Source organism: Dreissena polymorpha, chromosome 1, assembly GCF_020536995.1.
Source record: "Dreissena polymorpha isolate Duluth1 chromosome 1, UMN_Dpol_1.0, whole genome shotgun sequence".
NCBI lineage: Eukaryota > Metazoa > Mollusca > Bivalvia > Myida > Dreissenidae > Dreissena > Dreissena polymorpha.
Window position 1 is genome coordinate 158,638,310 of NC_068355.1, and position 105,000 is coordinate 158,743,309.

At 34.9% G+C, this 105,000-nt stretch overlaps 2 protein-coding genes across 4 annotated transcripts; one reads left to right on the forward strand and one right to left on the reverse strand.

Moving 5' to 3' along the window:
- Positions 1-17,435: 17,435 nt before the first annotated feature.
- On the reverse strand, positions 17,436-60,470 carry LOC127858033 (actin nucleation-promoting factor WASL-like). 2 transcript variants are annotated; one of them, XM_052394880.1, is made up of 12 exons: positions 60,264-60,470; positions 47,133-47,273; positions 32,034-32,120; positions 31,178-31,277; positions 30,841-30,918; positions 29,157-29,344; positions 28,696-28,852; positions 27,851-28,027; positions 27,239-27,558; positions 22,023-22,037; positions 19,653-19,758; positions 17,436-18,767 (listed from the first exon to the last, which is right to left on the reverse strand). In XM_052394880.1, the coding sequence occupies exons 1-12, from the start codon at positions 60,357-60,359 to the stop codon at positions 18,715-18,717; spliced, it is 1,518 nt and encodes a 505-aa protein (XP_052250840.1). In that variant the 5' UTR covers positions 60,360-60,470; the 3' UTR covers positions 17,436-18,714. The 2 variants fall into 2 exon arrangements, with proteins under 2 accessions (XP_052250840.1, XP_052250851.1); XM_052394891.1 differs by lacking the exon at positions 22,023-22,037 and having other exon boundaries at positions 60,264-60,469.
- Positions 60,471-60,649: 179 nt separating this feature from the next.
- On the forward strand, positions 60,650-100,916 carry LOC127858012 (NUAK family SNF1-like kinase 1). 2 transcript variants are annotated; one of them, XM_052394860.1, is made up of 8 exons: positions 60,650-60,764; positions 61,032-61,261; positions 71,467-71,587; positions 88,625-88,773; positions 89,153-89,218; positions 90,811-90,930; positions 95,777-95,909; positions 97,870-100,916. In XM_052394860.1, the coding sequence occupies exons 2-8, from the start codon at positions 61,052-61,054 to the stop codon at positions 99,033-99,035; spliced, it is 1,965 nt and encodes a 654-aa protein (XP_052250820.1). In that variant the 5' UTR covers positions 60,650-60,764; positions 61,032-61,051; the 3' UTR covers positions 99,036-100,916. The 2 variants fall into 2 exon arrangements, with proteins under 2 accessions (XP_052250820.1, XP_052250812.1); XM_052394852.1 differs by lacking the exon at positions 60,650-60,764 and having other exon boundaries at positions 60,778-61,261.
- The last annotated feature ends 4,084 nt before the right edge of the window (positions 100,917-105,000 follow it).

The following is a 105,000-nucleotide window of genomic DNA, read 5'->3' on the forward strand; positions in this document are numbered from 1 at the left end:
GCAGATTTCGTGGAGAAATCCGGCGTTATCGAAGCCCTGAAACAACAGATTGATCTGCGGTCTAAACGTGAGTAAACATAATAAAGAACATTCACCTCTATCGCAACCCACGATTAATGTCTTCTTTTGATTACTTTTGCTAAAACCATAAAACAAATAAAGTTACATTCACATATTTTGTCGTTTTCGCAATGTCAAAGGCTGCAATAACTGGTATATTTCTTATTTCAGTTGGTCAACAAAAACCATTAATTTCACCAAATACATCTCGTCAAAACCTCCCACAGAAAGGTTTGTTCGTGGAGTTCAACTAGATTTGACTGATCTTAGTTTTTGTATTTGGTGTGTTCAAAAGTGTATATGCTTATTTTGTCGTAATCTTATTCTTTTACCAGTTCCACAGCCAAATGCCGTTATTGAAAAGCGCCGTCGTGTCCCTACTCCGCCACCAGAAATGGGGACCATAGCAGCGCCAGTCAGAGGTTACTTTCGCCGTACCTCTTCTCCCCCACCACCACAAATTGGATTTCAAAATAAAACCCCACTTTCGAGCCAAAGGGCAATTTCAGACATAGAAGATGCCCCACCCCCAGTTCCAGCAACGTGTTCTTCCTCCCCCATCACCAGAAATTGAGCCAAGGGGCCATTTCAGCCTCAGTAGAATCTGCTGACGTTGTTCAACTACCACAGTTTCAAGACGTCGTTTCGTGCGCCCACTATCTGGCAAACGACACATGTTCCCCAGTAATAAGGTGAGTACGCGGAACTGGCATACAAATCCGTGTTTCATGTTTATTTATTATACTGCGGTCGCCACGTTTTATAACTTTATAAATGTACAATAAATAAATAATAAATTATTACCTTTAGCATTGAAGAATTATGGCAATTGTGAAAATAGATAAATCTGTTTGAATCGACGTTCAACGGTAGTACATTGATATCACAATAGCAGCATTTGACAAAAACGCTTAAATACACTAATTTCGAAGTAAGTTATTACTCAAACGTAGATACAGTATATTAACATGACTATTTAAATACACATACGAGGAACGTGAAGTTTATTAGTAACATTTGATTTGACTAGAAGTAAAACGTCTGTTCAATGCTTCAATACGGAATATGATGTTTGAATACTGCAGTGACAAAACAGGGAGTTTTTACCGTTATTCACGAATAGGCGAAGCGAAATACGAATACAATGCGCAATCTTAAGTTGAAAGGAGTTTCACCAAAAGCTGACTCCTTTATTACTTGCAATTCAATAAGTGTGAAGTGTTATAAAGTGGTTATATGTGGTTTTCGTAATGCTTTCTTTAAAAAAAAATAAAAATATTGTGATACAAATGATATCTTTGAAGGATTCTAATGACTCGTCGCTCGAAGGGTTGCCACCAAGAAAAGCGTACACCTCGAGCGAATTGCAGACTCCGCAACTTCTAGGTAGGTTAATTCAAAACGCGCAACATTGTAATGTAAATTTTGTGTCGAAATGTTGTATTACCTTTTCATTTGCGTTTCTTTTCACTTCTTACTTAAAACATGAAAATGTGTAGATATAATATTAAACTTTTTAACAATACATACTCCCCATAAGCTGTTGAAAATACATTTGTACTTTTTCGAAACTTTATTTCTTTATTAGTATTAGTATAACTAAATCTCTCTGGGTTACAATCAATCTGTCAAATAAAAACTTCAGGAGAATATTACCAATCTCTTTTGGTAAAATATCTAGCCCATCCCCGACAAAATTACTCAATTGTCAAGTAAACTATGAACATTTTGTAATTGACTAATCCGAAACATTCATTTATCCGTTTCCGTGTTTTAGGTCGTTTATATTTTTAACAATCTTTGTTAAAATAAGTGAACATTGTTTCATTTTCACTATGCTGCATATAGGCTTTCGTTTTCATTAACTTAAATGAATTGTACTTTTTATCGGAAGATTGCGAGGAACTTGCCAGTGAGGAGTTATATGAGAGTGACGATACGGACGATAGCGATGAAGTCACAGGATGTGACTTCGTAGACGAATGGTCTGATTAGTGACAACATGCAGAATACATATTTAGCAGAACTGATTATTTCATCACATTTTGCTCTCTTAATACGCGTTAAATTTATTTGCTAGTGTGCGTTTTTTTATTTTCCCCTGCCGCGAAGCGAGGGCGTATTAGATATATGCCCTTCGTCCGTACATCCGTCCGCCAGTCCTTCAATTCGCAACTCTTTTTGCAACAATTTTATTTCCGCTTAATATCTCCTGTTCCCGTTGCCGAATATTCATAAAACTTGCCTCGCACGTTTGAGGCATTGACACGATGTTTAGAAGACACGAGTCAATCACGCCGGCTGAAGGTCACTGTCGTTATTGAAAGTCTAATCCTCCACTGTACTTTCCGATGCATATTTTTTGTCAAGTCAATATCTCAAACTAACAGATTTTGGATGAAACTTGCCTTAAATGGGAATTTAGACAGATGGCACATGTCAGTCATGCGAGCTCAATGTTAAAGTAATCATCCAAATGTGAGCTTCCATTTTACTTTCCGCTTCATGTCTCCTATACATTGTCAATGACATCATGAAACATGTCTCAAATGGTGTGATCATTTAGATAATGTGCAGAATGCATGAGTCAGTAATGTTGGCTTCAGTTTAAGATAATATTTCAAGTTAAAAGGTTTGAGCTTTACATTCAACGTGTGGAGACTGTGTTATGGTTATTGATACGGTCAATCGTGCTGCCTTCTTTGTTCGTATTGAAAAATCTTATTCACATCACCAATACTCATCGAAGAATGTTCATGCAACGTTAATGTCATTTAAGTGATGTCCAGAAATCATGTGTCAATCATGCTGGCTAAAATCAAGGTCATCACTTTCAGGCCAATATTATATAGCTGTGTCATTAGTTGTCGGTCACTGAAGAAGGGCATTTCATGCAACTGAGTATTTTTACTTTAGGTATATTTAAGGAACGTGTGTTCAGTTTTAGAACGTGTATTTGTTATGGCTACAAAGGTAATGCATTTAAATATTGATATAAATACCATATAATTTATCATATGTTGACCTTTTGTCTCATTGTATTCCTTTATCATAGATGTATAGAAAATGTACTGCTACAATATTTTATTTCAATAAATGAAAATAAAGCAGGTACAGATTATTATTTATTGTGATAAATGTGTTTGTTAATGTCTGTTGTTGGTTTGCTAGAAAATACTCACTTAGAATTATATGCCGCAACTGGCTTATTACGTAAGGATTATCAGAAGATACGTCAAGCAGGTGCGATAGCTAAGGGGAATACATATTGCTCTCTTTAGCCATTATATTTTAACAAAATCAAAATAGGTTGGTAAAGAATTACCCCCAAAATGTATATGTGTGACTTTTTGTTTCGAAATGAAAACTTACGAAATATGACTTAAAATGGCATCGGCATTTTTTCCACAAAAAAACAAATTAAAGCATTTTTTTGGAATTTGTAAACACCAACGAGATATTTCTGTAATAACATTTTAAATCTAAACAGTTTCCGACGACAATATTTTCAAGTGTCTAATGAAAAAATGCCAGACGAAACATCAATTTGTGTATAAATAAAGAGGAATGATTCAAGCACTGTGTTCAAAATAATTGCATAAAGAAAATTGCTTCTTCCTCCGGCAAATTGTTTGTTGACGGGGTTGGGCAACCATTTCAGCAACGTTGGAATAATTGTGAAAGATTGGTCTTATGTAAAGTAAGTTAAGATTAAGTGAATGGGCGATATGTCGTTTGAGGATTTTTCTATAAGTTGGTCTGACGACAATGAGTGTCAACGGAGCGGTTCTATCCAAACAACGTTAAAGAAGGGGTAAATACAACATATTTTGTGAATGTACTAAGAAGTTCTAACAGTAGTTTGGTGAAAATATGTTAGTCGGGTCAATATATGAAAAAAAATGCTACAAAAGGTATTTTATAACTGATCTTGGTAGGGTTGGAGGTCCTATATAAATATCAAAAGTTTACCAAAATCTGACCATCGGAAAGTTGTCTTGTTTTCATGATGGCGTCCAAGATGGCCGCCATAACCTATTGATTATGATAAATACGTGACTTTCCACTCAAATTTGATGATTTGTGTGTCTTTACTTAGGTTGTTGTTGTTTTTGTTGTGTTTTTTTTGGGGGGGGGGGGGGGGCAAAGAACACAATAAGATAATTAAACATTAGTCAGTGTAATTTGAAAATTTTCATTTCTATGTAAACATCTAAAACCATCTGTTGCACTGGTACAAATCAATTTTTCAGACCGCACATATTGTTCAACTTGAACCAGCATACGTGTCCTGTTTGAGACTACGCCTGTGTCGTATAAAAGACGTTTTGAAAAATTACCTCCCTTGATGATAAGTTCTTCATTTGCATTGCTTGAAAATTACACAGTGAAATCAAATGGAGGCAAGGAAACTACAATTTTCTTTGTTATTGTTGTAATTATACGGTATTGAAATCCGTCTGCAGGTATAATTAACTTTTAATGCATGTGATTTTGTAAAAAAACAACAACAAAGAATCCTTCTTTTTTTTCTTTTAACCAGTAATGAAAGAGTTGGTTTGTGTTAAATCTTTATACCAGGCATGAATGTAAAAGATCATTTTAATAATATCATCTTCTAAATGCAGCACCGTTATTGTAATTTCCTCATTTAAAGAAATGAACAGTAAAGATAAGTAAAATGTAAGTGACTGGGTGTTGGGGAAATAGAGAAGAAGAATTCATTTGTTATTATTGTTATCGTAAGTGTGCAATAAACAATTTTCAAGTTTTGTTTTAAATATTTACACCCAGTACAGCCTTGTATAAAGTATCCATTCCGATATTGAAACTTGAGCGTCATAAACAACAAAATATAAATACGGACCACCATTGTACAAACATATCAGTCTTGTGTGTTCTTAACACATTTTGTTTTCTAAAGCTTACAAGTGTCAACATAGCCACTTTATTGGGCCTATTATGTTTATATTGCATCAATTTAAATCAGGGCAGTAAGCAATCAATTAGTGTCTCTTTTTTACATAAATGATTTAAGAATAAGTGCTAACACAAGATCAATGTATAATGTGCAAGGAGGAGATGGAGGGTTCCAGCAATGATTGCTATTCAGTGGAAGGGCGTGAAGGGAATAAATGAAACTATAGACCGTTCCATAATCGATAAATTGACCGCCGCCATGTTGTCAGTCACGTGACTGTCCGCCATTACACTGCTGCTAACTTGTGCGAGTCTGCGAATCCAAAAGCCAAAGACGTAGAGAATACCCGCTTCACCGTTGTCGGATAAAAAAATTACTTAATGAATTAATGTGAGGCGATTATCACATTTTTGTTGTATAAATGATTGTTTGAAGTTGAGATTGATTGTTACAAATAAAATGTTTAAAATGCTTTCGTGTATTTGTTTTTTATCTGTAATCAAGTGGTAATCATCGGCGAAAATTTGCCGGTTCAGTCGCTTATACTATGTCTTTGATTAGACTTGTTACTTTTAACGTTTCACAAACAATTCACGCATGTATTGTTGTGTTGATTTTAATAGCCGCAACATCAAGCAGATTATATTTTAATTAATATCATAAAAGATTCTCGCGCAATTAATTACCGCTAATTGTTTGTAATTGATCTCATTTGGTAAAAATCTACATTCCAAAATCATTACATATTATATTAAGTATGATATTTTTGATACGCCTTCCATTATTTTTCTTGTTCAAACTGATATCAGAGATAAAAAATTGTGGTTTGGATTTATATTTATTTTTTTAGATGGAATTTTGTCACGTTAAAAAACGAGCTTTTTATCATGAGAGAGTGATATTGATCTTGACGATATTTTATGTGATTATTTGGAAGATGAAGAGAATGCGATCTATGTGATATATCTATATTTTCATCTTTGAATCATTTAACAGCTATAAAGCTAAAATACTAAAAATTGTATTTTATAGGTCTTTGAAGTAACGCAAAACATATGGATAACGACACCAAATGTTTAGTCAATTAATCCACACACAAAAAACTCCGATAAAAAACACCTAAATAATATTTCAAAAATGTATTATAAAGCGCCAAACGAATTTATTAATACATTTATTTGCAACTTTAAAAACGCGGCATAAGCATCAAATTAAAGATTATCTGAAGACTGAAAGGCCGACAATTTGACACAATAAAGAGCTCTATGCATAAGCCGTAATATTTTTTTGCAGAAAAGCTTCAATAAATTACAATAGTTATACATCTAATTATAAAAATATAATTATCAATGGCATGAGGACGCTAGTATGATAAATAAATGAGTGTTAGAAAGTGTTAGGAGTGCTTTGAAAATAAACATACTTGTACTACAAAGCCATATTAAAAGCAAAGGACATGACAGTTTTTACATGTAATTTTAATTTGATGGGTTTTGTACAAAGACAGACGCTATTGAGGAATATTAACATACAACTGAAAAAACACAACTTCATATGATGCAAATTGAACTGTGTACTCATGTATATTGAAAACTCGTTACTAGTGAGTATGAGTGACACATATCTAACATTTTAACACACATATATTTATATACATATATATTTTTTCAAATATTTTTTACCTCTGTTTGGTGTCAAATGTAATTTATTGTTTTATGATATCGTTCGTGCATTGCCGTAACATCAAATCTTCATACGGAATGACGTAGTTTTAATTAACCGATACCCGCTAAATACGTTAAATGTTTTATTTTTATATATTTTTTTAAATACTTTATTTTTTCATAAATTAAACGGGCTAGTATCTTTACGGTGTACAATTTCTGATATTCTATATTGGACATAACTTTTAATTTGTAAAATATGTAACACATCTTATTTACGCAACTGTTAAGTATGTCGGAGGTAAATTATCTTACCAAATGACTGCTTAATACTCTGGTCCAGGAAGATGAGACATGGTGGCATCATCAATTGTGTTTAATGACCAGACTGTCATCTGCTACCCAGTGTGGTTTATGATACCATGTGATTAGTTAAGTCTGGACAATATCTGATCAAAACGAGATAATCGGATTATGCAGAACAAAGGGGCAATTAAACACTGGAATGCAAAGGCATACACGATTTAAAAATTGATGCAAATAATCAAATGAAAAATATTGCATTTGATTTAATTAAATGCTTTTTTTAATGTGTCAATGTGTTAGTTTTCCACGACAACCAAGACCATGTAATGACGGCCTTAGAATTTAGAAAGAAATTCATCCGTTGAATAATCGGTGCCCTCTTATATATGTTACCGATTGTTAAGCAGCAGTGTAATGGCGGACGCGGAGAGAATTCAGGGGAGATAATTATGTAATGACTAAATTATGGAACGGTCTATAGTGAAGCGGGAGGACGATCTTGTAATAGAGGTTGCAATTAAAGTTCGCAAAACATGTCGTCAGCAGTACACAAATTATAACAATTTTAGAGGTCTGTGATTCCCGTTCAGATGAGTAGGGATTTGCTGTTAAGGGACAGATTGAATATTGTTTACGATATTTACATGCAGCAGACTTTATAATCATTCATGTAGTGCACATTATCGGTCTTTCAAATCTGTGCCAATAGAGTTTCAAAATACCCCCGATATCAAACGCAAACAAATCTGGTCGTCCTAAAGATGAAGATAAGTGTGACAGAGAAAGCTGGTTAGAGGGCTTTGTTGGGCAATTTTCTTATTGGAAAGTGCCTACACAGCCAGCTTATAGCCGAAATGACACAGTTAGATCCCGAGATGAAGATACTGCTCAAAGTGCGATACAGGATTTCCACAAAGACTCAAATGAGGCGCGCATCAAAAGAAATTCTGATCGCGAGAAAATGCAGACAAAGATTACGCCTGTCTCATTCTACACAGCTGATAATACTCTGAAAAACATTGTCAATGGGATTGTAGCTGGGTCAGATTAAAATATTCATGCATTTGAGACGGTTGGTAACAAGATCATAATAGATATCAAAGAAAAGTCTGCTTCTGATCCTGTCGATGATCCTGCCCTTCTGTTCGAACTTTTCCTAGTAGTGTCAAAATATGAAGATCTTCCCTTGCAGACATACTGTGGTATGAACTGAGGCCACATACTCCTGCCCTCTTTTAAGCCAAGATCATACTTCTTAAGGGAGACAATGCTCAGATCGCTTAGACAATTTGAGGCAATCCTGTAGATGCATCATGTGAGGCTGTGATGAACAGTATTCCTGTAACGGATTGTTACGTGCTTGAGTGTGACTTTTGCTCTATCGTTTACCATGGAAAAAGGGCAACACATATAGCTCAGTCTTATGCCGTTTTTGCAGTAAAGCATTACGGAAAAGCGGCAGTGGTGTTCTATGGTTACGGAGACGACCCTTCTATCAAAGATAGCACACGCCAAAGACCAGAAAATAACGTGAACCCTATCGTGAGAATGCTCATGCAAAAAGGATGCCCGTTTGTCTTTTTACAAAAACAAGGCAGGCATGATTACTTTGATAAGCTTAGCTCATACAAAATATAGAGATGTCATGTCGGTTTGTAACCAGGCGATGAAGACGTTGATATTGTGTAAGCAACAGTAGGACGATCCCGTCATAGCACCACAACCTTGGTGAGGCTTCAGATTTGCTCGTCTTACTCTAGCATTGCTCCGAACGGGACAATAAGACCATCTCCTTCCGCTCTTACGTAAACAAACAGTCAAAGGAACACACATTGTATGATGTTAACCTTTTAGAACTAAATTTGATGAGATAAAGTTTGCAATGAGTTGCAGTGATTCAGCTTTAAGAAAACTCGGCATCTGTAAAGACAGTCTTTCAGAAATTAATAAAACCTGCCCCTATCATGAAGTCATGTGCTGGGTCATCCCTCCTTCACACCAAGTCTCTAGATGAAATATCAAGTCTTAACAACAGCTTGATAGTGGATCTGTTTGGTTGTAAGCCCAATCATTCCTTAGAATCACTGCGCCATACTATGTTCACAAAAATAGTGGCTACTGCCGAAACATTCGTCCTTCCTGAGCGAATTCCACTAACATCGCATACTGTAACAGCGGTATTCCATAGCAAACGCGCATATTATCAAATCATCGTATGGATTGGGATGGCACATAATATGAAACCGATAGAATGGGGATGAGACAGGGCAATGACCAGTTAATTCCAATCATGACTCAGAACAATGCTGCACCTGATTAATTATTTGAACTGATTATAACTGATCTTTAAGATGTAAATCCTCTTGATGCAGCTCTAGATGCTATGGACTCCCCTCCACTGCTGTATGTGGCCATTGCCAAACTGAAAACTGTGCTAATGCAATTAATTCACAAGAGGTGAGAACTGAGGAGGAGGAGGAAGACACCGACAATTTAACGCTCTTACAAAAAGCTATGTACAAATGTGATTGTGTATCAGGTACTAGTGGACAGCTGAATGTCTTAAATTGGATTTCGTGATTATTCAACTTCTTAGTTGTATCAAAAATTCAATAAAGTGTTCCTGAGCTCCGCAACTACAGTGTTTGACATAACAATCATTAAGTTTTAGTAAAAAGTTATGGACGTATTGTCCTTCGTATTGTGTCGGTGGCTTTTTGGCAAAATGTTGAATTTCTTGGTAATTTTATGTCTGATGATATGTATGTGTTATGTGTCCCCTGAAACCTAGGTATGGCCACCAAAATTTTGGGGGGTCAAAGTGTATACTGACCCTAATAAGTTCACAGATTTTAGTTTCGCCGTTGGCGGCCATGCTTTTAATTTAGCGCTCAATGCAGACAATTGCCGACGCTTTAATCAATTTTATATAATCAACATCTTTAGCAGAAAACATCCAAACAACATGATACAAACGATGGTTTTGAAGCGCTATTAAACTGAATTACGACAGACAATAATTCAATTCACAAAACGAAATGGCATTTGAATAAGATTTGGCTTAAGTACAAAGACGAATGCGTTCTGGGACATTGCATAGATATTAACAATATTGTTTTCAAAAGGCCACCGATTATTTGGAACTGACTGCCATAAAAGATAACTAAACATAAAAAATGCAATTGCATAAGACTCTTTACATTCTTTTATCAATATGTATGTAGTCAATACCCATCAAAACGTCAAAATTTGATGACATTACAACGCTTTAAAATGTTGTTTTACGAAACGATCAATCATGTAGTATGCAATGGGTTAAAATTCATCTAATTAGTGTTCCTTTTGTATATTAAGAAGAGCTTAAGTGAAATGTTCACGAAGAGAATTAAATGCTGAAGTTTGTATACTTTAATGCGAATCTTTAGTGATCAGTGAAAACGTATGCAAGTGTAAACAATGAAGGTTTGACTTCGTCTTTAGGTGTCATTAAGAAAAATACACAGTTGTATGTGATATATGATGTCAAACTTTTATTTAAGTTTAATATTTATTCTAACTGGAGAATTGCGGCGAACATTTTCAATGTATAAATAATATTCACTGTTCAATAACACTTTTATTCGGAAATTTTACATACAGCGTTTTGCAAAGATGAAAAGTACTTTTAAAAATGTGTTACTGTAAAGAATTAAAATATTATTGATATAGTAAATATGTCGATAAGAATTCAAAAAGGAATGAACATCTGCCGTGTACAACTCATTAATAATTTCAATATCTCATAAAATGTTTTACTTACAATAAATTAAGATTTTGCTATCAGAGATATTCAAACGTTTAATGTAATTTATTAAAAATGTTGAAATGTGAATTGCTATAGTTTTTATCAACACATCAATTCAATAGTCGTTATGTAACGGTGCAGCACTCGCTGCATTTATATTTGTAACTTAAATAAAACTAGATCATAATTTGAGAAGCACATTTTATTTTTGCGTGAAAAAGTATTTCATTGTAACTTATCATTGTATTTTATTAGTGTTCTGTATTATAATTAACAATTGAAGCACTCGGCCATGATATACTTTTATTTTACATAAACCATGCGAATTTACACATACATTTATTTTGCAAACAATTCCTTTCAAAGAAGCTACGTGCATAAACAAATTAAAGTATACAAACTTCAGCATTTAATTCTCTTCGTGAACATTTCACTTAAGCTCTTCTTAATATACAAAAGGAACACTAATTAGATGAAGGTCGCCGTGGTGTATTGGATATGGTGTCCGCCTAGCGACCGGGAGGTACTGGTTCTAGGCCCAGGAAACGGACTCGAGAGCATTTATATAAGCCTTAGGCTTTCGATGCAATCGAGCGAAAATAAATAGGTTTAAACTAAACTAAACAAATTAGATATCTGAAATGACTTGATTGTATTTTGACATGTTCGTTACCACCGGTAACGTTTTATGTTATGATAAAATGGTAAAACCAATTAATATAAACTATTTGAATTAATTGAACGAAACGCAGGCGTGAAATCCAAATCGGTTGAAACTTTTAAAATGTTGTACAGTGCATTACTATAAATCGACAAGTGCCATATAGGCTCTTACTCCCCGGGCAAATAGTTTCTTCAACACACCACTATTTTATGTAAAAATGCACCGAAACATTATTTGCTGAAAAGACAAATTTATATCATCCTGTTATTAATTTCAAATACTTTTAGAGTTCATTTGCATTCCTTTTTTCTACCGAAGAATAAGTGCATGCATTTAGTAACGAACATATCGGTTACTGAATCATGCATTTATGAAATTATCAGTCAACAATATCCAATCGGACTCACATTAAAATGGCTTATTATTAAAAACCTGTAAAACGTGTTAGAATCCTAATTGATCCTGTGCTTGCTGTTGTTTTTTCTCATCGCGTTAGTCTACAGCAGTGTACTATATCACCAATTATAGATTAAACATTTTGAATTGATATGACATCCTGAAACTTATCAACTTAGAACACTACAATAAGTCAGATGCTTTAAGATTTTGTTTGTTAATTATGCCAAAGCTGGCAAATACAAAATAAGTTACGAACATGTTAGCAGATTTTCTGTCCTCACTTTGTTCTGAAGCTAAACATATGCCAGTAACTATAATTTCAAGTAAGCTTGTAAACATTTGGAAAGTTGTATTCCTCAAATATATGGTGCTTTATGTATTTTTACTACCATTATCACACTTAAAGTGTAACTGTGTGTGTCTTTGATTAGCGACAGTAACGAACATGTAAAATTTGAGCCCAAGCCGGACTTTAAAAATATATATTCAAGTAACAATATGAATAATTGTTACTCGCAGATGGTATCGTGTTATAATCATACATTTATAAATGAAAAACAACAACAGTCGTCTTTAAAGAACAGTAGAACAGAACTGAATATAAAACGAGTATTAAGCAAGCTAAATTTAAATATTATAATAATCAAACCAAAAAATGGAAGATGGAAGATATAAAAATGCCAAACTATATTGGAAAATGTTAAAAAAGTCTTCTGGCTTACACATATCAAACAATTATTTAAGTATTAATAAGCCAGATAGCGTGATTTTTTTTCACCTGTGAACTTTGTGTGAAACACTGAGTTTAGTATTATTGTTTAGGAATTAAATATACCTATATCAATACAGGAAATCAAAAAGGTTAGAACCGAAATAAGCCCATAATATATATATATATATATATATATATATATATAATTATATATACTCATATTTTATATCATGGTAAACAGTTGTATTGTGCTTTTATAGATTTTACTTAGGCACATGACAATGCCGGGTTAATTTATGGTATAAATTGATAACATTAGGTATTCGGAGTCCTGAATTGGCTATAAAGAGATCGATGTGTAATGCAATTAAATCCAAAGTTAAACATTGTAACGAATTAAGTGATAATTATGCATGATTGGAGTTTGGCAGGGTGAATGTTTGTCCCTAATTTTATGTTCTATGTATTTTAATGACTTATAGTTAAAATTTTACATAAAAGGAAGGTATTGATCAGGTATTGATGTCAATGCCTTTAAAAATGTCCCTTTTACGTTATACGGATGATATGATTATGTCCAGTAACACAGCAAAAAGGAATAGATTTACTGCAAGAAACTTATTGTAAACACTGAAAAAACGAAAATCATCATTTTCAGAAAAGGTGGGCGACAAACTTCTAACCACTTAACTATAACGATAAAGGGATTGACATTAAAAGTAAATTAAATATCTCTGACTGTTTTTACGCCCGAAGATTCCTTTTCGGAAACACAAACTACACTTTCAGGAAAGCATTGAAAGCTTTTTTAATGAATAAATATGATATTTCTGTGAGTCATAAATTAAATCTCAATAATATACTTATATTGCAAATGTTGAACTATGGCAGAGAAGATTTGGGTTTTGCTAATAGTCCATTGAACGTGTTCATATGCAATTTTGTAAACAAATCCTCAGTGTTTAAAGAGGTTCACTAAATTATTAAGTATATGGCAAACTTGATCGTCTTACTTGCCAAGGTGCCAGATTTGTTAATATTATTAAGTATTGGATTGGGTTTACTAGAACATCAGACAATAAGAAAGACTATTTAATGTTGGTTAATGATTGAAATGTTCATTCTAATAAAATCTACTGGTGTTCATTACTTTAGGACTTGCTTAATGTAACCTAAGATTTTAAGAGGCAAGGCTTTTTCAAGATTTTGACGATGATAAGGAATTTATTTCAAATGTTGAACAAAGATTAAATAATAATTTAATTAACAACTGGAGAGATTGTGCAACTCAAGCAGAGCCAATTTTTATAAAAAGAATGCAGTTTTTAAATGTCAGCCCATTTTAGATTTGTGCACAATATAAAACTTTCGAATAGGTTTTTCTAAATTAAGATGCTCTTAATTCACACATGATAACATGTAGAAAGTGAAAGATGGGCCAAACCTGTTCCCGTTCCTACAGGCGACAGATTTGTGTGTGTAATACATTAAATTACGAATGCCATTTTGTTTTAGAGTGTATCATGTATTCAGAATTAAGATCTCGGTATATTACAGAAACCGACCTAACATGATCACATTGTTTGAATAACTAACGATTGAAAATAAAACGTTGCTGCACAAATTATGCTGTTACATATATGAATCATTTTAGTTAAGGATAGTTATACATATGTATCGTATTGATCTATATACGTGTTAAATGGTCATTTTATTGTTTTGTCATAACTAAGTTTGAACGCCTCTTATCAATTGTCATTATCTTATTAATGAATGGTATATTACAGTATCGAGCATATTGATGAATGTTTTCTACAACAATATGGCTGTAATGTATTAAAGGAATTGTAATGATTGAGTTACGGATACTTTTTATCAGATTTAATCGCTGTACTCACAACTGTTATATTTGTATAAAGCATACTGAATGACGTTTTGACCACCTATATTTTTATTTCGTAGCTGGTCTGTATATGGTTCATTAAATGCCTGTCAATCAAAATTAAACATCATTATAAAAATTATTTTAGTGTTGCGTGTATGTTTATCTACATACACACGGTGTATAACACAGTCCCCCACTCGGATGAAAACGCTAAATCGGTACCCCTCTGGGATGCGGTACTGGTCATTCTCGGATAAAAACATGGTTTTGTATTGATGGTCATCCACAAAGCTTTCTAATGAAAATTCAATCTGCATATTATTAGGTTATTTTGATATGCTGTTATAAAGAAAAGTTTTTGATTTTTAAATACTAGCTTTCATGCTTGTTGGAATGGTCAATTTACTGTTATTTTCTTTTGTAATATGTTTATTATTTACTTGTCACAGACTTGGAATTATAAGGGTAAACCATCAAACATAAGAACATCTTAACAAACACACTGTGTCCACAATAAAACAAGAGCACCGCCTTGCGGGTGCAGACCGCTCATCTATTTTCTTTTTAAAGGTGAAGGGACTCTCATTTTCAATCACAAAGGAGGGAGGGGTGGAGTGAAGAGGGGTGCATTGTGTGGGGGTGTGGACATTTATTACATTATCTTCCAAAAATGCGAAAAAAAGGGAAAAAATTTAGGGGGGGATTCGGGTGGGGGGAGGGGGATTCTTGGGTGCGATGGTTGTAAGGTATTTCAAACATAAAATAATAAAAATAAATATATATAATAATATATAAATTGGGGGGGTGAGGTGGTGGGGGGGGGGGGTATAGTGTGAGGGTGTGGTGGTCATTTGTGAGATGATCTTAAAAAAAAAGCAGCAAAATTTCATAATTTGACCTTGAGAGTCAAGGTCATTCAAAGGTCAAGGTAAAATTCAACTTGCCAGGTACAGTAACCTCATGATAGCATGAAAGTATTTGAAGTTTGAAAGCAATAGCCTTGATACTTAAGAAGTAAAGTGGATCGAAACACAAAATTTAACCATATATTCAAAGTTACTAAGTCAAAAAAGGGCCATAATTCCGTAAAAATGACATCCAGAGTTATGCAACTTGTCCTTTTACTGTACCCTTATGATAGTTTGCGAGTGTTCCAAGTATGAAAGCAATATCTATGATACTTTAGGGGTAAAGTGGACCAAAAACACAAAACTTAACCAAACTTTCAATTTTCTAAGTATAAAGGGCCCATAATTCCGTCCAAATGCCAGTCAGAGTTACATAACTTTGCCTGCACAGTCCCCTTACGATAGTTAATAAGTGTTGCAAGTATGAAAGCAATAGCTTTGATACTGTAGGAATAAAGTGGACCTAAACACAAAACATAACCAAATTTTCAATTTTCTAAGTATAAAAAGGGCACATAATTCTGTCAAAATGCCAGTCAGAGTTACATTACTTTGCCTGCACAGTTCCTTATGATAGTTAGTAAGTGTTGCAAGTATGAAAGCAATAGCTTTGATACTTAAGGAATAAAATGGACCTAAACACAAAACTTAACCAAAATTTTCAATTTTCTAAGTAAAAAAAGGGCACATTATTCTGTCAAAATGCACGCCAGAGTTATCTAACTTTGCCTGCCCAGTCCCCTCATGATAGTAAGTAAGTGTACCAAGTTTGAATGCAATAGCATTGATACTTTCTGAAAAAAGTGGACCTAAACGCAAAACTTAACCAAATTTTTCAATTTTCTAAGTATAAAAAGGGCACATAATTCAGTCAAAATGCACGCCAGAGTTATCTAACTTTGCCTGCCCAGTCCCCTCATGATAGTAAGTAAGTGTACCAAGTTTGAATGCAATAGCATTGATACTTTCTGAGAAAAGTGGACCTAAACGCAAAACTTTACCGGACGCCGACGCAGACGCCGACGCAGACGCCGACGCCAACGCCAAGGTGATGACAATAGCTCATAATTTTTTTTCAAAAAATAGATGAGCTAAAAATAAGATCCAATATTCAGAAGCATAGTTGATTAGCTCCAACATCCAAGATTAATTTATTTTTATATTTATAATAATTGTATATATTTTCTCGGTGTCTTGTACATAACCTTTTTGGGAACTCATGAAATAATATATATAAACAGCTCTCCGAGAAAACCAGACTTGATGGATGTGCATGAAGAGTCGTACCACATTATCCTGTGCAGTTCTTACAAGCTAATCAGGGTCGACACTATCCGCCTAGACTGGATTTTAGTGTAGAAGAGACTTCCTTTAAATTAATGAAAAATTCCATAAAAGCAGAAAGTGTTGTCCATGATTAGCCTGAGAAGACTGCAAAAGCTAATCTGGGACACACTTTAAGGACATGCATCAAGCCTGGTTTCCCCAGAGTGCGCCTCATATCTACTTGTTAAGAACTAAAAATTCAGTAATAACTTAAATTTAGGCGTCTTCTTCCTAGGCTAGATAGATGTCATACTTAAATCGTGACAAATCAGCCATAACTTTTATTTGTTGTAACAACTTAAATTTGACAATTAATAAACTAAATAAAATGTAAATAATAGGTTTATTTTATAAAAAGACTACACAATATACACAAAGAAGAAGACATAATGACAAAGTTAACAAGAGCACCGCCTTGCGGGTGCAGACCGCTCATCTATTTTTCTTTTAAAGGTGAAGGGACCTATCTCAATACTTCAATCACAAAGGAGGGAGGGGGTGGGGTGGGTGTGTGGCCATTTATTACATTATCTTCAAAAAATGCAAAAAAAATATTTTTTTTTTAGGGGGGGGGGTATTCTTGGGTGGGATGGTTGGATGGTATTTCAAAAATAAATTAATTAAAAAAAAATAATTTGTTTTTTAACCATGTTTCCAAAAAATTATTTTTTTTTTTTTTGGGGGGGGGGGGCGGTGGGGGGTATAGTGTGAGGGTGTAGTCATTTATTAGATGATCTTTAAAAAAAAAATGAAAAAAAAAATGAAAAAAAAACATTTTGGGGGGGTTATAATTCTGGGGTGGGGTGGGGGGGGGGCTTGGGGGATGGTTTGGGTGGAGTCTATTGTGGTATGTCAGGTAAGAGTTGTTATGTCAAAGTATCAATCAAATCTAATCATAAATAAAGAAGTTATGGCAATTTTAGCAAAATTTAATTATTTGACCTTGATAGTCAAGGTCATTCAAAGGTCAGGGTAAAATTCAACTTGCCAGGTACAGTACCCTCATGTTAGCATGAAAGTATTTTAAGTTCTAAAGCAATAGCCTTGATACTTTAGAAGTAAAGTGGATCTAAACACAAAATTTAACCACATATTCAAAGTTACTAAGTCAAAAAAGGGCCATAATTCTGTCAAAATGACAACCAGAGTTATGCAACTTGTCCTATACTGTCCCCTAATGATAGTTTGCGAGTGTTCCAAGTATGAAAGCAATATCTATGATACTTTAGGGGTAATGTGGACCAAAACACAAAACTTAATCAAATTTTCAATTTCTAAGTATAAAGGGCCCATAATTCTGTCAAAATGCCAGTCAGAGTTACATAACATCGCCTGCACAGTCCCCTTAAGATAGTTAGTAAGTGTTGCAAGTATGAAAGCAATAACTTTGATACTTTAGGAATAAAGTGGACCTAAACACAAAACTTAGCCAAATTTTCAATTTTCTAAGTATAAAAAGGGCACATAATTCTGTCAAAATGCCAGTCAGAGTTACATAACTTTGCCTTCACAGTCCCCTTATGATAGTAAGTGTTGCAAGTATGAAAGCAATAGCTTTGATACTTAAGGAATAAAATGGACCTAAACACAAAACTTAACCAAATTTTCAATTTTCTAAGTATAAAAAGGGCACATAATTCTGTCAAAATGCACACCAGAGTTATCTAACTTTGCCTGCCCAGTCCCCTCATGATAGTACGTGTACCAAGTTTGAATGCAATAGCGTTGATACTTTCTGAGAAAAGTGGACCTAAACACAAAACTTAACCAGATACTGACGCTGACACTGACGCCGACGCCAAGGTGATGACAATAGCTCATATTTTTTTTCAAAATATAGATGAGCTAAAAATACACAACAATAATATACTAGTATTACTCAACTTCAATCAAGATTCATGTTAAATGGACACATACGAGTAGAAAAGTTTTTTTTGTTATTTAATAACAGACAAAGATAAAGGTTTGTAGTTAACTGTTAAGAATTGAGCTTCACATTGAACAAAGATTGTTGTTTATATGTTTTACAGTCAGAAATCAGAAATGCACTAGCGGTATGGGTAGTCCATGTTGGCAAATCAATCTCTAGTCTGACCACTCCTCATCATCAATGTCATCGCTGCCTTCATCATCGTCATCTTAAAAACACACCATACATTTATTCATTGACATCTCTCCTGTGCATTTATTCACACACAACTAGCTTTTGCAATTTGTAGCAGAAACAAGAGTGCAAACCAAATATGCAAACCAAATATTGCTGTTAATAGGTCTGTGTAATGTTAATCTGTGAATCATGCATTAATTTGTTGTAAAAACGATGGCATAGAAAATGGCAATGATATCAAACCAGGCCTTAACCAATTAACACATTCATCTCATTAAATTAAAACAAATCTTAAGTAAGGTCTGTAGGAAAGCTACCAACAAAGAAAATATCAGTGCAATACCTCGATCCATCTGAACTGAAAGTATTTGAGCAGAAACAGTTTTTCTATTTAAAGTAACAGTGACATTGATCTTGATCTGACTGGCATGAACATGCAATGCCAAGTTATTAAATGGAAAAAAATCCTATAGCAGTGACCTTGACAAAACCTGACTGGTCCCTACATGCATCTCAAGCTGGGTTTGCAGGTAAGCTACCTGTATACTATTTCGAAGTAACACCACGTTCAAAACCTAAGTAATTGAGCAGAAACTTACATTCTATTTTTAATAAGATTGTTTTTTAACTTCACCTGACCAGCCCCGAAATAATTCCAGAATAAGGTTTTTATTCAAGCTTACTAAATCTAAAGTTTTATCAAGACTAGTTAATTAACATAAACTTCTGATAATGAACGGATTAACTTATTAGAGAGCAGACAACATTAATTTGGCAAATTTCGGATCATTCAAGGGCCATAAATCAGAAGAGCATCTGGATGTTAATCACACACGATGTGGAAAAACCAACCATCTGAAAGACTTAAATATAACCTTCTATGCATCAATAAATAACAACCAAGACTTGCGCATACCTGAATCCTGCATGACATTCTTCCTCTGTGCCAGGGCTGCAGCCAGGGCTCCAACAATCCCACCCTTGGGCTCAGCAGCGGCAGGAGGGCTATTGTCAACCTCCACCTGGGGGTGGGGATCAAAAGGTCAGTAAGTGGCACATAACTCTACATAATCCAGGAAGGAGCATGAAGCTGGTGTTTCTGTAGAGCCATTCAATTAGAGATGCCATTGCTTTATGAACAACATTTTTGTTACAATCATAGCCTAGTTGAAAGATAAAAGGATATACTCATCCATAAACAATGTATTTCTACGTCCTTATTAAAATCTACAGAAAACAATTCCAGAATGCAAAATAATATTATTCAGAGTAGAACTTTTGTATCTGATTGAAACGTTGAATACAAAATATGGTTTCACAATTATCCATTACCCAAGTTCCATCCATTATACAGACTCCTCTCTCAAGACAGAAGAATAAGCGAGAAGTTGGCTCAAGTTAGGAGCAGTTAATGGTCCTTTTAACAACAATATAATTGAAACATTTAAATATGACACATTGAAAGCATTTAGCTCAACTTTCAACCAGCTACCATAAAAAAAAAACGATAGCAATTACTTTCTAAGATCAACAAGAAAGCAGTCATTTGAAAGACAATCTATTATAAAGGTTCGCAGCAAGATGAATGCTTCACCTAAAACCTTTTCAATATCAAGGATTTGTTAAGCTAGTTGAAGAAAGTTTAACATAAATATGTTAGCAATTACATGTTACATCAAATTAACATTTAACAATATTAAACATAGACATGGGTTGTACATAAGCAAAAGAAATTTACCAGGATAGTACTGCTAGCATTGATTTGGAGTAAAAATGTCCCTCTAACATTAAAATGAAACATTTGAGACACACTATGATAAAATCAGGCTCAATTCGAGTGCTTTAAGTGTTGTCCAGATGAAACTGTGCATCCCCATAGTGGACTGCCCAGGCTAATCTGAGACAACCCATCAGATTTATGCATTAAGCCCCATTTTCCCTGAGCATTGCTTATTTTCTTACTATTTGTCTATGGTGTTAAAACATGTACAATAAAAAAAAATAGCAGTCAATCAAATAAATGTGTTTTCTTGAAGTTGGGTTATAAGAACTAAATTGAGATCGGAATGTCAGGCATTGGAATTATGCATGCATATCTTAAGAAAAACTGTTTAAAAAAAATATGTTAATCAAGAAAATAAAGTTCCTCACATGTGGTACAATTTAACTTTTGTGTTATGTTGTTAAAGTAAGGTAGGCATTTAATATAATATATTTGCAAAATTTAAACTGCCATATTTTGTTTCGTCACTTATTAGACTTTAACAATGAATACTATTGAATCTCTAGAAATTCTTGGAACAACTTTTTGACTCCATCAAAATGCCTTATTTCCAAAACCAGTCACAACATAGTTATGCAACAGCAGATGGATATAAAACAAGGGCTGTTTGTAAAACATGCATGCCCCCCATATGGACTGTCTGTTGTAGTGGCAGCCATTGTGTGATACGTTTTTTGTCACTGTGACCTTGACCTTTGACCTAGTGACCTCAAAAATCAATAGGGGTCATCTGTGAGTCACGATCAATGTACCTATGAAGTGTCATGATCCTAGGCAAAAGCGTTCTTGAGTTATCATCCAAAAATCATTTTACTATTATGGGTCACCATGACCTTTACCTTTGACCTTGTGACCTAAAAATCAATAGGGGTCATCTGCGAGTCATGATCAATCTACCTGTGAAGTTTCATGATCCTAGGCATATGCATTCTTGAGTTATCATCCGAAAACCATTTTACTATTTTGGGTCACCGTGACCTTGACCTTTGACCTAGTGACCTCAAAATCAATAGGGGTCATCTGCGAGTCATGATCAATCTACCCATGAAGTTTCATGATCCTAGGCGTATGCATTCTTGAGTTACCATCTGGAAACCATTTTACTATTTCGGGTCACCATGACCTTGAACTTTGACCTAGTGACCTCAAAATCAATAGGGGTCATCTGCGAGTCATGATCAATCTACCCATGAAGTTTCATGATCCTAGGCGTATGCGTTCTTGAGTTATCATTCAAAAACCATTTAACTATTTCGGGTCACGGTGACCTTGACCGTTGACCTAGTGACATCAAAATCAATAGGGGTCATCTGCGAGTCATGATCAATGTACCTATGAAGTTTCATGATCCTAGGCCCAAGCGTTCTTGAGTTATCGTCTGACAACCACCTGGTGGACGGACCGACAGACAGACCGACAGACCGACATGAGCAAAGCAATATACCCCCTCTTCTTCGAAGGGGGGCATAAAAAGTCACTCATAAGAGAATGAGATGATGCTACCTGTGCTCTGATAGACTGGAATGAGTGAAAACAAACAGAAATAGAAACAATGTTGAAAATAACATCCTAGCATTCAAATTTAATATTTGTTCCATAAATTATTGTCAATTTAGTTGGCAAAGATTAGGTTTAAAATTAATTCACATACACAGGAATAGAAACTTTTTAACTGCAACATTGTTTTAAACATACAAAACATAATGTGAGGTGTACTTTGAATGATTAGCAATATAATCGATACCTGTATTGCTATAACTGCTGTATAAAATTCTTAAACAAAGTGAAACTTTTTTAAATAGGCTAAGTAAATTATAAAATGACACAATGAACCAAAAAATGAAAACACATAGACTTGTCATACTTTATGACAGAAAACAAATGAACCTTTTTTAATAAAGAAACAAAATTCTAAATACTCAATGATAAACTAGCAAGATGACGGTTAAAAAACATGTCACGCCGATTGTCAATCATTCTTGCATTTATTAATTATTTATTAAGCTGCACTATGCAACTGTTTCACCTTTGATCTTTAGAGTGACCTTGACCTTTGAAAAGGGGTATGGCTTGCGCAGGTTATGACTTCTCCAAATTGTAAACATTTCTGATAAATTATTTTATAATTTGCATGATTAATGATAAGGTCAGTTAGCCACACAAACCAAACCCAAATTTCACACCTATAATTTTGGATAGTCCTGTCCTTTGACCTTAAGTTGTGATCATGACATTTTGAATACAGAGACAGTTGTTAAACAGAACATGTCCCCTCCACATGGAGAAAATTTGTGGTAAATATTTTAAATTACATGATAAATGATGAAGTAACAGCCAAGAAAATCTGTTGTATGGCCAAATTTAACCAGTGGCCTGTAAGTGTGACCTTGAGGCATGATACACCGCCTCCACACGGTGAACATATGCTAAAAATTAGTTTAAAATAGAATTATGAATGAAAAACTGGGACAAGCTGTTTTATGGCAAAATATGATCTTCAACCTCTTTGTGTGACCCTTGAGGTAAGTTGACGGGTGTCACATGCAAAATGACGTCTCTTCATTTGTAAACACAGACACCATCATATACTAAGCTTAGACATACACACACACATACAATCGACCATTGTAACTGTTCTATCCAGCTTTCTGCAAGGCCGCGGCTTGACAATAAAAAAACAAGGGCTGTTTGTAAAACATGCATGCCCCCCATATGAGCTGTCAGTTGTAGTGGCAGCCATTGTGTGAATACGTTTTTTGGCACTGTAACCTTGATCTTTGACCTAGTGACCTAAAAATCAATAGGGGCCATCTGCGAGTCATGATCAATGTACCTATCAAGTTTCATGATCCTAAGCGTAAGCTTTCTTGAGTTATCATCCAGAAACCATTTTACTGTGTCATGTCACCGTGACCTTTAACATAGTGACCTGAAAGTGAATAGGGGTTATCTGCGAGTCATGATCATTGTACCTATGAAGTTTCATGATCCTAGGCGTAAGCGTTCTTGAATTATCATCCGGACACCATTTTACTATTTTTGGTCACCTTGACCTTTGACCTAGTGACCTGAAAATATATAGGGGTCATCTGCGAGTCATAATCAATGTACCTATGAAATTCATGATCGCATAAGCGTTCTCGAGTTATCATCCAGAAACCATTTTACTATTTCGGGTCACTGTGACCGTGACCTTTGACCTAGTGACCTGAAAATCATAAGGGGTCATCTGAAAGTCATGATCAATGATCCTATGAAGTTTCATGATCCTAGGCATAAGCGTTCTTGAGTTACCATCCGGAAACCATTTTACTATTTCGGGTCACCGTGATCTTGACCTTTGACCTAGTGACCTGAAAATCAATAGGAGTCATATGCGAGTCATGACCAATGTCCTTATGAAGTTTCATGATCCTAGGCATAAGCGTTCTTGAGTTATCATCCGGAAAACATTTTACTATTTCGGGTCATCTTGACCTTGACCTTTGGCCTAGTGACTTGAAAATCAATAGGGGTCATCTGCGAGTCATGATCAATGTCCCTATGAAGTTTCATGATCCTAGGCATAAGCGTTCTTGAGTTATCATCCGGAAACCATTTTACTATTTCGGGTCACAGTGACCTTGACTTTTGACCAAGTGACCTCAAAATCAATAGGGGTCATCTGCGAGTCATGATCAATCTACCTATCAAGTTTCATGATCTTAGGCCTAAGCGTTCTTGAGTTATCATCCGGACACCATTTTACTATTTCGGGTCACCGTGACCTTGACCTTTGACCTAGTGACCTGAAAATCAATAGGGGTCATCTGCGAATCATGATCAATGTACCTATGAAGTTTCATGATCCTAGGCATAAGTGTTCTTGAGTTATCATCCGGAAACCATTTTACTATTTTGGGTCACAGTGACCTTGACCTTTGACCTAGTGACCTGAAAATCAATAGGAGTCATCTGCGAGTCATGACCAATGACCTTATGAAGTTTCATGATCCTAGGCATAAGCGTTCTTGAGTTATCATCCGGAAACCATTTTACTATTTCGGGTCACCGTGACCTTGACCTTTGACCTAGTGACCTGAAAATCAATAGGGGTCATCTGCGAGTCATAATCAATGTACCTATGAAGTTTCATGATCCTAGGCATAAGCGTTCTCGAGTTATCATCCAGAAACCATTTTACTATTTCGGGTCACCGTGACCGTGACCTTTGACCTAGTGACCTGAAAATCAATAGGGGTCATCTGCGAGTCATAATCAATGTCCCTATGAAGTTTCATGATCCTAGGCACAAGCGTTCTTGAGTTATCATCCGGAAACCATTTTACTATTTCGGGTCACAGTGACCTTGACTTTTGACCAAGTGACCTCAAAATCAATAGGGGTCATCTGCGAGTCATGATCAATCTACCTATCAAGTTTCATGATCCTAGGCCTAAGCATCTTGAGTTATCATCCGGACACCATTTTACTATTTCGGGTCACCGTGACCTTGACCTTTGACCTAGTGACCTGAATATCAATAGGAGTGATCTGCGAATCATGATCAATGTACCTATGAAGTTTCATGATCCAAGGCATAAGCGTTCTTGAGTTACCATCCGGAAACCATTTTACTATTTCGGGTCACCGTGATCTTGACCTTTGACCTAGTGACCTGAAAATCAATAGGAGTCATCTGCAAGTCATGACCAATGTCCTTATGAAGTTTCATGATCCTAGGCATAAGCGTTCTTGAGTTATCATCCGGACACCATTTTACTATTTCGGGTCATCGTGACCTTGTCCTTTGGCCTAGTGACTTGAAAATCAATAGGGGTCATCTGCGAGTCATGATCAATGTCCCTATGAAGTTTCATGATCCTAGGCATAAGCATTCTTGAGTTAGCATCCGGAAATCATTTTACTATTTCGGGTCACAGTGCCCTTGACTTTTGACCTAGTGACCTCATAATCAATAGGGGTCACTGCGAGTCATGATCAATCTACCTATAAAGTTTCATGATCCTAGGCGTAAGCGTTCTTGAGTTATCATCCGGAAACCATTTTACTATTTCAGATCACCATGACCTTGACCTTTGACCTAGTGACCTGAAATTCAATAGGAGTCATCTGCGAATCATGATCAATGTACCTATGAAGTTTCATGATCCTAGGCATAAGTGTTCTTGAGTTATCATCCGGAAACAATTTTACTATTTCGGGTCATCGTGACTTGAAAATCAATAGGGGTCATCTGCGAATCGTGATCAATGTCCCTATGAAGTTTCATGATCCTAGGCATAAGCGTTCTTGAGTTATCATCCAGAAACCATTTTACTATTTCGGGTCACAATGACCTTGACCTTTGACCTAGTGACCTGAAAATCAATAGGGGTCATCTGGGAGTTATGATCAATCTACCTATCAAGTTTCATGATCCTAGGCCTAAGCGTTATTGAATTATCATTCCGACACCATTTTACTATTTTGGGTCACCGTGACCTTGACCTTTGACCTAGTGACCTAAAAATCAATAGGGGTCATCTGCGAATCATGATCAATGTACCTATGAAGTTTCATGATCCTAGGCATAAGTGTTCTTGAGTTATCATCCGGAAACCATTTTACTATTTCAGGTCACTGTGACCTTGACCTTTGACCTAGTGACCTGAAAATCAATAGGGGTCATCTGCGAGCCATGATCAATCTACCTATCAAGTTTCATGATCCTAGGCATAAGCCTTCTTGAGTTATCATCCGGAAACCATTTTACTATTTCGGGTCACTGAGACCTTGACCTTTGACCTAGTGACCTGAAAATCAATAGGGGTCATCTGCGAGTCATAATCAATCTACCTATCAAGTTTCATGATCCTAGGCCTAAGCGTTCTTGAGTTATCATCCGGACACCATTTTACTATTTCGGGTCACCGTGACCTTGACCTTTGACCTAGTGACCTGAAAATCAATAGGGGTCATCTTCGATTCATAATCAATGTACCTATGAAGTTTCATGATCCTAGGCATAAGCGTTCTCGAGTTATCATCCAGAAACCATTTTACTATTTCGGGTCACCGTGACCTTTGACCTAGTGACCTGAAAATCAATAGGGGTTATCTGCGAGTCATGATCAATGTCCCTATGAAGTTTCATGATCCTAGGCATAAGCGTTTTTGAGTTACCATCCGGAAACCATTTTACTATTTCGGGTCACCATGACCTTGAATTTTGACGTTGTGACCTGAAAATCAATAGGAGTCATCTGCGAGTCATGACCAATGTCATTATGAAGTTTCATGATCCTAGGCATAAGCGTTCTTGAGTTATCATCAGGAAACCATTTTACTATTTTAGGTCATCATGACCTTGACCTTTAGCCTAGAGACTTGAAAATCAATAGAGGTCATCTGCGAGTCATGATCAATGTCGCTATGAAGTTTCATGACCCTAGGCATAAGCGTTCTTGAGTTATCATCTGGAAACCATTTTACTATTTCGGGTCACAGTGACCTTGACTTTTGACCTAGTGACCTCAAAATCAATAGGGGTCATCTGCGAGTCATGATCAATTTACCTATAAAGTTTCATGATCCTAGGCATAAGCGTTCTAGAGTTATCATCCGGAAACCATGTGGAGGACGGACATACGGACGGACATGAGCAAAACAATATACCCACTCTTCTTCGAAAGGGGGCATAAAAAGTTAAAATAAAGATTAATTTTGTTGATATTTACTGGTCTCAATGTAGTTCCTTTCTTAATGGAGTCCAGAAGGTTTCCCCTGGCGTCACCTCCCTGTCTCACTCCTGCTCCTGCTCCAGGCTCCACAGGCTTCAGCGCCGCCCCCTTGTGAATCTCACTAAGCAGTCCCGCCCGGCCTGGGTTGGATGGCATGGCACCCATTGGAGGGGGAGGTGGTGCAGCTGGTGCCGAAGGAGGAGGGGGCGGTGGAGGCGGTGGTGCTCCCACCCCAGGGGGTGGGGGAGGAGCTACATGACGACCTGGGGGTGGCGGGGGTGGGGCGGCAGGCCCTTTTATGGGAGGCGGTGGCGCACCTGAGGTGAAAAATAATGTTTAAAAAAAGTGAAGAAACATGATTAAAATGCATAAATATGATAAATGAATTGGTTTAAAATTTGTCTTAGCAACCATACCTATTTATAAACCTGACAAACCATAGATTCACTTAAACTGATGTCTATCTTCCATCACAGCAGGAGATTATAGTTAATTTAGTGAAATTTAAATTAATAATTAACAACATTTAAAAGCAACAAAAAGATTTTAATCAAAGTTCCTATGTGCTTAGCGTTTTTTCAACTATCAAACCCTGTTCACATAACATACCATGCCCTAGTTGCCTGTTTGGTGTGGGAGGGGGTCTGGTTCCAGATGGGCTTGGGGAGTGGGGCGCCATTTGGGGGCGGCCCCCGGTGGGCGGCAGGGGTGGTGGGGCCCCTCTGGGGCCTGCGGGGGTTGGAGCTGGTACCCTGCTGGGTGGGGGTGGAGGCGGACCACTCGGGGCTTAAAATAGAAATAAAATCAAGATTAGATATGCAAGTATAAGGGTTGATAAAAAATTGTTTTAAGACAATTAATTGTTTCTATAACTTGAACAAGTTTCTGAGGAAAGACATAAGTTTGATCAGCATAAACGGAAAATATACAGTTAAATGTTTTATCAACATACCAACAGAGCAAAGTTACCATACCTTTAAAGTATTTGTTCACAACCATGCCTTAGGACATGTTTAATAATTACATAAAGATTATATTTTCATAGAAGTTAAATTTCCACATAGCTGTATATTAAAATTGTAACGTAACTAATGCTTTGGGGCAAGATTTTACTATTTTACAGTCATTTGAGAAATCTTGCACCATTACTGTCAATATTTTGTCGTCATAACTATTTTATTAAACTGTTTATGTTCAGCAAAAATTCCTTTCATACAACCAGCCCCCGCCCTTGACTGCAAATGTTATGTAACAAATTCTTCTTGCTTTTCTTAAAAAGGATTTAACTTATTTTGACAGCATTATACAATTAGTAAAGGTTGTCAAGCGCCCAATGAAATGTTGTAGCAAATAAGAGTTGTCTTTAGGCATATTTTATATTTTTATATTTTAGGCCATTGGCCGATTCTTCCTACAATACTATAGATAAAGTGTGCAACAAACATGATGCTTACTAGACTTTTGCTGTGCCATCTCTTTCCTTAGTGCATCAATACCGCCCTGCTTGTCAACAAAGTCGTAGATGAAATCAATTGTTTCCTCGTCCACTTGTGACTGCTCGATTCCTATCTGCTCCATCAGCGTCTTCATCTCTGGATCCAACTTCTGCATCTGTTATTACAATTAAATTTATTTTAATCCACAAATGAATCTATAATACAGGGCTCCATGCATGTGCATAACTGTTGTTGCTAGCATACACTTACTTAGTTTTCCATACAAGACACTTAAGAATATTGGGGTTTTAGTACAAACCTGTTTTATACCTACCTGTTTTCTGTCAGATTCACCAATTTAGTGAAAGCAACATAAAACATGTAAAACTGCTTATGATTAACCTTTGCTGAGTTGTCTATTCTTTACAATTTGTCCAACAGCTATAAAAGCTTAACAAAACTGGCGCTAGTCTACATACGTCGAGACCGGTGTTTGGGTCCCATCCAACATGGCTGACATGTCTGAAGTCAGTAGGGGTGCTGATATCTTCCTTTGTGATTTTCTTCTTTCCCTTGGCTCCCTTATCTTTCTTATTTGGGATATTTTTCCCATTGTTATTTGGCTTCACTTCCGTCAAGTTGACCTTGGGAGGTGGCGCTCCAGATCCTTAAAATAGACAACCAATCAAATTGCAATACACTATACTGACACACAATCATGTCTGAAGAATGATCTTATCTAAACTAGGAATGTGTCACAGAATGAGTCCCCACGGCAGGTATTTGGTAATGGACAAATGAACGACATTTCCAAAAAGACAATTGGCCTTCATTCTGACCAAACTTATCAAAGCCAAATTCCACCATTATACATGTACTCATTAAGGTACTTCACATGTTTTACTTTGATAAAAATCAACAAGGCAATTAAAGAGTTCAGTACACAACATTTGGGGTACTTCCATATGTTCTTTTGACTATAAGATGGGGTCCCAACTTTTGCCTACATTTCATCTTTTTAAGTGTTGACTTGAATATAAGACGGGGTAAAAAATATTGGTAAAGAAACACTTTTTGTTTTCAACAAAACCTGATTTACCATTAAATCATGCAATCAAAATATTTCAATACATTATGTAAATTTTCCAAGCCCAAATATAACCAGACAGAAACTGCCCTCAAGCAATTTTAAATTGTCGCTGATTTGACCCGTGTTAAGTTTGGAGAATTTCAAAGGGTCTATAATCAGCTTAAACAGGATCTGCTGACCACATTTACTCTCACACACAGTAATCTCCCTTAAGTCACAAATATTTCAATACACAAACAGTACTGGTGTTGTTGCTTTTTTCTTGTACTTTAAAATACATTTTAATAATATTTGGATTTACATATCTTGAGGTGAGCTTAACATACATATGTAATAAACAATTTGAATAAAATACTGTCAATATTTTCATTTTTAATGAGCATTTACATTCATAAATATATTTTAAAAGTAAAGATCATTTAAGAAACCCTTAAAAGACAGAACACCAACTTTTGTAATGAAACTCAAAGACAAGAAAATATGCTAATAATATGAAGTGAAAAAACAAAGACAAATGCCAATAATTCCTTACATGTACATAAAGATCATCTGCACACAATTTTGGACTATAAATTATACAGTGGAAACCCAGACCAAGGGCATAATTCTGCTTAAAACACACTGCAGCCAAATACCTCACCATCACCAACATAAGATCTACCACGTAGCTAAAAAGGAGGGGAAATCTTTGAGATGTAAAAAACAGACAAAAGGACATAATTGTGCCAAAACTGGTCGCAGGTAAAAATCAATTTTTTACAATCATCTTCACATTTAAGTCATTCAAATGAATTATAAAAGCTTGACCAATATACATCCAGAATTAAAAGAGGAAATGAAAACACACGCTCCAATAAGTAGGTACTTACGTACATATCAACAGACAAGTATAATACTTCATGCCTTCCACTCTGTTGGGGCATCCAAATCAATGTTGCTGTGTTATAGCACATAAAAACAATGACACCATGCTTCTCATCAGCCCCAGTTATATTGGATCATAAACAGTTTTTTTAGAATTCTATGTTCCGTTGAAGGATTGCAAATTTTGGTAATTCTGCCATAATACGCACCAACATTAATGGCACCAGGAGGCTGGTTACTTCCACCGGCGTTTCCACGGTTACCATGCTGCTTATGCTTTTGTCGCTCTGAAAACAAATAGAACAATTCAATCAATATGCATGTTTCTTCAATTTTCTGCTAGCAAAAAGTGAAAATTTTAATCTATGCAGACACAAAATAATTTGTAAAGTAATGGTATGTTGCACCAACCCAACTGATTGTAACTATTTGAAGGTTCGATTTTGGATCATTTAGCTACATTTAATTTGAGACATGAGTGACAAAAAAACAAGCTATTTTGTTAGACCATAATGCTATAGCTTGATTGTGACTAGTTCTCCTCACCCATGCGTTTCTGGACCCGCTCCATGAGCTTCCCCTCCACCATCTTCTTGAAATGGGCCGCCTCCATCTCACTGGCAAAGTTGAGACCAGCCTGACAGTCCTGGCAAATACAGGAGAGATAACTTGCTAACTAGCATAAACACACAAATAAGTTCAAAGGAAAGGTTGGGAATTTGGAAATGGTCATAAGCAACACAAATATAAGAATTAAAGAGTTAGGCAGACATGGTTGGCGCTTAATGAAACAACATGACTGAGCCATGTACAAGAAAGAGATAAAACTAGAATATAGTGAATATGATTACTACAATATTAACATAACTAATTCAAACCTTAAAAAGAGTCATAACTAACGTATGGGGAAAAACAATGGTTACACTTAACAAAAAATGGCCATTACTGGGTCAGATGACATGCACAACATGCTTAACACTTTGCCCCATAAGAAGCAAAGTGAACATGGCTTTTGCAACCATCAACAAACCAGAACAGCCTGCAAGTAAATCGCAGTCTGTTCAGGTTTTATGCTGTTTGCTGCTCATTAGCATCTAAGGGTTGGAAATGAAGCCTTTAAAACTTGAATTAAGTAATAAAGGTATTTAATTAAATTAAACTTTATATGGGACAACAAATGCGTATAAATATGTATCTAAGTGGTCAAGGGTTAATATCCTTTCCCTTTAAGATGCAATTGAAATTGGAAATATGTAACCACCCTGAAAACCAGCTAAGTAACTCACAGGTGGTTCAGGTTTTACATGGCATGCTCCTAATGATTATCATAGGGTTGGAAATAAAGCCCCACTTCCAGCAGTAAAGGGTTAAATATATGACCAGTCAATTTTTCCCAACTCACATCTGCCTCAAATGTGTGGAAGTAGTCTCGAGGGGTCTTGTATGCAAAGTGGTTGTACAGCTCCTGTTCCCAAACCACCTTACATGTCTGCAAACAGAACATAGGTATGCTGAGGTCATATTAAAATTAAACACAGGTAAAATTAGGGATTTCATGTGAAGTGGAATCAATGTTTTGATGAAAGTTTTTTGCAATTTTGTGTACTCAAGCAAAGTTTCCACCTTGCTTCATTTTGTTAAAAAATTTACCAAGAAGCTACTTCATAGTATATTAATTCCACTTAATATGTAAAACATATTTTTAATAAGGATCAAAACAGAAACTATAAACCAATAATATTATAGTACAGTCCAACCCCTACTTCCCGTCACCCCTCATCTCCTGTCGCCCCGTGTAGGCGGCCTGTCTGTGCCGCGACCGTTGATAAACACTTTATAATGCACCCCTCTTTAGCGGTAACTCCGTTTCTCCGGCCAGCGGCCAGCAATTTTTCATCCCAAATGTTAAATTCCCCCCATATGAGTGGTCACGCGCGAGTAAGTCAGTCATGTACACTGGCAAAATTACACCGACGCAACGGCAAAAAAATCGAGACGTACTTCCAGTCTGCGGTTTAGGCTCTGCAGTATTGAAGCGTGATGTGTGATAAACATTTTGACAGCCAGTTTGCAAATTGCAATTTATAAGCGGCAGATTATCGGGTAATCGGGTTAAAAGCAATATGCGACCGTTTGATCTTTTTGTTTCCGCACATGCGAATATAATCTATTATTACTGGAAAAGAGATTCTTAATTTATAATTGATTATTTGTAGCTGTTGAATCATACTATTTCAAGCACACATTTATGACAATTATCGTCTAATTAAAAGTTAAAAAGAACAACGCAACTTTTAACCGAAATCAACTGCTCTACATGTGCTCTGTGCTTCAAAGTTTTTATCCAAAAATCAATACACACGCATGGGTATGACGTGACATTGTACAGTACAGGCAACGTGTACTTTGACAAAAACGCGTGTCCGCGGTGTTCAATTTTCCCGATGGGTGACATTTCGCGGGGGGCGGACACGCTACTGACCGCGGTGTTTGGCGAACACCCGAAATCGCGGCGAGTGCACGCTATCATTGACGGGAACACCCGTGATCATCGCGATGCTGCGGAGCCACCGTAAACACCGGTCTGCGAGGGGCATTCACGCGTTTTAAATGTTCATGTACATGTACAAAATAAAATCATATACTTCATGTACATGTAGATATTATGTGCACATTTATGCGTACTTAAACTCGGGCAGTACGTTAAGTCGGAAACTAAAACTAAGCGTTTAGATGATCAATACGATTAACTTTTATGGTGTTAATCAATGCAAATGCCCTTTTTGTTTTCACAAAATTGGGTTTCATTTCTCCCGATTTCCAGAAAATGACTTGTACATGTTGCATGAAATCTAAATATAGCGTGTTACAGCGTGTTTGATTTTTATTTTATTCAGATGAAATGTCAATTCCAAATCATTGGCGCGCTACCCCGGTACTTGAGAAGAAATTCACTACGAAACTTTAAATCGAAATTAAAAGATCCCAATGTTGTCTGCGCTACGAAGATTTTGTGTAAAAAATAAATACATCTACGCCAACTTTCGCGCGCTTTTTATGGTTCAGAACAAAGAAAATGAAAATATCATGGGCATATATACATGTATTTATTTGTGGCTACAATTTGTAACAGAACATGAACTCAACACAACGCACGCACTAGGCGTCAGGGGATTTACGAATGTTGGATACACTTGTTCTGATTGGGCGCTTATTTCATCAAATCTTTAAATAGAAACATATGCCGAAATTCATTTAATAGTTTAGAGATATGGCGAACGTTTGTGATTTTTGCATTTCTATCACACTTTTATCGTCAACATTGACCCGAATTTGAATGAAATCGGAAATCTCGGGATTATCGGGTAATGGACAGAGACAGGAATTTTTGCATGTATGCGGTAATCGATTGTGATTGTTCGTAATCGTTTTAATTTTTTAGACACCAAATGACACCTATAACATTCAAACGCATGGTAGATTCTTTCTGCGAATTGGTACCAACCTACGTTTATGTTTAATTATTTTATTTCTAGCGAACACGATGAACACCGCGGTAGATATTATGGGTCCGCGGTGATTCGCGGTGTCCACCTTATGGAAAACGGCCCCCGCAAATATTTGATCTGAACACCCATCGCGGGGGTCGTTTGGTTAGCGAACACCATAAAATGAACACCGCGACGAGTGGCGTTTGTCAAAGTACACGTTGCCTGTACTGTACATTGGTGCATAATTTTTGCGCGCTTTTGTCGGGACAAAGGAAGGACTTTTTTGATGCTAGAATTTGTAAATGTCTCGTTAACATACATCAATCGGGAGTGTGTTTCGGATTACAAATTATGATTCTCATTTGGGAATTTAACAAAATATTTATAGTTGTTTTATATTTACAATGATTTCAATATTAATTTTGATAAAACCATTTACGCTGCGAAAAAAATGTTTTTAATTATTACGCATGAAAAGCACGATTACCAGTAGGATTACACCTGGTTGCTATTATCAGTCTCTTAAGTAACTGGCCACGATTTTATTGTGGAGGAGATCACTGTCGGGACCAATTTGTGCGGTAGGTATAACAAAGACACAAAACTTTGTTTTGTTTATACAAAAATTGAACAGTTGGCCATGCACTCATCAACTTTAGACTCCCTATGACCCAACCCCCTCTTAAAAGGCCACCCCGCTTAAGCAGCCAGTTTGGCCGTTTCCCTTGACTGGCTGCTTAAGAGGGGTTGGACTGTATTTTCATACCTGGGTATAAACAAGAAGTTAAAGGCTATACCGCAGGGCAATTGTTAACAAATTTTAACGACCGGAGCGCAACAAATCAGAACCAAACAAGAGATGTGTTCGTCAGAAACACAATGCCCCCAAATGCGCCACTTTGATATTTTTTTTACCTTTGACCTTGAAGGATGACCTTGACCTTAAACCTTTAACCACTCAAAATGTTCACCTCCATGAGATACACGTGCATGCCAAATATCAAGTTGCTATCTTCAACAGTGAAAAAGTTATGGCCAATGTTAAAGTTTTTGGACGGACAGACAGACAGCATATATTAGACATTTGACCTTAAGGAAGACCTTGACCTTCACCTTTCACCACTCAAAATGTGCAGCTTTGTGAGCAGGGTTCCCGCTGTCGATCGCCATTGGCGCCAATTGCGATAAAATAAAAAATCTGGCGACAAAATTTCGTAAATGGCGATTTTAAAAAAAGCGGCATTTTTCTGCGTTCATATTTTCTTAAAATGACAAAAGACGCTGTGTTTACCAGCCGCTTTACGGCAGTCGTAATACTATAGATTTCCATGGTGTAAGCGATACAGCTGTAATCAATGGAGCGTGGTGCTGACTGCCGACTACCGCAAAGTGGCATGTTATGGTGATAATTGCGATTATCTGGGGTGTTGTTGCAAGTTATCTTAATTGGTCGGCAGTTTTATTGCTTCAGAGATAAGGCAATATTGAAATATACCGACTTTGCGCTTAAATGTGAAGTGTTCGTCACAGTGTTCGAAGCAGATTCAAGACCGTTAAATTAACAACAATGACAATCAAAAAGGTAAGTATCGATTGTTTTTAGAAAAATCGGTGTAATTATAGAAAATAGTAAAACATTTTACATCTATTGGTTCTATTTAAACGGTGACATATTGCTGTTTCACTCGTCAAAATGGCAAGTTCAGAGTGTAAAACGACTTTTAGAAAGTGAACATTAGATGCTGCTTATTTTGAGACTCATTCAAAATGCAAACGTTCCCACCGCTATTATTCACCAGCTAACAAACAAAAACCAAACAAGAGTTACAACTGATTGAATGTGCCTTTATTTAATTAACAATGTTAAATGTGTTGTTATTATTAATACTACTGTTATTAAATCAATTCCTTTAACATACTGTAAATGCTCAGTTTTTGTTTGTATTATAATAACATGATCTTCATTGCCCAAATGTAGCCCCAGTGTGGCGACAACTTTTTAAATTTGGCGAAAGTAAGTGGCGACAACTTTTGAAAGCCCAGAGGGAACCCTGGTGAGGTGCACATGCATGCCAAATATCAAGTTGCAATCTTCAATATTGAAAAAGTTATGGCCAATGTTTAAGTTTTCGGACGGACAGACGCCATATATTTTACATTTGACATTGAAGGATTACGTTGACCTTCACCTTTCACCACTCAAAATGTTCAGCTCCATGAGATACACATGCATGCCAAATATGAAGTTGCTGTCTTCAACAGTGAAAATGTTATGGCCAATGTTAAAGTTTTTGGACGGACAGACAGACGGCATATATTAGACAAGTGACCTTGAAGGATGACCTTGACCTTGACCTTTCACCACTCAAAATGCGCAGCTTCGTGAGATGCACATGCATGCCAAATATCAAGTTGCTATCTTCAATATTGAAAAAGTTATGGCCAATTTTAAAGTTTTCGGACGGACAGACGCCATATATTTGACATTTGACCTTGAAGGATGACGTTGACCTTCACCTATCCCCACTCAAACTGTTCAGCTCCATGAGATACACATGCATGCCAAATATCAAGTTGTTATCTTCAACAGTGAAAAGGTTATGGCTAATGTTAAAGTTTTAAGACAGACGGCATATATTAGACATTTGACCTTGAAGGATGACCTTGACCTTCACCTTTCACCACTCAAAATGTTCAGCTCCAGAAGATACACATGCATGCCAAATATCAAGTTGCTATCTTCAATAGTGAAAAAGTTATGGTCAATGTTAAAGTTTTTGGACGGACAGACAGACGCCATATATTAGACATTTGACCTTGAAGGATGACCTTCACCTTTCACCACTCAAAATGTGCAGCTCCATGAGATGCACATGCATGCAAAATATCAAGTTGCTATGTTAAATATTGAAAAAGTTATGACCATTAAAGTTTTCGGACGGACGGACAGACTGATTGACAAACAGTTCAACTGCTATATGCCACCCTACCGGGGGCATAAAAATGCAAAAGAAGAACGGCAATAACACTTATAATGATTAATATCATTATAACAATGCAAGTTGATCTTTCTCAATATGTGTTGTATTGAGCAAGGCCAGCTGAACCTTCTCACCAATGACAAATGGTAAAAATAATTAAATACCATGAGTAATAACTGCCATAAAGGGCCTTTGACGTAAGGTTACACCGCAGTTTAACCAGTTATTAATGGTGCATTTTACCAAAGATTGCTTCTATACATATTACATCAATAAGACACTGTCTCAGTCGTATATCTATCAAGGACTTGTACAACATACTGACCCCAAAGCATACAGACAGAAATAACAAATTAACGACGAGAGCAACAACATCCATGTAAAGAGTGGTCGTCACTGAACCTGCATGATCAAGTCAAAACAAGGAAGCAAACTCCCCAAAAGGTTGCATTACATAATTAACATTGATTGAATGTGCATTGTATACTTGTAAAAAGACACTTACAACAACCTGAGATGAATTCTTTATTAATGACAGAGAACAATTTGCTTTGTGGCTGATTTGTCATGCCATTTATGAACACGCAGACGTTGCAAATGACAAAAAGCAAACATAGACAGAAATATTATTCAAATGCAACAACATAATTGAAATACTTAAAGATGAAGGGAAAAAAACCTCAAAATTTTAAAACAATATCTATGGATCAATAAAACCATGGCATAAGGCCTGAGGTATAGGTAGGACAAATAGGATATTGTTTGATTAAACATGCTTACAAATGATAAAATAATAACCATAAAACATATACAAATCAAAGACACAAATCATTCTGGAAAGTGCGAGTTGCATATTAGACTGTAACTTGAAAGGTCTTATCAATCAAACATATTAATTTATGCGTCTTGCCATCTCTTCTGAAAACAGTTTATGAAAGAACTATCAATCACAAATTGTTCGTAAATCAGAAATTAAGCGTTAACATCCCCCAACATCCAATTAAATGAATATTTTTCTATCAAGTAAAATGTAACTTTAACACATCACTTTCATTCTTATCCAATTCAAGAAAACTAGCCAATCAGCTTTATTACCCAATATTGATTGCTATAATTATGTATAATTTTAATTAGCATCATCACGTTCATAACCCTTACTTGAAATACGATTACTTCCATAAATCACTGCTAAGAAGCCAATAAACATTCATTTGTTTAAACTGTGATATAAGTACTTTTAGGCAAACACATTTTGATCACACAAATAAAAGGAAAATGCCAAACAGGGCTTTCATGAACTTTTGAAAAGTGCATTTCTGAATTTTCCTAAATCTTCTGATTTTGACATTTTACCTCATTCAGTTAGAAATTTTGATAAGTGACACAAGTAATTAACTATTCTTTTTAACTATCCTTACTTAAAGAGAAGTTAGCAATGCTCTATGAAAACTGGACATAATGCATGTGCCTGAAGTGTAAGTGACAATTTCAACCTAGACTGTTTTGTTTGTTCAACTGTTGAATCTCTTAAAAATTGCTCATTAAAGGAATCATCTCCACCTAACAATGATTTTACAAAACTGTTTTTTACCAAAAAATATTTTTTAAACAATTATAATGGTGCTTTTCATTTTAACAAATTAAAAAAAGTGGTGTTTTCACTAAAAAAGAACAATTTGAAAGAAAAGATATTAAAACATAAGGGTTACTAGATCTTTCTGTTACTATAGACACATTCAGAAATGTAAATTATTTCCTTTGATTTTGTTGTTAAGAAATAACAGTTTAAGTTAAATACTAATCACTTGTATTGAAATATGTTAAATTCAGACCTGTTTACCCACCATTGCTTCTCAGACGTTTTGAGAACATCTGTTTTGGGTTGTTCTCAGTAGTTTTAATTTTTGCTATCATATAGAGCTTTTAAACAGCATTACTGGATAACATATCAGTAACATTGTGTATAAAGAATTTGACAAATTGTTCATAATTGGTCATGTCAGCTTATTATATATCCTAGAAATACAAGAAACTGTCGGACAAGGGTGATGCTCCCCAAAGTTTTTTTTTGTCACAATATTGCACTATATATTCAGATAAAAGGAAACGTCTTAAGGGCACAGTAGTTGGGGGGACAATAATTTTTTTATAGAAAATTTCAAAGGGCCATAGCTCTATGAAAAATCATCCGACCAGAACCCGCTGATAATATGCACATCTCCTCTTGGTAGTGAAGCTTCCCATAAAGTTTCATTGAATTCCGGTCATTAGTTGCTGAGAAATAGCCCGGACAAAAATTGTGCACGGACGGACAAAAAGACAGACAGACGCACACACGGACAGACGAAGAAGGTGACTACATGTATATGCTCCCCCCAAAATAAATTTTGGGGCAGCATAAAAAAAATACATAAATAACGAATTCCCTATATAGACAAGATTGTGTTCTTCGTCACAGCTGTCAAGAGGTCGCATACACAGGCACGCAAGGTCAAGACATGCAACCTAGACCGTCATATTACCAAACACACCTTCTCAGGTTATTAGTATTAATTAGCGGCTGTCAACATGTCCCATACCCTACTAACAGTACTGATCAATTATAAGTCACAAGTGGGAGGTTATAGCTGTGCCATGTACCACCCCTGCACCACGTATTATGAGCCATCTGTAGTACATGTATGATAGATGCCTTGTATGGGACTGTGTTGGTGTTTCAGTGATGTCATTTAAAGCACATGATACCAGAACAATAAAAAAATTCTGAACATTTATCACAATTCACAAATTAAAATCATAAACAAATTAAAGGAAATGATTGAGTGTTAATGTGTTTCTTAAAATTATACATTAATTTGAGGTCAGACTGTCCTCATTTTATATAACCTCATTTACAAATTAACATTTTTGAACATTTATCAAACTGTAGTGTTTTTCCCAGGAGGGCAAAGGGGATTGGCGCATTACATTCAAAAAGGGCATTTTAGCACGCAGTTTAGGCAAAAAAGGGCGAAATGTTCCCTGAATACCTAAATTACAGAGAAACATGTAATCACATTAGAAGCAGTTGTGGAAAAAATAACATATAAACAAGCACATTTAATGGTAATAGATGTATTTAACTTACTATGATTTATATTAATATATTTACCTTGCAATGTACATGTATGTTCCATGCTGTTTCAATAAACTGTACAGCACGACAAACATAATAAAGCAATATATGCATATGAATCTGATTATACACAGATCCACTAACATATAAATATCAAAGCGCTGAAGGCACTGAAGATGTTCGCTATTGCATAATTCAACACGCAATTCATTTTTGAAAATCAATCGCAAGTTTGAAATGAACACACGCCATTCAACTTTATAAAGTGTGTGTCATAGCGCACGGGTCGAGTTTTGTGTGCACTTTTTATCATCCTTATTATTTCATAGAAATAACTAAGACAAAATAAAAACAACATGCTTTTTGGAAGTTCTGAAAGCATAGAAAGTATGATGAAAATGGTAATGATAACTTAATATAAAGAATATTTGCAGTCACCATATTAAAGGAATATTTTTTTCTTATATCAAATGACTATCTCACCAAGAATATAAATTCATAATGAAAGTTCCGTGTACAAAACTTTTGATTTTTGACACCATATACAAATTCAAAATGTACAACAATCTTCGTATCTTGTATATGGAGGAATAAAAGTATATAAACATTGCTGTTTATGCTTTACTTATTACCCGAGCAGTTCACACGGTGTCAACAACGCTAACATAAACATAGGTATAGAGCACTCATGCGCTTTTAGGCGTAGCTGTTTCAGTTTTCATCTTAGTGACTTTTACATAACGCCAACAGACACGCATGAATATTTTCGAATATTTAATAAGCTGATTCGAGATACAACCTCTGAATTTTTGCTATATCACTGCGTATGTGCTCAATTCAAAGGATGTAGCACTGTTCAGTGTAAGGAATTCCGGACTACTCTCTGTATATGCTCAAACGACACAAATTGTGGCCCTGTTACAATTACGCGTTACAATCCATCTCGCAGAATTTCACTTTCGCCTCCAAGATGAGAAAACAATCATTAGCGAAATAGTATAGTGTCACGATATGAGAAAATCGTTTAATTATCATACCACAATGTTTGCCGTACTTGGTCAGCACGTCTGGAAATCATTCCTTAATGTGTGGATAGGCTGCCAGTATTAACAAGTTTGCTATTTTCAATTCAATTTTGTATCAAAAAGCATTGTTCTTAAATGTGGCATTTTCAATTCGCAATGAGATTTGTAATGACCCTCTTCATGTGAAAATGGGTCTTATTCCATATGCGCCCATCATATAAATAGCCCACTCAGCTATCACTCCTTCTGGTAAGGAGAAACATAACATATTGAGTGATTTTAAAGCGAACAGCATCGCCTATGGCCTGACTGCGCAAAAGCACATGTTGGGTTTAGCAAACGCTTGCCGAAACGCATAAGACCCATTTTCGCATGACGGGGCTATTGACGTGTGATTTAAATGTGTCGAAAGAAAACTGCGTTTAAATCAAATATAAACATACGATATATTTCGATAGTGAAGAAAGATACTCATAACAATGCATATGAGGACACATATGAAGTGCTCTCCCGTAGTATATTTTTTATTTTACTCACACTAATGTGTGGTTTGACAATGCTAACACACATTTCATGCGGTGAATATGCAGCTTACAAGTGAAAAACACAACACAATAGTTAAACTTTTGTTTAATTGTATTTAATTATTTAGAAAAGTAAATTGCTAATTTTATTTCAAAGTCAGCGTATACGCCGACTACATTTTTAAGACATTAAATTTTATTGTTATAAATATATTTAATATAATATATTAGGTTGTTTTCGGTTTTAGCGATTAAAAAGCATTTTCGAGGTTGCCTATAGTATGCCTGTAGTAATTCATGAACTCATATCCAACTGTCTATGTATTGAGAACTGTGAATATAAACAAGCTTAACCTTCTACTTACCTTCTGCTATTGCACTCGTATTATTATTATAAATTGTTCGTTATATTCGGGTTTAGCAATTATGAAACTTTTTTTTGTCTATTGTATCGCTGAAGTTATTGTTGAACTTATGTTCAACGTTTTATAAATTGAGAATATAAACAAAGACCTATAGATAATATGGGTCTTTGATATAAATAAGCGTCAACTTTTTCCCGAATCTCTCATTTTACGACCTGTACTACATCATTGAGTTGTATGCGAGAGCGTAACCTATTGCGTTGTTATAACCCGTAAACTTTCCTTTGTTTATCGACAGACGCATCTATGAATAGCCTCATATATCATGAATGCCAAAACAACCGGGAAAAAGAACCACGTGACCAAATAGGACGCAAAGCGCAAATACCATGCGACTACGACTTTTATTATGTAAGAAAGCTCCGCAATTCCTTTGAAGTCGGAGCCTTGTGATTGCTATTTCTTAAATAATTGACCTCTAACTGAAGTAAGCAAAGGAAACGCAGCACCTATAGATCCCTGCTTCTATGTGCGAAGGCAGATTGAATTTTACTAATGTATGGTTTGCCTATTATAACACACATTATAATGCGGTAAATATGCGACTAACAAGTAAAAAACACTATAATTAAACTTTTGTTTTGAATTAAGTTATTTAGAAAACAAAATTCCAAACCTTATTTCAAAACAGCAAGACTACATTTTTTAGAGAATATTATTGTTATATTTAAATGTTTTTTTTTAACAGTTTCAGCGATAATGAAACATTTTTTTATGTTGTCTATCGTATCCCTGTAATAATTGTTGAACTCGTGGTCAACGTATTATTAATTGAGACCTGTGAATATAAACAAGCGTAACCTTATACTACTGCGTTATACTCACACGGACTCCCCTTTGTTTATCGCCAGCCTCAGATTTATGAATGAGCTGAGCGAAAATACTACGTCACGCACACGCAGCAGAAAGTGGACTATTTTAATCATTCATAAACAATCTCCTCCGCGGCACGTACAATACGATCATTGTTTATTGATTCTTTTCTATAAAACACCGTTCGAAAATATTGAATGTAACACGATATTAATATAATATTGCCATTTGTGAATACACATAATTGGAGAATTCAAACCTCTTGCATAAATTATACAACTCTTTCTTGCGCGGATACGCAAGCAGGTATTGGGTTAATCAAACCTAGTCGTATCGACCTGAATTTCACACTAAGCACTTTAGACGGGAGCGCCCATCTAAAAACCATGTTTGTCTTATCCCATTTTCTAACAATAATCTCGACAGATGTTTAAAATAACATTGCGAGTAAATTGATCGCTAACAATATGCAAACACTCGTTTCCGTGACATACATCCACCGAGTAAATTACAAATAAATAAATAATGTTGTTGCTATCTAAAACATTTTTATGCATCGTTGATTATCACAGATAATTCCTTCTTAATGTATAATCTCCATCGTTAATTCGATCGTTAACGACGTTATTTGCCATTTTTGCCGAGTCACAATTTAATTCTGTATAGTCCGCCATGTTGATAAAATGTCAAATGATGTAAGCGACAGGTGCTCATAGCAACGTTAAATCGTATACGCGATTCGCATTTTGTTAAATTAGTATAAATCTCAGTAATTATTTCAATAATTAGATCTAATTATCTTAAAGACGAAAACAATAAAGAATAAATTTGTTTGTGATTTTAAATGTAATTATGCGTAAAAATATATGTTTTGATATAACTGAATAATGCATGCAATGCACAATTGCCACAAGAATAACATCGAGTTTTTCATCAAAAGTCTCCAAAGATAACATAGCCTCCGGCATAATCGATTGATACTGACATGGGGTTATTCACGCATGACTAATTCACAGCTTTGGAGCAGTCAGTAAGACCTACCTATAAATCGAGCACTGTTATAGATTATATCTGCTCAATTAATAGAGTCGATTAGACGTTGAAGTCTCTCGAGTAAATCAAGCACAGTCGGAGCGTCACAGACAATCAAGGAAGCTGATTTTGCGGACCAAGTTAGATCATAAGGCAATAAAGATGTTATCGATAAGGGCGCGTGGCGAAATTTGCCTTTGAAAAAAAGGGCGGGTGGCGAAATTTGCCTTTGAAAAGGGCAGCGTGGCGATCCGGGAGAGCGTCATGGCTTTTCGCCACGCTAAAATGGCCTGGGAAAAACACTAAACTGGCATGTTTATCAGGAATCTACAAAAGCAAAATACATGTATATAACAAATTTATGTCAACAAAAAAAGTTTTAAAAAGGGATATTGTTATTAAATTGAAAACTGGGTTTCCGTTTACTGATCTTGCTAACCAAAACAGGTTTCATTTCCAGCTCACGTTTACATTTTACCACAATTAATCAGCTAATGAATTGTCACTATTTATAGACTGTGCATACAAATTTCATCAGGCAATTAATAACAATAATGTATTGCCCATCATAGCTATTTTTAACAAATATGTAATAGCAGATACTAAATAATGGCAGCTATACCATAAATCTGTCGTTTCTTACCACATGGTATCATCTCTTATTTTAAAGCTGTTGGCTGTCACCTGACTATAAGGTAATGTTCTGTATAGTCATGCAGGCATGTGACAACCAATAGCTAAATGCCTGTAAGCACTCATTTTTGTGACAACAGTTTCGGCAGCATTATGACAGTGGTTGCTTATTTATGTTTGTAAACATACAGCTTTCGTCAAACAGCATGATAGTGCTTGCATATTGTCATTTGTTAACATACCACTTTGATCCTTTATGAAAATTAAAAATTGATAAAACTTTCTTGCCCCACATTTTTGCAAGTTTTGCTCCAAGAATTTGGAAGTTTGTACAATATGACATGACAAACAAAAATATAACATGTAAATTACAAGTTACATAGGGTAGCATTATATTTCTTCTCCGTGTACAGCTTTTATTTATTTTTTTCTCTGCGTTTATTTATTGTTCTGATCAAGACTGGTACTAAGGCGAGGATTGTCTACGTCCACACTTCCAAGAGTTTGATATTAAAAGTTGAATGCGTATCTAATGCAATTTTTTAATACTTCAATGACTAAAAGTTTCGAAGTATTGAAAAATATTCGGGAGTACAGTTAATTTCTCTCAATTTTGCCCCTCCTATATGAAGATAATGTAATAGACCATGTGGAACTTGGATTGCACCATGTACACTATCAAGTTGTACTGAAATATCTGGCAACAATTTGATCAACATTAAACAAGACTATTGTCAAGCAATATAAGTCCCCTACCGGCTCCACCATTGTCAGAAAATTCCAACATATTCAGATTATTTTTTTATATATATTTGTTGCCATAGCAACCAGAGTTTTTGACGAAGGAACAAAATGAAATGACGTGCATAATGTCCATATTGCCATCTATCCATGTTTCAAGTTTAATAAAAAAATATTAAGAACTTTAAAAGTTATCACAGGATCCAGAAAACCACCATTTTAGCAGTATTTCTAGGGTATTTGTTGCCATAGCAACCAGATTTTTTAAATAGGAACAAAATGAAATGACATGCATAATGTCCATATTGACATCTATCTATGTTCCAAGTTTCATGAAAAAATATTTATAACTTTTAAAGTTATCGCAGGATCCAGAAAAGTGTGACAGACAGACAGACTGACTGACAGACTGACAGACGGAGCGCAAACCATAAGTTCCCTCCGGTGAAACCGGTAGGGGACTAACAAAGCTGAGTTATCAACAATACAGCCTTCTTTTTACAATAAGATCACACCATCTTTTGTCATACACATAAACAACCAATGGAAAAAAGCAAAACAAAACAACACTAATCAATGGTGACAAAAAACTCGTTTCAGTTGCAATTTGGACTTTATCAAAGTGAGCAGTGCTGAATAGGGTAAGAGCTTGAATGTTACATGGTAACAAATTTCCCAAAGAATATATTTCATTGCTGTCATTTTAGTTGCCTTCATGACACTAAGCCAAAACAAGATATTATAAAGGCTACAAATAATTAGATTTATGACTGTCAGCAACAGAGAAGCCCACAACCGTTAAAACATATCAACAAAAGAAGTGTGAGTGGTAAATTCCCCGTGGTATGCAGAAAATGACAGAAGATATTAATGGCTGGATAGAAACAGCTGGCCTTGAAGCAGCCACAAGCTTATTTCACTAATTATACAAAAATTCCACTGGCAATTCATTTATTATTACAACATCATTCATTATAACAAATGTGTTCCTTTGTGGCCTGGTCACAGATGCATGGCCATATTGTTCTTGTCACATGGCAAACACCATAAAGGCAGTCTCTATTCATAGTAGTAACATGTTTACACTTAGTTTTATATTAATATCTATCATCACACTTTGATAATTACTCATTTTTAATCAGATAAACTTAAAATTACTTTACATAAACAAAATAAGCATGCCAAAAGCTAACCTTTTTCAACAAAATTTTCAGGCTAAATTGGTGAGAATAGTTTACCCATACCGAAATTCCAACACATAATGTAATTAAATTAGCAGACATTTGCATAAAGTTTGTTCACTTATAAGCTTAGTTTAAAATCAGTGTAACGTAGTCATCATTGTCAGGAACTTTGCCGTGATTTGGCACATTTCTTAGTGGGCTTCTGGTGTTTCTTTTTAAATAAATATAGGCAAGCCTGAATGAAACATTTGCTTGCTCTCGAGTATTAACTTGAAAGAATTTGGATTGCTTAGCCAGATTGCTCATTTCATTGAGTTGTTTTCGTCACTAACAAAACAATTCAAAAGCACAGAACAAGTACCTTTTGGTTAAACAGTCTGCAATTCAAAAGCACAGAACAAGTACCTTTGGGTTAAACAGCCTGCAATTCAAAAGCACAGAACAAGTACCTTTAGGTTCAACAGCCTGCAATTCAAAAGCACAGAACAAGTATCTTTGGGTTAAACAGCCTGCAATTCAAAAGCACAGAACAAGTACCTTTGGGTCAAACAGCCTGATGAAGTAGGATCGTTGAGGATTGTCCTTCACGAAGCACACGACACCACAGCAACGCTTGTTCCATTTCTGCTTGTTGGTCGTGTCACCGAGGTACAGCTGAACGACAGCTGTTGAAAGGCTCTACAATTAAATAACGACATCCAAGTTGTGGGTAAAAAATAGTAAATGCATGGGTGTAAAGAATTGTCTCAGATGGCTTATCTAAAGTAGGACAACAATGTTCTGCCTATGAAAAATGTGTGTTAGGAGAAGCATGATAACCTATTGTTTCAGTGAGAGTCAAAACTTTTTAGTGGAGAGTGTCATCTTGGCTATACCTTGTCTGACCCAACTGCACTACATGTTTTCCTTAAATTTTAGAATTCATTAACAGACTCATTCTCAATGCAGAAATGTAGTATTTTTTTCTTCAAGTGGACAAACGTTCAAATAAAATGAGCCAAAATCCTTAATACTTATATGGTACTCTTTCTGTTGTAGGGGATGGCTTGGTAGTCACTAGTCTGTCGATAACTAACTAGTCTATCTAATAATTTGAAAAATCCTATAGTTACTTTCATGTATTATGGTTTTATGCCAAGTCTTTTAATTTGCCATTGAATATTTGCAAACATTTATGAAAAATTTCAAACACTTTTAAAGCTTTTACCCAGTTTAGAGGCGAAGCAGTGGACATAATTCGACCAGTCCCAAGGGGCAGTATTGGGGGAGGGGTCATATAAAGGAGGTGCAGTGCCCTGCTATTTCGCTCTACATCATTCCTACATAATGATTATCATTCCGATATTTGTACTAAGCAATTACCTTACATAAAGGTTATCATCCCAACATTTGTGCTAAGCTATGTCAAATGCCTTCAATACATGGGGTTATAAAGCTTTAAATAGCTGTATTATGACAATATATAAAGAGTGTTGTTTTTCATATATATTTTAATTCATCACAAACCTCAAAGTATGACCTTAACTTAAAATGAAACAATTATGTTCTTTCATGAGACACACCTTCTCAGATAGGTTAACATTGGTATTCTACACTGCTTTAATGCATGGTAAAGTTGGATCTCAACAAATGTTGACAATTTAGTGCTGTACATCAGTCATTGACTGCAAAGTTTCATTATGAACTTTAAAGGCAGACATGTGGTTCTTCAGTTTGATAGTCTGCCTGTATTATTTCAACAGTAATGTACAACGTAATTTTGAAATCTCTCAATCATAGTCAACATCAGGTGAAGTAAAATTAGTCTTATAGCTTGGGCAAGTCCTTTTCCACAATAAGGTTCTGTACACTACGCGATCCGTGATTCTTGCCTAATTTGCGGAGTCATGGTGGACAGTTTGATTTTTTAGTGGAAAATCACCGAGATTTCAAGTGATTTGTCACTCCGCCGTCGCGCGAGAGCAAGATAATCTTCGCGAAGATTCTCCGCAATTTTGTGGTGATTCGCCATGATTCACCGCGATTCGCCCTGATCGCAATGGATATCGGTGACATCAGTGTTTTTCCAATTCATTCATATAAACTTAATCGTATTGATAACTGTATGCATACCGCTTTTCTAATGTTAACAATTATCTGATAATCCAACATAATTGCAACATCACTTACGAAACAAGGGCTGTTTGTAAAACATGCATGACCCCCATATGGGCTGTCAGTTGTAGTGGCAGCCATTGTGTGAATACGTTTTTTGGCACTGTGACCTTGACCTTTGACCTAGTGACCTGAAAATCAATAGGGGTCATCTGCGAGTCATGATCAATGTACCTATGAAGTTTCATGACCCTAGGCGTAAGCTTTCTTGAGTTATTATCCGGAAACCATTTTACTGTGTCAAGTCACCGTGACCTTTCACCTAGTGACCTGAAAGCAAATAGGGGTCATCTGCGAGTCATGATCAATGAACCTATGAGGTTTCACGATCCTAGGCGTAAGCGTTCTTGAGTTATCATCCGAAAACCATTTTTCTAAGTTGAGTCACTGTGACCTTGACCTTTGACCTAGTGACCTGAAAATCAATAGGGTCATCTGCGAGTCATGATCAATGTACTTATGAAGTTTCATGATCCTAACCATAAGCGTTCTTGAGTTATCATCCAGAAACCATTTTACTATTTCAAGTCACTGTAATCTTGACCTTTGACCTAGTGACCTGAAAATCAATAGGGGTCATCTGCGAATCATGATCAATGTCCCTATGAAGTTTCATGATCCTAGGCATACGCGTTCTTGAGTTACCATCCGGAAACCATTTTACTATTTCGGGTCACCGTGACCTTGACCTTTGACGTTGTGACCTGAAAATCAACAGGGGTCATCTGCGAGTCATGATCATTGTCCATATGAAGTTTCATGATCCTAGGCATAAGTGTTCTTGAGTTATCATCCCGAAACAATTTTACTACTTCGGGTCACAGTGACCTTGACCTAGTGATCTCAAAATCAATATGGGTCATCTGCAAGTCATGATCAATGTCCCTATGAAGTTTCATGATCCTAGGCATAAGCGTTCTTGAGTTATCATCCGGTAACCATTTTACTATTTCTGGTCACCGTGACCTTGACCTTTGGCCTAGTGACCTGAAAATCAATAAAGGTCATCTGCCAGTCATGATCAATGTAACTATGAAGTTTCATGATCCTAGGCTTAAGTGTTCTTGAGTTATCATCCGGAAACAATTTTACTATTTCGGGTCACCGTGACCTTGACCTAGTGACCTAAAAATCAATATGGGTCATCTGCGAGTCATGATCAATGTACCTATGAAGTTTCATGATTCTAGGCCTAAGCGTTCTTGAGTTATCATCCGGAAACTATCTGGTGGACGGACATACGGACATACAGACATACGGACATACAGACGGACCGACATGAGCAAAACAATATACCCCCTATTCTTCGAAGGGGGGCATAAAAATAATCTTAAACATTTATGACAACAAATATGTATCCTAAACACAACATATGCCTACACCATTTTTCAGAAGTGTAAAGAGTACAGTGCATTATGGGACATAGCTTTCATTGGACGAGCGAATTTAAATATAGATTGAATGCAATACGGTCATGTAAAAAATATGTTTTATTGCGTCAAACACAGCATCTGAAAAACATGCTTCCCGAGGACTTTCTGTTAACGGGTAAAAATGAAAGTGAATATTTGTTAACAGTTACACTGCGATGGCATGTTAAACTAGAAATGGCGCGGCAGAGGCCGACGCGTATCCCCACGCCGAATGTTTGACCTAGGTGTGCCCCAGGGTTGGTAATGGGGCCATGCATAGCTGAGATTGACCGTATTGTCATAAGAGAAGTTCATCATCAATTAGAAGTGAATTGGTGTAGAAATGAAGAAGTTATAGTAAAAGGCAATTTTGGGTGGGTGTGACATATGTGGGCAGGGCGCCCCAGGGTTGGTAATTGTGCCATGCATAGTTGAGATTGACCGCATTGTCATAAGAGAAGTTCAGTATCAATTAGAAGTGAATTGGTGTAGAAATGAAGAAGTTATAGTAAAAGGCAATTTTGGGTGGGTGTGACATATGTGGGCAGGGCGCCCCAGGGTTGGTAATTGTGCCATGCATAGTTGAGATTGACCGTATTGTCATAAGAGAAGTTCAGTATCAATTTGAAGTGAATCGGTGTAGAAATGAAGAAATTATAGTAAAAGGCAATTTTGGGCGGGTGTGGTCTATGTGGGCGGGGCCCCAGGGTTGGTAATGGGGCCATGCATAGTTGAGATTGACCGTATTGTCATAAGAGAGGTTCAGTATCAATTTGAAGTGAATCGGTGTAGAAATGAAGAAATTATAGTAAAAGGCAATTTTGGGTGGGTGTGGTCTATGTGGGCGGGGCGCCCCAGGGTTGGTAATGGGGCCATGCATAGTTGAGATTGACTGTATTGTCATAAGAGAAGTTCAATATCAATTTGAAGTGAATCGGTGTAGAAATGAAGAAATTATAGTAAAGGCAATTTTGGGTGGGTGTGGTCTATGTGGGCGGGGCCCCAGGGTTGGTTATGGGGCCATGCATAGTTGAGATTGACCCTAATGTCATAAGAGAAGTTCAGTATCAATTTGAAGTGAATCCGTGTAGAAATGAAAAAATTATAGTAAATGGAATTTTTTGGTGGGTGTGGCCTATGTGGGCTGGCGCCCCAGGGTTGGGATTGGGGCCATGCATAGTTGAGATTGACCCTAATGTCATAACAAAAGTTCAGTATCAATTTGAAGTGAATCCGTGTAGAAATGAAAAAAATATAGTAAATGGAAATTTTTGGTGGGTGTGGCCTATGTGGGCGGGGCACCCCAGGGTTGGGAATGGGGCCATGCATGGTTGAGATTGACCGTATTGTCATAAGAGAGGTCCAGTATCAATTTGAAGTGAATCGGTGTAGAAATAAAGAAGTAAATGTAAAATAACCTAAAAAAATGAGTGATAATTTCTGACGCGGCCCCACCCCAACCGCTATAACTTTTGACCCAGGGGTCAGATCAAAATTCCAAATAGTGCAGGGTCGCACATATGCTCATAGCTACCATGTGTGTAAGTTTCAAGGTTCTAGTGCTTTTAGTGTAGGAGGAGATAGTGGCCAGGACGGACAGACAGACAGACGGACGGACGGACGGCGGAGATAACCACAATATCCCCACCTTTTTTTCAAAAAGCGTGGGGATAAAAATCGTCTGGATTGTTTCATTTATATTTCTTACACGTACTGCTCTGATAGGGAATACATGTAATAAACACAGACCCGTGAGTTTTTCACACCTTTTTCACACCTTTATTGACATTACACAACAGATAAACACCAATTAGCTGTCAAAATGGTTTAACCTCTAAGCGATTAAAATCGGTTAAACAGACGGATAAAGCAATGAAGCTGTGATTGTCGACATCTTTGTACCGGATTGCCGAATTTCAGATTTTCAGTTTGCGGAGTCATTTTATGCCAATTCCTAATGGGCCAAATATTTATTATTTTGGTTATTTACAATGTATCCTAGTTTGCGGAATGCATATTTTCGATTCCCATGTTGCCGACTTCTTTTCATCGCAAAAAAAGTTGAATCACGGCGGTTCACGGTGATTCCGGCTGATTGCCTTACAGCGAGATACATCCGCGACAGTCACCATGGAATCGCCGAGACATCACCCAAATTTTCTTGTCGCTCAGAATCTCAGAATCACTGTGATTTGTCACGTTGCATCGAATGCGATGATGCGAGAATCGCTGCAAAAATCACGGGTCTCGTAGTGTTTTTTGGACTTAAATATTTGTGGGGACGTATACTGTGTTTACTAAGTTTAAATACCTACATAGACGAAAAATAGTCAAATTACAATCCTAATTTGAAACTTTTCACATAAGGATTTGTAGGCATAGAGTTCCTGATTGGCCTCCAAACCAGCAAGATTTGTATCTATTGATGCCATAAGTTGGTCTCAGTGACTTAGTAACTTTTGTTGAAGTTATTCTCCCAATTAATATTTTAGGTCTGTCCATGTAGCTCTAACTTCCATTATTCAATACATTTACAATTTATGAATTTGAACTATTTAAAAAGCTGCCAAAACGCAACCATCTTTAAACACTACTTAAACTTAATGTGTCTTGATATCTATGTAGCATAAGAAAGAAAAGAAAAAATATTATCTAAAATGCTTTTAAATGAGACTTCTGTTTAAATGTACACAGTTATTCAGCCTCATGGAAGACATTTTCAAAACCAAAATAGGGAAGTATTTCAATCTCAAGCAACATTTGAATCTATATATAACAGCCATGCATGTGATGAGCTTTAAAATCTAACAGGAACTAAATGCAAACAAAATCATACTTTGCTAAAACAATACAAGCGAAAAAGTTTCAATGATATTGCTTATATGGTTTATTTAAAATTTCTGGTGTTATTTTTATTAAATGATCTTTATAATTTTGTTTTTGATAATTTTCCTCAAAAATAAATGAGCCATGCTCTATGAAGGGGGTTTAATGCATGTGCGCCTAAACTGAATTTTTGCTAAGAAGAGACTTTCTTTAAACGAAAATTATCATAAAAGTAGAAAGTGTCGCACAGGCTAATAAATGAAACCCCTTTTTCAGAGCACGGCCAAAATATTGATTCAAATGTATCTGTAGTGTGGAAAGATCTAGAGGGAAATAAAAGGGGCTGCACCCTGCTTCTGTGTGGCTCTGCCCTCCTGTCTCTATGGACTTGTCATATGAATTTTTTTTTAATCCTTTACCACTAAGAAACGTATTTTCACATATTTGTAGTCCCATAGAAAGTTATATTTAATTTAATACCTTTCTTTATTAATACTAGATTCAAGTTAAGGCTTCATTTCCAAACCTTAGATACTGATGAGCAGCAAACAGCATAAAACCTGAACAGACTGTGAGTAACTTGCAGGCTATTCTGGTTTATACTGTTTGCTCATAGCCATTTTCACTTTGCTTTTAAGTGAAAAAGGGTTAAGTAGGTCATTATAGCCAATTATACAAAACTTTGATTGTTTATTTCTCACCATATTGTCTGAATTCTACATAAGCAACACATCCAATTACTTGTTTGCACGCCATGTGTCATTTCTCCGTAAATCCATGCACATTTTTGTACTAACAGTTTAAAATGAATAACATAGGAATTCTTATGTTTAATTAACTACCACTTTAGTAATTTCACTACTTGATTTTGTCCCAAATGTGTGATTTTTAATGCCATAATTTCTATTTTCAAGGGGAGCCGGACTCATTCCAAATGGCAAAAAACACAACTAGCAAGTTCGCTAAAATTGCTTAATTTACAAGCCTACACATGTGGATCACCCTACCAGTCTACTGCTCATTGGTATTTGGGAATGTAAAAATAATTAAGATTAACCCTTTGCATGCTGGGAAATTTGTCGTCTGCTAAAATGTTGTCTGCTGAATTTCTAAAATTAGAATTTTCTTCGATTTTTTTAAGAATTCTATCAGAATAGCAAACAGTTTGGATCCTGATGAGACGCCACGTTCTGTGGCGTCTCATCTGGATCCAAACTGTTTGCAAAATTCGGTTCCAGCACTGAAAGAGTTAAACTCTCGAGGAGTCTCTAAACTCTTTAGCCAATACCCCACCACAGGGCTCATGTTTTCGCTTCACAGGGTAGTAATTTAAGACCTACCTCAGAAAATGCCCTGCATTTGTACATAGATCCAGCAAATTTATAACTATTCATTTTTGTAAAATAAGTCTAGATTTGAGAGGGAGGAATTAACTGAAAGGAGAAAAAATCACACCCCTTGCTTGCAGTATCAGCCATTTGCAAAAATATTGAAAATTAGGCTTAAAGAAAATCTCATTTGCGAAAATACTAACATTTGGTAAATTGGTTGTAATAAAAATCAGCTACATTTGAACATGTATCTTACCCGAACTGATTTCTATTTGTTTCATTACCAGTGCACATGCTAGCTCTGCCAATCAATATTTAGATCACTCATATCTGAGATAACATTGTTTAATGACAGTTCGGATGAGTGGAGCCATTGGTAATAAGGAAGGACAAAATCATATACAGTCCAACCCCTACTTCAAGTCACCCTTCATCGCCGGCCACCCCGTGTAGGCGGCCAGTCTGTGCCGCGACCGTCGATAAACACTATAATGCACCCCTCTTAAGCGGTAACCCCGTTTCTCCGGCCAGCGGCCAGCAATTTTGCATCCCAAATGTTTAATTCCCCCCATATGAGTGGTCACGTGCAAGTAAGTCAGTCATGTACATTGGCAAAATTACACAGACGCAACGGCGAAAAAATCGATACGTACTTCCAGTCTGCGGTTTAGGCTCTGCAGTATTGAAGCGTGATGTGTGATAAACATTTTGACAGCCAGTTTGCAAATTGCAATTAATTAGCGGCGGATTATCGGGTTATCGGGTTAAAAGCATATATTTGACCATTTGATCTTTTTGTTTCCGCACGTGCGAATATCAGCTATTATTACTGGAAAGGAGATTCTTAATTTATAATTTATTATTTGTAGCTCATACTATTTCAAGCACACATTTATGACAATTATCGGCTAATTAAAAGTTAAAAAAAACAACAAAACTTTTAACCGAAATCAACTGATCTACATGTTCTCTGTGCTACAAAGTTTTTATCCAAAAATCAATACACGCATGCTTTCAAACCAAGGGTATGGCGTGACATTGTACATTGGTGCATAATTTTAGCGCGCTTTTGTCGGGACAAAGGAAATACACGATGCTAGAATTTGTAAACGTCTCGTTAACATTAAACAATCGGGAGTGTGTTTCGGATTACAAATTTTTATTCTCATTTGGGAATAAAACAAAACATTTATATTTGTTTTATATTTACAATGATTTCAATATTAATTTTGATAATACCCTTTACGCGGCGAAAAAATGTTTTTATAATATTATGCATGAAAAGCACGATTACCAGGAGGATTACACCCCGTTGCTATTATCAGTCTCTTAAGTAACTGGCCACGATTTTATCGTGAAGGAGATCACTGTCGGGACCAATTCGTGCGGTAGGTATTCAAAGCCATAAAACTGCAATAAACCGATTAAATTATCGATTTATAGTGACACGGGAGTTATTCACGCACAACTGATTCACAACTGTTCCCATCTTAAGTACATTGGGGCCATACAACGCGCATTGTGTAAACAATGAATCATGAGAATGATTCTTTTTCATTGACTTGATTCTGATGATGATGATATTGATGATGATTAGAAAGATGAATAGAATATTTTTTTGAATGAAAATGTTGTCTTATAGCTGGTTTTAGAAAAGAAGAAATAAAATTATTTTAAGTCTATACATTGTTTAGTACATGTACACATATTTACCATTTTGTTTATACAAAAATTTAAAAGTTGGCTATGCACTCATCAACTCCAGACTCCCTATGACCCAACCCCCTCTAAAGAGGCCATTCCGCTTAAGCAGCCAATTTGGCTGTTTCCCTTGACTGGCTGCTGAAGAGGGGTTGGACTGTATATTCATTTTCATAAATAAACCGATGCCTTTAATCCACAGTCACTGTTTTACTTAATTTACAGATAATATTGTCATCTCCCTACCAAATATGGCCAGTTGCAAAAGTCGTATGTTGAATAAACAACCATGAAAAGAAACTTGACAATAAATAAAAAAAAGTATTAAGGCTGTTATTTTACAGCTTTCTGTTGATTAATAAGTTTATTTATATTTTATGTTTAAACCATAAGCTTATGATATGATGAGACATTTTAATATGATGGGACATTTTATCTCGGCAAAATTTTGGAATGACATTGTATTTTGTTAAGAGAACCTACTAACCTGTAGATAAGCAATTTACCGGGTATTTTTGCTTATTATTTTGAGAGAAAAAACTTGTAAACTATCGGCACCGGAACTAATTAGTTATGCAGTAGACATCTGGCGTGTTTCGGATTACATCGATACGTCATTCCCACCGATACGCAGTACTCAAAGTATACTGTGTTTGTTACCATTAGGTTGATTTAACTGGATCTTATAGACATTTAGTGATTAATGGTCATTTCTAACAGCCTTGCTGTTGGGTTTGCTTTTTAGCTATGCAGTTAAAATGTCTGACTATAGTACCACTATGGAGATCATGGAATCAATCCCACGCTTGAGCTTCATATTTTATAAATCAGGCCTTTTCCAATCCATTTTGGGAAAACGCCACACTGGAATTTTGGGAATTTCCCTTCAGGAAAAAACCCATTTTAGGTAAAAAATATTCGCAAAACTGGCTGAATTGGGAAAAGCAATCGCATGTAAATAGTGTTTATCTTTTATTTCACAGAAGCCGTTAACTGGTAAATAAGGACTATTTTGATAACATATTATTAAAATTTTACAAAATATTAGGAACATGTGTGATAAGTGCAGTTTTTTATCTGATTTTGGGGAAAGGGCCTGGCCTTTTTTGAGGGGAAAAAATCACACTAAACGCCGGATTTTGGGGAAAATAAGGAAAGTCTTAAATAATCAATTTAACATATTTTACTGTTTTTAAAACAAATTCAAGGCAACAGATAATTTAATTATGCAATATTTTTCTATTTTCTACACTGAATCATGATAACTTATACATTAAAAGGTTAAAAAAATTATATATTTTTTTTTTTGGAATTTGGAATTTTTTTTTCAATTGGGAAAAAAACAACCAGATTTGCATTGGGAATGGGGCCAATATTCGGACCCGTGGCATAGGACGGAAAAAGAGTGTAAATAATGGTGACAAGGCAAACACAAACTAAGAACATGCAAATGGGTCTGACCTTTGTGTAATGATTTCAGGGAGCCACTTGTGTAGTGGTCGACACTTATAGCAAAAGTGTCTGGGCCGTGAAACCATAGGGACTGTTAAGTAAAAATATTCTATTATACTACATATATATACTAGGGATACAACTGTGAAAATTCCTGCACACAACCATGGTGTAAACAATAGCGAAAAATTGCCTCCAAACGCAATAAATACACCAATTAAACTGTATTACAACAGCCAAGACATTTATCTTTCAGAAAATAATACAATTGGCAATAAAGTACAAGCTTTTCATTGAACTAAGAGAGAAAGTTTCATTCAAAATGCTCAAAAATCCTTACTTGGACACAGGTGTGCACAGCTGAAAACTGAGAATTCTAGAAGTAACTTTCGTATTCCTTTGTTATAAAGCTCTTTCGTTGGTACATATTCCTTGGATAGTTTTTTTTCATAGTAAAATAGAACATAATAAATATTTAGTGAGCATATTTTGCTAGAAATTCACATCAATCTGCTTCAATTTCACAATGACAATGTTTTACTTTCATTTTGGATAGTTCACATGTATTTCTAACATGCGATTTGATTGGTTGAAATTCCACTGCAGTAATAAATCCAGCGATTCACGTTCCACGTAACATTACCTGACAAATTGCATACAAATCCTTGAAGATAGTAGAAATGTAAACAAATTTAATATTTACGGTGTTTTACATATACAGTACAGCCAAAGCGGAACAAACGTATTTCGCGATCCGCGGCGGCAAGGCGAAACGAGTCGATGCCGCGTCAGTCGTTGAAGCCGCGTCAGTATGCGGCGGCAAGTCGCATTTCGCCGCGAAACTTCGCATCTGTCCGCCGAGGCATGCCGCGGTCCGCGACATGATGCCGAGTCGATGCGATCATGAAATATTTATTTTTTTTAATTATTAGTTACATGTAGTTAACAAATTTTGAAATAACAATTATAATAATAATTAAAATCATAATAAATTTATTGTGCGCGGATTGGATTAGCATATACATGTAAGCATGGTTAATGTGTCTGGCCAATTATTAAGTTTGTTTCCCGCCCGTAGCGTATGTATTTCACACATAAACAAGGTCACGTTATTATGTTTTCGCACATACAAGTGGTCAAGGCTCCAGCATATGGTGGATTTATAAATTAATTGCATGTTGATTCCGCTATTATATTTTAGCTGAGAAAATTAGCAGTTTGAAGCCACATCAATAATCAAGACGGTGACGACGTATTTGTAGTTTTGTTAATTATCAGCTTATTATAACTATTGTTTGAATATGCGTATATAAACACGTTTTATCTTGTTCATATTATACAGTTAATATCCCTACTAATTACCCGATAATCCCGTATATTCCAGTTTTAAAGCAAATGCTGGTTAATATTTACGATACACAAACATTCTCGATATTTCCTTAAGTATCAAATACATTTTGGCATTTGTTACTATTTATAGAGATGATGAAATAACGTATAATCGGGGCGTTTTTTTTTCTCCACTTAACACGCGATTTACGCCTGACGTGATGTTCATGTATTTATACAACACAAAATACACCCAAACTTTCCAAACGACGTTCTACATGTCTGCATAATTTTCGCGCGCTTTTTATGAAACAAAGGATATTTTAGCACTGTTTATTTGACGCTAGAATTTGCCAAAGGACGCGTTAGCATTAAAATTCGGAAGTGTGTTTCGGATTACAAATTTAATAATGATAATCGAACGAAACATAAACAGTTGCGCGTAATTAATTATACGCTACACATACATGTATGTACATGTAGGTGGATATCTTTTCACTCGATCCGCCGCGTACGTATGCGGCGGATTTACTCCGCGAAAGTACGCGTGGTTAATACAGACTCGGCATCGTTGCGCGGATCGATGCCGAGTGCCACGGCGATACGCCGCGTGATCACACGATTCGGCCGCCGCGGACTAATAATCTGGCCGTGGCGTAGCCGCGGATTATGTTTGTGCCGCTTTGGCTGTACTGTATGCAGTTACATGCAATTATGGAAGGTGTCTACTTTGATTAATAAAGTGTCTATGGATAATAAAACAAGGTAAAATTTGCTCAAATTCTCTGTAATTATTAAATTATGAAACAAAATGTGTCAAAGTGGGTGTGCACACCTGTGTCGCATTTCGAAAATTTTACCGTTTTTCATGAAACTTTTGTTTCAAACACAACTATGAACACTTTTACTGCTATAAAAATAGTTGTTATCTGATAGATAAATGTCTGAGCTGTTGTTATACAGTTTTTTTGGTGTAATTATTGCTTTTGGAAGCGATTTTTTTGCTATTGTTCAGACCATGATGTTGTGCAGGAAATTTGACAGTTGTATCCCTTGTATATATGTATATAGTATAATAGAGTATTTTTTAACTTACGATCCCTGTGCGTGAAACATTAAGAGGGGGAGGAGTGTAGTGATTAATGGTCACTTCCAACGGTCTGGCTTTTCGGCTAGCTATTTAGCGACGTGGTTAGAGTGTCTGACAGACTACCGCTCTGGAAATCGTGCTGTCAATCCACTGCTTGAGCTCCGTATTTTCACAATACTCAATAGACATACATGACACTTTTTTATTACATGAAAAATAAGTCAACTTTGAGCTGTACGTTTATACTCATAAAAGCTCAAAGCATTCAATTACAACTAAGAGATTCGCGGGACACATTTTTTTACATCGCTTTTGGCACGTTTTGCCTTTAACAAGAAGAACTTTTAACGGATAACTGGTGATCAACTCTTACCGAACAGCCCCATCCGAAAGCCGCGAAAATAGCTTCATTTTCGTTGTCGGACAATAACTGTGATCTTTCATTTTTTTTCGGTTGTCTAGTAGACATTGTGTTAGCCTTCTTTTTATTACTTTATGGGTGAAAATTCACATATATTTAGCAATATTTACAGTCTCTTCCTGGTTGTTGTGATATCCGGCGAATTTTGCAAGTTTACAATATTGGAAAATATAGGCCCATTTATAAATTTAAGAATTTTATTTAAACATGCAAATAGATAAAATTGAAAGAATCTGAATAACAAATGGAAAATGACATCGTTCATGTAAGCATCTTTCAATTCATGACAAGATTTGTTTAAAATCTTCACACTATCATATGCGCATTAATATATTTGTCATTTCGTCAACAGCTGATCGGAAATAGATCCACAGCAGTTCTGCACGACTTCACCAGTGGGTCGACATGTCTGGTACATGGAAGCTCCGCCCACCTAAGTCCAAATCACAAGCTGTAAGCTTAAAAATTCATTGCCACTGTAGGCTTCATAGAAATAGGACGTACAATCTGGTTTCACATTAAGCATACATAAATGGAAGTTTCATGCTTTTGACATTTGGTGGTCAATAAACTAATGTGGATTAACTATGCTTAATTATTTTTGTTATAAATTATTTAATTAAATCAATAAATGTATGAAAAGTGTGAGAAAGCATATATTAGACATTTTGACACATATAACATTTAATAACTGTTTTTGATTTTAAAATACTTCAAAAGCCTACCATAGGTAGGTGGAAATGAAAGGGGCTATACCAGTGACAGTAGCAAGCATGGATTTGATGCTCCAAGGCGAGCTCATGTTGCCAGGCAGAAAGTCACCCAATGGACCGCTGATTGTGCATGGGCATCGCCATAACCTCAAGAACAGATTCGAGCTCATACGAACACTTGGGGAAGGCACGTATGGAAAAGTGAAGCTTGCTGTTGAGCGGTCAACGTGCGAACAGGTTAGTATTGCTGATTATTCACTGGAAGTTAAAACTTAAATTGTATACACATGTACATGCCGCAAGTGATCGACATGATAAAATTTATTTATTTTACCTTGATTCCATCGAAAGGCTTTGGCTGATAAAGACACGCTTGAATCTGTTTCATATAAAGAACCAGTATTTAGTGTCTTGGATAACGCTATCCAAGTAGGGATCAAACTCTGGACCTCCCCTTTGCAAGACAGACACCATATTTATGTCACCATTGTGGCCTGTAATATTGGTTATACTGTTGTAAACAATTCTGTTTGTTTGATATACTGACAGAGCATAATTGGTCATATGTTGGAACATAGTATATATATATTTTTTTAATTTATATTTTATTACTACTTAATTATTATATTTTTTTAATTTCATGCTGCTAATCAATGATAGTATTGGATTTTATCCTGCTTAATTCTTTGCTTTAAAAATTTTAATTTGTGAAAAGCTTTACATATTTTTGCAAACAAAACAGTAGCGAGTTTCCCCTTGAGTGGTCATAAAATGCTATCATTAATTTTGCGCCCCATAGCTATCTTAGACCAGGTTTAAAATAATTAATTATTGAAAAATTTGAATATCAATGGTGGTATTTAAAGCATGAATAAAAGAGCACCTTGCCCTTTTAACAAAGAGCATCCTGCCTTTTTCAAATCTTAGCTTGAGCACTGCTGTTATCCCCTAATTGATATGCATTTAACTGTACAACTATATTTTGTTGCCACAAAGTTTACTCAGTCGAGGATATTTTTTTTGTGCTTTGATATTATTAGTTTTCTTAAAAAAAATTATATTGGCCATGCTTTGTGAAAAGGGGTTTTAATGCATGTGTGAAAGTATCTTCCCAGATTAGCCTGCGCAGTCAGCACTGGCTAATCATGGACGACACTTTCCACTTTTATTATATTTTTCGTATACATACAGAGAGTCTCTTCTTAGCAAAAATCCAGTTTAGGCGGAAATTGTGGCATGGCCCAAGCCCCATATGAATGTTTGTGTTGGGTTTACATTTAACAATAAACATTTGTTTCAGTTTCCTTGAAATACTATTAGACCAAAATAGTGTTCTTATTTTAACAATGAGTCTACTTTGATTAAAAGTGAATACATGTAACTAAAATGGTGAAATAAAAAATGCATAAAATATTCTTAAATATTTAATTAACATATATTCACTAACAGTATTCCATTTAGTCATCTTTAAAACAGATTTACAGTATTAAAAAACAAAGAGTATTTGGGACCCCTATTTACAGGCAGGAACCCTGACAATCACATTAATGACAAACCCTGAAATTGGTAATGACTTTGGTAATTTATTAACCTTATATTATAGCAACATTATATCAATCTTTATCATATCTCATGTAAGATATGCTTGGTATGCAGTGTTGTGCTGGTTATTAAAGCTGGCCTAAGATATTATATCATCGTTTATCCCTTGGGATCTGCAGCTTATCGCTGGTCTATTGTGAAAGGTAATGAAAACATTCCTGTCGCTTTAAATGGAGTTATATGGTATAAAGGCTGTCATTTTATCTTATGATAAATGAAATAAATTACTTTTAATTTGATTTACTTGAAATATGATAATCAGCCTTACATTACAAATGCAGACATCATCTGCCTTTTGTCAGAGTGTTGGCATTGCAGTGTTGATGAATTCTCAAATTTCATGCTTGGCGTATGGAATTTCAATTAAAATGATCATCATTGTCAACCTCAAAACATACTGTTGGGATCTGATGTCTTGACCTACAGATAAACTTTTAACAAAATATACCCCCTGTGAAATTGTATCCAGGATACTTGACCAGTACTATCATGGTGTATGACTGTATTTGGTGACACGTGAGCTAGCGGTGACACGTGAACCAGTCGTACTACTGAAGTTGTAGTGGCCATTCATCATTTATGAACTTGAATATTTAAAATTCAATTTTATTTTTGGCATCCTTTTGTTAGCCTTGTTGGATAGAGGTGCATTACCAACTATAGATGAGCCTCATATAATTATTCATATGATGCTTCTCTCATGAATTTATGGTTCATAAAATGCAAAAAATTAAATAACGAGCTGTTACAAGATGTTTATGTTCTTATCTGACACATGGTAACATTGAGTTTCATGCTACAGTTTTTGCTCAGTAATACTGGCCACAACAAGTCATCAGGTTTACAGCTAATTATGCAGCCACTCAAGGATTGGTCAATAATACACCCCACAGCTCTATACAAATTTAAAGAACAAAGCTTAGATAATGCAGACAAAAATCAATGATTACAACTGCTACATCCAACTGAACCATGTCTGGAATGCAAAACTGTTGGTTAAGTTATTCAGACTATAGTTTGTTTCATAAGGTTTTGTACTGACTTGTTACTTTTCTGATACAGTGGGCAGACAGACAGGCTAGATGAATGGCTAAGGCTCAGATACAAATCTGTCATTTATATTTTATTGCAATTAACTGAAGATTGTCATCAGCCTATCAAACAATCTTAATTGCTCATTATTATACATTCTTTTTAGGAAATAAGCTAAAACCTGCACAGTTTTAATACATGTTTACAGTTTATAATGCTTTTTAATATTACATTTTTTTAAACATAATTATTACGCAGTTTGTGTCCTCATTAAGATGTAATGCTTTTTTTATAAGTAGATGTTGTAAAAAACAATAACAGGTGGATTGAAATGAACGAATGTACATTTATTTTTTGTAGTTCTGATGCAGTATTTTATTTCTTAGAAGTAACAGTATACAGCACTCATTATATAAATTGGTAATAGTATGCATTCTCATGGGTTGAATGCACGATTTATTTTAATTAAATTGAAAGCTTGTATTTTATAAGGTTAAATTCCATTTTATTTTTAGTAGCAAGTCAGTTAAGGCAATCAGTACATTTTTGTCCCAATAAGCACATATTTAATGTTTTTATAAGAATTGTTATCTTATCGAAAGTATCAAGATAATAAAATCAAAATCTGTTTACTAAGTTTATCTTTAAAGGATCCTGTGCCTTTAAGGTTTTAGCTTAAGTGTTTAGGTATTCTCTTTAATTTGGTTGTACATTGTGTAAAAAATAACAGGTCATCTTAAAAGCAATTTGAAATCACACCCGCAGTGGCATTCATAATTGATTAAATACCAGGGACATAAGTGTGAAGCGCATTTTAAAACCAACTTCTAAAAGAATGTATTATAGCTGTGCAGGTGTTTATTTGGCCAGACTGCTTATTATTAATTGGGTGAAAGTGTTTTGTTCTGAAAAATAAAACCTACAGCAAATTAAAAGATACAACTCATGATGTTTATCATAGAAATTAAAAAATATTAATAGTTATAAATGCTAATAATTTATGTGATTGAAATAATGGTATGATTGAAATATTTGTCTTATTATTAAAAGAACCCCATATTTTTTATTTTTAGGGTACACCAGTTCCTAGTAATTTTGCACACTTTATCATACTTGTACATTCCAAATTAATGATTTTTGTGGTCATGATGCATATAAAATACACTTGAAATAACCATTCTGATTGCATCTTTGCTTGGTCCCACTATGTCTGAATAGTTAAATAAAATCCTCCCATGGTCAAGTGCATGCATGCTTTTGATTCATCTGCACTAGTAAGGGGCTACCTATAAATTCAGTCAGTTTATAAAGGATATAATTTATTTCAACTCTGACCAACATTACTTTCTGTAAGCAGATCTGTTAAAATCTCAATTTCTGATGTAAGACTTAGTAATGTTTAGACAGGGTCACGCAACCACATGTCTACTTTTGACGTGCAATATGTCTAACGTTATTGGTTGCAATAATAACAGTTGTCAAGTTACTCATTAATGAAATTAGTGTCCTAAGCTGTTATGTAGTTTCTGAAATTGATTTATTTACAGGTTTATAGACCACTTAATGGCAATAATTATTAAAGACTGTTAATGTCTATGAATTAATTATGGCTAGACTTTCATATTACTATGTAACCACATGCTGCGGCATATACATGTATTGTTTTGGCCAGGGCTACATACACAAATCTACCGTTTTATTAAGCAATATCTTCATCTATTTCTTATTTGTTTTTTATTTGTTTTTATTACTGTTGATTATTGTGACAGGCTAGACATAGAAGCAAAGTAATATTCAAAATTGTGTTTGAAATGTCACAATTCGCCTATTTTGTATATCTTTCAGTTTCTTACATAAAAAAATAAAAATAAGTCTTAAAGGGGCCTTTTCACAGATTTTGGCATGTTTTGAAGTTTGTCATAAAATGCTTAATATTGATAAATGTAAACATAAGATATAAAAAGCTCAAGTTAAAATCAAGAATAAAATTTAAAAAAGAAAAAAAGGTAACCCTCTGAAGGGCTCAAACCACTGACCCCTGGAGTCCTGGTGTAAAAAGTTTACCACTTAGACCACTCGGCCATCCTTCCGGATGCAATGCCAGATGTATTTTATACTTTGTATAAGCAATCCTTGTAGTTTCAAAGAATATAACGACAACAACAGAACTCTCCAAATTATTAATTTGTTTCGCGTTGCAACGCTTTATAATTTTCGGGTTTTTAAATCGTCAAAAGATGCATATAATGGCTATTTTAGAGCATGGTAAATGTTCAGTATTACTGTTTCCTCACAAATATCATAACTAAAATGAACATTTGCGAATCTGAAGCAACTTTTATCAATTTTGTCAATTTACCCAAACGTGAAAAGGCCCCTTTAAGACTTTTTCCTCAGTTTTATATTTGTGAGGATTTATTAGATCATAATTATGATTTGTTATTTAATTTATTTGACACCCTGAATATGAACACATTTGAATGGGTCATTCATCAATATTTTGCTCTAATAAATAAATGAAAACTTTTTCAAAATTGTATGTTCCAGTCAAAATGCTTATAAATTTCTCCCATGTTCATTTAACAGTTTTATTCTTTTTGATATTCCTTAATGAAGACATTTTATGAGTTTTTACCTAAATGTTTAAAGTGAACAGGTGTAAAATAACGTCATGCTTAAGTGTTAACATCTTTCACAAAATGAAGTGACATTGGCTCTTTAAAACAAACACTTTTCAAATTGTTTGAAAAATCAATGATTTCTAGCCGCAGACGAATTCCTAAGGCTCACTGAAGCATGATGGGATAGTCTGGATATTGATTTTGATTGGTCCTATAATTGGTACAGATGGTGAATTGTCACCAAGCCATGTTCTGTGTTTAAGACCGTGAAATCTGATTGTCGTTAAAATGTGATGGCCTTTATATTAATGGGATCAAATATTTCATTCACTTTGTCAGTAGTAACGCCAATGTCAGTGATGGCTATGTTAATGAGAAAATGACAATAAGTTTCTTCCAATAGGAAATCTAATAAACATTTGTGATCCTTTGAATATTTCATCATTAAGATGTTAATGAGTTAACGTAATATGTTTGATTTCAAAATAAAATAATTATTACTTTTTTCCATTTGATAAATGATTAAAGATCAAAAAGCGTAAAAAACTACACATTTCATTAATAAAAATGTGGTAATAAAACTTTCAATTACCTTACTATCATTATCTGCTGAAATGATCATGAATAGGTGAATCACAATGAAGTAAAAATGAGGATATATTTGTATTTAAATATGCCATGACTGTTAAATAGGAACACGCTTTAGCTTGAAGGTAGAAAAAAATCAGATTGATTGTTCTGATTGGCTATTATTACCGTGGCAATTGTCAAACATTTCAGCCCGAAGTCATGTCCTTAGTCATAATACTATCATGCAGGAAGATTATTATACAGATAGTTAACCAGTAGCTGACCACAAAATTACATTTAAGTTACCAGCTATTTACTTTTGACAATTGGTCTTTAGATGTAATATTATTATTTCATAATCACTATTTAAATTAATTCCCTCAGCTATGTAAAAAATTAGTCATTTTGATGTTCACAGGGCGGATATCTAAGGTTTTATCAATCAGGTATTTTGTGGAGGGCATAAATGTAACATTACTTAATATTACAGGCTCATTGAAGAGTTATTGGTTTAGGAGATTAATGGAAATGCAATGGTTAGAAATCTGTAAAAAAAATAATTCTGTTGTTTCCAATATGCTTGGAGATAGTTATTCATACTAGATTCAAATAAATAGTTCAAAATAATGCATAAAAGGGTGGAAAACAAGCATGAACTTTCTTCAACAACACTTGGTACTGCATTTTCCAATCACAATATTATTGACCCTAAAATGAAATGTAACAACATGTGACATTTAAGATATGTTTTAAAGAGATTAATTATCCAAATTATTTTTTATATTCATTAAAAATGATCTTTGGCATGCTATAGGTAATTGTTATTACATGGACACTAAGTACTAAGTTGGTAAATCCCCAAATGACGTATATTATTGTATCCTACAAATCAAATGTTGTATAATTTGGATGAAAGGTGCAGATATCTAAAGTGATAATTTACATTCCAATCAAAGATAATTTTACAACATGTGCCCAAGGTTTGACATTCCTGAGATTGTTTAATCCAGCCATTTGAAAATCATTCTAAGGGCAATCTAATCAAACCAGAAAGATCAATGTGAATGGCAAGTTAATATCTAAAGTATTAATAAAGAAATTTTACATTAGAAGGATTTCTCAAATCAACACAGTGAGCTATTGTGGAAGATAAATCCTTTGAAATACATTTAAATATTTGAGGTAAAAAATCTCAAGACTATCTGATCCAATGTTTAACATCCTTGAGCATTATGTGGGCGTTGTTTCCTTTAATTATCAGTGTGTGTAAATATAAGTTATTTATAAATGTTTTGCATAATGTGTAATTGGAAAGGTATTTGTCCTCCACTATATATTTTTTGTGAAAGTTCTTTTGATTTGTGGAGGTAAGATGAAACGCTAATGGGAGAAGATAAATCATTTTCATTCTGTTTATTTTGAGATTTTTTTGCAAATTGATTAATGATAGGGTATAAATAGTGTACGGGTTTGTTGTGGGCATATTTTATTGCTCATGATTCACATTGGCAATATTAAAATTAGGTAAGAATAATGACCGCATTGATTGGGTTAATACTTGATGTGGCCAAATATTTATTTTTATGTTATTGTGATTGTGCTAAGATAATTATATAATTATGTATTCAAGAAATGCGATACCTCTACTTTTTAACCATTCTAAATATCAAGTAAGGAATTTCCTTCAATGCAGTGGAATTATTATCATCACCATCAGTGTCAGTATCATCATTGTCAACCTCACGTTTGGTCAAGTTTATACGAAGTTCATTTTTCAGCTACTCTTTATGTCTTCTAATTCTTTAAAATCCCACCTTGCTTAGTTGTTTCACTGTTGGTGATCATAAAGAGTTTAGGTAATGAAATCCAATACTTGAAGGCATATAAGGCAGTATAAAGGTTATCTTTTATTTCAATGAGGTGGTTAACAAACTTTCTTTCATATGTTACTCAGAAACTCCTTATGTCATGATTCTGTTTTAACTCTTGAATACATTGTTATGAATCATGTATATTAGTGGGGGTGTACCTCCTTCATGTAGTGTTTACCTGTATCATTGACTATTGTTTAAGTTGGGCGTCAAATTACACTATAATTTAATAAGTTAATCTTGGGTTACATGCTCTGCATGGTTACTGACAGTCTGTCTGGGGCTATTTGTTGATATTTGGTTCTATGTTCATGGTAAGGAGATAGAAAAGAGCAATATTTGTAACTGTTGTTGATGGAAACATGTGTACAACAGTGGAGTTTTAAATCCGTTAAATATATATCATTTGAATAGAATAAAATCTTATTCAATGAAACTTGAAGTTCTTGTAGCTGACACTGCACGGAACATTTATAAGGTGACATTTAAACATGTACAATGTTCATGTCTAAAATGTAGAATGACTTCCAACTGGCTGTTTTCTTGTTGTTAAGCAGATTTTTGTTTGATGACAAAATATTTCCATAAATAACCATTGGTTTTCAGAGTTGTAGCTCATGCATTGTAGCTCATGCAATCTCCAAAGTGTTTTGTAGTAATCAAAAGTTTGGGTACTTTACACTTCTTTAATTTTTGTCAGGCGCAATGTAAATTGTTATGAACTGCATAAGTACCCCAGTGACCTGGAAATGTATGAACTGTATAAGTACCCCAGTGACCTGGAAATGTATGAACTGTATAAATACCCCAGTGACCGGGAAATGTATGAACTTATAAGTACCCCAGTGACCTGGAAATGTATGAACTGTATAAGTACCCCAGTGACCTGGGAATGTAGCCAAATATTTGCACTATTTTAAGCAATTTTCATTTTAAAAGAATAGTACACCTAAACGACTCACTTTTGCATAATTGCTGCCTTCCAGAGGCTTCCAATTGCTTTTTAGAGAAACCTGTAATAATTCATTATTATATTTATTGCTATAAAAAAACGAATGATAATTGCATCGATTACTCAACCTTTTTCAACTTTTTATGGCACATTTTCAAATTTACAATCTGCGGTTTTTATTTGTTTGTCTGCGTAATTCTGTAGAACCTTGCAGTTAGGAAAATTATCCCTAATAAAGACTTCTTAAGACAGGTGTTCTTTAACTTTTGCAGCTTTTGATCTTCAACACCTGTTTGTGGTGAAATTAATGTCTGTTACGTGGAAGAGTCATTCCGCTGATTGTTAGCAATGGGAAATTGGCAATTGACAGTTCTCCAAATTGGTCTAAAGAGTGCCAACAAATAGGTTTTTTTTAAGAAAATTAAATTTAATAGAGCTGATTTGCTGTAACCTTGTCCAAATGTGGTTTGAAGTATGTACTAGCTACGACCCAAATTCTCTGTTTAGTCTTTATTTATGAATATTTTGAAAATGCAAGACTAATAATTACGGTATTACCATGTGAGTTCCATTCCAATATTCAAGGTTTTAATGTGCATAAGAATGAATGTTTTAATTTTCTCCTCTTTCTTCCTTATAAACTTTTCTGACAAATAATTAATGCTTTGTATTTTAATCCTTTCCCACTCAGAGCCAAGTTGGAAATATCTATGAGCAAACAGCATAAAACCAACACAGCCTGTGAGTAACTGGCAGTCTGTTCAGGTTTTATGCTGTTTGATGCTCATTAGTATTAAAGGTTTGGAGATTAAGTCTTAAAAACTTGAATCTAGTAAGAAAGTTCTTAAATATAACTTTCTAAGGGACTACAAATGCATGAAAATACGTATCTAAGAGGTAAAGGGTAAATGTATTGCTGGGAATTCAGTGACACCAGACTGACGGCAATTTTAACAAACGTTAAGGAGATAACTATCTCTCTTAGTGAAATGTCTTTGTCTATAGCATGTCACCTTTTTTAATTAATACTTTGTGCTCCCCAAAAAGGTATCTCATAACATTAAGGGTCTATGCTGCAAGTACATCTTTTCTGCTTGTGTCATGGCAAACAATAATTCAAACGAATCTAATTGCTTAAGCTGTTTTCAATTAACCCCTTTTGAAGTGTTGAACTATCCTCAATAATAACACATTGCCCTTTATGTTTTCTAACTATCAACACTGTTTGAAAGGGTAAGTGAATAATAGTATTTTTTGGAGGTGTCAATATTGTGATGGTTATCACAGTATTTGAGGGTTTTTTTGACAGGTCAAAAAATAATTTTCTTTCAAAAAAACGGTTTCTCTGTGTTGACGTTTGACAGCAGTAATTTGTCACATTGGATGGAACAAAGCTAAGGAATTAACATATTTTCATTCATAATGATAGGAAAAAATAAGGCAATATGTATAAACTATAAAGACAGGTCATTCAGTGAGAAATTGATTAATACTCATTATATAATTTTGAGAGTTGAGTAGAAAACTGTTTTTTTTCTCTAGTGAACAAATCTCTATCAGATACAACAGTTTTACAACCAACACATTGATATCAAAGATAAGTCAAAACAGTGAAAGAATTTCACCTTTTTTGTCCAGGGTTATTGACAGTCTTTTTCATTTACTGTATGAAATTCTGGAACAAAAACATATGAAATACCAAATTTAATTCTCACTCTGATAATTTTCTATATTTCATGACTTATTATAATAGTATTATAATAGTATAATATTAAGCTTCAATTTTGTTTGCAGGTTGCCATCAAATACATCCGAAAGTCGAAGATCAGGGATGAGCATGACTTGAACAGAATTCGGCGGGAGATCAAAATTATGTCCAACATTGAGCACCCAAATGTGGTCAACATTAAGGAAGGTAAGGTTCAGTGCAGTATGCACATAGAATTGTAGGGCAAATATGTCTGCATGTGATGGTGGTTCTTTTTGCATATATTTATAGATGAGAAAGCTGAGAGAGTCAATATTAATAGTTACAGAGTTTAGGACAATCTGACTGAAGCTCGATCCATTTGAAATAAAACATCTTTTTTATTTAATTTTTAGCTCACCTGTCACGAAGTGACATGGTGAGCTTATGTGACCGTGTGATGTCCGGCGTCCGTTGTGTGTGTGTGCGTGCGTCCGTCCGTCAACAATATGTTTGTGTAGACAGTAGAGGTCACAGTTTTCATCCAATCTTTATGAAATTTGGTCAGAATGTTTATCTTGATGAAATCTGGGTTGGGATTGTATTTGGGTCATCTGGGGTCAAAAACTAGGTCACTAGGTCAAAAACTAGGTCACATAATAGGTCAAATAATAGAAAAACCTTGTGTAGACAATAGAGGTCGCAGTTTTCATCCAATCTTTATGAAATTTGGTCAGAATAATAAATCTTGATCAAATCAGGGTTGGAATTGTATTTGGGTCATCTGGGGTCAAAAACTAGGTCACTAGGTCAAATAATTGAAAATTCATCAACAATTTGTTTGTGTAGACAGTAGAGGTCACAGTTTTCATCCAATGTTTATGAAATTTGGTCAAAATGTTTATCTTGATGAAATCTGGGTTGGGATTGTATTTGGGTCATCTGGCTTGGGAATGTATTTGGGTCATCTGGGGTCAAAAACTAGGTCACTAGGTCAAAAACTAGGTGAAATAATAGAAAAACCTTGTGTAGACAATAGAGGTCGCAGTTTTCATCCAATCTTTATGAAATTTGGTCAGAATGTTTATCTTGATGAAATCTGGGTTGGGATTGTATTTGGGTCATCTGGGGTCAAAAACTAGGTCACTAGATCAAATAATAGAAAAACTGTCAAAAATTTGTTTGTGTAGACAGTAGAGGTCACGGTTTTCATCCAATCTTTATGAAATTTGGTCAGAATGTTTATCTTAATGAAATCTGGGTTGGGATTGTATTTGGGTCATCTGGGGTCAAAAACTAGGTCAATAACTAGGTCACTAGGTGAAATAATAGAAAAACCTTGTATAGACAATAGAGGTCGCAGTTTTCATCCAATCTTTAAGAAATTTGGTCAGAATGTTTATCTTGATGAAATCTGGGTTGGGATTGTATTTGGGTCATCTTGGGTCAAAAACTAGGTCAATAGGTCAAATAATTGAAAAACCTTGTGTAGACAATAGAGGTCACAGTTTTCATCCAATCTTTATGAAATTTGGTCAGAATGTTTATCTTGATGAAAACTGGGTTGGGTTTGTATTTGGTTAGTCAGGTGAGCGATTCAGGGCCATCATGGCCCTCTTGTTTAATTATCATGGAATTTGTGAAAACATCTAGCTAACTTAATTACTTTGGAAGGTTATCAGATGGCAGTTGGAAGTAATAACAACATATCCCTTATGTGATAAAACTAATGTACAGCCGTTCACAGTCCCTCTTTCCATTGTTTAGCCTTGTTGTGCGGATGCAATTCACTTTCATTTTGTATTTTAACATTCCTACTTAATTTTTTTATTCACTCATGATATATTGCAGGTATGCTAAATACCATGACTATAAAGTTTTTTTATTAATGACGCCAATGTTGCAGCCATTTTATGTAATTTTCTCATGCCCTGCGAACAAAAAATCCTAATAAGTATTGTGTTACGTAAAGTTTTATTGTTGCGGGAATTTTAAGCGAGGTCATGAATGAAGTTGTTGTTGTAATTGTTTAAAATTCCCATCAAATTGTAACATGAGCTAGATTAATAGTTTTATCCTGTTTTAATTGTGAAAATAAGATGTTGGTTTAAGAGCATTTAATGCCAGTATGACATCATGATTTAAATTGTACTTGGGCCTCCTTGTCCATTCACATAAGGATAGCTGTACATGTAGTTTGAATGTATTTAGCTTTATGTGTTAAGAATGAAACTGTTTTCCAGGAAGAACAAGTACTTTTGACAGACAGCAATTTGCATAGAGTTTGTTTCCTGAGGAGGAAGCAGTAGAGGGGGGGGGGGGAAAGGAACATTTTCGATTTCTTCATATGGAATTTTAGATGCCATAGCCATGATACGTGATACGTGGATAATATATAGTCATTTAACCAGAAGATTCTATTCATGACTTCTCCAAAATGCATTAAGTAAAGCTCAGTATGGGTGGAATAACCAAATCATTTAGGAATATTGAATTGAAAGGTCTGAATAAAACAAATATATGCTTTCAGCATTCAATGTCCTATCTGAAAAAAGGTGCTTCTGCTGATGATTATTTGCACAGAAATATTGAGGAAGTTATATTCCTTCATTTTTTTTCCTCTAATTAAAGCCAACGCAGAGTATAAGCATAATGTGCACAAGGTTTTGTTTGAACAATATCTGGACAGATAGTAAACATGAAGACAAATTGTATTGACATTTTATGGTTTAAATGGGAGACACGGTCTTGGGTTAGTTTTTATAGGCATTTATGTGTCTGATGAAAGTTGTTTTAAAAATATTTCCTCATTCAGATCTGCTTGTTTGATTTTAGGTGATTATTTTTTTTACATTGGTATGACAATAAGACATACATTTGTATCCAAGTTGACCTATCTATAAAATATTATCTATAGTATCAATAAACAATTTTGAGCAATAAGTCCATAAATATGTGATGTAGTTTTTGAGCATGTTGACACTTCACATTGATCACTACATGAAACAAAGTGAACTTAAATAAGCCCCCACCCCACCACTCTGTAACCCCAAAATCCTCCACCACTGTAGGAAGAAGAGCTTTCTGACAAAAATCATGATCAGGATTTATCAGATAATCCATCAAATCGATGTTGGTGTCAGAAACCTTTTGATTTTCTGAACATCTGAATAAAGTCAGGTTCTGTGTTAAATCCTTTAATCATTTTTTTCCTGTCAAAACCTCCCCTAACATATTTATTTCCATCGGTTATTTGTTTTTTCTTTGTTCATTCACAGGCTAAACGCAGCAGTCAAAATCTTATAAGATTAATTACAAAAATGTCACATCTCAGGACAACAATTTCTGATAAAATGTTCCATTCATTGGGAGATTTATTAAGATTATCAAAGGAAACTCATGTTGTGATTCGTACTTTCAAGCTATCGACTTTTCTTTATATGGCCATTGATGTTGCCAACTAAGGCAATATAAAGTTGTCACAAATATTCATTATTTCTGACTTTGTCCTAAATCTTACTTGTGTTCAAGAGATCCCTATTTTCATCTCAAGGGTATTGTACCCAGGATTAAGGTATTTTCCTGCAGTTATGTTTGGATTTATTAGAACGTCTTATCTGAAGCTCAGATCATCCTGTAAAACTCTTTCAGTGCGGGAACCGAATTTTGAAGGCCTTTGCAAACAGTTTGGATCCAGATGAGACGCCACAGAACGTGGCGTCTCATCTGGATCCAAACTGTTTGCTATTTTGATAGTATTCTTTGAAAAAAATTGAAGAAAATGCTTTTTTTAGAAATTGAGCTGACAACATTTTAGCAGACGACAAATTACCCAGCATGCAAAGGGTTAAGAAATGGTCCTTGCATGATGAAAAGATCTTTTTCTAAACAGTTTCATACGCAGTTTCGCAATAAGTTTGGCAAAATTATCCTAATTTTACAATATTTGCTTTCTTGTCAGTTATGGTTTGAACTTTATTTATTCTGATGCCATATCAGATGAATGTGATTCGAAACTAATAAAGCACATTAACATTGATTGTTTAAAAAAACATTTATGATTTTATTGACTTTTATCCTAATTATTAATCTATGAAACTAAATAATAATAAATGACATCGATTGCTTATAAAAAAAAAATAATCTAATTTTATTTACTTTTTATCCCAATTGTAATTGATTGTTTTATTTGTTTTATTTGACATTTTGATTTGTATTGACTTTTATCCCAATTGTAACTGATTGTTTTATTGGACATTTCATATTTTATTGACTTATCCCTATTGTTTCTGCTCGTTTTATAAGACAAAGCCACTTTAGCATAAACAATTCTAAGATATCTATTTATATGATTACTTGTATTGAATACTTTTTATTGAAAAATGACTGGAATTGTTGGTACCAAAATTCAGATATCAATTTTTGACAGACATCTTTATGGTTGATGTGTCAGTGATATGAGAGTTAGGGGGTTAAATTACTTCTGATTTATTCTGATTATATAGAAAAATGAATAGAGTAAAACAACTAAATATACAAATCCAAGAATGAGATCTAAAAACAGTGCTAATGAGAATAGACTCAAAAACAAAATTGTTTCCAAAGATTGGAATGTAAGCATTATGTTAATTGTGTTTTCATTTTTATGAAGAATTGTCATATCATAAAGTTATTTTTAAATCCTCCTACCTAAGGGTATGCATTTTAATTTGCTCAAAAAAAGAAGACAGTGTTTTGTGTGTCAAATTTGTTGTCAAAATTCAGCCCTGTTCCCAATTATAAAAAGACATCACAACTAAATTTCCCAATTTTTAAAGTAACATTTCTACTCAAAATCAACGAACATTTCGTACAATTGTTCGTAAAATAAACTTAACCAATTAAAAATCAGTGTTCCTTATGGCAATTTCCGAAATCTCAACGCCAGATGTGGTCTGGTAAAATAGATGTTTGTAGATACAAAATGCTTGTTTTTATTATTGTTTGCATATCTATTCATACGACACATGAACACTAACATGGTGTTCGTGTGTCGTATGAAAAGATATATTCGCGGGAATTAATTGTGGCCACAAATAGATAAAAACGAGCATTTTGTATCTACAAAAATCTATGTAATCATACCACATCTAGCGTTGACATTTTGGCTATTGCTACAAAGAACACTGATTATTAAGGTGTTAACTTTATTTTTCGAAATACTTAACGAAATTGTCGTTGATTTTGAGCGTTATAGAGACTCAAACATCATGTTTTCTCCAAACCCAAAAGGCCTCGGCCCAGTTTTTACAAAATAAAAAAATCACTCTGAGTTTTTTCCTAACCTTGCTTCTTATGAAATTTTGTTTATTTTGCATTAATTCTGACTCAGGGGCTGAACTAGTTGGCTGAGTGGAAAAAAACCTGCATTCTGTACCACTGCAATCGGTTAAAATATGACAAATAACCAGTAGTCATTTGGGATTAGTTCTGTCATGTAATCCACAGCTGACCCTTACATATTCACTGTTAAGTCTCTAGTCACAAATTAAAGCCATCTATTATGGTTAGTGGTTGATAAACCACAGTTGTGGTCAGTGTAGTGGTCACCCATTATCCTGTACTGATCATCAATGACCATCTACTCAAAGACATTTTTATTGTCACATATAGAAACCATTAGATGGTCAGTTGTCAATATCTACACTTAAAGAATTTGACAAGTGTCTAGCTGAGGATTAAAGGTGACTGCTGACCACAACTGGCTGTATGACTGTCCAACACAGGAAATATGAATGTCCTTAATGTCATCTTGTCCCACTACAAAGCAGCCCAGGTGACCAAAGGTGCAGCCTTTCCTTATCTATTATTCCTCATTGGCTTCAATTGGAGTTACATCCTGCTTCATGTGTTGTTGTAAGTCTGCCATCTGGTTATTTATTTAACGATCCTGACATAAAGGTTTTTGAGTGAGATAAATTTATTTGTTTTTGACTGTAAATCTTTTATCAATATACCCTCAAATAATAACAGGAAGGACAATAATTACTCAGGAATCAACTTTAATCTTTGACATGGAATGGACAGAGTGCATAGCACAAAGTCAATAGAAAATACTTGGGAGTGGAAAGAACCAGACCTTTTGCAATATTTTAAGAAAATCTATCTGCTCAAATGACGTTTCTTTTTATGCAAATATATTATTGGATCCATGAATTCTGACTTCCAATTATTGGCATTTAGGGATCATTTGACATGTTTGCGGTGGTTCATTTCCTGCCATTAATGTAATTTGGCTTTCAATAATCACTGGCCTGATCTTGCAGTTATACTTTGGGTTGCAATAATTGCTTGCTAGCACTTCCTCTCTGGACTGACATGCAAATTGGAAACGTGGCTATGATGATTTGCATTATTGGATTAGTCTAGTATATTTAAAAACGGTGTTTTAAAACAATTAGTTAATTTTGTGGCAGGACTTTGAAGGACACTGATTGAAAACAGTATTTTTTGTTTTTTAGCTTGCCTGAGCACAATGTGCTCATGGTAAGCTTCCCCTGCGAAATGTTGTTCTGCAGTTCACGAATAATTCGTGAACAGTTCATGAACTGTTCGTGAACTGAGTTCATGAACTGTTCACGAATAGTTCGTGAACAGAAAATGAGCCACGTCTGTGAAAAGTTCTTGAAATTTTAGTTCATGAACTGTTCATGAACACTAATGGCATGAAGTGTTCATCAAATATTCTTGAAACCTAATGGCATGAAGTGTTCATGAACTATTCTTGAACCCTTATGGCATGAAGTGTTCATGAACTATTCTTGAACCCGTGTGGCATGAAGTGTTCATGAACTATTCTTGAACCATTATGGCATGAAATGTTCATGAACTATTCATGAACATCAATGGCATGAAGTGTTCTTGAACAGTTCATGAACAACACAATTCTTGAAAAATTCTTCAGGGTTTTGCTGTTCACGAACAGTTCATGAACATTTTCCTTCTATTTTTCAATGGCTCATTTTCTGTTCACGAACTGTAAGTGAATAGTTCATGAACCATAGTTCTTCAAGAGTTCATGAACTGAGGTGGCATGAAGTGTTCATGAACTATTCATGAACAAGAATTTGTCAATTTATGCAAAGGTTATCATAAGTGTTACTAAAGCTCAACAAACAGGTCAGGGTAAGAAGAAACAAGTCTTGTATTAGCACTTAACATATTGATAGCAACATATAACAATAATTTAAATATAACACTAATAACTGAGATACAAGTGGTTTGATAATACTCTTTAAATTTCATAATACAACTTTGCACTATATGTTCATGAATAATTCATGTATTGAAAAGATTATGAATAGTCTCATTTTCAGTTCAAGAATCATTTACTAATCAATGGTTTCCCTGAAATGGTTACACTTACAGTGCCAAAGGACTTGAAATGGAACCAATGGCTGATCAGTTCAGCCGGTAATTTATTAAAGACTTACATTTTCAAATATAACATAAACCATGTGCCTTCCGTTTCAACTTCCTGTGCACACAATATTCTTTCTTTGTAAAAACAGCAATGCAATGTACATTGAGTTCTTGATATCATCTTAAACTGTTCTTGAAATAAGATGTCCTTAAAACGTTCTTAAACTTGTCTTTTAAGTCTTCCAAGAACAATGACAGATCCTTTTAAGAACATATTGGATTCTTAAAAAGTCCATCATACGTTCAAAAACATTGTGTAGACCTGTTTAAGAACATCAGAAGGAAACATGTTGTTCAAAAAAGTTCTTAAAGTGTTCAAGAATAGTTTAAGAATAATTCAAGAACAGGAAAGGTCCTTAAAAAGTTATTGAAGTGTTCCTGAAGGCAGTTCTTGAACAGTTCTTGTACAAATGTTCTTAAAATTCTCTAGAACAGGTCAAGAACTCTAACTTACAGTGGTGAAAGTACTATGCATATTCATACTAACTTCACAGGTTTCACAAATCTACAAGATTTGTATGCTAGACATTTCAATATTACTTTCAAAAATATGTATGAAACATCTAGCACAAAGGAATTCATGAATTATTCATGATGGATCCTTAAAGTCTGTCTCAGAAAAGACATTAGAAATACTTGTGCATGAAATGTTCATCACTAAGTATTTATGGTTAGATGAAGAACTGTTCATGAACTTTGAAATGTTCAACAATAATTCATAAACAGTTCATGAACATGTCTTAAGAACAGTTCATGTCCAAAAGTTCATGAACCAAGCTCAGGAACTTTTTCAGAACCGTTCATGAACAGTTCTTGATTGGCTTGAAGTGTTCATGAAATCATGAACAACATTTCGCCGTGGTTTTGTCCATTCATGTTTTTTCAAGTAAGTCAATTGGCAGTATGTTAGAGTGATGTTAATCATTTTGGCAACACCATGACAAAATTACAGAGAAAATCAAACCTGACGACAAAAATGAGGGACTAATGACTCGGTTCCAACGGTTTAGTCGTAATCCAATATTTAAATATAGTACCTGTTTATATAATTTGCTATCCATCCAAGACCTTGATCGAAGTGTTTAGATCAAATTTATCCCTTTCAATACATAGCTTGTCATAAATTTAGAACACACAATTTCATGGTAAGCTGGTTTGCAAAAGTTTATGTAATCACAAATATTTTTGTATGGAAAGCTCAGATTGTCCTTCAACTTAACGGTAAGGAATAATAGCAGCTGTGTTTTCTGTGACATTAACCACTGACATAGAAGGATATAAGTAGAATAATATGGTAGTGTGTGATAAACTTTAGTTTAGATTTTATTTGTGCTTAAAACTTAATGTAAAAATTAAAGTTGTTATCATAAATTAAAGCAAGATAAAATCCTTAAAAATTGCTTTTCTAGTTTCTTTGAATTAAATATTTGAAGATAGCAGAAATTAAAGTCTATTAAAGCATACTACTTTATCAGGAGCTTGCAAATTAATACATTTGTGATATTTATAACCTTTCATTTAAATAAAGCATACATGCATGAAAACTTATGTTTACTCATAATTGGTCCAACATTTCTTAACAACTACGGTTCCAAAATTTTTTGTTTATTCAAATCCTTCAACAAAAGCCTACTGTTTATAAAGAGTCTGAGTGACTTTGCAAAATGTTAATGTCATGAACAATTTTCATTTAAGAAGTTGCACAAATGCAAATTATTTCCACTGAAAGAGATATAATCAGCTACCCCCTAAAAGCGCAATAATTGACATTCACATTCAATGAGGCTTTCTTTTTGCCCAATTGTATGCATAGCTGATTAGAAAAGCTCTAAAAGATTATGCAGATAAAGTCTGAAAAGCGGGGGATATTTTCTGTAATTGTAATAATGGATCTTTTTAATAACATATGCATTAACTTTAATTTTTAACTTCCATGTTTGTAATTATCCATTTTTTATTATGCAATATGTTTGAGACTATTATGACAGGTTTGACATGATAAATTACAAAAAGATCTTTTGAGAACATTTATGGCACCTGATTAAAAAAAGATACAATTAACACATTTTCACAAATAACATGATTTTTAATTGAGTAATGAAATTAAAACGCTTACCATTCGAAACAATATGCATATTCTATACCAGGATTTGGATTTTGAATACTGTAGTTGTAAATGTGCAGTCAGTTGTATCTAACTAGATAATTATGACACATGCAGTTTGTTAATGTAAGTATTAGATGTATATACAGATATGTTGACCTCCTCTGTTTGCAGTCACTTTAAAATGGCATCACTAGACCTCATAGCAAATAATTTATCAAAGCATCTAATTGCGTCAATTAACATCCTGTATCTATGCCTACAAATGTCACATGATCACATTTTTCGCAGACTATGGTGTATCTATTCCAGCTAGAGTCTTGTTGAGAATGGCAGACTTGATAATGCATGTCATTTGCAAGGCGCCAAGTGTATCAAGACATTTGAGATAAATAGTCCTGATGCAAGATTTGTAATATGAGTCTTATTTATGTAAGTGTATTTAGATATTTCTGGGGTTAAACTGGTGCATAGTGGAATTACTCCAAGACCATAATGATGATACTGATGAATGAGCATTAAACCCCCAGTTCTGGTTTAGGCATAATAAAATGTTTAAAATTATGTGATCTTTTTGTTTTTATTTAGTACTGCATCTTTTACATTTTAATAGTAATTAATAATATTATTAGAATACGATCTGTATCAGCGTTGTAGGTATTTCAAGCAACAAAGAGCATATGAATTATGAGTAGATTTAAGATTCGCTCTCGTGATTTAATCCCTATGCATCTAAACTTCCGGCCGTGGGTTATTCGACAACAAACTATAACGTACACAAATTATTTTGATTTTAACACGGCTTTTATTAAAGATTTATACAATGTATCTTATTTTTCTTTTGTACTATTTTATGTAAAGTTCCGCCAATAAAAATAACTTTTGGCTGTTCTGTCGATCAGATCTCTGCCCTCAATAACTGCCATTCATTAATATGTCATTCCAGATAAGCCTGTGCAGTTTGCACAGGCTAATCAGGGACAACACTGTCTGCTTTTATGAAATTTTTCTTCTTAGAAAAAATCAAATTAGGTGGAAAGTGTTGCCCTGATAAGCCTGTGGGGAATGCACAGGCCAGTCTGGGACGACACAAGAAAACGCACATGCATTAAACCCCTTTATCTCAGAGCGCGGCTCATGTATTTGATAGGTTGTATCAAGCTTTCCTGACAACATGTTATAGACTGCCCAAAGGCTTTGTGTGTTACATGACAGGCCAGTGATGATATCAGTATTATTTATCCACTGCAGGGTGGTAGCGTTAGTAAGCTTGACATGTCAGACGGTCAACCAACAAACAATACACACAGCAAATAAACAAACATTAGTCTCCTTGTTTTTTCTATATGGCCATTAATTCTAAAACTGACAACTTTACTTTAGGTCATGTTTTTTTTGCATTGCAAGAATCAACAAAGCAAATATTTTGAGGAAAAAAGAACACATCATTATATCATTATTTGGCCAAACAAGCAAACATTCATTATTCAATAATTGGCAATTTCTTCTAACAATGTTTATTCATGCCAGTGTTCAATCTGGAAGAGAGATACCCAACAAAATAGTATTTACTCAAAACAGCAAATTTCACAAATTTCTTGTCAAAACTGCAAGATATGGTGTTGAAGGATACTGGAAGTGTCTGGCAGGTGGGGTGTTGTTTAGAAGCGGCCATGCAAAAATCAATAAATAACGAAGCTATTCATAATTGAGCAGATGTCTTGTAACCTCTGATACAATCAGTGTCCTGTAACCTCTGATATGATCAGTGTGAGCGTCACATGTGGCAGAGAATGATTTTAGCTGTTACCAGCCAATACAATGAAATCTGTGTTTTGACTTCAGTATGGAACGATAATTTGTAGATGATATGGAAACTTATTTAGAAGCTTTGTTTAGGCTTTTGACATTCAAAGTAGGAGACCTTTGAAGATTTCAATAAAGATTGTTAGGTAGTTTCTGACTATTAGAGGTTTAAAGAAGTTGTAAACAAATGATTTCAGGCTTGGTACAAACTGTTTCTTTGTTTTCAAACCTTTTTTTAAGTAGTCATCTATTTGAATCAGCTTAAAAAACTATTTAAAAGGCTTTTTACAATTTAAAACATTTTCAGCTCGACTATTATATATGAAATATATATAGTGGAGCTATCCTACTCACCCTGGCGTCGGCGTCTGCGTTAGCGTTAGCGTCTGCGTGCAAATGTTAAAGTTTTCGTACTACCCCAAATATTTTCTTTCTCCCTTCACATATTGCTTTCATATTTTGCATACTTGTTTACCAACATGACCCCAACCTATAAACAAGAGCAGACAACTCTATCAAGCATTTTGTCATAATTATGGCCCCTTTTCCACTTAGAATATGCAGCAAATATTAAAGTTTTCGTACTACCCCATTTATTTTCATTTTCCCTTGACATATTGCTTTTATATTTTGCATACTTGTTTACCAACATCACCCCAACCTATAAACAAGACTAGACAACTCTATCAAGCATTTTGTCATAATAATTGCCCCTTTTATACTTAGAATATGCATATTCTTGATAAATCTATGTTAAAGTTTGCGTACTACCCCAAATATTTCATATATCCTTTGACATATTGCTTTTATATGTTGCATACTTGTTTACCAACATGACCCCAACCTATAAACAAGAGCAGACCACTGTATCAAGCATTTTGACATAATTATGGCCCCTTTTACACTTAGATAATTTAACATTTTGCTTCCATAACTTCTTTATTTATGATCACATTTTATTATTACTTTCACAAAACAACACTTACCTGAATACCACAATGGATTCCACCCAAACAATACCCCACGCCCCTACCAGAATCCTTCCCCCCCCCCCCCCAACCTCAACCCCCCCCCCCCCATTTTTTTTTTTTAAACATCTAAAAAATTACCCCACCCCACATTATACCCCCCTCGCACCACCTCACCCCCTTACCCACCCCCCCACCCCCCCCCCAAATTTTTTTTTTTTTAAAAGCATCATGTAATAAATTACCACACCCCACATTATACCTTCCTCTCACTCCCCTCACCCCCCCCTACCCCTCCACCCCCCCAATTTTTTTTTTTAAACATCATCTTATAAATTACCACACCCCACATTTATATTTATATTTAAACACTTATATATTTGAACATTTTGCTTAAATTGCCATAACATATATATTCCAGAATCCCTTCCCCCCTCCCCCCCCCAACCTCACCCCCCCCCATTTTTTTCATTTTTTTTTAATCTAATAAATTATCACACCTTACATTTACATTTATATTTAAACACTTATATATTTGAACATGTTGCTTAAATTGCCATAACTTATATATATATATACCAGAATCCCTTCCCCCCTCCCCCCCCCAACCTCACCACCCCCCCCAATTTTTTTTTTTTAACATTTAATAAATTACCACACCCCACATTATACCCCCCTCTCACTCCCCCATACCCCCCCCACCCCCTCAATTTTTTTTTAAACATCATCTTATAAATTTCCCCACCCCACATAATACCCCCCTCTCACCCCCCCTACCCCCCCTACCCCCCCCCCCCCAAAAAAAAAATACATTTTTTTTCCTTTTTTATTTTTGAAACATCGTCTAATAAATTATTGAATATGAACAATTTCCCCATGATGGCTTACGTTATACTGTCAAGCATTCAAATAGTCGAGCGGGCTGTCCTCTGACAGCTCTTGTTTTTAACCTTTTCCATTGAGTAAACGAAAAGTTATGAGGTAGTTATGAACAAACAAAAACTTTGAATAATGCAGCATCATCTTACAAAAACAAATGACATGTCACAATATTATCATTGTTGAAAATCATTTTTGTTAAACTAACATGCAAAGCCCTGTCAGAGCGTGAATTGTTTACGAAGCACTTGCTTGATCCGTTTGCATTGTTTCAGACTGACGGCCGCGCATTTGGACTTATCTGCCTGTCTCTTTGTCCTTTACGCGCGACACCTCACAATGCAACTGACCTCATTCTCTGGAGACACCAATCAAACAATACGAACTGACTCAACTTCGATCCACTGACAACTGCCAAATCCTTTTGTTTCAGTTAAAAGAAATAACATAAAAAATATTTGTGTATTGTCTGAAAAGATTTTGCGTTGACCTTAGGTCTTAAATGGTGGGTTGAAATCATTTCTGTTGGGCATTAAACAAGTTTACCTGAAACATGAGCTTAAAGGTCCCTTAAGGAGGGCAGTTGTTGCTTTGTTAGTTTGTCGAAAAAGGAAACTTTTGGTTAGAACCACTGGCATGCATCACTTAATATGAAATACAACACCAATTGTTATAAATCTATTCAAAATTAACTAATTTGGGTCATGGCTTTGGTGTGACTTGTATAATTCCCACCAATTATTACCTATGTCTCATTTCAATTAACACTATAGGCGCAATGACCGTTAAAAAACAGTCTGACTTTACATTTAATAAGAGCTTGTTACAGTTCAGACGTCTTGGTGACAATGTTGAAGATCAGTATGTCACTTTCCAGAGATTGGGTATTATAAAGTATAACTCTGCAGAGTGAGTGCATAGATTGGTTACAAAATGTATATTATAATTGCAATTTGTATATACATGTATTTTGAAATGTATTTTGTCTTGGTGACAATGTTGAAGATCAGTATGTCACTTTCCAGAGATTGGGTATTATAAAGTATAACTGTGCAGACTGAGTGCAGAGATTGGTTATATTATAATTGCAATTTGTATCAACATGTATTTTGAAATGTATTTTATATTGGGATGTACAACACTTGAATGCAATTTGATACATGCATGATGCAGATACATTTTTTATTAACTCTGACACTTTATTGCATTTAAAAAGTCATAAGAATATTTTTTTTGCAGAATTAAATTCAAGTGCACAAAAATCACGAAGTACTGAACAATTTATACTGGTTTTTGAAATGATCAATAGTTTCCAACTGTGGCACATACAATCAGCAATAATGCTTTTAAATAATCAACAACAAAAATGCCATGTCAGCCTTTTTCTTGCCATGTGGCAATGGCACACTTGTATGAAAATATTTTCATTTCATTTTTGAGTCCATAGGGGTCTGTTTACATTACTTGTGGTCAGGTATGTTGGATGGAGACCCACTGAGTTTTCACAAGTGTGTGTAAGAAATATGAGAGGGGGTCAGAAAAACGTTAACCTCATTACAGTATAGACATTTTCCTCAAGAATGTAACTTAATGACTTAAGAATGATTATTTTGCTCCTTTTTCAGTTTGAATTTGGATGTTTAAATGTTGTTGCTCAATGATAGGCAATGGCTGAATTTATCAACTTAAATGAAGAACAATACACCAAGCATTCAGATTCTACCAGCTTTTTCTTTTTGTTTTGTAACAAACATCAGGTCAACATAGAAATATTCTTTAACACTTAAATCCATTGTGGATGGAGGAACAGTATAACACTTAAAATACTTTAAAGAAAAAATATGCACTTTTTTGTGATGTTAATATTTTAATATGTAGATTTATATATTTACCAGAATTAGTTCATTATGTACATTGATATTGAAACTTTATTAGTCCGGCTGTAGGAAAACTGTTTTAAATGCAATGTACATTATGTGTCATCCCAGATTTGTATGGGCTGTCTGCTTGGGCTAGTTGGGGACGACCCTTTCTGCTTTTATACAATTTTACCTTAAAAAGAAACCTCTCTAAAACAAAGATCTGCGGTGAGTGCTATTCTTATTGGGGACAAAACTTTACGCACATGCATTTTCCCAGAGTGCGGCTTAACCCTTTGCATGCTGGGAAATTTGTAGTCTGCTAAAATGTCGTCTGCTGAATTTCTAAAATAAGCATTTTCTTAGATTTTTTTCAAAGAATACTATCAGAATAGCAAACAGTTTGGATCCTGATAAGACGCCACGTTCTGTGGCGTCTCATCTGGATCCAAACTGTTTGCAAAGGCCTTTAAAATTCGGTTCCAGCGCTGAAAGGGTTAATATAAAGGCTGACCTAAGCTCAAGTAGAACAAGCTTTGGTTCTTCACCTGTAAAACATGATTCTCAATAGAATGGTGATTGTTCTTTGAAACCACTTTTCAGGTGAAATGTCTCTCAGCAAACCATGAAATTTCATACTTTGTACAAACATCACTTATTCAAGAGTATAACTGGAACTATTTAAATGCATACTTCATACATTTTAAATATGCAGTAAAAAAAACTTGTAATGTAGTAACAACACATGCAGCTGGTGGTCCTTGTCAGGAAAACTTGGGGGTCTCCAAGTTATGTGACATACAAACTATTCCCCACTGTACATTGTTTGGAATATTTGCTGATGTACTTAATAATAAAAACACCTCAGCGACCATCTGGACTTCATCATGTTTTCATATTTGCCAATTGGAATTCTGTGTTTGAAATTTCATTCCAATCTTGATTTTATTTTCTTTCACAATTGGTTGTTTGATAGCGTTGAATGTAAAATGTGGGATAACTTACACAGGAGCTTATGTCAAAATATTTTGAAGGCCATATCAGCGTCCAGAATGTGTGCCGGTCATTCATGTGGTGATGACCTCATGGTTAGTGACTACCTCTCAGTTGGGACATTTGAGAAACCAGTGGATAGTAAACAAATAAGTGGGCACTGAGCTCTTTTTAATCATTGCTATAATAAAAAGATAATCATGTATTTTTCTATGCTTTGACCAAAAGTTGGCATCCAGCCTTTGTTTGGTTATTACTCATAACATTATATAAAGAGAAGTTTAAGTATTAAGATATTTCAATTTTAGACATAGGTGAATGTTTTATTGAATTGTAAACTATTACATAAAATGGATTCAATATTAATCCTGTATTTATACCATTAGCAAGTACGAAAGGATTTGAGAGGTCACACAAGGTGTTGAGAGGTCACACAAGGTGTTTGAGAGGATTTGAGAGGTCACACAAGGTGTTTGAGAGGATTTGAGAGGTCACACAAGGTGTTTTTTTCCTTTTGTATTCATTAGGATGTTTTTCTGTGTCCCACGTTTTTTTGTATTTATAAAATTTGTTTTTTAAATAGATGGCCATCTAAGTATTGCACTTAACAACATTGTTATAGGCCATTAAGACCAACAAGTTAGATCAGGTCTGGCGACTGGTCCCTCCTCTGCATTCAGGGATGTCTTCATAGAACCTTTTTCACTATAAGAGGTTCAGCAAATAGGGTCATTGTATGCTGCATATTTCATTAATGCACAACTAATAGGGAGCTCGTCTGTTCTTCAGATATTTCTCTATGAATAATGATTTATAAAAGTAAAAAGTATTTATTATTGTGTGGTAAATTTTGAATTTAAATCAGTCAGTTTTGACTTATGATTAGCATTGATATTGTAAGTCTTATGAACATCATCTAGTTAAGGCCGGTTTAACTTATGAGACCTAAATATGTACAACTGATCATCACTTTATTCCAATAATATATTCTTGAAGTTGGCATAAGAGTTTAGTCAAATCCTTTAACTAAACTAGATGATGGGAAGGCAACCATAACAATACATGTGTCTCCTATGTTGAGCCCAATGGAGGACTTGATTCTTTGATAAACCACTCCATTGTCCCACTCATTAAGTAGACACACAAACCACTAGACTGTGGAAATTCGGTATTTTGAATCTTGTTCTATTTCCAGTGTTTGAAAACAAGGACAAGATCATTCTAGTGATGGAGTGTGCGGATGGGGGTGAACTTTACGACTACATCAACAACAACACGCTCACTGATAGAGATGCACGCAGAATATTCCGACAAATTGTCTCGGCCATCAAATATTGTCATCAGGTGAGCTAAACTCTCCCTGGCTTGACCTCTCAGAGTTTGAAAATTAGGATTGTGCTCCATGTGCACACCTTTATGGTCTATTTAGTCTGATGAGTGCTTCAGGACAATTACAGCCCTGTTGTTCAAGTTTAAAAATCGATTATTATTCACCATGTCAGTTTCAAAAGTATTCCAAAGATGTTTCTTTGAGTAAAAAAATTGACCATTAAATGTTTTTCTTCTTCAGTTTTTTTCACAGTAAAGCCAATTGCAAAATAGAAAGCAGGTTTTTGCTTAAAACAATGGACAATGTATTCTTTTGTACCGTGTTTTGTAAACACAAATTTTTTACCTTGTTCTCTTTGTTTATGGTTACATACAACCATATTTTATGTTGCAGAATGGCATAGTGCATCGCGACCTGAAGCTTGAAAACATACTGTTGGACAGACATTACAATGCAAAGGTATGCGTTTGGCAATAAAACGTGAATGCATGATGTTTTATTGAGTGGGGGAAACCCTTTGAACTTTACATGTCTTTGAACTTTATGTCGCATCATGTGGTGAAAGAAATAGATGTCAAAGCAGTATATCTCTTTGTGATGAAGAAGAGAAGTTTGCATTTGGAACAGTTATCATTGTTACTATACTGTGTTGAAAACGATACATTAAATCTTTAAAAATTACTTTAAAACACAGCTTGTTCACATCTATTATCTTAGTTGCAATAATGTAACTCTGCTCTCCGTTAACACTACGAGGTAGGACGAAGACAGTTATGTTTATCACAACTACTATTATCTTTGACGCCATCTGATGTGGTATAAACCTAAAACATGCAATCTTTGCCACACTGTTCAGGGTTCTACATTAACTTTTTTTACAGCAAGACCGTCGGACCAGCTCCTCTTAAAATGTACTGGCCCGAACCTGTTGTCTACTAGACCACATAGCAAATGAACACAATTGTGTCATGTAACTGTTTAATCAGGATTTATCAGTAAATAATCAGTGAACACCAGATCTTTTTTGATGCATAAAGTAAAACAATAAAATAAAACTTTTTTTTGCTTTTCTCCGTCAAATTCAGTCCATGCGAACTGACTCGATTTTCCATTTAGGATAAAATTGACGTTTTCGTGTTTCTTCATATCTACGTTTCGTGTCAGTTTAAGCGTCGGATTCTTTTTTATTAACTGATTTGTCGGACGAAAATCCGAACTTGAACAAAGCCATTCTTTAAATTACATTCTCTTGTCTGCTACGAAAAAATGTTTACATTGACATAACCGATTTTCGATAGAAGTCGTAAAATCATGCTCTACAATTTTACAACACTTCAGAAAATCATTAATATTCATGACAACTTGACCAATTGAAACAAGCAATTTCTGCAGGAAGCTCTCCTTTGTGTCTAAAAATAGCGATGAATCATGTGGATGCTCCGCGTTTATTTAAATACACTAGTTGTAATGTAAATAACGGATACGAGAGCAATTTTACACATTAAAAATAAAGGTTTTCACAGCAGTTAGTTATAGTTATATGAATCAGTATAGATTTTTTTATGTACGACCAGTCGGACAAGCTAGCCCGCAGTTTAACTAGCCCGACCACCGATCTTAATAGACAATGTCTGTCGGACGTGCCTTAGTGTCGAACCCTGCTGTTTTGATGTGTATAATAACTAACACCAGTTGTACCATCAGCGTTGCATTCCAGTCATTTACTACATAACTTAGAACTTGGTTATAACCAGTGAAGTATGGGTCGCACGCATTTGTTTTTACGAAACACCTATGCAATGACTTGCATTTATGCAATGAATGTGTCATTTGATATACCTTTTCTGTAAAGAAATGAATAGATTTTAAGGACAAATTTTAGATCATTTTATTATAACTCATACATATTGCTAAAAAAATTGCATTCTATGCATGTAGTTTTAACACAAGAAAAAGCTTTTTAAATGATGTGGTCATGTAGCATTTAAGTCTCATAATTGGGCTCAATAAATCTGTCTTATTTATTACACATTGTGGAATTATATTTTCAGATTGCTGATTTTGGCCTGTCCAACTATTACACTGGTCATGATTTCTTGAAGACTTTTTGCGGAAGTCCATTGTACGCATCACCAGAAATCGTTAATGGTCAGCCATACTATGGACCAGAGGTGCTTATACAACATTTTGTCTTCCTCCATTTATTTAAACATGTGCTCTATAACATGATGTCCACTGGTTTTCACATAGATACAATGCTAAATTTAGCATGGTAAAACTACTCATAAACACTTCAAAAAGAAGTTTTATCCCAGAGTCCAGCGTTTACAACAAAATATTGTTGCCTTTGAATTGCTAAATTATTTTCAAGTCATGCAAGGGACTTAATAAATGTGGTTTAATCTTTATTTACAAGAAACAATGTTTTATCATTCAGATATATGTCTCACAACTTGGGCTAAAACCATCCTGGTGTTCTTTTTACCCATCAAACTCCAAAGCATTGTTTATTGACCAATAAATATCAATACAATCTTTTTTTTACCAAAACCTTCTGACAAATTTTGGTAAAAAAACATGAATGATTCTTAGAAACACAGAAAGAAAGTAAAGACTGTTGTTTGAATGTTTTTTCATATGTTTTGCAAGTAAAGAATTTTTTTAAGTTCAGTCAAAGATTTTGTACAGTTAGATGAGTTCTAGTGACACGTTTGAATTAATTATTTATATGTCCTTAAGTTTTTCATAAAAATTTAGCATAGATGTACATGTAAGAATATTTTAGAATAACGTGCAGTTGACTAACATTTCGGTCCAACATAAAAGTTTGATGATCTTTGATCTGCAAATGTTAATGTTCATCCATGGTTATATTGATTCTTGATTTATAATCCAAATTGCTAATATTTTGAAAATTAATGGCGCTTGAAAGCTTGTAGTGTAACTATATTGTATAATGATATTTAGATGTCTAAAAGATTACCGCTACTGAAACTGCCTTTCAGGGTATAGAATTGTGCCTATATCATTACCAACACTGTTGCTCAATTTTTCTTATGCATAATTGCTTCATCAGTGAACCTTTTAGTTGTTGATGTTATTGAAATTGTAAGACATTTGTGGCTTGGTACAACTAAAATCTTTGTTGTAAGTTGACATTTTTTTTCTATATGGTGTTTATTATTGCAGTGCACTGTTCTGGAAATGGTTTTTATAACATCGTACAATGGTATGATATTGCAAATTTCAAAACGTATAAACTCTATTTAACATCATAAAAATATATTATTTGCCATCCTCAGCTGTCCCATTTTTTAGACATTTTGTTTTTTTTAAGAAATTTGGGATGTAAACGTTAAACAAACACAAAAACACAGATGTGGTTGGGTGTTTATGATACCATGGCTAAGTGCATTTGAGCTTATGAAGCGTAGTTCAGTATCATTTCACAGTTGCCAACAAGGTTTTTAAACAAACAATTAACGTTTGCTTTGATAAAATTGTCCGTGTTTGCTAAACTGCTAATTTATGCTTAAATTAATGTAAATAAACCATATAACATGAAAAAAATAATTTCTTTATGGCTTTGAAACCACATAATGCACTGGCGCTGTCAGGAGCAGTTTTCATGCCTGCACTTACTGCTCCATATCTGTGTAAAACATGAGTAATAGATGGTAACAGCCATTTACAACATGGGATTTCAAGTAGATTGAAGTCTAAAATACGATGTCAACATCTTTGCAAAAGCTCCTTGTTTTGGCCTCCGATTATTCCTTCTTATCAAACGTACTTCTCAGACATTGAGTGCTTTCGGTAAACTTTTTTTGTCAAACTTTCATTGTAAACAGAAATGATTAATCAAACATTTTCTGCTTTTAACCAGTTTCTTTTTAATTGGCTTCAATGGCTTATTAGTGTTTAGCTGTTTGAATAAATCATTCTACTTCAACCTTTCTTTATTTTGCAGTATTGAATTTGAATTGTATTTACTTTTCCCCAGCGTTGGATGATACAGGATGTTTACATAATTGTAGAAAAGATTTTAACAGTTTTGTGCCACATTTTTGGTGAAAGAGTTGTTCTGATCATAGTGTTGTTTTGATAAAATGGTACAACCAATATCCTAATTTACAGAATGTTTATAAGTAAGCTGTTTATCTGCAATATCTTATCAAGGTTTGTAATTAACCGTGTGAAAAACCTGTGTCCAGTTATTGAAAGGTGGGTTAATATTGGCAGTTCTAATGTCACATTTAGGATTTGACTATTTGTTATCTTGTCTTGCATAATTTCAGTAACAAATTTGTGAAGTAAATTTTATCTGACAAATAAATAACATTAGGGCCAAAATGGTTTAACTGATCGAAGTTGAATCATTATTTAGATTATATTGTACTTCTAAACCCAATCTATTGCTCAATAACCTCAGGTCAGAGTGCATACCAAATAGGAACTAATTCCGAACATTAATAAATGGTAACCAACATTTGTTTGGTACATGTCAACAAAGGTTAATATTCATGCAATGTTAGTTATGGTTTTTTTGCACTCCTGTGTCAATTTGATTGTGTTGATTTGACTGGATTCTTATCGATATTATTTCCCTACTTAAACTGTACCAATGATTGGGTGTGGATTTGTAAATAGTGTCTTTAAAAGATGAATGTTTGGGCCATGCAATAGAGTCCCCATGCAAAGCAATGTACTCACATTAACCTTATAAGATGTGCCAAAACTGTTTGTTCAACATGTAATTCTGATATTAAGCACTCAATTGATGTATTTAAAATCCTGCTACATACATTGGCAAGTGTTTACGTCATTCTTTATTGATTTTGAATCACATTAAGAATAGATTGTTTTAATAAGCCTAATAATTATGGTATAAATGTTATTTAGTTCAACTACACTTCAACACCGTTATTTCGAACACCGATAATCCGAAGTCACCGTTATTTCGAAATATTTTTCCGGTCCCGATTTTGGTTCTTCTTTGTTTAACGTAAAATTTCATTGTTAATCCGAACTTCGTTAAACCGAAGAAATCGTTAATTCGAAGTGATTCTGTCGGTCCCAACACTATAATTCGCACCTAATTATCAATCTTTAATCCGAAGTCAAAACTGCAAAATACTGAGCGTAATTTCACACGTTTGTCGTGGCGCGTCAAAAGCCGATAATTACACCTTTGTCGTCTGCGCGAACGCCGGTGTTCAGAGAGACATTGCGTATTATTAAAAAAAAAGGTTAATTCATTTCCGAAAATGTATTCATATGTATGTATGTCTGATAATTTGTGCTATTCGTTTTATTTATATGTTCTGTAAATAGAGAAAAATAGAAACAAGAAAAAGAATCGTTATATTCCCCCGTTTGTTACTTTCTTTTACCGTTTGTTACGGTTCTTTAATCCGTTAATTCATTTCCAAAAAATGTATTCATCTGTATTTACATGTATGACAATTTGTGGTATTCGTTATATTTTATATGGTCTGATAATTTGTGCTATTCGTTATATTTTATATGTTCAGATAATTAGCGCATATTCATTATATTTAACATGTTCTGTACTTAGAGAAAACATAAAAAGAAGAACAAGAATCGTTTTATTCCTTCGTTTGTTACAAGTAGAAATCTATTGCAATCTGACTAGTTTACTTTTTTTAAGTAAACAACTATTAATAGTAGCGTTTAACTGAACCATGCGAGTTCCACAACGTTTTATTATTACAGAATTCTCAGAAGTCGTCTGTCAAATGTTTATTTCGAATTATCGTTAATCCGAAGTTTTTTTAACGGTCCCGACGACTTCGAAATAACGGTGTTGAAGTGTATATATGTATAAGTTAAGAATAACATGAATATTATCAAAGCAGTTAATTGCATTATCTTATTTTGTGAAGTTTTTTAATAACAACTGCTATGCATTTTGGGACATTTGCTAAGTGGTTACACAATTTTGGTTCAAACTTTTTTTCTTAGAAAAACAGAAACTGTTATTGTTCTATGATAAATCCAAACTTAAGTCAATACCAGCGGCATTCGGTGTGCTACCTTACAGCATGGCATCTTTAACACAAAGACTTCCTGTTTTGTGTCATGAAGTTGCCTATTATCAGAAAATTACATTTAACAGAAGGAATATTTTTCAACAAGTAACCCTTAATGTTTGTTAAGTGGTTGGTTTGACATCCCAGTTAAAAGCAGCATACATTAGAGTGGATTAGACGTCTTTGTCTAAACCGGAATACCAGCGTTGCCCAGATATCACTATAGGAAAACAATATTTATGTACCCTTTTCTCTTTTGTTTGCTTCATGAATATTTACTTTATACAATTTTCACTTTATTCAAGATAAGGACCTTTGATGGGGAAACAAATAATCTAGGACATGTTTTATTTGAATGCCCATTTTTGTGGCATTAATGAGTAATCCTGAGTATGAAACCACTTGAATCGCTGTAATTTCTGAATTTATGAGGCCATTTATTCTTTCTTTGCTACTGATATTGCAACTGCACCTGGCTATTTCTCGCATACTGAACAATGTCATATTATTGTATCATTAATTCAAGGAGTTGACAACCCGCAGGAATGTTGTTTGTGAATGCCTAATGACATTAATTCAATAACTTATTGCCATTTCTCAGAGTCCAGAAGTTTGGGAAATGATGGTCATAAGTCACATACTTTGAACATGAATTGAAACTCGTGCATTAGTTTCAAGCACAAAATCTGGAAAAGAATTTGAGCTTCAGTTGGAAACGCAAACTACATGACTACAACTTAGTATGAAGACACCAAGTACAGGTTCTTCCCTGGAAACTGACTGGAGTGTCTCATATATAAATAGGATTTTTTTTACAAAACCATGATTTTAAAATTAATAAATTTTCATAAATGTTTTGTGCTCTGCACGCTGTTCATCCTGCTGGTATTTGATGAATATAACAGCACTTGCTGCGAATATGTTGTTGTCTCTATAGTGACGTGGATGTTTGTTTGTCCTACAGGTGGATTGCTGGAGTCTGGGGGTGGTCCTCTATACGCTAGTCTACGGCACAATGCCCTTCGACGGCTCCAACTTCAAGAAGCTCCGAACACAGATCACCACGGGTGACTATTATGAGCCCGATAAACCATCAGGTATGTATTGTATGATTGGATCTTCATAGATTGTTTTATCTTACTCATTATTGCAATACTTGGTCAATTTAGACTTCAGGTTAATTGCAATTGTTTTTTTTTCATCAGGAGTTTTCCAGTAATTCACACCCAAAAGTGCGTTCCTTTCTACTAGATTTGTGTAGGAAACCTCAACACATGGGTTGTGTAGAGTATGAAATGAATCTTAACCCTTTGCATGCTGGGAAATTTGTCATGTGCTAAAATGTCGTCTGCTGAATTTCTAAAATTAGCATTATCTTCGATTTTTTTCAAAGAATACTATCAGAATAGCAAACAGTTTGGATCCAGATGAGACGCCACGTTCTGTGGCGTCTCATCTGGATCCAAACTGTTTGCAAAGGTCTTCAAAATTCGGTTCCCGCACTGAAAGAGTTAACATTGGGCAGTGTTGTGGGAAAACAGGGCTTAATGCATATGTGTACAGTGTTGTCCTTGATTAACCAGTACAGTCCACGCAGGCTAATCTGGGACAACACTTTCGCCTAAACTGGACTTTCAATTAGAAAAGATTTTTTTATTTACGCAAAAAAATCCATTAAAGAGGAATGTATTCCTAATTGCATTTCTATTAATCACTCCTGCATATCTTCTTGTTTAAAGAATAGTTTTGAATCAATGTATTTACTGTAGGTCTATTGTATATCAAGTGTTTGCAACACAATAGAAAGAATGTTAAGATATTCATTGATTTGTAAGAAGCATTTGTGGTATTTGCTTTTACAGACAATTGTTTAAACTTGTTTGTTTGGAAAACTGCTAGCTAATTCATCATCAAATAGTATTAAATGGTCATGCCTTGTCTACAATATGTAGTTTCAGCTATTTAAAGAGAATGGTTATAAAAGGAGACATGTCTTAAGAAAATAATCAAAAACTGAAAAAGTAGATATTTGTTTAGTCAAATATTTCTTAATGTTTTCTTTCCTTGTAATAACAGAAGATAGCATCAGGTGATGTAAGGTTGCTCAAGATATTAATGACAAAGCATTATATTGATGTGAGAGTTGGCATCAGCAAAACACCTTCTATGTGATCCAGTTTTCAAAGCATGCCATGTTGAATAATGTGCAAATATTGCACAACCTTAGGCAAGTGTCTATCACATTTATGTAATATAGGTATGAGGTTTATAAATAATAAAAACTGACAGGATAGATAAATTCCATACAAAAAGTGTTTTGATAAAATTGATGTATATTTGAATATATTTCAGTCTGACTCATTTCGTAAAATAGCATTACAGTTTGTGGTTTGTGGAACCTGAAATTTGAATTAAGTTATTTTAATCCATCCATGTCAATAGTTGCACAATTCAAGGTCTTTTGGCTTTTCAACTGTAAGGTACATACTGTGCGAGATTAAATACAAATGCGCTGTTGCATTCATTTAACTGGCAAAGCTTTTTGTACCACTCTTGATTTGCTGAGCTGCAACAAATTTGCAGCTTACTTGAAAAGTAAGCTTATCCTTTGGATATTATGATTAGCATAAAGTTCACATTAATATTCCACAATATTATGCAACCATTTGAAGAAAGTGTTGATACATGTTTTGTAAACTTTTGAACTTGAAGAGCTCAATTATTCAGTTTGCCAGTGAAGCAGTTATTCTGGCAAGGAATGGGTTGGATTGGTTTTAGTGACAGAAAACAAAAGAAAATCTCACATTCACTCAAAAATCAACCAAACCTCATTAAAAAACGCAAAATCAGTAAAAATAGATTTAAACTTTATATTTAGAAAATTTATATATGTATATTTATATTTACATATTATGTAAATAAAAAAATATTTTCTAAATATAGAGTTTAAATATATTTTTACAAGCTCTGTAACAAAATGAATACGCTTATGAAGAATAATAAACTGAAAACTAAGCAGAATTTATTTTAAGGACTTTCCACCATTTCTATTTGCAGAGGCGGCAGGCTTGATTCGCCACTTGCTGACGGTGAATCCAGCTAAGCGGGCCACGATCCATGACATATGCGCCCACTGGTGGGTGAACCTTGGCCACAGTCTAATGCCCGACAACGAGCCCTACATACCACCCATGGTGCTTCAGCCGGTACCAGGCTTCCAGAACCAGGCCCTGTCATCATCCTCATCTGAGAGTGATGATGGGGAACCGTCTGGTATTACAAAACCAAAGACTGCAAAACCCCTGAAAGGGATTCTTAAGAAATCTAAGATGGCGGATGAGAAAAGGCTGTTTGCGAATGGGTTGAGTCGAGCAGCTGAAAATAGAAGTCGAAGCAATGAAGTGTCCGAAACTGGTTTGGATAGATGTGAGAAAGAAAACCCTGCAGACTGTCAGACATTGGGTGACGATTCTGTGTTCAATGAAGTGCCTCAATCACAGACTGGTGCTACTCAATCAGACAATCAGGAAAATAATGAGGACCAGTCTTCAAGTAGCTCTCCGGAAAACACCTGCAGTTCAAGCAAGGTGGAATCTTCTCAAAGTGCCAATAAAATCCCTTTTAATTCACAAGTGCAGCCAAAGCGTGGTATATTAAAGCGCAAAGGCAAATTCAGTGCTGGTGACAGTGGATGCGATCTCAACGACTCTATACGCAAGGAGAGTATGACACTGACAGTGCGACCGATGGATCTCAGTGACGGAGATTCCGCATTAGACTCCCCGGACAATGTCAACAAATTTGGTGCACAGCCGATGGTTGTCGGTGCTAGAATTTCTAAAGGTGCTTTTAACTTTCCGTCAAACGAATCCTTGGCAAGTAATGCCACTCTTGTTACAACAGCTAGTGGGATGGCAAGCCTTGTGGTCCCGAGACGCAAGGGGATCTTGAAAAATTCCAGTCGGGATCCAGATAAACGTCTAAGTGCTTGCAGTATTGGCTCAAATTCATCCGCAGACTTTTTGGACCTGTCGTATGACAGTAGCGATGACATTCTGACAAAATTCGTTAAAAATCCGTCTGTCTGTGCACCTCTGAACATTGGCTTCGAAGTGCAGGAAATTCATACGGAAAGGTGTGAGGTGTTACAGACTGATGTCATAGACTATGCAGAGGCCAAAGTTGTGTACCAGAATGCCTTAGAAATCTGCAAGAATCTTTAAAGATATCTCTCAATATTCTAGTCCTTAGATTTGTGTTGCTATGTTTTTGCAGTGATATGTACTACCTTATTGCGGCATTGAGTCAAACTCATTATTGAAGTATGTATAATTCAATCAGAAATAATGAGAATGAATCATTAATTTTAGCAAGCCTTTAAGCTCTGACTTCTTTAGAACACACATTACATTTGATCCATTTTAGCAACTGGTGTGCATTCAGATGTTTAGCTTAAAGCTCAAGTGATATTATTTTTTCATAATCAAATTGTATTAATTTCCAGTGTTGAACACTTAAACGTTTACATATCAATGAAAATATACCTTATTTATTGTTGTACATGAATTGATGCATAAATTATGAATGTGATGCAAAGTTTGTAAAACTTCCACTTGACATGTGCCTCTATATAAAGTGAAATCTTGTTGATGAACAAAAACTATTTAATTCATGACTTTAATTCGTGTATCATTGATTTATGTACTAGGTCAGTTGTACTACAATGTACATTATATACATCAAATAAACATGAAAAAGGAATTATATTGTAATATTTAAATTCTTTTGTTCACTTAATGGCTTTGAAATTAGTATCTTTACCCTGCATTAGCTATTTAAAGTGAAACTTGGCCTTGATAGTTATTTTAATCGCAATCTAATCTGTGGCTTAAAATACAGGATTGTTTCAAATAAAGACAAGTTCACTAGATGTTCATGTTTTGTTTAACTGTCTGTAAAACATTGCAAAAAATGTGTTACCCTTTTAACTTAAGGTTTAGCAGATGTTACTCTTTTAACTATAAGTTTAGCAGTAAATTGGTGGAATACTTTGATACTTTTTATTGCCTACACAGGTTATGTTTTAAGTTTAAGTTTTGAAGTTAAATAGATTGTTATACTTGAAAAAAACTTATTATGCTAGATTGAATTAAAACGCTCATATTTATTGCATTTTCCTCTGAACGGACATCAAAATTATCTTTACTAATATGTTTATATCATTAAACTAATTTTCAAACTTGTATTGACTTCAACAAGAAAAAGCAAATCTAAGCTGTCATATAATCTTTACACTTAATTTATTTTTGTTTATATCATGAGGTCGACACATATTTTTATACTTAACAGTTCAAAACTGCCTTTGTTTATTTGTCTGGGAGATTGCAATCTAGCCTGATTGAATGCATTTAACTGAAACTGTGCGGCAAGTCTTTTGTAAGCGGTAATTGGATGCCGTATCTATGTGAAGTGATTAATCGCAGCTAGTTTGCCTTATGACTACAAGAAACCGGGCATGAACAGTTAGATTAAATTGTGAAAGCTAATAGCCTATTAAAGAATGTAAAATTCCTATGATATGTTCTCACTCAAGGTGACTAATTTTCAATGACTGTGCAACTCTTTATTACCTTGTACAAGCAGGAGACATAATCACTTGATAATTGCTCTAATTGCATTGTGGTTTTTTAAATTAGTTTCAGATATGACAATATAAAACTAAGATGTTAAGCCAAGATCAGAGTGAGAAACCACTGTTAACTGAAATGAGTTTTGCTCTGGCAAAACAGGCCTTAATGCATGTGTGTGAAGTGTCATCCCAGATAAGCCTCTGCAGTCCGCACAGGCTAATCAGGGACTACACTTTCCTCATAAGCTGGGTTTCACTTCCTTAAGAAATTAGAGACTTCCTTTGAATGAAAAATACCCCAAATTGGAAAGTGTCGTCCCTGGTTAGTATGTGCAGACTGCACAGGCCTATCTGGGACCACACTGCACATGCACATGAATAAAGATTGGTTTTGCCAGAGAAAAGCTCATTTCAGTTCACAGTGGTTTCTCACTCTGATCTTGACATTCCTAGGCTTGAGTATGTTTTCCTAGAACGGGGTTCATATTATGTATTGATTTTAACTGCTCGAGTAACTTCAAACGTTTGAAATATTTAGATCTTCTTGATTATTACTAAATAACAACTGTGTTTGTAACACCTGCATTCAGTTGTGTTTGTATTTCATGTATGCAAATCACTCAGTTAGCAGCAGATTTATTAAGTTAATATTATTAATTTACAAAGTGACTTCAACAAAGTGCCTTTATTACATGCATTATTTTACTAAACTTCATAATTGAATCCTGGTTTCATTTTAATAATATTTATCATGTTAACCGTCTTGGACATTTTAATTGTATTTTGTCATTGTGGCGCCTTAAGTGTACATGTATACAATTGTATTTTGCTGTTTATATTACATGTTATTTATTGTGAAACACGTTGCCTTGACTTACTAAATAAAACTGAAACATCTAAAACATCTCTTTGTTATCATGTCGTTTGGTTTGTAGTCGACTCACACTCACCATTAGGGCAAAAATAGAAAACAACACACATGCATTTAATTTATAGACAAAAAAACTGCCATCACAGTCGTGCCTTATTTAGCAATCATGTGTCTATGCTATATCACACTTGTAATGACTGCATTTATTTTTGAATGTGTACATTAATGTGTAATTTTTTTGACCCGGTACAAAAGATGAACAGTTTTGTCAGAGCACTGAATGATATAGGAGATATATATTTTAAATTTTAATCTTGTAATGTTGTATGGTTAAGGCCATACAGCTTAGAATGGAAGAACATAGAACATCCATAACTGTTTCCTGAGTTGAACCCAAGCACTTGTTGGCTCCTGAATGCTACTCGGGAGGGCAGTATAGATGTGTTGGAAAATGTTTCCGTCCCATAGGAAAACTTTGCCGCCATGGAACCTGGCACTTTCAATTAAAGGCTATAGTGAAACCTTGTTATCACTAAAAGTAAATTATTATTACAAATAGAAAGGTTTTGATCTGGCGGGTACAAGCTTGGCCAGAACCTTGTGCATTACCCAAACATAACAAACGGTTCACACAACAGTTTAGTTTCTTTGAAATTGGGTCGTAGGTGGGCGCCAAAGGTCCATTTTGCCCTCTTCTAATTCTTTTAAAAACATAATGAGATGTTAAGGATCAATTTGATGAAAACCAATATCACATTAGGTCATCAAACACTGAAGATTAAGTTCCTTTAACATATTTGGAAACCTGACCAGTTACGAGATTTAGTATCCCCTGTTCTTAAATTACATACTGCATTACATCACATGTTGGACGTTCAACTAACGTGTATTATTATGCCCCCCTTCGAAGAAGAGGGGGTATATTGCTTTGCACATGTCGGTCTGTCGGTCGGTCCGTCCACCAGGTGGTTTCCGGATGATAACTCAAGAACGCTTGGGCCTAGGATCATGAAACTTCATAGGTACATTGATCATGACTTGCAGATGACCCCTATTAATTTTGAGGTCACTAGGTAAAAGGTTACGGTGACCCGAAATAGTAAAATGGTTTCCGGATGATAACTCAAGAACACTTAGGCCTAGGATCATGAAATTTGATAGGTAGATTGATCATGACTCGCAGATGACCCCTATTGATATTCAGGTCACTAGGTCAAAGGTCAAGGTCACAGTGACCCGAAATAGTAAAATGGTTTCCGGATGACAACTCAAGAACGCTTAGGTCTAGGATCATGAATTTTGATAGGTAGATTGATCATGACTCGCAGATGACCCCTATTGATATTCAGGTCACTAGGTCAAGGTCACAGTGACCCTAAATAGTAAAATGGTTTCCGGATGATAACTCAAGAACGCTTATGCCTAGGATCATGAAACTTCGTAGGTAGATTGATAATGGCTGGCAGATGACCCCTATTGATTTTCAGGTCACTAGGTTAAAGGTCAAGGTCACAGTGACCCGAAATAGTAAAATGGTTTCCGGATGATAACTCAAGAACGCTTATGCCTAGGATCATGAAACTTCATAGGTACATTGATCATGACTCGTAGATGACATCTATTGATTTTCAGGTCACTAGGTCAAAGGTCAAGGTCACGGTGACCCGAAATAGTAAAATTGTTTCCGGATGATAACTCAAGAACGCTTATGCCTAGGATCATGAAACTTGATAGGTAGATTGATCATGACTCGCAGTTGACCCCTATTGATTTTCAGGTCACTATATCAAAGGTCAAGGTCACGGTGACCTGAAATAGTAAAATGGTTTCCGGATGATAACTGAAGAACGCTAATAGCTACGATCATGAAACTTCATAGGTACATTGATCATAACTGGAAGATGACCCCTATCGATTTTGAGGTCACTAGGTAAAAGGTCAAGGTCACAGTGACAAAAAACATATTCACACAATGGCTGTCACTACAACGGAGAGCTCATATGGGGGGGGGGGCATGCATGTTTTTCAAACAGCCCTTGTTTATTTTAATGAAATACAGTTTCTTGTTCAAAGAATTCGAACTGACCAGATCAAATAATGGTTATGGTTCTCTTTTAAGGGAAAAACATTGCAAACAAAAGCACACAAATAGTCTTTATTCTTGAACATTGGTGAAATATTTTAATTTTGAGTTGGACCGCAAAAGCAACGTGGCTATATTAAAAATTTATAATTTGTCATATTCAAGTTAGCGCTTTAGGATGTGAATAAATTCTTGTTAAGTGGTGTTATGCAGAGATTAGAAAATGAAACATTTCACGAGAAATCCAATAATTTGTGTTCCAGACGTTTGAACATCACATAATCGTCTCTAGAATATAACCTTGTTGAAACCATGAAAGTTCTACGCAGTATTCCAAAGATGCTTTATTAATTAACACAAACACTGTGACACAGAGCTTCAGTTTCTTTGTGCCGTGACAATATCCGTGTAATTTAATAATTGTGGTATTGCGGGATTAAACTCTCAGAAAATATCATGTTTCCGAAGGCTATTTCAGAATATAAAGAGAAATTGTTTGTCTGAAATACTTTAAAAAGCCCTGTCCGCGGTGGAAGTATGGACCATTTTCCAACAATTTATTTCCTACAGTTTTTCACCTATTCCAAAAATCAAGGATTATTATATCGGATCTTTTTTATCAATGATAAAGTGTCAGTTGAAATGGACATGTCTAAAATTCGAAATGTTTGAGGTAAATTAGCCCCTTGTACCACACTGGTAACAGCTTTCATTGTTTTATTATCTTTTTGTTCTTATTTTAATGCTCGAGGTATCGAGTTCTAGTGAAGACATGTAATTACATTTTCTTCATAGGCATGTCTGACGCTGAATCTAGAATAAACTTCTTAATTCTCGACAACAGAGATTTACTTTAACCTATAGCAACCACAACAGAAATTTCACTCGACAGAACGTTGCTACAAAAGTCGCTACAATAAAAAGTTATTAAAACACAGACATGATAATAAAAAGCTAATTTGTTGAATTGATATCCCCCGCCAAATATTTTTATTGATGGATGCAAATTGCTTGATGTACGATATAATTAAACACAATGAAGGGTATGGCAATCGTTTTTATGCAAGGCGATTCTCCTTATTGATATTCATACATCCATGATGTTTCATCTTGTAATCTTGTATCCGGGGGGAGGGGGGGGGGATTAAAAACACATATGTTGATAAAATGGACTTAAAACAGTCCTATTAACATACAACCAAGGACCTTTGGTGTGTCTCATTCCACTCCAGATCTTACAGTTCTTGCGTCGATTCATAACATTAGGCTTTGAGGAGCATGACCGTATTATCTTTTTTACCATATTACGTACAGGCAAGTTTTAGTCCCCTGTTTTGCCGCCGATCGTACGCACGTGCGTACTTGAATTCGTTATGCTGAAGCGGCGGACCTTGCTGATTTAACCATAAACTCGTTGGGGGCATTCCCTTCTTTGATTACATTATTTGGAATTTCATACAATCTACAACACTCATCATTTGGGAGACCAAGCATTTTATAAATACACATTACACCATAGCGAATTACTTGTCCAAATTATTAGACGTAAACAACCGAGGAGAAAGAGAATTACATGCAACAGTTTAACGAAATACTTTTTTGTGA

What these genes read in the sequence shown, in the direction of transcription:
- LOC127858033 (XM_052394880.1), bottom strand. Translation starts at nt 60,359, where the DNA reads ATGTCTACTAGACAACCGAAAAAAAATGAAAGATCACAGTTATTGTCC. An exon ending in TCAGGCTGTTTGACCCAAAG is followed by an intron (nt 32,121 to 47,132) that starts GTACTTGTTCTG and finishes TTCTGTTTGCAG; the next exon opens with ACATGTAAGGTGGTTTGGGA. An exon ending in AAACAGGCAACTAGGGCATG is followed by an intron (nt 27,559 to 27,850) that starts GTATGTTATGTG and finishes TTTTCACCTCAG; the next exon opens with GTGCGCCACCGCCTCCCATA.
- LOC127858012 (XM_052394860.1), top strand. Translation starts at nt 61,052, where the DNA reads ATGAAAGGGGCTATACCAGTGACAGTAGCAAGCATGGATTTGATGCTC. An exon ending in CCATCAAATATTGTCATCAG is followed by an intron (nt 88,774 to 89,152) that starts GTGAGCTAAACT and finishes TTTATGTTGCAG; the next exon opens with AATGGCATAGTGCATCGCGA. An exon ending in ACAGACATTACAATGCAAAG is followed by an intron (nt 89,219 to 90,810) that starts GTATGCGTTTGG and finishes TTATATTTTCAG; the next exon opens with ATTGCTGATTTTGGCCTGTC.